This window comes from Mesocricetus auratus, unplaced genomic scaffold (genome assembly GCF_017639785.1).
Source record: "Mesocricetus auratus isolate SY011 unplaced genomic scaffold, BCM_Maur_2.0 Super-Scaffold_4256, whole genome shotgun sequence".
NCBI classification, from domain to species: domain Eukaryota; kingdom Metazoa; phylum Chordata; class Mammalia; order Rodentia; family Cricetidae; genus Mesocricetus; species Mesocricetus auratus.
This window is the reverse complement of record NW_024429182.1, coordinates 110,964,469-111,108,647: the sequence shown is the minus strand read 5'-3', so window position 1 is coordinate 111,108,647 and position 144,179 is coordinate 110,964,469. Positions and strand designations below refer to the sequence as shown.

General features: G+C 36.5%; 6 protein-coding genes and 1 pseudogene across 9 annotated transcripts; 2 read left to right on the top strand and 5 right to left on the bottom strand.

Moving 5' to 3' along the window:
* Positions 1 to 2,701: 2,701 nt before the first annotated feature.
* On the bottom strand, positions 2,702 to 4,374 carry LOC101822524 (olfactory receptor 14A2-like). Its single transcript, XM_013124698.3, has 2 exons — positions 4,368 to 4,374; positions 2,702 to 3,639 (listed from the first exon to the last, which is right to left on the bottom strand). The coding sequence occupies exons 1-2, from the start codon at positions 4,372 to 4,374 to the stop codon at positions 2,702 to 2,704; spliced, it is 945 nt and encodes a 314-aa protein (XP_012980152.3).
* A 5,432-nt stretch (positions 4,375 to 9,806) lies between these two features.
* Positions 9,807 to 12,151, top strand: LOC121134131 (annotated as a pseudogene).
* Positions 12,152 to 13,058: 907 nt separating this feature from the next.
* On the bottom strand, positions 13,059 to 14,009 carry LOC106022449 (olfactory receptor 14A2-like). Its single transcript, XM_040733934.1, has one exon. It carries the CDS (start codon positions 14,007 to 14,009, stop codon positions 13,059 to 13,061), a length of 951 nt encoding a protein of 316 aa, XP_040589868.1.
* Positions 14,010 to 25,121: 11,112 nt separating this feature from the next.
* LOC101844867 (olfactory receptor 14A2-like) lies at positions 25,122 to 26,084 on the bottom strand. Its single transcript, XM_005085381.1, has one exon. It carries the CDS (start codon positions 26,082 to 26,084, stop codon positions 25,122 to 25,124), a length of 963 nt encoding a protein of 320 aa, XP_005085438.1.
* Positions 26,085 to 32,693: 6,609 nt separating this feature from the next.
* Positions 32,694 to 33,701, bottom strand: LOC101844605 (olfactory receptor 14A2-like). Its single transcript, XM_005085380.1, has one exon. The coding sequence runs from the start codon at positions 33,699 to 33,701 to the stop codon at positions 32,694 to 32,696; it is 1,008 nt and encodes a 335-aa protein (XP_005085437.1).
* Positions 33,702 to 66,102: 32,401 nt separating this feature from the next.
* Positions 66,103 to 67,065, top strand: LOC101844337 (olfactory receptor 14C36-like). The gene has a single exon (XM_013124697.1). It carries the CDS (start codon positions 66,103 to 66,105, stop codon positions 67,063 to 67,065), a length of 963 nt encoding a protein of 320 aa, XP_012980151.1.
* Positions 67,066 to 72,050: 4,985 nt separating this feature from the next.
* On the bottom strand, positions 72,051 to 127,805 carry Folh1b (folate hydrolase 1B). Of its 4 annotated transcripts, none has more exons than XM_040728915.1 (19): positions 127,612 to 127,805; positions 124,995 to 125,103; positions 123,473 to 123,659; positions 112,520 to 112,621; positions 105,910 to 106,035; positions 104,495 to 104,681; positions 100,105 to 100,198; positions 95,405 to 95,503; positions 95,049 to 95,134; positions 93,381 to 93,500; positions 90,721 to 90,803; positions 88,830 to 88,893; positions 85,788 to 85,855; positions 83,530 to 83,621; positions 80,687 to 80,777; positions 78,969 to 79,233; positions 78,511 to 78,592; positions 76,833 to 76,925; positions 72,051 to 72,979 (listed from the first exon to the last, which is right to left on the bottom strand). In XM_040728915.1, the coding sequence occupies exons 1-19, from the start codon at positions 127,730 to 127,732 to the stop codon at positions 72,790 to 72,792; spliced, it is 2,259 nt and encodes a 752-aa protein (XP_040584849.1). In that variant the 5' UTR covers positions 127,733 to 127,805; the 3' UTR covers positions 72,051 to 72,789. The 4 variants fall into 4 exon arrangements, with proteins under 4 accessions (XP_040584849.1, XP_040584842.1, XP_040584847.1 ...); XM_040728908.1 differs by having other exon boundaries at positions 72,051 to 72,892; positions 127,612 to 127,803; XM_040728913.1 differs by lacking the exon at positions 95,405 to 95,503 and having other exon boundaries at positions 127,612 to 127,801.
* Between the last annotated feature and the right edge of the window lie 16,374 nt (positions 127,806 to 144,179).

The window sequence follows — 144,179 nt, the reverse complement described above, 5'->3', positions numbered from 1 at the left end:
GTCAATTCTGTGGCCCTGTAATAGCCAAGGTATGATGGGGTGTCCCATGGCTCCTTTTAACACAGAGGACTCTGCATATGCCCAGGGTCTTGTCAGCCACTAGAGACTATGGTAGTGCCCTAGGGACATACTGTCACTGGGTTTATGCTGATCTTGGTGACCTGTGTTAGACTCAGGGGCCATGGTGACATCTGGGTCAGGCTGTGGCCAAGGGCCATGTCTGCATTCATCTTCCTGCAGCTATAGTCTGTAATGATGTTCATTGGCCAATTTTAGCACAAATGCTAACCAGAACCATGTTATGCTGAGCTAACATAACTTCACTGGCCCTGAAATACCTGGACCTGCTCTGCACTGGAAGCTCCAACCAGAGAGCTGACACTCCTGCTCAAGAGAGAGCTTGCTGCCTGCACTCAGAAAAGACGAACCTATCCCTAATCACAGTCATTCATCTCACTTGGATAGTTGATCCTCTGATCAGGGATACAGGGACAGATAGCTGGAGTGCTGACGCTACTCTCTCCCCTATATTAATTGAGAGAGAGAGTACACTGAACCTTGACTGGGCAAAACAATAAAGCTGCCCTTGGTAATGACTCAATGGGCCACATTACATCCTCCATGACAAGACTCTTTTTTTTATATTGTTTTGTTTTGTTTGTCTCTTTTGTTTGGCTTTTGGTTTTTCTTTTAAGTATGGTTTTGATTTTGAAAGGATGTTGCAAGGAGGCAGAGGACAGATTTGAGAGAACAGAGAAATGCATGGGATCAGAACGTGTGATGTGAACTCCACAGAGAATCAATAAAAATTAAGAAAAGAAACATCTAAATTGTTCCTCTATTGCCTCAATCAATGTAGCAGCACTTTTATAGTGTTACTGCTTATCTGGTTCATGTCTGAATTTGGAAATTCACATGTAGTTTCATCTTATGTAGTTTATTACTCTCTCTTGTGTTTAGTTGTTTGTTCTTTAACTTAGTATATGCAATAAATCACTAGATATCAATAAGTAAACTCCCTTCAGTTTTCCTTTGTACCGCATCTGAAAAATAGTTAAGTCATAGGAGTTTATTATTGTTGTTGTCCATGAGTGTGTGTGTGTGTATAAACAATAATAATTTTTAAACAGAACAAATGAATTTGTCATATATACAGGGAGGACATGGAATGAGTTGGAGGGAGAAGTAAGTGGAGTGGAAATGATATAAACACATTACACATCCATCGAATTTTAGGCAATTAAAATAAATTTGAAGAAAATAAATTTGAATGAAGATTTTTTTGAAGATTCTTTGTCATAATGTGTTATCTCTGATGGCTTTGGAATTTTGGGTTTTAACATTGAGGACTTTGAGGTTTAGTAATTTATGTAAATACATAGAGACGAGCAAGCATAAGTTTATTTAAGAGTGAAAATATGTCAGGAATGCAGAAATAACAGTAAGTGACATTGCAAATGAGAACCTTGCTTTCAAAGGTGAGTTTGCTTCTTTTGTGTGTTAGCACGTGTGATTAAACTTCAATGTAATCAGGCTGACTTGTCTTTCATTTGGCTCTAAACCAGGTTCTTAGTTTGCACTGAAATTCAGGTAGCTAAAGTAATATACAAATACTAATATCGAAATAATCAGTTGGCAAAGTGGGCCCAATTTTTCCATATTTTGTACTTACTACTCAAGTTCCATCAGTACAAGGTAATATCCTTGTCATTTTCAGAGGCTTCAGTGAATTATATATTGCTCACAAATGTGTGAATGGGCATGGTATGAAATCATCAGAACTGTTTGCGCAGTTAGATCTCTTTATTTTCTGAATCATTGAGAAGAATACATTTTTGTCTTATTATGTATTAGATAAATACGAGATAGGATAATGAGATAGCTAAACACTGACCTGATCTGTGCAGGATTTCCAGCTAGTAATGTTTTGTCAAACTGACTATAGAATAGCCTTAAAATAATAGAAAGTAAGAAAAGCATTATGGAAAATTCACAGAAAACTGGATTTTTTAGATGCAAAGCTAATTTTGATAAAACATCATCTACAGAAGTTAATATACATTAAAAGCAGTCTTTCACATCAGAGACACTAGTGAAAAAGTAAGTCATAACCAAGTTATTTCTGCTATAATTATAGGCTGCACTGCCTCTTTCCAGCATCTGATAGAAAGCATTTAACTTCACAGAGAAAGAAGTGAATAGTTCCTCAATTGTAGACATTAGGCAAAAGGGCACATACAGATCATAGTGGTACAGAATACCCAAGTATCTTTCTATAAATACTCTAACACTCCTTCTCATACTGAATTATACACTGAGGTAAATATCAAGTAAGCCACTGGATTTAATTTCTTGCTTTCTCTGCTATTATACTGCCTCATAACTAGGTAAATTCTCATAGAAACCAAGTGGGTATCTTTCTTGACAGTTAATTTGCTTTCTATATTATGATCACATATAAGCATCTACATTGTTTTCTTCATATTCTGTATATGAAACATTGTAAAAACCTATCAAAATATTTTAGAGCTTTACTAATATATTTCATAAGATAAAATTCTTAAAGCTTGTGCAGGAGACATGACTCAATAATTAAATGCTATGCTCACAATCAAAAAGTATATTAAAACTTCCCTATAAATTGTGATGAATTTTGTCACTCTCAAACACTTTGAAGCATTATGTGAAAGGGATCTCTTAATTACAAATTTTGAAGTAACCTTTTCAGAGCACTATGAACATCAGCATTTCTCAGGCTGTAAATCACAGGATTAAGTGCTGGAGGTAACACAGTGGGTTGAACAGAAAAAAACCTGTCTATAATTGATGTTGTGTTTGAGGGTGACTTCAGGTAGGCAAAGCAAGCTGTAGCAATGAAGACAGTGAAAACAATGAGGTGGGGGAGACAGGTGGCAAATGCTTTGGACTGACCTTTAGTAGTAGGAATCTTCAGCACAGTGGAGAAAATGTAAAAGTAAGAGATCACAATAGAGATAAAACAAAAAATACATAGAAACAGACCAATTCCAAAACTTGTGTAAATCACTACAAATGATTCAGAGCACGAAATCCTTAGCAATGAAGGAACATCACAGAAAATCTGTGGGATTACATTAGAACTACAAAAAGGCATGGAAAATATGGCAGTTGTGTACATGGCTCCAAGGAATAATGCAATGCTCCAAGATATACCCATCATCAGCATACAGGTGACACTATTCATGATGGCATCATAGTACAGGGGACTGCAAACAGCAACATAACGGTCATAGGACATGACAGTCAGGAAAAATACTTCTCCTGCTCCAAAAGTGGTCATGAACAATACCTGACATGCACATCCAAGAATAGAAATAGAATTGTTGTGAGTTAGACTGTTGACAAAGAAATTTGGGATTGTGACAGACACTAGGAAGATATCCAAGAGGGACAAATTCTTCAGGAAGAAGTACATAGGTGATTGGAGTTTCAGATCCAGGGTGATAAGAGTGATGGTGAGGAAGTTACTCATTAGTATCAGCATGTAAGTTAACAGAAATGTCACTCCACATAGAGTCTCTAGTTCACGGATATCAGAGAACCCCATAAGGATGAATCTAGTTACTGCCGTGACATTGGACAGAATATATTCTTTCACGACTTGTGAGATGAGGAAAAATGAACAGAAATTGTCAAAGCCCTAAATACTTACATTGATGTATAGATGCACTAAGTGGAAAATAGTCAGAAAATTGCCAAAATTGCTACTGCATTTCTATAAAATTCTCATTTCTTCATTCCTCACTCCCATACACTTGCACTCTCCCTATTGTTTCTCACTCCTCCTCTTTTTCCCCCTCCCATTCCATCATTTTCACTCCCCTTTTTATCTCTCTCCCATTCTGTGATCATTTTTGGGAGTTTGTATGTCATACAGCTAAGCAAACTTTCTACAATTGATCTCTATAACATTAACTCATAGATTTTTAAAAGGAATACTAATTAGCCTCAGCACTGTGAGATATAAATTAGTCTTCTTTTATCGTTAGACAGTTTTGAAGACTAGAAAATATTTTCATAGTTTTCCAAGGTTTGGGCTTTATTTAAAGATTAAGGAATATTTTAAAATACAGAAAATAAAGTTGAGGAAAAGATAAAAATGAAATGAAAAAGTTTCATTTAATTTTGTAGTCTCAACTTTGCCTTTGTTTTACATGCCTATGAAATTGGGCATCAAAGAAGTTGAACCAATTTTTGAACATTTGTGTCAACTATTTACTTAACAGGTTTCATTAGGAAAACTATAATAGTGACTAACTGCTACATTTCCTAAAACCATAGCAAATATCCTATTGATAGCAAAGCATAGGAAAAAAATCTTGCCTTACCTTTCATCATTTCCTTTATTTAGACTGCTTTAAACATTGAGAAAAAAACACAATCATGGTGTCTACCTCAGATTATTAACAATCACCCTAAAAGATTGAAGAAAAGATAAATTAACTAAAGTATTTGCAATTTTATTAACTTCTATCTTTTACACACTCTATTCCGGACTGAAGAGAAATCAAAGAAGTCTTTATTCGTTGCCAAAAACAGTGCACAGTGGAGAGTAGTAGACAGATGACTACTGGTTACACTGAATCCATAAGAAGATGTGATCATCAAAAGGAAACAATTTTTCCCTCTTCCAAATGATATATCTGACAGGAAAATAACCTTTAAATAAACTAAAAATTGCCCATCAAACTGACCAAATTTCCCTTTAGATTAGGCAAGGATTATCTCTCTAAGCAGATTCATCTCTAATAACCTTGCAACTCTTAAGACTCTCTGATTAGAACAGAAACAAAAACAAAGCAGAAAACAGACTAACCCAGACTCTGGCAGTTGTAGTTTCTATGCTCTTTCCCTGATTATTTTGGAGTTCTTGTCAATATTTCTGAAGAGAGGGCTAACCTATCCAATTATATGCACTAAATTCCATTCCTGACTTTCATCTTTATGTATACTGTTTAATTTTTGTGCAGGTAGGATATTCCTAATTTGCTGTGGTTTTCTAAAGCCAGGATCAGATTACAATGTCACAGAATTTTCTTAAAGTCCCTTCATTTTTATTAATATTATTTTTGTCCCTAAATATTTGACAGTCTTACATTCTGAAAAATTGCATTGCCCATGTTTTTAAGAAGGAGAAAGATTTGAATTCTCTCATGTCACTTACACACACCTTTTGATTCATTATGGGAACCTTGATCACATCATGGAGTACCTCACAAAAATGCTTGAATCTTTCCACCTTTGTCAAACCTCTATGAAAATGTACTCAGAGGTTTGTTTGTTTGTTTGGTGATTCTCAATCTTGTAAAGTCTCTCACCAACAGTACAGTCATAACTGCTCTTAGTGACTGTTCATCTTTATGATTTGATTCAGAAGCTTTAGGTAAAGACCATGATATTATTGTATATAAGTATTTGATAGTATATAATAACAGAATATCATGAGAAAATCTGTTCAATCATGAAAACTTTGGCATGAAAAGCAAATTAATCATAAATGTCATTCATTGTTCAGTCATTTGGTACCTAATAGATTTCAAAAGGTTATGTATATAAAAATTTGAGCTATGTTTTTCAATTTTAGTTTAAGCAAATACTAATATTTTCTAGTAAGGGAGTTGATACATCCTATAGGAGAGCCCTTGATTACAATGCTCCTAAATTAACTTAGTATTAAAATGACCAATATTGACTTATGATTATGCCCATAGATTGAAGCATCTCTTAGAAATAAAGCTAGCTGCTTCTATTTACAATATAGCGTGATTAAAATAAAGAACAAAAAGATGTTAAGGTGAAATGACTAAGAGCCTACAGAATACATAGTCCTAGAGGGAGCATATGCACTGGACACCCAACATTCAATGATAATGATTATTGCTAAAGAGGTGTGGAAAGAGGGTAAAACTGTAATTTATTTCTCCATCTCTCTCAGGTTCATGCCCTGTCTGGTTTCCTCCTACAACTTCTCTATGTCTCTCCACCTCCTACTCCTGCTCCCTCACTCTGCTTCTGACTTTCTTTCCCCCACTCTCTATCTCGTTCATAATGTTTCTGTATATGCATGTGTGTTATTACTAAATGATAGAGTAATAAAGAGATTATGAGAGCATTCTTATTCTCCACTGGAGGAGGCAAAAATAAACACATACAAATATTTTTACTAAACAACAAAAAACTTCAGATAGGTAACATGGTCCTGGGCGTTCAAACCTTGGTTTAGAGATTTTTTTCAGTTGATTGCTTGAGTTTAAGCACTTTCCAAAAAATTCACAGACAAGTATCAGGACAAATATTTCTGGAGATGGTATTTTGGAAATCACAACTCTAGTTCAACATAAGAATTGATCATATATGGAATATTTTAAAAAAGAGCTGCCTGTGAATACAGAAACAGTATTTTATGAGAAATAAATTTCAAGATATTTGTCTAGCTATTATAATTCTCAGGATGGCTAAAAAAAAGAAGAAAAAAGAAAGAAGAGTGAATATATCACTGTTAAATTATATTGCCTTTAATAACTTCCAATTTCTTCCACATCTATAATATTTAAAATTTTCTAACAGTGTATTTTAACATTTTGCTGATGGAAATTTAAAATGTGTACCTTAGAACAATTCATATTCTTCATATGCCTAGAAAACTGTTGCTTTTCAGATATATGTAGGAAGATTTTCCAGCAGGTCAACTTGATGGAGGAGATTTTTATTCAGAACCTTTAGAGGTCAATTTATCAGCAGATCAACTGAAAGTGAAATAGAATATTTAGCTGTATTTGGAAACTTGATATCATAACATCATTTTTGCATCTTCAATATTACAAGAAAATTCAACAATTCTAAGCTAAACTGTAGCCATTTCTTAGTATAATAATGCAAATATATGCAGTAGGAATTTGAAACCTTATTTAATCCAATCATCCCTAACAGATCTATTTAAGTAACTTGACTGCTCCCTTGTAGTTCCCAAAGGGGTATCTTTTTGGATAGCCTTACTGGGAATACATGACTACAACAATTAGTGTTGTAATAATTATGCTGACTATAGAAGAAATTAATTGGTCCACATGAACAACACTGAGATGAACCATAAAACATATGCTCATATTTACCTGGAATTAAATAAGTATTTCCCTAGTTGCATGGTTCATAGAGTTGGAGAAAACACTATAGACAAAGTCAAATATTATAAAATACAAAAATAAGGAACTTTGATTAAAAATTTCCATCATGTCACCTGTATTAATTGCTTTTTTGAAGATTGTGGAAAACATGTGAGAAAAAAAGAATGAGAAAGGAAATACTGACTTTAATTCATGTTTTAAAAGTACAGTACATCATTGTAGAAAAAGCATATTTGTAGGATCATAAAAGAGCTGACTATGGAGCACCTACAGTTGCAAAGAAGAAAAAGACAAACTAGAAATCTAATTATACCCTGTCCTTTTCCTTTTCCATCATGGTTGTAAATCCAGAAAATAGATCCATCTATACCAATGGTATATTTTCCTATCAAGGACAATCCTTTCTGGAAATAACCTTAAACTCCAAATATTTTCTTTGGTGATTTTAAATCTTATCATATTAACAATAAGCATTAGCCACCTCAACCTTATCCCTTGTTATCTTGATGCCCCAATCAAGCTGACACAACACTCTTAAAAAAAATAGCACTACTTAGGGGAGTGACTGGACCCTACCCAGAGTAAAATGACAGACTCTGATATCCCCTATGTGGAAGGATTTGGCAATAGGGTGGGAGGGTAGGGGGGGGGAAGGGGAGTGCAGGAGGAGGGGAGGGAGAGGGAACTGGGATTGACATGTAAAACAAGCTATTTAAAATTTAAAAAAGATAAAATAAAAAAAGAAATTATAAAATTATATACAAAATGGAAAAAATAGCACTACAATGATAGTTTCATGTTCATTTCATAATACAAATATATTTTGTACACCTATATATAACCCTAAAATCAGAAAAGTTTAGAAGTTTTTCAAATGTCTATATTACAAGGTATTGGGGAAATGACTCAGTGATTAAGAGCTGGGATGGGTCTTACTACTGTTTGGTTCCCAGAAGCCCCATTATATTGCCCACAACTACACATAACATCAACTCCAATGGCTTCTTCTTGTTTCTCACTCACATCTACACATTTACAAAGAATACAAAATGTATAAGTTCATAGTCCATTTACTCTGAAACTCAGAGCAAATTTTTGCCTGGTTTTGAAATTTCAAAAAGAGAATTATATGCTTCATTGAATACAATGTCACAGAAAAAATGGTCCAATTATAAAAAGAAAATTGGGTTAACATCAAGGAATGATCAAGTCAATGGAAGACTAAACTCCATCAGGGCATACAACAAAAATTTTTATTTTGTATGGGGATCCTGAGGTTTATGTTCAAACCCCTGAACTCCCATAGCCTTGAGCAATCTCACTCCTCCTGTTTTCTAAACTTGGTTTCTCATTGAGCTGACTTTACAACATATCTGCAGCTTCCCTTACTAGAAATCCATGATCTCACAATTGCCAGCTTCCTGGAGTTCTATTACATGTTTTCTCAGTTCTCTCTCAAAACTTCATAGCAGGGTACTTTTATGAACCTGTCTCACATTGGGTGGACCCTGCCACTTCCTGAGACATTGGTTTAAGACTTACCATAACCTTCATTCTTGTATACTTTATTCCCACAAAGCCAGTGTAATGTTTATGGAACTAGCGGATTCTACTGTCAAATCAGAATGCAGAGTGAATCCAAACCAGTTTCAGCAGCCTTTGAATGCCCCCAATTCTGACTCTGGGGAATATTGACTTAAGTGAAGATTTTGTAATGGAGAACCACTAAGACATTCTTAGTTTAGGATATCTTCTTTTATTATATTTGCATTTTCACATGTTGGGGTTTTACTTGCAAAAGACTTCTTATTCTTGGAAGTATCAAATGGTGTTTTTGATTAATAGCACTAACAAAAGATATTTTGTTGTCAGATGGTGGTAGTGCATGCCTTTAATCTAAGCACTCTGAAGGCAGAAGCAAGTATCTTCTGTGAATTCAAGGCCAATATGGTTTACAGCATAAGTTCCAGGACAGCCAAAACTATTATGTAAAGTAACCTTGCCTCAGAAAACAAAACAAAAAGGATGTTTTGTCAACTTTGTCATGATCTATTACTTCAAATTTCCGTATACTCATCCTTCTCGATTGTTGAAGTTTTTCTTGTCTTTCAGAAAGTTCTAACCTAAGTTTGACTAAAATCTATGACTACTAACCATATCACTGCCTGAATGCCATGCTTTCTTAAATATCCTATGCTAGAAACTTTAGCCAAATATTTTTGAACCCTAACACAGCATTTAAGAATATGGCCATACTGCATGCAGGTTCATTGCCAGAAAACAACAAAAATGTGTCCAGTTCAGTTTGTAGTACCATTAGAGCCCTTGTTTCCTTCATGAAGACTTATAATCCAAATCTATTGTTTCCATTTCTATGAGAATTCTGATCTTTGAAACTTCTGTGAGATTGTCCCACTAATCTCTGAATTCTTAATATTTCACAGCTCTATATTCTCCAACTTTCATCCTTAAGTAAATTTTCAGATATTAAGGAAGAACAATGTTTATCATAACAAGGCTCCAACTACTTGATATCAATGGTCTGTATTAGTTACCTTTAATACTGATGTAGCAAAATACTTGAAAGAAAATTTTAATGAAGGAATTTCTACTTTTCTTCATGGTTTACTGATATAGTCAGTCATGTTTGGGAAGAGACTGTGGCAGATCCATGAGGAAGATGATCACATTTCATTTGTGTTTAAGAAACAGTGAGAGATGAATTGATTCTATCACTCTAATTTCCCTTTAGTTTGATTAAGTATGTATCTTGAATAGTGTTCAAACTGATGCAGCAGCCTCAAGAGGGAGAGGCCCCTAGTCTACATCAGGAGTTTTAAAGGCAAAAACACAGAATTATATCAGTTGGTAGGAAGAGGCATGGGTCAGATCCTGCTTGGTTGACATTTGGGGAACAATTAGGGGAATTTCTCAGAGTCAAGACAACTGATTTGTTAGCGGTTTCGATTTGTTGGTTACAGATAGGAACATTTGGTGGTTTCTATGACTTTGTCTGTTACTTGCAAGTAACCTGTTCTCACTGGTTGGTGCTGGGAGGGAGCATTCTGTGGTTTCCATGGCTTTATCTGTCTCTTGGAGGTGGTTTATACAGATAGGGAAAGGAAATTGATTTGTATAGGCATTAGTTATGTTATTATAGGAGTTAGTTATGGTAATCTGTTGTGATGAGTTTTATTTGTATCCTATTTTATTCTGAACTAGGCCCTGAAATTTTATTGATGTGCAATTAACCAAAATTGTATAGAGATAGTAGTTGGAGCAGAGTGAAGCATAGTAGGGAAATTTCCTTATACATTTTTCCTTGACATAAAGTGTCACACTGACATTTTATACAACTGTACATTGCTGAAGGGTTTTGTTATTGATAGTGGTTTTGAAAATCCTCGAAGGATGAGTCCGTTTTGATTTTGTTTGGATGAGAGGGATAAGTGATTTGTCTTAGTATGTGTGAGACTAAGGTGAAATAGGATAATAAAGGAAGTGGACATTGCTTGAATTCATGATTCAGACTGGTGACCTTGTCAGAATGATCACAAAACACTGTTAAAATCATTGTAAGAAGCAATTAATTAAAATATTGTATTTTTTCTGGAAAGGAAAATTAAATTAAATATAAAAAACAATCATTTCAATAAAACATAAAATGGTCTAAAACATTTCATACATGTTAGAGAAAATATTTTGTATTTGAAGACACTGGTAAATTCATCAAAGGAAATCTTTCATGGAAAAGTGATTTCTTCCACAATTGTAGTCAGTTCCACAACTTATTACAGACAGTGATTGGAACTTTCACAAGTACATAGTTATAGTTAATATTTTCTGGAATGCACCTGAGTGACAGATATACATGGACTATTGTGTTACCTGTTCCTCTTAAGAAAAAAAGTAAAGACTTAAACAAGTTAGATAACCAAAGAAAGACCAAAGTAATTCCACCATAGTCCAACATGATGAACAAAAGAGCTTATTGGCATTATTTACTTACAGGAGCATGAAAGAGTCAGCCAGATATAGCACAAAAAGCTCACATTCAGCATAGGTGCAGTCATATAGCTGTAGTTTCACATGTAGTTTACATTTCATTTCACAGATCAGAGAACTTTGGTCAGACACTCAGGATAGTCAGAGAGACTTCTTATCCCAGAAACTATTTAACACCTCTATGATTTGGGTAGAGGTACTTGTCTTTTATTTTTTTAACTCTCTAGAAATGTGGTTCTAAACTTTCCTAATGATATGGCACTTTTATACAGTTCCCACTGTGTAGTAACCAACAGCCATACAATATTTTGTAGCTATTTCATAAGCATAATTTTGTTAATTTATGACTCATAATGTGAATATCTGAAGAGCAGGATATCTGACATGAAATCCCCGTGTAAGCGTCATTAACCGACTCCTGGCCCCAGTGGAAAAAGCCTTTTAGAAGTCTATTCCTCGGACATCGGACGGAAGGACGGAGGGACGGAGGGAAGGCCGGCCTCGCTCGAGGCGCTGAGGAAGCAGAGGCTCGCGGAGCTGCAGGCCAAGCACGGGGACCCTGGCGATGCAGCCCAGCAGGAGACAATGCAAAGGGAAACATAAGTGAGAAACAGTATCTTAGCCCAAGTTCTGGATCAGTCAGCCCGGGCCAGGTTAAGTAACTTAGCGCTTGTAAAGCCTGAAAAAAACGAAAGCGGTAGAGAACTACCTCATACAGATGGCACGGTATGGACAACTGAGCGGGAAGGTGTCAGAACAAGGTTTAATGGAAATACTTGAGAAAGTCAGCCAACAGACAGAAAAGAAGACAACAGTTAAATTCAACAGAAGAAAAGTAATGGACTCAGATGAAGATGACGATTACTAAGAGGACATGCTTAGACAGCCTTACGGATCAGTGTCTAGGGCAGTTACAACCTTTAAATGTTTACTTTGTTTATTATCTCTATATGCCTTTTGAAAAAATAAACTTGTTACTCAAACTAAAGCAGTTTGGGTGTTGCAGAATCATCAGGCAACTCACAAGAAGATCTGTGTTTTGAGTAATCGATCCCTTTCTTCCAAAAGCTTTTAAATGGCGGCAGTGCAAGTTTATCCATTGCAGCCAGGACATTAACGTGAGGCAGAGAATTGGAAGCTGTGCCAGCGTGCCTCAGCAGCAAGACATACATACATCAAGGGAAAGAAAACCCTGGGCAACCGAATCAGCTTTAAGATCTGAGCACATCCAGCGTTCTTCAGGCAAAACTTGCAAAAACAAGGAAGGACATGTCCTTTTCCTGCAGATAGCATTTCGATTTCCTAGCTTTTGATTTAATTTACTTTTCAGAGGTGTTGAGTCTCCATTATCCAACAAATACCACTCTGCTCCAAAACACCCAGAGTGTTACTTTTGCAGAGTAAGCAGGACACCCTGTGGTAACTACTGAACAGTGACATGTTTACAAGGAGTAGGCTGGAGTGATTGATGGTTGAGTGCCGACGAGCACAGGACACAAGTCTCTTCTCAGCACCGTGTTGGGCAGCTCACGACAGCCTGTACCTGCAGCTCCAGGAGATCAGACACCCGCCGGCCCCAGAAACCTACGCATGAAGCCCCTTACAAGCACACGCACATACCTGATAAAAATAAATTCTAAAAAAATTGCAAAAAAAAAGAAGTCTATTCCTCAAATGAGAACAATTTTATCACAAAAGAAAAGAAACTGGTACTGTGATTTATATGTTATTCCCATATAATCTAATTTTTTGAACTTAGAAAATATCATCCTTAATCTGAGTGTCTATTTACTAAGGGCAAAATATGAATGTCTCCCCTTCTATGTCTAAAGTCAAAAATTGAAAAACTTGCTTGTAACTCATAAGGCACTATATCAATGACAGATACATTTAAGGTCTTACATGGAGTGAAGCCCTTGGGTAGAGATTTTGCTGCAACCTTCTCAGAGCACACTTGACATCAGTGTTCCTCAGGCTGTAGATGACAGGATTAAGTGTTGGAGGTAACACAGTATATAGTACAGAAAAAACTCTGTCTGTAATTGATGGCACATATGAGGGTGGTTTCACATAGACAAAGCAAGCAGTAGCAATGAAAACAGTGAAAACAGTGAGGTGGGGGATGCATGTGGCAAATGCTTTGGACTGACCTTTAGTGGTAGGAATCTTAAGTACAGTGGAGAAAATGTAAGAGTAAGAGATCACAACGCAGATGAAACAAAACATGCCTACACAAACACCAATTCCAAGACTTGAATAAATAACCACAAGTGTTTTGGAGCATAACATACTTAGCAATGAGGGAATATCACAAAAAATCTGTGAGATCACATTGGAGCCACAAAAAGGCATGGAAAATGTGCCAGCTGTATATATGGCTCCAATCAATATTCCAATAGCCCAGGAAACAGTCACCATAAGCAAACATGTGTCACTACTCATTAAGGTTTGATAGTGCAGGGGACTACAAATGGCCACATAGCGGTCATAGGACATAATTGTCAGGATAAATACTTCCCCTGCTGCAAATGGAGTCATTAAAAACACTTGGAAGACGCATCCAAGAATGGAAATGGAATTGTTGTGTGTTAAACTGTTGATAAAGAAATTTGGGATTGGAACAGACACAAAAAAGACATCCAACATGGACAAATTCTTCAGGAAGAAGTACATAGGTGTTTGAAGATGCAGGTCAAGGGTGATGAGAGTGATGATGATCAGGTTACTTATTAGGGCTGCCATGTACATCACTAGGAAGAACACTCCACATAAAGTCTGTAGGGCTTTGATATCAGAGAACCCCATAAGGATGAATCCAGTTATAACAGTTACATTGGACATAGTAGACTGTTTTCAGGCCTTTTAACTGGAAAGAAAAAAATGAATAAAAATTTGTTTGACCCCCAAATGATAAATGTGATATGCAGAAATTCTCTGTGGAAAGGGGTTAAAATTACATGAAAGGTACATTCATTTCCAAAGATTTTTTTCTTTCGCCCTTACTCTCATACCCTCACTTTCTCCCTCTCTCTCTCTATACCTACTGGATAACTGTATATTCTCTTTGAGTGCCTCTTTCTCCATAATTCTCCCTTCCCTTGACCACTTCTCTCTAACTTTCTTCTTTCATCTCTCTCTCTCTCTCTCTCTCTCTCTCTCTCTCTCTCTCTCTCTCTCTCTCTCTCTCTCTCCTTGGAGTGTCCTTAAGGCTCTGAACATGCTAACTACATTCTATAACTAAACTATAGAACCTTAACTCCTCACCATTTTAAAATAAAGTCAAAGTAGGATGAGCAATGTGTGATATAAATTATCCTTATATTGTTAAAAAATATAGTCATTATTAGTCTAGGAAGAATTTTTTGTGATTTGAAGAGATCTTGTTTCCATTTAAGTGCTAATCAATTATTTTTGTGAATTGAAAGTTTATGTCAGCTAGATCTAAGGGTTTTGAATGCTTGAACAGCAGAGGAATGACAGATTAATGTAAAGATCTGTCTAAAATTTACCTTGATAGGGTAAATACAAATGTATCAAAAGATCACATAGCCACATATAATATTAGTTTACTGTGCACTAAAATACAGTAATAACCAAAGGAAAATGCACAAAAATAAAGTACCTAAAAGCTGAAAACAAATGTAGGAGGCTTTATTTAGTTCTCTAGCCAAAACCTTGCATTTGTATATTATTGTTATGTGTTTGTTTAACAGAAGTTGAATCAGTTTGGTGAAAGTTTATGTCAGCTTTCTTCTTAACAGTTTTCATCAAGAGTTCATAAGAAAATAGAAATAGGGTTTTAGAGAATGCTTTACCTAAAATCACAGTAAGTGCTCAATGGGAAGCTAGTGGAAAAGGAGAAGCTTGACATCTCTCCAAGAATTTTCATCACATTTTATTCTCTTAAATTTTAAGAGAAATTGTTGTTCAACTTTGAGGATTAGGTATGGTGTTTTCCTCTAGTCAGTTATAGTCTCTTTTTGAGGCAGAAGATGAGATAAAGTAACCAGATTATTTCCAATATATTAACTGCCACATTATATATCATGTATTTCATACTACAAAGGACCACCAAGAAACCATCATTCATTTCTCTAAACATTCTTTGAACAGTGGAGGATTGATTGTAGGCAGATGACTCACTGATGAAGCCAACCCAATAAGAAGCAATAAAACTTAACTGGGAACAAATATCCAGTCCTCTAAATTATACATCTGACATATAATCACCTTGCAAAGCAAAGAAAGCACATGATAACATTCCTCCTTCTATTAAACAGTGGTTGCCTTTCTAAGTAGAGGCAACTGTAATTACTGAGACACATCTGAGATACTGTGTGAACAAACTGAGATAACAATAAACCAGAGCACAATCTAACCCAGTGGTTCTTATGTTCTTTCCCTGTTTAATTGTGGAATTCTTATAAGCACATCTGAAAACAAGGCTATTCAATACAATTATATTTACTAAGTGTCTTTCCCAGATTTCACTATTATATTCAGTATTTGGTTTCTATTCCCAATGTGCTGTGATTTTTCTAAAGCCAGGATCCAAGTTGCATAGGATTTTTTATTTCATGAATATTTTTTCATGCCATATTGTTTATAATTTGATTTTAAATATTATCTGATATGTCTTGATGAAAGTCAGATTCTCTATGTTCAAACTTTATTATTTACTTTATTACACAATTCTGTAGAGGGAGGATCTGTGTATGTGGGTGTTTGTCAGTGTGTGTGGGTGTTTGCATATGTGTAGGGGTGGCATGACTAAATGATATACTAATATAGAGAGTTTGGGTGTTTCTTATTCTCCACTGAAGGAGGCAAAGATAAGACTATATAAGCATGTACAGATATTCTACTATATAATGTAAATTTTCAGATGTCATATTTTAGGTAATTAAATAATAACTATTTATAGATTGGTCAGGTGGCTGCTTAAGCTTAAGGGAACTCCACCAAAGTTTAGAGGACAAGTACACAGGACAAAAATTTCTAAACATGATATTCAGGAAAGTACAGATCTAATGCAATATGAGGATGGATCCAATTGGGACAATTTAGAGAGAAGCTCGCTGTGAGCTTAGGAAGAAGGTGTGACAGAGAGCTGAGACTCATCTGTACCAACTAGCAAGCTGGTAAATACAGAAAAAAAGGCAAATAGGACAATAAGGATGAACAAATCACTGATGAATTACATGGCTTCTCATATCTGCTCCAATTTCCTCAACATCTATAACATTTTAAAACTTGGTTTAGAGAGCATATTTTAACATTTTATTCACAAAAATTTGAAAACCGTACCTAAAAACAATTCAGATTCTTCACCTTAGTAGAAAATAATTACTCTTCATATACCTGTAGGAAGATTGTCCAGCAACATCAATGTGAGGAGGGGAAATTCTTCCATAAACTTTAGAGTTCACTTTAGCAGTGAATCACCTGGAAGAAATTAGAACATGGATCTCTCATTTGAACAATCTAAAATCATATCCTATTACTGCATATATAGTGTTCTGAAATTGTTCAAGTTATCTTTGCTAAACTGATCAAATTTTAACACAAGTATTAAATATAACCTTTATTATCTGTAATCTTTGATATGGATTCATTTGAGACCTTATGTAATCAAAATATTTCTAATAGGCCTTTTAAAGTCACTTGGCTACTCCCAAGGAGGCCCCAAAGGCAAATCGTTCTGGATAGCCTTATTAGGAAAGCATGTCTTAATACAATTAGTGTTGTAATAATTGGTGCTTCACACAGAACATATTGCCTAGTCCCCAGAATATGCAGTGGGTTAGATGATAAAGAACATGCTCATGTTTTCTAGAGAACTAATTATGTATCTCTTTAATTACTCAAAGCACGGAGTTGGAGACAACATTGTAGTTTTAAACAAGTGTTACAAAATACAAAAATTATAAATTATGATGGAAAACTGCTGCATACTACATTATGAATTAATTTTCTCAATGCTTTTGACAAAATACGTGAGGACAGAAGACAACGTGATAAAGGAATGGCTGACTTTAGTTCAGTTTTTCATCATGGAAGAGAAAGCATAGTTGTGGGATCATAAAAGAGCTGGTCACAGTGGACCTAAAAGAAAAAAAAAAGAGACGAAGTATAACACTCCAATTATACTCTGAGTTATAAGAAAATATAGATGATCCAGAGGCTGATACTGGATCAAATTTCAAGCTGAATATCAGAAAAGCAAAGCAGCTAGCCACTAGTCCTTAGTACTAACTCAGGCAAAAGGGCAATCCACTCATGAGCTTACCACACAGTCTCAAACTGTGTCTGGCTTCTATGACTTGAGACTGACTTTGCTTTATGAATCTCAAGCTTTAATAAATCATAAACAATACATCACTACAACTCTGCCCAGCCTCTTTTCTGCCCAAGTCTTGAAAATAGAAAATAGAGCCACTTACACCTAGAGAGTAAATCCTTTCCCCAAGCTTAAGCCTTTCCTGAACTCTTTGCTCTTAGAGACACTGGGACTCTAAATCTAAATTCTAAATCCCATCAAACGGACAGTAAATATTAGCCACCTCAACACTATCTCCTAGCAACTTGATGCTCAAAGGCATGCATTTAAAGCATAACACTACACAATATTCCTTTTTTAATTTTAATTTATTTATTTTTCAGTTTACATTTAGATTAGAAACAAGTCAGTTCCAGGTCCCTCTCCCTTTCCCTCCCCTCCCCCGTGCCCTCTCCCAACCCCCCATTATCCCCTCATTTCCCCAGGGAGGGTGTCCATAGTCTGTCATTTCATCCAGGGCAGGGCCTAGACCCTCCCCCAAGAGTTCAGGGTGAGAGTTCATCTCACATTGTTGGATGGGAGTCCAAAGTCCGTGTGTATACTCGGGATGAGTACTGATCTACTGCCCAAGGCTCAATAGATTACCTAGGCCTCCTCACTGACACCCACATTCAGGGGGTCTTGATCAGTCCCATGTACACAATATTCCTTAACTATCATGTACATGCATATGAAGTGCATGATGTTTATTTATTTATTTTACATTCCAGCCACAGTTTCTCCTCCTTTCTCTCTTCCTATCTCTTTTCCATATCCCTTCCACACTGCCATTCAGTGCTCCTCTGACACTATGAGAGTCAGCAAAGCATTGCAATATCAAATGAAGGCAGGACCAAGCTTTTCTCCCTTGCATTAAAGCTGGAAAAGGCATCTCACCATACAGAATTGGGCCAGCTCATGCACCAAAGAACTCCTGGTCCCACTGCTAGGGGCCCCACAAAAGATCATGCTACACAACTTCCACCCAGAGATAGAGGGCCTAGGTCAGTCTCATGCTGGCTCCATAGCTGTCAATTCAAAGTCCATGAACTCCCACAATCACAGGTTACCTATCTCTCTGGGTTTCCCCATCATAATCTTAACTTCCATTTCTCATATAACTGTTCCTCCCTCTCTTCAGATGGAATCTCAGAGATCAGCCCAGTGCTTGGCTATGGATCTCTGCATGGATGGAGTCTCTATGATGAAAATTAGGGCAGTCAGAAGTCTGATTAGAGGAGAATGCCAGTACAGGCACCCTCTCTTCTATTGTTACAAGTCTTATCTGGGGTAATCTTTGTGGCTTCTTTGGAGTTTCCTTGACAGCAGGATTCTCCCTAACTATATAATGACTCCTGCTATCAAGATATCTCTTTCATTACTTTCCCTCTTCATCTCACCTCCAACTAGACCATCCTGATCCCATATGTCCATACCCCATCCTTTCTTGCCCTCCCTTCCCCAGTTTACCCAGGACATCTTATATATTTCCTCTTCCCTAATAGGGTCCTCCTTGTTATATAGCATCTCAATGGCTGATAACTATAGCCTGGTTATCCTTTTCTTTACATCTCATATCTACTTATTTCCATTTGCAAATGTTATAATATGCCATCTGAAACAATTTTTAAGATATTGTAGATTGGAGGAAATTGAAACAGGTATTAAAGTAATGCAATTAAACAATGATTTACTCATATTTATTTTCCTATCAATTTTCTTTCGGTATTTCCCTATACTGGTTATGGCAACAATAACCTGGCAAAGACTGACTCTTAGCTCTCTTCGACACAGTTTTTCTACACAAACAGATAGTTCCATTATAAGTTATCCAAATAGGATCTATCCTTGTATTTTATAAGAGATGTGTTTTTAAAATGCCATCTCCAGAAATCTCTGTCCTGTATGTTTTTCCTGTGAATTTTATTTGAAAGCCCCTCAGCTCAAGCAATCAACTGACTACTCTCTAAACCAAGAACTTTTATTGTCCTAAACCATTCCCTATAAAGAATTTTCTCTTGTTTAGCAACTCATGCTTGAGTTCTCTAGTGCAGAATAAATTGCACCAATAATCTCTACAGTATTCTTTATTATATAGTCAATGTAAAACACACACACATGCACAGAAAGAGGAGAGATACATAATGGTTTGTCTTTTAAAAAGTTAAGTAAATAACTTTGACCTAGTAATCAACAATGTAATTTGAATCCAAAACAGTTGCAGCATAACAAACCAGATAATAGGAAAGGTGAATTTTATACAGTAAAGTACAATTCTCAATAAAAAGCTGAAAAATTTCATCTGATACTTAAAGATAATCCTATGCCACAGGGACCCTGATTTAGAAAGACACAGCACATTAGGGATAGCTGATCTCTGTAGATATCAAACAGTAAATATAAGAGTGAAAGATAGAAAAGGAATTTAATCAATATAATTACCATTGATAGTCTTGTTTTATAACTATCGGCAAGAATTCTAATATTAAATTGAGAAAGAACAAAGGAACTACCATTATGAACAGTCTGTCTCAGACTATGGCCTGGTTGATTATCTCAAGTCTGACATCATAGAGTACTCGCTGTATCAACATAATTGCAGTTGACTATGATTAGAGAGGCAATTCCTATTTATTCTAAAGGAAAACATTGTCAGGATGAATAGTTAATAAAACTGGAAACATCTTAGTTAATTCATCTTTTCTTCAGCCTTGAAGGGAGATCTACCTTGTGGTAGACATCATATTTGTCCTAAGAGTGAGGCAGTAATTTGTCTCAAAGTTAAACAGAATCAAGCACAAACAAAATAACGGTAGACAAGTCAAGCTTTTATCCTACCCTTAGTTATTCATTGGACTTTTACAATGATTTTAGGGAAAGCAGCATTGAAGTGCCTTATACTTTTCTTATAATTACTGTTGAAATCTTTCTTAGCATATTTGTCATTTGTGTATAAAAGTACTACTTTTTTATCACTTAAACTTTTATCCAGTCACTTTTCTGAAGATGTTTCTTACCTATGTGAATTCCATGGTAGAATTATTGTGGTCATTTATGTATACTATATCATCAGCAACTAATGATACTTTGACTTCTTCCTTTTCAAATTGTAACCCCTTGGTCTCCTACAGTTTTCTTATTGCTCTAACTAGAAATTCAAGTACTACATTGAATTGATATGAGAAAATGGACAACCTTGCCTTTTTATGATTTATTTGGAGTTGCTTTGAGTTTCTCTCCTTTTAAGTTGATGGTGGGTATAGACTTGTTTAAAAATGCCTTTTTGTATTTATGCATATCCCTTGTATCTATGATCTCTATAAGACTTTACTCAGGGAGGAGTTTTGGATTATAGCAATGAGATGATCATGTCGGGTTTTTTTTTTCAGTTTGTTTATATGGTGGATTACATTGACAGATTTTCATATATTGAATCTTTCCTGAATCTCTGGGATGAAACCTACTAGAATTTGGTAAATGACGTTTTTGTAAATCCTTTTTAAATTAATTTTTATTTACATTAAAAATAATCTTATTTTGCATACAAATCCAGTTTCCTTTCTCTCCCTTTCTCCCATTGCTCCAAACATCCCCTCATCCCACCCTATATCCACTCCTCAGGAAGGGTGAGGTCTCCCATTCAGACGCAGCCCTGAGTTGGACAATACCAGTGCAGTAAACTCACATGGCAACATCATGACCCTCAAAGACACACCTGGCCTCAGGTGATGGCCCAGACCCCGGGTATTCACACTAACTTTGGTGGTAACCAGAGCGAAAAGCATCAACACACACACCCTGTGTGCTGTAGGTCCCTGGATCCAGATATGTCCCCACACCACAGACTGAGTCCCACCATACTATGGACCCAAATATCAGCAAAGTCACTCAGATAAGCAAGGCCTTTGTAGTAGGATATATCATAGACATCATCATGGACTCAGGTGGCTGACTAGAACACAGGGCATCTGCAGGGTCTTGAGTGGTTACTAAAGCTATGAATATCAACTCAGACCCTGGCTGAAGTAGGTCCATGGGCCAAGACATGGCTCTTGGGAGCAACCCAGTCTTGGATATCATCATGACCCAGGGGGCAGCACAAGCCACTTACATCAGCATGGCCCAGGTAGTGGTACAGCCCTGGGACACCAACATGGCCACAGATGGTGAGCCAAACCCCAGTCATTCTTGAGGCCTCTGATGGCACAATGGATCATGACTATCAACAAAGAACCTGGCTGCAGTAGGACCACAGATGCAGACATGACCCTTAGCAGAAGCCTGAGCCTAGATGTCACCCTGACCCCTAGTGGCAAGCAGTCTACCAATATCAGCCTGTTCCCCAATACCTTCACCTCATCAGCTCTGCTTATCTCCACAGCACAGGAATTATTCCACCTCTCTTTCTCTCCCATTTCTCTCCACTATCTATCTGCTCATCCTACTGGCACTGACATGGCCATCAACATGAGGTTCAAGATACTCTTTTGGATGCCTTCATCCAGCACTGACTGTAGTGAGCCAGGCATGCCCAAGTGTGCCTTTTGCCTGCCCAAACCAAAGGTCAAGAAAACTTCTAAATGAACATTTTCATTTGAGCCTTGACAGCTGATACTCACCCTTCAATATTTTGAGTTTTAATGAGTTGTTTTATGCATTCACACAGATTTTGTGATTCAAATTTTCTCTCAGGGTTTGCATGTAAAATTTTTTTTCATGGGATCAAATGTTTGCATACTATGTTCACAGTGGTCAGGTTGCTTTATTAGGCTTTGGAAACACTTTGAATGAAGGTTTATTTTGTCTTTGGAGAAAAGGAGAGCAAATACTTGAGGCTTAGAGCTTGTCCCTTCTTCAAGTGTTATCTGCCACCAAGTCAACAAGAATGTGAAGAGGGGCACTTCACACTCCATTCCAAATGGCCAAGCCTTCAGATTTAAAGCCTTTTCCTGTCATGTTGCGCTAAACCCTCCTGAAACAAGGAGCCAAGCTTTGCATTTCTCCAAACTTTATGTCCTTGCTGTCAGTTATTCTTCCACAGCAATAAGAATGATACTAATATGGATTCCCACAGGCTTGTTTGTACAGTTTGCTTTTTATCCATCTTTCCTGAAATCCTTAGATCCCAGAAATATCAAATATTTCCTCACTAACAAATTCTAAAGTACACACATAACAAAGTTTACAGCTTTCTGTGACCATACAACCCCTATAAGAAGCCGTCACATAGCAACTGACAATTTCTTTATATTCCCTCTCCCATTATAGACATAAAAGTTAAAGTATCATGCTTAATACTTATCCATCCAGATTTCCTTTTCTCCTTCACATGGTTAGGTGTTTAAACAGAAGCAGTTATTTAACTCATGATAATTTGTATCAATTTTAAATTACTCTTTGTTCAATATCTAATACAACATATTTCTGATAATTTTGAAAGCAAATGTTTTTTAATGTAAAAAGTATTCAAAATATTATGGACAATGAAATGGTTATTTAACTCTGTTGCTTAGACTGTATAGCAGCAATTTTATAGTTTTACTGCTTAATTGCTAAATAGAAAAGTTGATATGTGAGTATGTATCTTATAACATGCTACTATCTCATGTGTTTAACTCTTTACTAGTAGCATAGTGCATATAAGGTACAATTACATAGCTACATGGAAGAGATATACCTTTTATCCACAGCACTAAAGAGTTCATGGTGATTCAGTTGGTGGTGGTAGTAGTAGTAGAATGTGATATTTACTCTCTCTCTCTCTCTCTCTTTCTCTCTCTCTATCTCTCTCTCTCATGTCTGTGTGTTAGGGCAGGCAGAATCATTTTCTTTATGGGTTAGTCAATATTAATGAGTGTGTCCAGTGTGATACGTCTTATCTGTCTACTTTCTTGTTTTAAATTGGGTCTTGAGACTACATTGAGTTGCAACCAAACAAAATCATATACAGCTAATGTTTAGAGTTCAGTCAAGCATATTAGTGTCATTTCCTTACAAGCTATATTTATTATCATTACACTTCACTAGTGGAACTGGACCTACTGGTCACTATATAGAGGCTTTAAAGAACTGAATATTGCCTGGGGAATTGTTTTTGACAGTGGTTTTGAAAATTGCACATGTATCTCATAAGGGGAAATGCCTTTATTTTCTTATTGGATGACATGGATATGTGATTTGTTCCAATATATAATTATTCTTGGTGGGATAAGATAAAAGGGAAATGGACATTGCTTCCATGACTTTGATTCTAGCCATTCTTTATAACAGAGCCCATGACACCTTATTAATATAATTGACAGTAGTTGTACATTATGAAAACCTCATGGTAAAGATTGTATTTTCTCTACAGATGAAAATTGATTAAATATTAAACACAAATCATTCTACAGATAAATCATAGAATCTTCAGAAAGATTCCATAAACAGTGAAGAAATCATATGTGCTTGAATACACTGAGTGGTAAATTCACCAAGAGAAATCTTTCATTGGCAAGTGTTTTTACTATAATTTTATTTGGCTCCATATCTTCTTTATAGATGATGATGGGAACAATGTTCAAGAAGCAGTTATAGGTGATGTTTTACTGGACCACAAGGATGCTGACATACACACTATGACCATTGGTGTATGGAATTTTCCTGTGGAGAAACAACACCTACTCACACCAGATGAACAACCAAAGAAAGAGCAAAGTAATTCTACCAAAGTACAACTGTTTGCACCAATGGGTTTATTGGGATTACTTACTTATAGCAGCTGGAGGACTAAAAGACAGTTGCATCAACAAAATGCTTCCATACCCAATTATAGTGAAAACTCACAGAAGCTACAACCCTGCTGCTCAATGCATAAAGTTCAAATAGCTTTGCAGATCACAGAGCTACATTCAGATTCTTGGGATAGTCAGAGAGTCTTTAAGGAAAGAGACTTGTGTTTTATTAAACTTTTTAGAACCTGTAAGGTGATTTAGACTTATTCCTTAGACCCATGAGCCAGAATCCTCTAGCCTGTAAGTAATGCTTCTATTCAGGAGAAACTGTTAAAAAAAACAGCCATACAAAATTCTGCCTTTCCGTGGTTGCTCTGATAGTACTCTCAACCTGATTGGATTTCTTTTTTAGAACTTGTCTCATATGATCTTTCTCCATGCTTGTCTTTATCTAAGCATTTGGTAGTACATTGAGGATTGGGTAAAATCTCCAGAATGCTCTGGACTTATAAGTTAGATTCCTAAACCTTCTAATTAGTAGAAAGACAAGCGCAGAAACTTTGAGTTAGCTCTTCCTGATTGATTACATGGTACTCCCATGTAATTTTTTGTGGATGTTATTATTTTTGTTTGTAAATAAACCAGGTCAGGAGTATTAAATAACCGGATATTGAAACTTACAAAAAATAATCAATCCTTTTGGAAATGATATTCTCCAAATGATAACAGTTTTAGCATAAGAAAGAAGAAACTGGTACAATGATTTTATATGTTAGTCACATATAATTTAAATTTCTAATCATAGATAATATCAGCCTTATTCTGAGTGTTCATTTTCTAAGGACAAAAATGTTTATCTACACTTATCTTTCCAAGGTCAAAAACTGCAAAATTATTTTTAACTTGTGAGGCACTATAACACTAACAGATAGTTTGAAGTATTAAATGAAGTGAATCTTTTGAGCAGAGATTTTGCTGTAACCTTTTCAGAGCGCACTTGATGTCACTGTTCCTCAGGCTGTAGATCACAGGATTAAGTGCTGGAGGCAACACAGTATAGAGCACAGAAAACAATTTGTCTGTAACTAATGGTGTTTTTGAGGGAGGCTTCAGATAAACAAAACAAGCAGTAGCAAAGAAAATAGTGAAAACAGTGAGGTGTGGGATGCAGGTGGAAAACACTTTAGACTGACCTTTAGTAGTGGAAATCTTCATCACAGTGCAGAAAATGTAAAAGTAAGAGATCATCAAACAAATAAAGCAAGACATGCCTAGACACATACCAAGCCCAAGACTTGTATAAATGACCACAAGTGTTTTAGAGCAGGAGATCCTTAACAATGAGGGAACATCACAAAAAAACTGTAGGATCACATTGGAGTTACAGAAATTCATGGAAAAGGTGACAGCTGTGTATAGAATTCCAAATAGTAGCCCAGTAGCCCAGGAAACACACATCATCAACATACAGGTACAACTACTCATGATGGCCTCATAGTGCAGAGGACAACAGATGGCAACGTAGCGGTCATAGGACATGGCAGTCAGGAAAAATACCTCACTTGCTAAGAAGGAAGTCATGAAAAGTGTCTGGAAGGCACAACCCAGAAAAGAGATGGAACTGTTATGAATTATACTATTGACAAAGAAACTTGGGATAGAGACAGACATAAGAAAGATGTCTAACAGGGACAAATTCTTTATAAAGAAGTACATGGGTGTTTGGAGCTTCAGATCCAGGGTTATGAGAGTGATTATGAGGAAATTACTCATCAGGACTTCTAGGTACATTACCAAAAGGAACACTCCACAGACAGTCTGTAGCTCTTGGGTGTCTGAAAATCCCATAAGGATGAATTCTGTTATTCTAGTGAAGTTTGGCATTCTCAGTCCTTCAAATGGCCTGTCAGGTAGGAGAAATAAACAAAACTTGACACAGTACCAAATATTCAGTTGAATGTTCAGTTGAAATGGATCCAGAGTACAATACAAGCATTTCTCCATTTCTATAGTTTCCAATCTTATCTTTCCATAAGAGGGTACTTTCACTTTACATATAAATTTGTACTTTGTAAATGGAATTCTTAATTGGTATAAGCAATAAAAAGCCCAGGGTGAGATATAGAGGAAAATGCTGAGATATCATATTGAAGGAGTAAGTCATAGCCACATCTTATTTCCTTAATGTCTCAGCAGACAAGAGTGTGGGTTCCTGTTTCTCCCTGTTATATCCTGGTTCCATCCAACTCTCTCATTTGCTTTCTGTCTGTACAGACATCCTGACCACTACATTTAACTAGTGGCAAGCTCCATTCTCTGACCTTCAGACAGGCTTTATTTGTAAAAGCAAGAAATCATCACAGTACTTATTTTTCATTCATATCATTTTAATCTACCGTGTATTATAACAATTTTTTAGAAAAATGATAACAGATATAAATGGTGCTTTTCCTAATAGAAATGACACTTTACCTGAAACTGTCATTACCCAGTAAGCAACAAACTAAAGGATAATATCATATATTTTCTCCCTTCTGTCTTCTTTCTTTTGTCTTAATTTTGGGTGAGATCACTATTTAATTTTGCATAGCCACACTTATCATTCAAAGAGTGTTCAAATAATGCTTATAGTATTTTTAAAAGTTTGTCAAATTCCACCTTTAATTATGTGTTCTGGACCTTTTGAATGGCACATGCATCCCTATATTCATTGGTTTTAATCTTTGTGAAAAAGAAGTTTTCTTCATGCAAATCCTGCAATGGTGAGCCCACAAGCAAGAGCAATCAACTCCGAAGGACCAACTTGTTTCATTTCAAGACCGTATATATGATACAAGAACATCTTTCAGTAAACACAAGTGTTCTGCTTCCCAACAGAAGCCTTTTCTCTGGATCAAATATGGATTGACCCCAATTCAGCCTCAGAAATTTTCTTATTACTGATAAGATTCTTCATGCTCAGAACTGAGATAACTATCTACCTGGCCATTATTTGAACAGAAGAGCTTGAGAATCCACAGCTCTTATTCTTTTGGGGTAATACTCTTGAAGTTCTGCTCACTACTTTTAAATACATAGTTGCCTTATATATTTATATTATCAAACTCCTTGCCGAATTTTACAATTGTTTTATTTGTTTCTGTATTGATTACCCACTCCTATTCCAATGACATAAGATTTCCAAAACAAAATAATATAAGTTTCTTTCTTAAGAAAGTAATATTATCCATCACATTACATTTATGTGTGAAATAGTCATAGTTATAGTTATAGCTCTACTATACTTATATTAAATAGTCCAACATTTGCAAATGAGAATCACTGTCCCCGTGAGTTTAAATAATGTCATATAAACACAGATTTGCTGTTAAATATTTATATCACCTTAAATTCATACAAATATTTAACATATCACTGAGTTTGTTAACAAATGAGAGTTAAGGCCTCCTGAAGAATGGGAGAAGTGGTTTCCACATTGAAGAGCACGTGTGTTCATTATTGTACACACACACACACACACATATATATACATATATATATATATGATTGTAATATCTATTAGTGAAACAAAGCAACAACAACAAAATAAACCATGAGTTTGAAAGAGAGAAATGAAGTATATGGGAGGGCTTGTGATAAAGGAAGGGAAGGGAGAAATATTGTATGCAATTATATTCTCAAAAATTAAAAACAAATGAGAAGACAAAATTAAAGAGAAAGGTGAGTGGCAGGAGACTTGGCTCAGCCTAACAATAATGACAAAAACAAAAAACAACAACAAAACAAAAACACTTGCTGCTCTAGTAGAGGATATAATTTCAGTCTCCAAAGTCTACTTAGTAGCTCAAAACTGACTATACCTCCAGTTCCAAGGAACTTGAAACCTATTTGTGTTGTTTGCTGGCACCAGGCAGGCACAGTAAACACAAACATAAATGAAAAAAAACTGCAAATACTCAGAAAATAAAAATAATAGGTATGTATTGAAGAAAGGAGACAATTTAGAACACATTTTGAGTTGTTTGGCTACACACATTTGTATTAGAGACATGTGAGGATTCCTTGATATTTTGTTTGCAAAGGAATCTTCAGAAGTGAACAAATTAAAATATTTCTTCCATTTGTTCCTCCATATTTTTCTTTATAACTTCATGTTTTATGGAATCAAGTTTTCTCACAATCCAACATACTATGATATTCTATGTATATTTAAGATATATTTGTATAATACTGTTAACTAGGTTTAGGTATTGATTAATCTTTATTGAAATAATATTCAGTGTTACATATATATTAGACGTGATGCTAAATGGTAGTGAAAAAAATTGTGGAGCAGTCGAATGCTTGTTCTTCCAAGGAGGAGGTCAAATATCAGTAAGTTAAAATAATTTACAAAACAAAGAAACAAATTCCTAGTACAGTGACATAGCAAAGTTTATCGACTAGCTATATGGCTGCTTGATTTAAATAAAAGCCTTTGATTCACACAAAATGCAGAGGACAACGGAACAGGACAGATATCTCTGGAGAAGATATTTTAACAAGAATAGTTCTAGTACGAAATAAAGATAGGTCTTGTTTAGGATATTTCAGAAGCAGTGGTGAGTGGAGAGAAACTGTGGTAGGAAGAAACCATGAAGAAGAAGAAACATGAAAAAAATACAAAAACAGTGAAGAAATTGTTTACAAATTATATTGTTTTAGGTATCTATACTAATTCTCTAATGTTCGTAATATTTATGATGCTTAAAATCTTTCATGTAAAAATGCATTTTAATATTTTATAATCAGAAATTTATGATCAGTACTTTAAAAACAATTTTGATTCCTCAAATTACTGGAAAAGAGATTGTTCAACAGACTTATAGAGGAATATTTTTCAAGATTTCCAATTTGACAGTCAAAATTTCTCATAGACATTAACATTCAGATTATTGGTGGATCACCAAAAGTTTGCAAATTCTCTAATCATAACATATGATGATGATTTAGCCTTCCAATAAGACTCAAAAGTCTATGCAAAGCTGTAATCATTTCTTAATACAGAATAAAACAGGTACAAACAATAAAATCATTTACCGTCGTATAAATTTCAGTTGGATTTTCTTTGAAGCACTGTGTAATCCAAAGGTCTGAAAAGATCTTTTTAAGGCATTTGTCTGCAATCGTGAGATTCCCAAAGGAAAATCTTTCTGAATGGACTTCCTTATTATTCACCTTTCTCTTAAGACAATTAGTGTTATAATAATTGGTGCTTTTGTAGGAGAGACTGATCATTGCCCTGAAAATATGCCAGGACAGATCATGAAGAACATGGGTTACACTTTTCCCCAGATTGTACTAAACTATCTATATACACTCTAAATTATACTGGAAAAAAGTTATAGTTGTTAGTAAACATTAGAATGTATCTAGAAATTTTGCCAGAGGACATTTGCCATATATTTATGTTATTCGTTGTTTTATCATTATTATAACAAATACCTAAAACAGAAAACACATCTTAAGGAAAACAAGGTTTACTTGTGCACATATTTGAGTGCACAAATACATCATGATAGAAAAGGTATAATGTCAGAAGTTTGGGGTGGCAGGTCATATTATTCCTAAATTATGAAGTAGGAAGGCACATGCTATGGCTCTGGTGATGCTTGGCTCACTCTTTCCTCTTTATTCACTTAAGAACCACAGTGAAGAGTATAGTATCTCTAACACAAATAGTCTACTTTCTAGTTCATTCAGTACTATTTGGAAAGTCCATCATGAGCATGACAAAAATTTCGAAGAGTTCTACTATTGTCAACATTTTGAGATTTCCATTGAAACTTGTCTTCACTTTTTAGGTGTGTGCAGTGGCCTTTCAAGGACTCGTTGTGGGAGATTTGACATTACCACACATTCCCTAGCCTCAGCAGCTTTCTGGAACTTTTTTTTTGCAAGTTTCACATCCTCCTTACTCTTGAATATTTCCTGACTGTTAAACCAGTACCACATGGATGGCTCTCTCGTGTTAGCCTATTGCATGCTGAAGCTGTAGTCTGGACACTTAAATAACAATTACAGTGTCTTCCATATGCTTTTGATGGTAACCTCTGGGAACACATTCCTAAATGGCCATCTTAGATCAAAGAAATCCTATGGCATATTTATTTCTAGTTATTTCATTTGAAGGGAATTTAAATTTGAATAATTTGTAGTTTTTGATAAGTAAGTTTTGCCATTAGATCAATCTTCCTGTTGTCTGCATGGGTTGTCTGCATGGAAATGGGTTGGAGCATGTCCCATTTCCTTAGTTGGACTGCACCATTTAGGAATTATAAATTATATTTACCATCTTCACTTACAAATTCCAACTTGCTTATCCTGATTTCATAAATAAACTGCACATTTTCTATGTCTTCTGGCTCTTTAACACAATAGACTTGAATAAAAATAAATAGCAAAAATTAGGGAAAGCTATAGGGAAAAACTTCACAGACACAAAATACAAATAGGTATAGGAAATCTATATAAAAAGGTTGGTCCTATCCCAAGTGAAGTGACAGACTTTGATGAGTACCGATAGGAGGCCTCATCATCTCTGAGAAGTGGATTGGGTGTTAGAAGGTGGGTTGATGGGTAAAATGGGAGGATAGGATGGAGAGGGAACTGGGATTGATATGTAAAATAAGGTTGTTTTAAAAATAAAATAAAAAATTTTAAAAATTGAGGAATGAGCATGAAACAGCAGAAAGAATGATCTTCTGGGTACCATGTTAGGGCAGGTAGAATCATTTTCTTAAGGTGTTAGTTAATGTTAATGTGTGTGTTCAGTGTGTTGTATCTTATTTGTCTCCCTTTTTCTATAAAGTAGACCTTGAAATTACATTGAGCTACAATTAACCAAAATCATGCATAGCTAAAGTTTGAAGTTGAGTCAAGTCTATTAGTGTCATCCTCTTACATGTTGTTTTTATTATCATTATTTTTCACTATTAGAAATTGATATACTGGTCACTGTATGGAGATTTTGGAGAATTACACATTTTGGGGGGAAATTTTTTGGTTTCAAAAATTGCAGCAGGAATCCCACAAGGGTAAGTACCTTTGTTTGCTTTTTGGATGAGAAGGACAAGCTGATTTGCCTCAATATGCATATGTCTAAAGTGGATAGGATAAAAGAAAAGTGAAAATTTCTTCCATTACTCTGATTGTAGTAATCATTTGTCACAGTGACCATAAACTACTTTTAATATAACTGAAAATAGCTGTACATTAAGAAAATCTATTTTTTCTAGAAATGAAAATTAAATGTAAAACACAAATAACATTGCTGATAAAGTATAGAATCTCCAGAGATTTCATAAATGGTAAAGAAAATCTTATGTGTTTGAATGCAGTGACTGACAAATTCACCTAGTGAAATTTTTCATTGACAAGTGATTTCTACTACAACTTTATTTGGTTACATATCTTCTTTGTAGATGATGATGAGAACCTGCAAGCAATTATAGGTGATGTGTTACTGAACCACAAGCAGGCTGACAGACACACAAGGACCATTGTTGTGTTAACTTTTCCTGTGGAGAAACAGCACTTATACCCAAAGAAATAGCAAAGTGATTCTAACAAAGTACAACTTTTTGTACCAATGTGTTTATTGGGAGTACTTACAGCAGCTGGAAAACTCAAAGGCAGTTGCATCAACAAAATGCTTCCGTACCCAATTTTGGTGAAAAGTCACAGAAACTGCAAACCTACTGCTTGATGAATGAAGTTCAAATACCTCTACAGGACAAGAATTATATCCAGGCTCTAAGACTTTTTCTTGCCAACATTTGTTTAATACTTCTAAAAAAGGGAAAGGTTTGAGTGATTTTTAAACTCTCTGGAACTTGTAAGGTTATTTAGAACTATTCCTTAGGCTCATAAACCATCCTTCTCTCACCTGTAAGTAATGCTTCTATTTAGGAGAAACTAGAAAAACAGCCACACATGTTTCTGCCTCTCCTGTGTCCTTTTGATAATACTCGCAACCTGGTTGGATACTATTTCTCTTTTAGAACTTGTGTCATATAATCTTTCATCAAATTGGTCTTTATTTTAAGATTTTGATACTATTTTGAGGATTGGGATAAATCTCCACAATGCTCTGGGCTTATGGGGTATAGTCCTGCCTGTTTTTCTAATCAGTAGAAAGATGAGTACAGAAACCATGGCCTTGGTTGATCACATCCTTCCAAAACGTAAATTGGTTTTTGTGGTAGTTATTTTTGCTTATAAATAAACCAAATAAGGAGTATCAAGTGACCAGATACTGAAACTTACCAAAAAATACTTTTAGAATGTTATATTCCCAAATGATGAGAGTTTTACTATCTAAGAGCAGAAACTAGTACCACAACTTTATATGTTAGATACAATTTAATTTTTTGATCATAGATAATGTTAGCCTTATTCTGTGTGCTTATATTCCAAGAACAAAAATGAGTATCGCCGTTTGTCTTTCCAGTGTCAAAAATTGCAAAACTTGCCTGCAACTTTTGAGGTACTATACCAGTGACAGATACTTTGAAGTGTTAAATGACATGAACCCATTGGGCAGAGATTTTGCCGCATCCTCCTAAGAGCACACTTGACATCATTGTTCCTCAAACTGTAGATCACAGGATTGAGTGCTGGAGGTAACACAGTGTAAAGCACAGAAAGCAGTCTGTCTGTGATTGACGGTACATTTGACGGTGTCTTCAGATAGACAAAGCAGGCAGTAGCAATGAAAATAGTGAAAACAGTGAGGTGGGGGATGCATGTAGCAAATGCTTTGGACTGTCCTTTACTGGTAGGAATCTTAAGCACAGTGGATAATATGTAAAAGTAAGAGATCAGCACACAGATAAAACAAGACATGCCTAGACACAGACCAAGTCCATGACTTGTATAAATGACCACAAGTGTTTCAGAGCAGGAAATCCTTAACAATGATGGGACATCACAGAAAAACTGTGGAATCACATTGGAGCCACAGAAAGGCATGGAAAATGTGCCAGTTGTATAAACAGTTCCAAAGAATACTCCAGTGGCCCAGGAAACACACACTATCAGCACACAGGTTCTACTACTCATAATTAACTCATAATACAGGGGACAGCAAATGGCAACATAGCGATCATAGGACATGGCAGTCAGGACAAGTGTCTCGCTTGCTGAAAAGGAAGTCATGAAAAGTATCTGGAAGGCACAACCCAGAATGGAAATGGAACTGTTGTGAGTTAGGCTGTTGAAAAAGAAATTTGGAATTGGGACAGAAACAAGAAAGATGTCAAGCAGGGACAAATTCTTCAGAAAGAAGTACATAGGTGTTTGAAGCTTCAGATCCAGGGTGATGAGAGTGATGATGAGGAAGTTACTCATCAGGACTGCTAGGTACATTACCAAGAAGAACACTCCACAGACAGTCTGTAGCTCCTGGATATCTGAAAACCCCATAAGGATGAATCCTGATATTCTAGTAAAGTTAGGCATTGTAGAATCTTTAAGTGGCCTGTCAGGTAGGAGATACGAACAAAAATTGACATAGTCCCAAATAGTTACACAGATGTACAGAAATGGATCCAGGACTCTACTTAGGTAGACCTCCACTTTTATAGTCCCCACCTTATCTTTCCATAAGGTGCTAATTTCACTTGATCCATAAATTGTACTAATTTATTATTTATATCAACTTACTGTACCATGTATTGTTACAAAATTTAGAAAACTCATAACAGACATGCCTGATGTTTTCCTAATAGAAATGACTCTTCAACTGAAACTGAAGTAGCCCAGAGTGCAATAAAATACAGGATAAAACCTTAGGTTTTCTCCCTTCTGTGTTTTATTTACTTTGCCTTAATCTTGGGTGAGATCGCTCTTCATCTTTCCTGTCTTCACTTATCATCCAAAGATAGTTCCACTAAAGTTAGTGTCTTTCTTGTACCTATAATATTTTTAAACAATTGTCAAAGTCCACCTTTTATCATGTGTTCTGGAACCTTTGAATGGCACCTGCATGCCAACATTCATTGTCTTTGGTCTTTTTTGAAGAGAAGTTTTCTTCATGCAAATCCCTCAAAGGTGAGCCTGTGCCCCTAAGCAGGAACAATCATCTCCTTGGGACCAATTTGTCTGCTTTCCACATCACATATCTGATACACAAACATCTTTCAGTACACATGAACATTCTGCTTCACAGCAGAAGTCTTTTCTCTGGATCAAATGGGTATTGCTCCAATTCAGCCTCAGCAATTTTCTTTTTACTAATAAGATTCTGAATATTCATAACTGAGATAACTAACACCAGGTCATTATTTGAACAGGTGTGCTTAAGAATCCATAGTTCTTATCCTTCTTTGGTAACAATCTTTGAGTTCTTCTCACTACTTTCAAATACATGGTTATCTTATATGTTTATATTATCAAACTCTTTCCCTATTTTACAAATGTTTTTTATTTGGTTTCTTTGGTGAATAACCACTTCTAACTTGCTGAAACTCTCTAAAGTAAGGCTTACCATAGCATAAGATTTTTTAAAAAAGCAAGAAAGAGTGAAGGTATATGGAAAGCTTTGGAATAAGGGAACAGAAGAGAAAAACTAAGCAATTCAATTTATTCTCAAAAATTAAAAACAAATGAGAGGAGAAAAAGAGAAAGGTAAAGGGCAGGAGATTTGGCTCAGTCATGAGGAGTACTTGCATCTCTTGGAGGAAATGTTGTGTCAGTTTCAAAACCATACTCGGTGGCTCAAAATTGAGTATATTTCCATTTCCATGGAAACTAAGAACTATTTGAGGTGTCTGTTGCACCGGGCAGGCACAATCTACACAAACATAAATGCAAAGGGAAATCCCACAAATACATTAAAAAATAAAATATGTGTCTTAAAGAAAGGAGATAATTTTTTTGGTTTTACGAGACAGGGTTTCTCTGTATTGTTTTGGAGGCTGTCGGTCCAGCCTGGCCTCGAAATCACAGAGATCTGCCTGCCTCTGCCTCCCGAGTGCTGGGATTAAAGGTGTGCGCCACCACTGTCCGACAAAGAAAGTAGATAATTTTTAAAAGAATTGAGTTGGTCAGCTGCATACATTTGTAGTAGAGACATGTCAGGATTAACTGGTGTTTTGTTTGTAAAATAATCTTGAGGAATGTATACATCAAAATGCTTCCTCCTTTTGTTCCTCCATATTTCTCTGTATCACGTCATGTTTTCTGGAATCAGTTTTTAGTAATATCCAACATAATACAATATTCTATGTATATTTAAACTATATTGGTACATTACTGGTTACTACGTTTGGGTATTGACCAGTCTTCATTGAAAAAAGGCACATTGTTGCATATATTTTAGTCATGGTAATAAATGATAGTAACACAATTAAAGAATTTTGTGGGGCACTGAAAAACTTGTTCTGACAAGGAGAAGGTAAAATATAAGTACTTTAAAGTAAAAATCCTAGGGCACCAAAATACAAAATTCATAGATTAGCTGTGTAGCTGATTCATTTTAAAAAATGGGGTTCTCAGTTCACACCAAATGCAGAGGACAATTGAACAACAGATATCTCAGAGAAGGTATTTTAGAAGGAATAGTTCTTATGTAAAATAAAAGTGGGTCTTGTTTAGATAATTTCAGGAGAAGCAGGGGTGAACAATGAGAAAGTGTGGTAGGGTGATAAGAATTGTGATGACATTTGTCAGCCCATTGCAACCAACAGGAAAAAGAAACATGAAACAGTGCAAAATTAGTAAAGAAATAATTTATGAATAACATGTTTTGGTATCAACTCCCATTTTATAATTCTTATAATATCTACTAAAATTAGAAACTTTTATTTGGAGCGAAGAATTTTAGTATGTTATCATCAGAAATTTGAAATATATACTGTGAAGCAATTAAGATTCCTGAAAAGGGATTAGACACCCAACTTATGTATGAAGACTTTCCAGGAAGTCCAAATGAAAGTCAAAATTTTTCATAGATATTAACATCCGATTAATGAGAGAGCACCTAAAAGTTTGTAAGTAGTGTAATCATAACATGGAGTTATAATTTAGACTTTTGTCAATGTCTATGAAAACCTATAATCAATTACTAGTTCAGAATAAAGCAAATACAAACAAGAAAATCATTTACAGGCTTACAAATTCTGGTTAGATTTCCTTTGAAGCACCTTGCAATCCAAGTGTCTCTTGCAGATCTTTTTAAAGCACTTAACTGCAACCTTAGGATTCCCAAAGGAAAATATCCTTCTTTCCTTATAATTTACTTTTATCTTAATTAGTGTTACAATAATTAATGTTTTTGTTGGAGAAATTTATCCCTCCCCTGAAAATATACTAGAAGAGATCATAAAGACCATGGCTCACACTATTCTGAGAATTGTATCAAACTAAATATACTGAAAAAAGTTATTATAGTTGTTAGCAAATTACTAGAATATATGCAGAAACTTTGCGTGATGATTCTTGCCATATATTCAAGTTATTGGCTATTTTTATCATTGATATAACAAAACACCTGAAAAACAAAACACAACTTAAGAATACCAACACTTATTTGGGTTCATTTTTAGAGTGAACGAGTACATCATGTCAGGGAAGGCATGATGTCCGAAGTATGGAGTGCCAGGTCATGTTGTACATTATGAAGCAGATATGACACATGATTAGACTCTGTTGATACTATCCTCATTCTTTTCCCTTTATTGAGTTGAGGACTACAATCAATATAATGGTACCTCTACACCAAAAATTCACTTTGCACTTCATTCAGTAATATTTGGAATGACCATCATAAATATGTCATATTTCTTCATTCTGTCATTCTAATTCACACACAGTTGAAAATATTATTAACCAAAAAAGTTTCACCCTTTGACAACTTGACATCCAAACATATGTTTACAGTATAACATTCCACTCGTTATGTCTAAAGTGTCACAATTGTTTAATCATGCTAAATTCATTTAGTCTGTCTTTTGATGTTCACAGTTTTAACTTCACCAACATTCTTCAGGAATCTACTGCTCAAATTTCTTTGGAAAATTTGTTGCCAAAACATTAAGGCTGAACAAGGTAGCCCAATATGATTAATAGGTTTCCAAAAGCCAGCAAAAACCTTATGGACAGCCCCTGTTCCCACTGTAAGAAATCCCACAGTAGACTAATCTACACAACTGACACATATAAATAGAGTGCCCAGATAAAATCAATGTGTGCCCTAGCTAGTTGATTCTCTGTGTTTTCTTTTTGTGTCCTTGACCCATCTGGCTCTTTAAAATTCTTCTACTCTCTACTTCAGCATGATTTCCAAAACTCTGCCCAAATGATTGGTTGTGGGTCTCTGCATCCATCATCCATTACTGGATAAAGCGTCTCTAATGACAACTGTGGTAGGTATTTGTCTTTTTTTAAAACCAGCAAGTTACATAAATACTTACAGATGACAAATATAATTGCATTCAACTTGCTATTGCTTTTACAAACGAGTCAGGACACAATGCACCTGTCACATCAAAGGAAATAAGAGATAGATTGTACTTTAGTCAAGGTTGAGTCCATGGCCTGGGAACACAGACGCAGGCTTCCTTAAATGTATAAGAAGTTTCATGAATCTTTTTAGTTGCAACACAAAATAAACTTTAAAATAAATGCAGAATTCCAAATATATTAATGAAATACTAGTTATTTGAGTTACAGAAAAACAGGAAATTTCAAAGACCATGATCCATGATATATGAATTTGCTTGTAGAAAATAAATTATTATAATCAATGAAACAAAAACAATTTTCAAATGGGATGGCATGCAGAAACAACTTTTTATCAGTTTTAATATATCATCAAGATCAATTATATATCTGGTATTTTGTTGAAAATTGTTAGAAAAGTGAATTATAACTGTGCCCTAATTTCACTCTTACTTGTAAAGGAAACAGTGCAATGAGAAAAAAGGCGTCTAGCATACTTTATTTGATATAAAAATCACTTACAAGGGAAGCTGTGAAGCACTCGGCTCTCTGAGGCATGGCCAGCATCCAAGAGAGATTTACTTTCTGTTTCTCCTATATATCTCTTGCCTTTCCCACATCCCTCTGTCCACATCCCAAATGGGAATGGCCAGTATCTCGGGTACAAGAGGTCTTCCCTACAATTCCACTTTTAGTCTAAATAAAAGATTTAGACTTGATACAAAACTCAAACATATACAGCATATATACATAGAAGATGATAAGCAAATTATACCCTGTCCTAAGTATATCTATCCCATCTAAACCCTAAACTTATCTGAAAGAGATGCGCAAGTCTGAAGACCTCCTTCCAATTCTGAACCTAAATAACTGTAAACTAACCCCATAAAATGTAAACTATACTGCAGTATCAACAGTAGGGAAAGGGGGCATAGTATTCTCAAAATTACTTCCTGCTGAAATGGAACGATGACAAACTCATGGGATCCTGTAGGAAAAAAATATTAATGTAAATTTTTTTGTAGGCGAGGGGCCATATTTTCATTTCTTTTCCATTACATATATAAACCTGAGACAGAATGTATACAAAGATGAATAAAAGGGATTTCTCAATTATAAAGTATCAAAACAGGTGCAATACATCATAGCATTTGTGCATGAATAACAAGCAGGGTCAGAGACCATTCATTTTGTTCTCAAATTGAGGTAGTCTACAAGATGTATTCTATCATATAGAATGTACATGAAGCAGTCATGAGGAGAAGTTAACCAAAAATATCTAAGGGCAGATGATTTTAGTGAAGAATTCTATCACATCTTCAAAGAAGAGTTGGTGCCAATATTCCTCAAATTATTTCACAAAATACAAATAGAAGGAACATTTCCTAATATAGTTGAGGAGGCTAGAGCTACCCTTATAGTCAAAATACAGAAAGATGCAAAAAGAAGGAAAATTACAGACAAATTTCCTTTATGAAAAATGATACAAAAATTCTCAATGAAATACCTGCAAAATAAATCCAAGAACAAATCAAAAGATCTTTTACCATGTCCTAGTAGACAAGCTGTATTCTAGGGATGAATACATGGGTTAATAACTAAAATCAAAAAATATAATACAATATATAAACAAACTGAATATCAAAAATCACAGAAACATCTCTGGTTCCTATACATTTGCCTTCAAAGTTCATGATGCTATTCTTTTTAACTACTGAGTAATGCTCCATAGTGAAAATATACCATATTTCTTTATCCATTCTTCAGTTGAGGGTTATAATAGCTTTTTTGAGGTTCTGGATATTACAAATAAAGCTGAAATTATCAACTCATTAGGTGCAGAAAAGGACTTTACAACATCCAACACTCCTTCATGATAAAAATCCTAGAAAATTAATGATACATGGTACATATCTTTACATAACAAAGGGAGTATACAGCAAGCCAATAATCAACATCAAACTAAATGTAGAGAAATTCTACTACAATCAGGAACAAGACAAGGCTTTCACTGCCTCCATGCCTACTCAGTGAAGTCTTACCTGGAATAATAAGACAATTGAAGGAAATCAAGAAGATATAATTCAGAAAGTAAGAAGTCAAAATATCTTAATTTGTAGATGATATGGTAGAGTATAAAAGCGAACCTAAGAAACAAACTGAGAAAATCCTATAACTAATAATCAGTCTCAGAAAAATAGCAGAATACAAAGCTAATATACAAGCATCAGTAGCATTCCTATATGCAAATAACAGATCAAGAAAAGAATCAGGTAAACCACACCCTTCACAATAGCCTAAAATAATATAAAATATCTTGAGGTAAATCTAACCAAAACAAATAAAAGCCTTACATAATAAAAACTACACAACTTTGAAAATAGAAGTTGAAGATAATATCAGAAGACAGAAAAATCTCCAACAATCATTGATTGGTAGTGTTATAGTAAAAATGGTTATCTTCAAAAAGTGATCGGCAGATGCAATGAAATCTCCATTAAAAAAACTGAACACAATTCACAGACCTTGAAAGGACAATTTTTCAATTTCATATGGAAAAGAAAAAAAACACAAAACAGCTAAAATATTTATAGACAATGAAAGAATTGTAGGAGAACACACCATTCCTGACCTAAAAATATATTACAAAATTATAACAATAAAAACATCACTGTATTGACATTGAAAAATGTTAGTGGATGGATCTGAATTGAAAATCCATATTCATACCCATTTGGAAACTTGATATTTTATAACAAAGACAGAAATATACACCAATCAAAGACCTAAACACAAATCCAGTCATACTGAACCTCTTAGAAGAGAAAGTGGGTGGTACCCTTGAGCGAATTGGTACAGGGGACCACTACCTGAACATAACACCAGTACCACAGACACTGGGGTCAACAATTAATGCATGGGACCTGCTGAAACTGAGAAGCTTCTGTAAGGCAAAGGACACAGTCAGCAAGACAAAAAGACAACCCACGGATTGGGAAAAGATATTCACTAACCCCACATCTGACAGAGGGCTGATCTTCAAAATTTAAAAAGAACTCAAGAAGCAAGTCTCCAAAGCACCAAAGGATCCAATTAAAAAGGAGGCTACAGTACTAAATAGAGAATTGTCAATAGAAAAGTCTAAAATTGCTGAGAGACACTTCAGAAAGCGTCCAACATCCTTAGCCATTAGGGAAATATAAATTAAAACAACCCTGAGATATCATCTTTCCCCCTGTCAGAATGGTTAAAGTCAAAACACCAATAACAGCTTATGCTGGAGAGGATGTGGAGAAAGGGGAACACTCATCCATTGCTGGTGGGAGTGCAAACTTGTCAGCCACTTTGGAAATCAGTATGGAGATTCCTCAGGAAAATTGGACTCAGTGTACTACAAGAGCCAGCAATTCCACTCTTAGGCATATACCCAAAAGATGCCTATTCATACAAGAAGGAAGTCTTCCCTGATTCATGTGTACAATCAATAAATGAGTGAGTATATACCATGTTTCTCTTTTTGTGACTGGGTTGCCTCACTCTGTATGTTTTCCTCTACTGCCATCCATTTGCCTTTAAATTTCAAGATTCCATTTTTTTCTGCTGAATAGTACTCCATTGTGTAAATGTACCATATTTTCTCTAACCACTCTTTAGTTGAGGGGCATCTAGGTTACTTCCAGGTTCTAGCTATTACAAATAATGCTACTATGAACATAGTGGAGCAGATCCTTGTTGTATGAATGTGCATCATTTGGGTATATGCCTGAGTGGAATTGTTGGGTCTTCTGGTAGACTGATTCTCATTTTCCTGAGGAATCTCCATATTGAATTCCAAAGTGGCTGTACAAGTCTGCACTTCCACCATCAGTGTAGGAGTATTGACTTTTCTCCACATCCATTCCAGCATAAACTGTCATTGCAGTTTTTGATTTTAGCCATTCTGAGAGGAGTGAGATGGTATCTCAGAATTGTTTTGATTTGCATTTCCCTGAGGGCTAGGGATGTTGAGTACTTTCACAAGTATCTCTCAGCCATTTTAGACTCCTCTACTGAGAATTCCATATTTAGTACTGTAGCCTCCTTTTTAATTGGATCCTTTGGTGCTTTGGAGACTTGCTTCTTGAGTTCTTTTTAAATTTTGAAGATCAGCCCTCTGTCAGATGTGGGGTTAGTGAATATGTTTTCCCCATCTGAGGGTTGCTTTTTGTCTTGCTGACTGTGTCCTTTACTTTACAGAAGCTCCTCAGTTTCAGAAGGTCCCATTTATTAATTGTTGATTTTAGTGTCTATATTACTGGAGTTATGTTCAGGAAGCGGTTTCCTGCACCAATTTGTTCAAGGGTGCCTCCCAATTTCTCTTCTAAGAGGTTCAGTGTGGCTGGATTTATGTTGAGGTCTTTGATCCATTTGGATTTAAGTTTTGGCATGGTGATTGACATGGTTATATCTGCAGTCTTCTTTATGCCAATATCCACTTATGATAGCACCATTTATTGAAGATACTTTCTTTTTTTCATTGTATAATTTTAGCATCATTGCCAAAGATAGGGTGCTCATATATGTATCGATTAATGTCGGGGTATTCAGTTTGATTCGATTGGCTTATCTGTCTATTTTTGTGCTGATAACAAGCTATTTTCAGGACTATAGCTCTGTATTAGAGCTTGAAGTCAGAGATGGTGATGCCTCCAGATGTAGCCTTTGTTGAACAAACAAAAGGGTTGTTTTGGCTTTTCTGGGTCTTTTATTTTTCCACATAAAGTTGATTATTGTTCTTTCAAGGTCTGTGCAGAATTGTGCTGGGATTTTAATGGCAATTGCGATAAATCTGTATATTGCTTTCGGTAAGATTGACATTTTTACTATGTTGATCATACCTATCCAAGAGCATGGGAGATCTTTCTACATTCTGGTATCTTCTTTAATTTCTTTCTTTAAAGACTGAAAGTTCTTGCTATACCGGTCTTTCACTTGTTTGGATAGCAATACCCCAAGGTATTTTATGTTGTTTGTGGTTTTTTAAAGGGCAATGGTTCTCTAATTTCTTTTTCAGCCCTTTTATAATCTGTATATAGTAGGTCTACTGATTTTCTTGAGTTAATCTTGGATCCTGCCACTTTGCTAAAAGTATTTATCAGCTTCAGGAGTTCCATGGGTCACTTATGTAAACTATCATATCATCTGCAAATAGTGAAAGTTTGACCTTTTACTTTCCAATTTGTATCCCCTTGATCCCCTTTTGTTGTCTTATTGCTCTAGCCAGAACTTCAAGTACAATATTGAAGAGATATGGAGAGAGTGGACAGCGTTGTCTTGTTCCTATTCTTAGAGGAATTGCATTGACTTTCTGCCCATTTAGGTTGATGTTGGCTGTTGGATTGCTGTATATAGCTTTTATTATGTTGAGGTAAGTTCTTGTTATCCCAGATCACTCCAAGAACTTTATCATGAAGGGGTGTTGGATTTTGTCCCAGGCTTTTTCAGCATCCAGTGAGATGATCATGTGTTTTTTGTGTCTCAGCTTGTTTATATGGTGGATTTCACTGATGGATTTCCATATGTTGAACCAGCCCTGGGATGCCTGGGATGAAGCCTACTTGATCATGGTGGATGAGTTTTCTGATGTGTTCTTGGATCCGATTTGCCAGTATTTTACTGATTATTTTTGCATCAATGTCCATGAGAGATATTGGTGTCAAGTTCTCTTTCTTAGCTTTGCCTATGTGTTGTTCTGGTATCAAGGTAACTGAAGCCTTGTAGAAAGAGTTTGGGAAAGACCCTTCTGCTACTATTGCATGGAATACTTTGAGAAGAGTTGGTATAAGCTGGTCACTTGAGGCCATCTGTCCCTGGGCATTTTTGGTTGGGAGACTTTTGATGACTGCTTCTATTTCCTTAGGGGTTATATGTCTATTTAAATTGCTTATCTCTTCTTCATTAAATTTTGGCAAGTGTTATCTATCCAGAAAAATAGTCCATTTCTTTTAGATTTTCAAATTTTGTGGAGAACTGGTTTTCAAAGTATGATCTGATGATTCTCTGAATCTCCTCAGTGTCCATTGTTATGTCCCCCTTTTCATTTCTGATTTTGTTAATTTGCATGTTCACACTCTGTCATTTGGTAAGTTTGGATAAAGGTTTGACTATTCAACTTCCATGAGTTTGTAGGGTTTCTGCAATTTGTGTTGTTGTTGAATTCTAATTTTAACGCATGGTAGTCTGATAAAATGCATGGAGTCATTCCAATTTTTTTGTACCTGTTGAGGTTTTATATGTTGCCAAGTATGTGGTCAATTTTTGAGAAGGTTCCATGTGGCGCTGAGAAGAAGGTATATTCTTTTTTATTTTGGTGGAATGTTCTATATACGACTGTTAATTCCAATTGGGTCATAACTTGTATTAGTTCCTTTGCTTCTTTGTTAAGTTTCTCTCTGGTAGTCCTGTCTAGAGGTGAGAGTGGGGTGTTGAAGTCTCCCACTCCTCCCACTCTAATGTGGGGGGCTTTATATGTGATTTGAATTTTAGTAATGTTTCTTTTATGAACATGGGTACCTTTGTATTTGAGGCATAGATGATCAAAATTGAAACTTCATCTTAGTGGATTTCTCCTGTGATGAGTATGAAGTGCCCTCCTTGATCTCGTGATTTTTTTTTAAATCTAATTTGTTAGATATAAGGATTGCTAGCCCCACTTGTTTCTTGGGTCCATTTGAATGCAAAATCTTTTTCCAACTCTTAACTCTGAGGTAATATCTGTCTTTGAGGCAGAAGTGTGTTTCTTGTATACAGCAGAAGGATGGGTTCTGTCTTTGAATCCATTCTATTAGCCTGCATCTCTTTATGGGCAACTTAAGACCATTAATGTTGAGGGATATTAATGACCTTTGATTGATCATTCTTGTTTGTTTTGGAATAGTTTGTGATGGTGTAATTATATGTGGATTTCCACCTCTTTTCTTTTGGCTGTTGGTAAGGTGGGATTATCTGTTGCCTATGTTTTTCTGGTTGTAGTTAACTCTCTTTGTTAGGGTTTTCCTTCCAGAACTTTCCGTAGGACTGGGTTAGTGGATACTTATTGTTTAAATTTGGTTTTGTAATGGAATATCTTGTTTTCTCTATCTATAGTGATTGAAAGCTTTGCTGGATATAGCAGTCTGGGCTGGTATCCATGGTCTCTTAGTGTTTGTAGAATCTATCCAGGACCTTCTGGCTTTCAGAGATTCCATGGAGAAGTCAGGTGTGATTCTGATAGGTTTGCCTTTATATGTAACTTGACCTTTTTCCTTTGCTGTTCTTAATATTCTTTCTTTATTCTGTATGTTTGGGGTTTTTACTATTATGTGACAAAGCAACTTCCTTTTGTGGTCCACTCTATTTGGCACTCTGTAGGCTTCTTGTACTTTTATTGGCATGTCTTTCCTTAAGTTGGGGAAGTTTTCTTCTATGATTTTGTTGAATATGTTTTCTGCCACTTTGAGGTGGATTTCTTCACCTTTTTCTATACCTATTATTCTTAGGTTTGGTCTTTTCATGGTGTCCCATATTTCCTGGATGTTTTGTGTTAGGGATTTGTTGGAGTTAAGGTTTTCTTTGGTCGATGAATCTATTTCCCCTAGTGTATTTTCAACACCTGAGATTCTGTCTTCCATCTCTTGTATTCTGTTGGCTATGCTTGTATCTATAGTACCTAATCATTTGCCTAGCTTTTCTATTTCCAGCATTCCTTCAGACTGTGTCTTTATATTTTTTGTTGTGACCCTAGCCTTTAACAGCTGAGCCATCTCTCCAGCCCAAGATTGTGTCTTTTTTACTGTCTCTATTTCAGCTTTCAACCCTTGCACTGTTTAAATTGTTTCTTGTATTTTTTGTTTTGTCTTTTCCTCTCTTTCTTGCTTTTGTTGAAGTTTTTGGTTTGTCTTTTCTTCCTTTGCTTGCATTTTTTTGCTTTTTTTGGATTGTTTTTCCCCCATTTCTTGTATTTTTGGTTTGTTTTTTTCTTCCATGTCTTGAAGGGATTTTCCCATATCTCTTTTCAGGGCCTCTGTCATTTTCATGAAGTTGTTTTTAAGTTCTTTCTCATCTAATTCTTCCAAAACGGAATGTTCAGGTCTTGCAGGTGTAGATTCTCTAGTTTCATTCTACAGTTTTGGTGTTGCTTTCTCATGCTTCCTGTTTACTCAAGTAATATTCATCCTTCATGGTTCTCTCATGATGATTGAAGACCACATAGTTATAGTTTTTACAGTTTTCCTCATTACCAATTTTTTTTAAAAAACTTACATAAAAGATATAAAATTGCAAGGTTGAAAAACATAAAAGCTTATGTTGCTTATCTAAAAGATGTTTAAAAGTCTAAAAGACTTTTAGGATGGCAATACAAATTATGACCAAAAATGGTTTGGTATATAACTTTAGATTAAGACAATAAAGATAATGGAATATTGTCTCTTACTTGACAAATGCAAATGAATTTTAAATGTAATTCTTACATGGTAATTGTTCTTATTGTACATTATTTTACTGTGCAAGAGTTAAACCTTTCTTTTTATTCAGAACAAAAGGGGATATTTTGTGGAATGTTCCTTTACACTGTGTGAAGATGTGTCACTGTGATTGTTGTAATACAAAGCTAAATGACCAATAACTAGGAAGTAGATATAGGTGGGACTTCCACACAGAGCGTTCTCTGGGAAGAAGAAAGGAGAGTCACCGGTAAAACATAGCATAACCAGGATGGGCATAATGGAGATGAGGTAACAAGCATGTGGTTGAATGTTAATTAAAATATACGAGTTAATCTAAGCTATAACAGCTAATTAGAAACAATTCTAGGCTAAGTCAGTTTTCTTTAATAATAATTCTCCAAGTCATTATTTGTGAACTGGCACCCTCCAAAAAATACTGTCTAAGAGGTGATTACATTTTAAGGAAAATGTAAATTAAATAATTTAAAAAAAAACAAAATGTCTTCAAAATGCCTACCTTTGTGAAAAGCAGAACTGGAAGCATATTATATATTCATACTTCCTAGTTGTAGGCAGAGTCAAACAGTGGAAATAGATCTAAATTCTTATCTTCATACTTAAATGTGGTGTCAGATAGGATGAAGTTTTACTTTTCAGTATTCAACATTGAAATAATCACCTGGGAAATTTTAATTTTCCCTCCTATTAAAATTTTATGGGCAGTGAGCTACAGCGTTGTGAAGTACTTTGTATTTTAAAAAATATTTGAGTGTAATTCATAATTTACATTTTATATAACTCATACAAATCTGCAAAAACTATGAAAAGGAATTAAAAGAAAAATAATTTTTAGAAACTCGTGGGACTGAAAAGAGTCATTTGGGTTTTAATGTAAGTGGTGAGCACAGATCATGTTGCTATTGTTCTCCATGTCATGACGGCTAATGGATATTCAAAAGCTTACATCCTCATTTCAATTCTTGGGAATCATATTTTACATAATATTTTTGGTTTTCAAAGGGATAATTGTCATTCTGTTCTTTTGCTATTTCCCACAGATTAGCATATCTAGCACATCAGCATGAAGAAGAGTGAGATGGAGAGAGAGAAAAAGAAAAGGGGTTGAAAGGTGGGAGAGAGAGAGAGAGAGAGAGAGAGAGAGAGAAGAGAGAGAGAGAGAGAGAGAGAATTTATTTGTTTTAGATGTTAAAATCACACAGAATATTGTCCTGAGGTCCATGCAGGCACCTGCCATGTACTTCAGATGTTGGAGACTATCCATATTTTTCTCACACTATTTCCTTATCTCAATCATCATAGACACACTTTCAAGTGACTCAACTGACACCTTGTCTGGTTCTTATGCTCATGTGTATTCCTGGATCTTAATTGGTTCCAGTTTTACCAAATCTCTGAAAATAATCCCCTGCCTAAATTACCTCTGGGCATTTTGTCCCAATTAAACCTATGTTCTCAGAGCCTTTGCACTCCGGAGGATGCCTACATTTCAGATAAAAAGAACAAAACTAGTTAAACTTTGAAAACCAAGAATGGTATTTTACTCATCTGGAGACTTCTTGTAACCAGCTATAGACAGGATTAACTATCTTTAAAACCTTGATTTGGAAAAGTTAACAACAGAGAATTTCAGCCTCATTTTTGAATGATGAGCAATGCCTAGTGAGTGTCCTGTGACCATAATGGTTACCCTAACCTTCCTTCCTATTTACCGAGGGATTTCACAGCAATTCCCTACTTCAGTTTAAAAGGTTTAAAGATGGAAAAGGCAGTTCAATTACATGACCTGAATCTTTGAAAAGAGCAAATCTTATATTTTTACCTGGGAAAAAATTAGTAATTTTATTAAGAGAATGGGTGAAGACCGCATCCATTGCTTTCTAAAAAAGCAATAACAGGAAGACCTTGCTGTTTTATAGAAGTTCCATTTCAAATATGACAGCAATATCAAGGAGTGTGATAGACTAAAGTGTGAAACATAAGACAAAACAACTGACCAATTTGTTTCTACAGCACCTAACACTTTGTATTTACAACATCATTTATTCAATATTTACAAAATGATGCACAATTGTATATAAGCCAATCTGATGCCAGAAAAGACATAAGTATTAACACATTATATACAATATATTGTATACTTTCAATTTGTGCTCTATTTACACAACAGTATTAATACAATTATGTATGTATTGCCTATATAACAGAAGCATATGTGCCTAGTTAAAAACTTGTAAATGCTTTTTAAAAGCATTTTGAAAGCTTTGCTTTAATTTTTGCAATTATAACTTAATTATATTCTTTCTCCCTTCCTTTTCCTCCCTCCTAACAAGCCCAAATACCCCAATTTCTCTCTTTCAATTTCACATTCTCTTTTTTCAATGATGTTACATATGCATATATGTGTGTATATACATAAATGTATTCCTAAATGCATGTGTATGAATGTTTTGATTGCAAGTATGTGTACATACCACCTGCAGGCACTATCATTAGAGAAGGGCAGAAGAGAGTATTGGATCCGCTAAAGCTGGAATTATTGATAGTTATGAGCCACAATGTGAGGCTGGATCTGAATCCAGAGCTGCTGTATGACTAGTCAATGCCCTTAATTACTTCTGAGCTGGCTACCAAGTCCCTATCTCAATGTTTGTAGAGATCTTTCCTTGAATGAATCTTGAAGACTTTCCTTAGTGTTTGTGATGATTTTACTTCACATGAAATATTTTAATATATTGAAATCATGAATGGTTTTATAAATGAGATAGGTGATACTTAATATGTGAAGCAACCTTGTTTCTAATTTAAATTTAAATTTAAAAATAAATAATAAAAAAGAAAAAAATACTTATGTGGTAAAAAGAATGTTCATTCTTACTAAACTTGAATCTTTAAATTCCACTTCAACTGTACATCACTTCCTTCAGGAAATCAAGAACAAAATATTTTAAAATTAGAGATATGGAACTTAAAGCAAATTCATGAATCATTTGTAAACATTATTCTTATTACTTATAAACATAAAATTGTCATCTTTAAAATGACTTTTAACTTGTTGCCATATATCATTTGAAGTTTAAAATTATATTTGTACATAGAAAATATCTAGTTATAAATGTTTCATTATGGAAAATGGCAGTATATCATATTCCTCCAAGAGGATTCATTCTTTGCTATAGACTTATAAAGAACTTAACATACTTTATGAAAAGAGTGTATATGTCCTTTGCAATCAGTATTTCTTCAATATTTATTGCTACATATAATGTTGACACAGTACTCTTCAATATCTTCTCAAATTTTTAATAGTTTGAGTGAAGAAATATTCTGGATTGCATGTATAAAGCAGGATGAGAGATACATAATATATTGAGTCATTATAGGCTCGAAGAGAGAGCTGACACTAGTGAGATCTCCAGAGATCTACAAGGATAACACCAACTGGCAAACCAAACAATAGTGGAGAAACTACACTAATAGCCCCTCCTTGATGATAGGGTTGATGACTACCGTATATGCCATCCTAGAACCTTCATCCAGGGACTGATGAAAGCAGAGACAGATACCCACAGCTAAACACTGAACTGAACTCCTGGAACTTAGTGACAGAGATAGAAGAGTGATGAGCAAAGGGGTCAAGACCATGATGATGAAACCCACAAAGACAGCTGACAGGATAAGGGGGAGCTCTTGAACCACAGACTGATGGCTGAGAGGCCAAAAGGGGACTGATCCAGACTCCATGAATTAGTGCCAGGGAGGAGGCTGCAGTAATTACTGGAACCCTGGGTAGGAGATCAGTGTGTACCATGGTTTATGATCGATCTTTGGGAGCCCATTCCAAATAGAGGGATGCTCTCTCAGCCTGGACACATGGGGAAGGGCCTAGGTCCTGCCCTGGATGAAATGACAGACTTTACAGATCCCCCCAAGGAGGGCTTCATGATCCCTGGGGAATGATGTGGAGATTGGGTATGGGGCTGGTGGAGGGACAAGGGAGGAAGGGTGGGAGAGGGAGCTGGAACTGACATGTGAAACATTCATGTTTCTAATTTAAATAAAAACATATATTGAGGAAAAAAGTGAACAATTATAAATATTCAGCTTTGAAATGTAAATTTAGTATCTCAGGATGTAATGCTGACTGGTTTTTACAATGACCTTAAATTTTTAGATTGGTTGTCTAGTGACTAACAGTCACTACTGAAAACTTACATATATTTACATACCAAATGAACAGGTTTATTTAGGTTTATTTATATATAAATACATTTATTTGTGCAATAACAACTAGAAAAAAAGAGGCCATGTATCTGAAGAACAGGGAGAGATTTAGGGATGGATTTAAATAGAGAAAAGGCAAAGGAGAAATATAATTATATCACGATCTAAAAACAAAAACAAAAATAATCATACAAGAACAAAAAATCACACAGAAGCCCAATAAGGTGTCCAGATCCCTTAATTTCTCTTCTTATTTTTCTGCGTGCATGCTCTGGGAAAAATGCTACTAGTATGCTCAGTGGAAGAGCTAAGGGTGCCAATGTTGCCTCATATCAAATCTTAGGGGAAGGTTTTTTTCACAGTACAAATACTCCCTTTTATGTACTATTGAAAATTTTACACATGAATGGTGATGGATATAATAAAATGTTTTCCTGCATTTACTGAGATTGGCATGTGACTTTTAACCTTGCATCTTTTAATCAGTGAAGTTCACTGACTGCTTAAATTGAAATTGTCACCAGTGCAAGGATAAAATATAACTGACCAAGAAGTTTGATAGATTTAGTGCATTAATGTATAGTATCTACAAATATTTGTTCAGTAGTCCAAAATTCTTAAAGGTTATTCACCTATATTATTGAAGTGACTTTGTCTTGTTTTGATATTTAATCATTTACTTCAAATCTTGTTTGGGTGCTTAATTTGTGGTTTTGCTTTTTGTTACATTCATGTTTCATTCAAAATATTAATTATTTTATTTGGATATTACTAAGCTGGGGATGTTTATTGTTATCAACTGTCCTTTAGTAATGAACTTGCAGACTACAATAATTATCATATTATATCTCTTTGACTTAATATATTTCTGAATGTGTATCTGATTTCTTATTTGATCTATTTTTAAAATGCAATTTTTAACTGTTTTTATTTTTCCCATTTTACCATTGATTTCTAATTCATTTTGAAGTCATGAAAGGAATTTGGGTAATTTGATTTGTCTTTTAAGTTTCCCAGATATATTTTGGCTCAGCATATGGTGTGCTGGACTTGTTTCACTTGGTAAAATATTGCAGGACCCTCCATGCTGCCTCGAATGTATGAAAGGCAGACTATGAGGGACTTCAAAGCCAGTGGTTACCAGACTAAAGAGCTGATGAATCTTATTGCTGGAGAATATTCAGGTCACAATAGTACTGATACTTTTGAGGCAAATTTTCCATGTATTTCTGTGAGATCCTTTAAGTATACAGTATTCATAACTATGATTTATAAAATCTATTTCCAATATGAGCTACTGGTCATTTTGAAGACTGAATATTAAAATCTTACATTTCTATTGTGACATTTACTTAAAATCTGTCAGTTTTATTTCATATTGAAATATTCTGATGTTCAGCACAGATCTCTGACTTTTTATTTGGTAATGATGTTTGACTCCAGTGATGACATTTTGGAGCTATTGTAAGAGATCCTCCAAGTAAGACAGTCACATGAATGTACATATGCTCCTGCTCCTACTGAACACTTACCTCAGTTTCATTTGGAGCTTTGCTTTGTAGATGTGATGCCATGCAGTGTTGCCAAAGATATCATACAATACCACTTTGTGCATTCTCTATGCTTACTATACTGCCATTAAAATTCCAACATTACTTTTATATTTGTAAAATCTCTATGTAGATAGTGATAATTCACAATATACATGTAGGCTGTATATGGTAAAAAGTAGATATGTCTAGGTACTCAATTACACCTGGAGTTTCAGCACAATGCCACCCTGTACTTTTTTCAAAATATGATGCTGTATAATCCTGATGTAAACATTGTGAACCTTTGTGAAAGAATGCATTTTGTAGGTAACCAACTTTCCTTTACTATAGTACACTGCAACCATAATCAAATTATGATGGATGTTCCTTTCTGCACTGATGCTCAGTTACACTTTTCAAATTGGCAACTTACACTGCTGCTGAAGGTGAATTTGAGCACATAAGTTTTTCTCATCCATTCCAAGGTGGGTCACCTACTGATAAAACATGCATTCAGTATCTTTTGTATTCTAGTCATTTGTTTGTTATGTGATGTGTTACATTCTTTGAATTGGGTTTTACATTTTTATTTCTTTGCTCACATTACTGTAGCTCTAAAATAATTTGAGGGCATTTTAGACGGTTATCTTGACAGATATCTGTCAAGTATAGTAGAGATATGCTAATATATTCGATATATGCCATAATATCTCTATTTAGAAGAATATTTTTTCTCTCTTTGTATCTTGACAAAAAAATTTACTACCATTTTTGGAAATGAAATAAATTATGCAAATGATAATTAAAAGTAGTTAAAGCTTGTAAAAAGAATTTTAAAAACACAGAGACAGATTTTGCTGCTAAAGCTGAAGATAAGATAAGCAAATTGGCCAGCCACTAGACATTTCTCACCTCTACCAATACTCAGACAGAAAGGGACAATCCTGTCCTCCAGACTACACTACTTACCATCAAACCACACACTCATGAAATTGATCTAGTCTAAAGAAAAAGAAACAGATCTCTCTTTTCCAGCCTTATATTACACTCTAGTGCTGGGATTAAAGACTTGGGTTCCTAAGTGCTAAGATAAACTTAGTGTAAGCTCTGTTTCTTTTTTGGTTAGATCAAATTTATGTATTACAGTGTGGCCTATTACTAAAAGAGATCCATCTGTCTCTGTCTCTCCAGTGCTGGGATTAAAGGTGTATACCAACACTCCCTAGCCAATGGCTGTGCCTATCTTTACAGTCTGTTCCTCTGGCAAGCTCTATTTGTTAGATCATAAACAAAATATCACCACATATACCCATTTTGTCTAAAATCAAAAAGAAGGCTGTAACTAATATAAGAAAACCTATATACAATAAGTACAACTATGATATATACAGGCAGTAATTTCATCAACAAAGCCTAGTGCATTTGCATTTGATGAATTTAAAGAAAGTACTCCATATCTATACTATTTTGATGAGTTCAAAAGGTTACACATAATTCACTTCTATTCTAATTTGCATTATCAGATTATATTTTAATGTTTCTCATCATTTTACATCTCTTTAGTGAGTTTCTTTTATGAATATGGTAAACCAAGAAACCTCTAGCTATAACTAGACCCAACAAGGAAATAGTATTAACTGAGTAAGCAGGAAGTGCAAACAAGTGACTTCCAAAATATGAGAAATGACAAAAACAGCTGCATTCCTGGACAGTCAGTCACCCAAGGATCTTCTGCAACATTGGGTCATGCCTCTTTGGCCTATAGGCCTCGCATATCTTACAGACTTTTCTGTGAAACAGGATTTTTGAAGGACTGTTCCATCTTGTCTTGGCAAGGGTTGGCAGTCACTCAGTTTTGTGTACTGCTCATCTAGTATATTGTCAGCAGTCAAGACAAGGGAACTTTCGTGCCAAGTGGCTTACTTTTCCACAAAGAAAGTAAACTCCATGTGGAGTTTTGTCAGTGTCCATCATCTTCTATGATATAGATTGGTGCTTCCAGGAACAGACTTGTCTCATTGTCATAAAAAAGATTCTACATTATTAAATATCTTAAATGACATATTCTACAAACCTCTGAAGCATTGGAAGATGATCTATATAAAATATATCTCTTTGGCCGCCCACACAGGAAAGAGATCAGCCCCTCCAAGACCCCAACCCAGCGAGCCCAGCTTCAGGTGAGATTGGGTCCCCGGCTGGGACCACCCGCCCATCACCCATCCCCCTCCATCTTCGGGGCCGCTCCCGGCCTGCAGAAGAGCCGCCCACACAGGAAAGAGATCAGCCCCTCCAAGACCCCAACCCAGCGAGCCCAGCTTCAGGCCCCTCCAAGACCCCAACCCAGCAAGCCCAGCTTCAGGTGAGATTGGATCCCCGGCTGGGACCACCTGCCCATCACCCATCCCCCTCCATCTTCGGGGCCGCTCCCGGCTTCCAGAAGAGCCGCCCACACAGGAAAGAGTCAGCCCCTCCAAGACCCCAACCCAGCGAGCCCAGCTTCAGGTGAGATCGGGTCTCTGGCCGGGACCACCCGCCCATCACCCATCCCCCTCCATCTTCGGGGCCGCTCCCGGCTTCCAGAAGAACCACCCACACAGGCCCCTTCAAGACCCCAACCCAGCGAGCCCAGCTTCAGGTGAGATTGGGTCCCCGGCTGGGACCACCCGCCCATCACCCATCCCCCCCATCTTCGGGGCCGCTCCCGGCTTCTAGAAGAGCCGCCCACACAGGAAAGAGATCAGTGCCTCCAAGACCCCAACCCAGCGAGCCCAGCTTCAGGTGAGATTGGGTCCCTGGCTGGGACCACCTGCCCATCACCCATCCCCCTCCATCTTCGGGGCCGCTCCCGGCTTCCAGAAGAGCCGCCCACACAGGAAAGAGATCAGCCCCTCCAAGACCCCAACCCAGCGAGCCCAGCTTCAGGTGAGATTGGGTCCCCGGCTGGGACCACCCGCCCATCACCCATCCCCTCCATCTTCGGGGCCGCTCCCAGCCTCCAGAAGAGCCGCCCACACAGGAAAGAGATCAGCCCCTCCAAGACCCCAACCCAGCGAGCCCAGCTTCAGGTGAGATTGGGTCTCTGGCTGGGACCACCCGCCCATCACCCATCCCCCTCCATCTTCGGGGCCGCTCCCAGCTTTCAGAAGAACCGCCCACACAGGCCCCTCCAAGACCCCAACCCAGCAAGCCCAGCTTCAGGTGAGATTGGATCCCCGGCTGGGACCACCTGCCCATCACCCATCCCCCTCCATCTTCGGGGCTGCTCCCGGCTTCCAGAAGAGCCGCCCACACAGGAAAGAGATCAGCCCCTCCAAGACCCCAACCCAGCGAGCCCAGCTTCAGAAGAGCCGCCCACACAGGAAAGAGATCAGCCCCTCCAAGACACCAACCCAGTGAGCCCAGCTTCAGGAAAGAGATCAGCCCCTCCAAGACCCCAACCCCAGCGAGGCCAGCTTCAGCTTCAGCTGCAGTAAGGAAGGAGACCAGTGGAAACAGAAAGCCCCCACCAGCACCCACTGGAAGAAGAGATGGGAAGAAGACAGAATAAGAGATCACTCAGCAATAGAAACACCAACACGACCCCACCAGAATCCAGGGATCCAACACCAGCAAGACCTGAAAAGCACTACATAGATGAAGAAGAGGAGACAGACCTTAAAAGTTATTTCATGAAGATGATGGAGAGCCTCAAAGAAGAAACGAGGAAATCCCTTAAAGAAATAGAAGATAAAACAAACAAAAAAATCCATGAAATGGGGGAAAAAATTCAAGAAATAAACAAATCTCTCAAAGAATCTAAAGAGCACCAAGAAAAAACAACCAAGAAAATTAAGGAAACAGCTCAAACAGTTGAAGGATTGAAAGCTGAAATAGAAACGATAAAGAAAACACAGAATGAAGGGATGCTGGAAATAGAAAAGCTCGGTAAACGGTCTGGAATTACAGATGCAAGCATCACCAATAGAATACAAGAGATAGAAGAGAGAATCTCAGGTGTTGAAGACTCATTAGAGGACATAGCATCGTCAACCAAAGAAAATCTCAAAACCAACAAATCCTTAACACAAAATATTCAGGAAATATGGGACACCGTGAAGAAGCCAAACCTGAGAATAATAGGTATAGAAGAAGGTGAAGAACTTCAACTTGAAGGTACAGAAAACATATTCAACAAAATCATAGAAGAAAACTTCCCTAACCTAAAGAAAGATATGCCTATGAAAGTACAAGAATCTTACAGAACACCAAATAGGCTTGACCAGAAAAAGAAGTCACCTCGCCATATAATAATCAAAACATCAAACCTACAGAGCAAAGAGAAAATATTAAGAGCAGCTAAAGAAAAAGGCCAAGTAACATATAAAGGCAGACCTATCCGAATTACACCTGACTTCTCAATGGAAACGATGAAAGCCAGAAGATCCTGGTCAGATGTCCTACAAACGCTAAGGGAACAAGGATGCCAGCCCAGACTACTATATCCAGCAAAGCTCTCAATTACCATAGATGGAGAAAACAAAATATTCCATGACAAAGCCAGATTTAAACAATACGTATCCATGAATCCAGCTCTACAGAAAATGCTAGAAGGAAAACCTAGAGCCAAGGAAGATAACTACATTCACAAAGACACAGGCAATATAGAATCATACTTTACAAAACACTAAAAGAAAAAGGGAGGAGAAACTACACAAAATAACTTCACTAACAATAAATCAAGCGCAAACAAGGATCACCAATCAATGGTCATTAATATCCCTCAATGTCAATGGCCTCAACTTACCTATAAAAAGACACAGACTAGCAGAATGGATACGAAGACAGAACCCTTCCTTCTGCTGCATACAAGAAACACATCTCAACACCAAAGACAGACGTTATCTCAGAGTAAAGGGCTGGGAAAAGATCTTCCAATCAAACGGCCCCAAGAAACAAGCGGGCGTAGCAATCCTAATATCTAACAAATTAGGCTTCAAATTAAAATCAATCAAAAGAGATGAAGAAGGGCACTTCATATTCATCAAAGGAAAAATACATCAAGACGAAGTCTCGATTTTAAATATCTACGCCCCAAATACAAAGGCACCTACATTCGTGAAAGAAACATTACTAAAGCTCAAAATGCACATAAAATCTCACACACTAATAGTAGGAGACTTCAACACTCCGCTCTCACCGCTAGATAGGACCTCCAGACAGAAACTTAACAAAGAAACAAAAGAATTAATAGAAGTTATGACCCAACTGGGTTTAACAGACATCTATAGAACATTCCACCCAAATACAAAGGGATATACCTTCTTCTCGGCACCACATGGAACCTTCTCTAAAATTGACCACATAATAGGAAACATAGCAAATCTCCACAGATACAAAAAAATTGGAATAACCCCCTGCATCTTATCAGACCACCATGCATTAACATTAGAATTCAACAATAACACAAATCGCAGAAACCCTACAAACTCATGGAGATTGAACAATGCACAATTGCACCATCCCTGGGTAAAGGAACAAATAAAAAAAGAAATTAAAGACTTCCTCGATTTCAATGAGAATGAAGACACAACATACACAAACTTATGGGACACTTTGAAAGCAGTGCTGAGAGGAAAGTTTATAGCACTAAGTGCCCACATGAAAAAACTGGAGAACAGTCATACTAGAGAATTAATAGCACAGCTGAATGTTCTAGAACAAAAAGAAGCAAACTCCCCCAGGAGGAGCAGACGCCAGGAAATAATCAAATTGAGGGCTGAAATCAATCAAGTAGAAACCAGGAAAACATTGAGAAGAATCAATGAAACAAAGAGTTGGTTCTTTGAGAAAATCAACAAAATAGACAAACCTCTGTCCAAACTAACCAAAAGACAGAGAGAGAACATGCTAATTAACAAAATCAGGGATGAGAAAGGGGACATAACAACGGACTCTGAGGAAATCAAGAGAATCATCAGGGCATACTTTGAAAATCTGTACTCCACAAAATTTGAAAATTTAAAGGAAATGGACAATTTCTTGGATAGATATCACTTGCCAAAACTAAATCAAGAACAGATAAATAATCTAAACAGACCTATAACCCCTAATGAAATAGAAGCAGTCATCAAAAGTCTCCCAAACAAAAAAAGCCCAGGCCCAGATGGCTTCAGTGCAGAATTCTACCAGAAATTCAAAGAAGAGCTCATTCCAATACTCGTCAAAGTATTCCACACTATAGAAGCAGGAGGCTCACTGCCAAACTCTTTCTACGAGGCTACAATTACCTTGATACCCAAGCCACACAAAGACACAACTAAGAAAGAGAACTATAGACCAATTTCCCTCATGAACATTGATGCAAAAATACTCAATAAAATACTTGCAAACCGGATTCAAGAACACATCAGAAAAATCATCCACCATGATCAAGTAGGCTTCATTCCAGGAATGCAGGGATGGTTCAACATTAGAAAATCTATCAATGTAATCCACCATATTAACAATCTGCGAAAGAAAAACCACATGATCATCTCGCTAGATGCTGAAAAAGCCTTTGACAAAATCCAGCACCCCTTCATGATAAAGGTCCTAGAGAGATCAGGGATAACAGGAACGTACCTGAATATAATAAAAGCAATATACAGTAAACCAACAGCTAACATCAAACTAAATGGAGAGAAACTCAAAGCAATTCCTCTAAAATCAGGAACAAGACAAGGCTGTCCACTCTCTCCATATCTCTTCAATATTGTACTTGAAGTTCTAGCTACAGCAATAAGACAACAAAAGGAGATAAAGGGGATACAAATAGGAAAAGAAGAAGTCAAACTTTCATTATTTGCAGATGATATGATAGTTTACATAAGTGACCCAAAAACTCTGCAAGGTCACTCCTAGAGCTGATAAACACCTTCAGCAATGTGGCAGGATACAAGGTAAACTCAAAAAATCAGTGGCCCTATTATATACAGATGATGAAGTGACTGAGAAAGAAATCAGAGAAACATCACCTTTTACAATAGCCAAAAACAGCATCAAATATCTGGGGATAATGTTAACCAAGGAAGTGAAAGACCTGTATATCAAGAACTTTGTGTCTTTGAAGAAAGAAATCAAAGAAGATACCAGAAAATGGAAAGATCTCCCATGCTCTTGGATTGGTAGGATCAACATAATAAAAATGGCAATCTTGCCAAAAGCAGTCTATAGATTCAATGCAATCCCTATCAAAATTCCATCACAATTCTTCAAGGACCTGGAAAGAACATTAATCAACTTTATATGGAAAAACAAAAGGCCCAGGATAGCCAAAACATCCCTATACAATAAAGGAACTTCAGGAGGCATCACCATACCTGACTTCAAGCTCTATTATAGAGCTATAGTCCTGAAAACAGCTTGGTATTGGCACAAAAATAGGCAGGTAGACCAATGGAACCGAATCGAAAGCCCTAATTTTAACCCACACACCTATGAACACCTGATTTTTGACAAAGAAGCTAAAACTGTACAGTGGAAAAAAGAAAGCATCTTCAACAAATGGTGCTGGCATAACTGGGTAGTGGTATGCAGAAGACTGCAGATAGATCCATGTTTATCGCCTTGTACAAAACTTAAGTCCAAATGGATCAAAGATCTCAACATACATCCAGCCACACTGAAACTTTTAGAAGAGAAAGTGGGAGATACTCTTCAACGAGTTGGTACAGGAGACCACTTCCTAAACATAACACCAGTGGCACAGGCACTGAGATCAACAATTAACAAATGGGACCTTCTGAAACTAAAAAGCTTCTGTAAGGCAAAGGACACAATCAAAAAGACAAAAAGGCAGGCCACAGAATGGGAAAAGATATTCACTAACCCTACATCTGACAGAGGGCTAATCTCCAAAATTTACAAAGAACTCAAGAAACAAGTCTCCAAAACACCAAAGGATCCACTTGAAAGGTGGGGTACAGAGCTAAATAGAGAATTCTCAGTAGAGGAGGCTAAAATGGCCAAGAGACACTTAAGAAAGTGCTCAACATCCTTAGCCATCAGGGAAATGCAAATCAAAACAACTCTGAGATACCATCTTACTCCTGTCAGAATGGCTAGAATCAAAAACACCGAAGACAATTTATGCTGGAGGGGATGTGGAGAGAGAGGAACACTCCTCCACTGCTGGTGGGAATGCCAACTCATACAGCCTCTTTGGAAATCAGTATGGAGATTCCTCAGGAAAATGGGAATTAATCTACCACTAGACCCAGCAATTCCACTCTTAGGCATTTATCCAAATGAGGCAGGTTCATACAACAAGGGCATCTGCTCCACTATGTTCATAGCAGCATTGTTTGTAATAGCCAGAACCTGGAAGCAACCTAGATGCCCCTCAACTGAAAAGTGGATAGAGAAAATGTGGTACGTTTACACAATGGAGTATTACTCAGCAGAAAAAAACAATGGAATCTTGAAATTCGCAGGGAAATGGATAGCACTGGAAGAAACCATCCTGAGTGAGGTAACCCAGTCGCAAAAAGACAAACATGGTATGTACTCACTCATATATGGATTTTAGATATGGATCAGGATAGTGCCAGTCTGTACTTCCACAGATAGAGAGTCTGGGAAACAGGAAAGAACTTAAAAGATATGCATATATACATAGTACCCAAGAGAAGAGGATGGAGACAAGATCCTCTGAATGGATGGGGAACAGGGTGAGGGGGGGATAGAGGGACCTGGGAAGAATAGAGGGGGTGAAGAGGAAGGGAGTTGGTCATGGGGGAACAGGAAGTTGAGGGGGTGGGGGTAGAATAGGGGGAAGAGGGAATCATAGGATCGAAGACAGATCAGGCACCAGAGTGACCTCGAGTGATCTAAAGGTATAACATCAATTGGCAAGCTAAGCAATAGTGGAAGGACCACCTCGAATGCCCATTCCTGATAATGAACTTGATGTCTATAACTATCCGGGAGCCTTCATCCTGGGACTGATGGAAGCAGAGGCAAACACACATCTAAGCACTGAACTGAACCCAAGGAACCCAGTGACAGAGAGAGAGGAATGATGAGCAAATTGGCAAAGAATGGGCTGGCAAAACCTGCAGAGACAGCTGATCTGAACAGGGGAGTGCTCTTGGACCCCAGACCGACAGTGGGGAGGCCAGAATGGGACTGATCTGGACCCCCCAAATGTGAGTGTCAGTGAGAAGGCCTGGACAACCTATGGGGCTCTGAGCTGTGGATCAGTGTCTATTCCTGGTATACAATCTGTCTTCATGTGCCTATAGCACAAAGAGAGATGCTCTCTCAGCCTGGACTCTTAGGGGAGTGCCTTGACCCTACCAAGAGTAAAATGATAGACTCTAGACATCCCCTATGTGGAAGTATGTGGCAATAGGGTGGGAGGGAGGGTGGAAGGGGAGTGCGGGAGGAGGGGAGGGAGAGGGAACTGGGATTGACATGTAAAACAAGCTATTTAAAATTAAAAAAAAACTAACGAAAAAAAAATAAACATGATCAAAGTCAAAAAAATATATCTCTTTGACCTATACACTCAATTGTAATAGGTGACTAATTACTAACATTCCTAATTATATTTCCTTATTATATTATATTTCCTTATGATCCTATATAGTTGATAATAATGACTTCAAGGACTACAAATTTGTATTACATTGTTAAATGAGATGTATAGGCCATATCTTGATCAAGATTAGAAAAATGTACAGTATGTTTTAATATAATTAATCTCAAATTTGTATCAATATACTATATGAAATTTTAATACAATATGCAAAAGTCTAATCCAGTGTAAGATATTTAAAACTAGTAGTTGCTTTTTAGAAGTTGTTTCAATTATCTTCCTTTATATCTTTTCTATATCTTCCCTTATATTCTTTTCAGAGTAGATTTAATAACCTATCCTCTTTATTCTATTCCTTTTTTCATTTCAAAATGAGAACCCTGAGTCTAATCATTGATTAGCTTTTTTCCTGATGATTACTAATAATAACAACTTCTAACCAATCACCTAAACAATTACAAATATTCATAATAGAATGAAAAACCAAAAACCACACATGCCACCTCTTGGGAATGTGGGTGTTGTATTCTCATTCTTCCTGCTGTCTAGGGGTAATGACATCTTAAGGGGATCCAGAAAAGAAATTTGGGCTCATTGTCAAGTCCTGGGATTGGTAGTTGTTCCATTTATTCCAGTCTCTGTATAATGAGAAAGTGTAGGACTTGTCTCAAGTCTTGGCTAGAGTAGTATGTGAGGTTTGGTCATCTCAACTAGTCACCTTGAAATTATTCTGAGCAGTTTTTGGTCCAAAGCTGATGTTTAGTTGGTGTTTTTCCAGCTTAGTAGTGGTATTGTAGTCATGGTAGAATTGTCATGGTGGAGTTCTATCCTTTTTTAGAGACTTCAGAAATCACATTAGGTCAGATTATTCCATTTCTAGGTAATATTTTCTGGAAAGTTCTCCCTTCTTCTTTGGATTTTTATTTGTCAAAAGGTATTTAAATTCCTCAAAATGGTTGCTTTTTAATTTTCTGGAAAGAGAAAAGTAAAAACCCTACTCTAACCGTATCTTTAGAGTGGTTCCAAATCTAATCTTTATCTATCAAGATTTATGGTTTCTCCTGAAATTTTTGTCTTATCTTCTAAATCTCTTCCATTACCTAGAGCAGTATGGGTATGTTTTTACAATAGGCGCTAGGTTCTTATTTGTCACTGGAAAGGAGTTTCCACAATGACAGGAAACAACTGAATTGAAATTGTCATAAGGGCATGCAAGAGGCACCTCAAAGAGTTCCTCAATGGCAAAGAGTTATCTTGAATATGCCTTTTTGATCTACATTAATTAGTTCAATGCATGCATTTGCCACACCTTCTGCATAATCCAGAAGGGAGAGGAGTTCCACTTAGATTATGGTTAGAAAAAACATTGTTTTCATGAATGCCCTGTATACAGTCCATTTTAAGGTGACCTTGATTGTTACAATTTAAATATCTGACACTTCAATTTTTTGTCAAATATATGGAAATTACCTCTCCTATCCATATATCATCATGGTCATGAGATTCAATATTGATTGAATCTCATACCCATTCTTCCAAGCGAGTTGACCTTGACCTTTTCATTGAAATTTACCATTTTCAAATGACAGATATTGAATTATTATTTGTCTAGCTTCCAAACTTGGTATCATTCTATCTACTACTGATATCAACCTTTCTAGGAATCTGTGAAGACTTCCTTTGGGCCCTGTGTAACTTTAGTAAATAATTCAATCTTATTTCCTACTTCTCCAAAGCTGCCATGTGGCATAAAGAGAGGTTGCCTTTCTATATTAGCATAATCTCCTTCTTCAACAACTTGATCTTGGGAGATTTCTATATCCCTCCTGCTTTACTCATCTTAACCTCTTCTTGAACAAGGTACTTCATTGTGATTGTGAGCCAGGCTCTAAAACACCTTTAAGAAAGTCTATCCAGTCTTTAGGGATAATTCTATAACAAACTGACTATGAGTTAAATGTGTGCTTCACAGATGGTGAATACATGCCATAGGAGATTATCATTTCCTTGAATTTCCTTAAATCTAACATTGGCACAGGGTTTCAACTAGTTTTTAGAGGGTCCCTATCATTTGGCAGTTCCTGTAAGGTTACTAGATATATTAACATTGCTGTTTGAAAATCACAGGTTGTTCTTCTCTAAACTTATCATTAAATATGAAATTGGTTCTCCTTTAAATTCCTCTGTCTGAGTTTGAATATCTAAATGACCTGCTTTAAAAAGTTTTTCTAAGGCCTGTACCTTAGCATTTGTATCAATCAAATTTTTAGAAATAAACCAGGAATCATCAAACTGACAAGAAAGACTACAAAAATGATAATTAACAGTATGTTGATCCTGGTTGAATTTATTATCCCTTCATTTAATTCTCCCTCCCTTGTATTAGTATCTCCAATTTTTAATGTGTGGAAAACTTCCTGTTTAAATTAATTCCTTCCTTTATGAGTTCCCAATTGTTTTACTAAATCTGCAGACATTGTCAGTGAACTGTGAAGTGTAGCACAGCACATCTGATCAGAGAACTACCATGTGAATATGAGCTGAGATTGGCAGCCCAAGGAGATGGCTTATAGGGGAAACCCACAATCTGGGGGGTTTTGGTGGGGATAGCAGGATGTCTGAAAAACTGAACATGAGATTGTGTTTAAAAAACACTTGTGATTGGAGTGGTCTGAAGGTAAATCCAGCTGGTCTAGGGTGCATAAGTCCTATGCCATTTGGAGCACAGGCGCTTCTAGAGTTTGGGTGGTATCTGGAGACTGTTTTAGAGAGAGTGCAATAGGAAAACCCCAAACTTTCTCAGAGGCTGGGGGAAACAGAAAAGGAAAGCTAGCCTGCTGGGTAGTGACTCCAGTGGAAGTCCTGTGTGCATGTGCCAGTGGCTGCAAAGTCACAGACAAGTGACCTTTTTGTGAATTTGTAAATCAAAAGTTGTGTGCAAGATATAACACCAATAATGAAAACCCAGAGACAGAAATTGGGATTCATGCTGAAGATCAGAAAAAGAAAAGCAGTCAACCACTAGAGAGTTCTTACTTCTACCAAGGCTCAGAACAAAAAGGCATGATCCTGTACTCAGCGTGACCAGACTGAATACATTGCACTCCTTTTTCCATTCACCCTATATTCCTCCCCAGTGTTGAGATTAAAGTTGTGTATCACCACCACACATTTTCTATGGATAACTAGTATGAACTAGTATGGCTGCTGGGATTAAAGGTGTGTGCCACCACTGCCTGGCCTCTATGGCTGACTAATGTGGCTAACTTTGCACTATGATCTTCAGGCAAGCTTTATTTGTTAGATCATAAACAGAACAGCACCACAAATGTTCACTAGCTAAAAACACTACATAATGTTTCCTTCAAATTTTGTATATTTTGTGCTGTTAGAATTTTGAGGTTTCTAATGTATCAAATGCTTTAAACAAAAAGTTATCTGAGATTATTTTACCACTTGCCTTTCATTTGTTACCTCTTTTATGTCAGTTTCCTAGCTGTTTTTTCAACTCTTCTTAGGCTGCTTTGTTTTTATGTTTTGGCAGTATCTGGTGGTTGCCGTGAGGATTTGATAAAATTTATTACAACATTTTATTAAGCTGAGAGAAGCTTATCTTTAATTACATGTGCCTAAATCTCCGTACTTTAATACCCGAATGCTCAAGTATAAATTTCAGAATCTAACTTTTTATACTGTGCATTATTCAGGGAATATGACAGTATGTTGATCACTATTGGGAAAAAAAGGTATGGCATTCAATACTGTAAAATGTTGCCAGTCCAACTCCTATGAACATAAAAGCTGCCAGGTATGTATAATATTTAGTTTTATGTATAACGTTGTTTGCTCCAGGACACAGATATCCAAAGAATATTTCGAATGTTGCTGTGGATATGTATATAAATACTGTTAGCAATCTAAATAGTTTAAGAAATTGAGATTGTCATCTTTAGCATAAGTGATTTTCAGGAAAACTTGAGGTTTCACCAAGAAGAGAAAATTATTTCTCGATCATGTAAGTTTAACTATGCCTCGGTTTCTAGGAAAATGTTACACTCTGAAGATCTCAGACATTATAAAAATGTAGTGAGATAATTTCTTAAACTCCCCCTTCTTCCATGTTTACTCATCTCTCTCTCTCCCAACCTGTCTTCATATGTACATGTCTCTTACCTTCACCCTCACTTCCCCCATTCTTCTTCATATACACTTGTGTGTGTGTATATGAAAATAATCATGGAACATAAATATATTTCATATGTAAATGTATATATGATAATAAATATGAAAACACAGTTTTCAATATACACCCCACTTACCATTCGTAATTGATACAGGTTGTTTACCTGGATGAGGAACTTATCATATATTAATTATTATGGAAAATAATTCAAAGTGCTTAGCATGATACCATACCATCAGACACCCTGCCACATCTTTCTATATTAACAACTATCACGATAAAAGGTACACAAACCAAAGAAACAAATATTTGGTTTTCACACATGAAGTTAGAAAATAAAAGTAAAGAGTATAATGAGAAATGCTAGCACTCTATCAATTATTTTAGGTTATTCTTTGTCACTGCTTTTTCTTTGCAGATAAAACTGTACTTTGTGACTATGGCCAATTTCACCCTGGTGACTGAGTTTCTCCTGGAGGTTTTTGCTGAGACATGGGAGCTCAGAATCCTCCTCAGTGTGATGTTCCTGCTGGTGTACCTGGGAAGCCTGTTAGGGAACCTTACCATCATCATTGCTACCACAGTTGACCAGACGCTGAACACTCCCATGTACTTCTTCCTCAGAAATCTATCCATCTTAGACATGTGCTACATTTCTGTCACTGTCCCCAATGCCTGTGTCAACTCTCTCACTGACCAAAGGAATATTTCTATGACTGGGTGTGCAGCCCAGATCTTTTTGGTCTTCTTTTGTGCATGTGTAGAAATTCTCTTTCTTGCTGTCATGGCTCACGACCGCTATGTGGCCATCTGTAAGCCTCTTCTCTACCCTATAATCATGAACCACCAAATCTGTGTTCAGATGACATTGGCTTCCCTACTTAGCTCTCTTGTCATTGCAGGCATGCACACTATCAAAACATTCCAGCTGTCCTTCTGTCATTCTAACAAGGTACCCCAGTTCTTCTGTGATGTCCCATCTTTGCTGAGACTTTCTTGCTCGGACACCTTTACTAACAAACTGTTAATTCTTCTGTCTGCCATTGTGGTCAGTGGTAGCTGCTTTATCTTAATTGCTGAATCATATGTTCACATATTGTCAACTGTGTTGAGAGTTCCTGTCAAAGGAGAGCGAGGGAAGGCTTTTTCCACCTGTGTCCCTCACATTATTGTGGTGTCTTTGTTTCTTATTTCTGGTGCTTATGTGTATCTAAGAACTCCAGTAACATCAGAAGTAGTTCAGGAGATGACTCTTTCTGTATTATATAGCATTGTTCCACCATTCTTAAATCCTATCATCTATAGTCTTAGAAACAAACAAATAAAGGAGGCTGTGAGAAAAGTAACATTAAGAATTTTTTTCAGAGTTGAATATAAAAATATTGTATTGGTCATGGTTTAATAGAGGAAAAGACACAAGCACACACACATACCACCAAGTGGTTTTTTGTCATTTTATTGAAGAGATTTTTTTACATAGCATATTCTTATTTTAATTACCCCTCCCTCTACTCTTTCTAATTCCTCCTCATCTGTCCTCCCATCTGAATCCATCTCCTTTCATATCATTAGGAAAAAAACAGACTTCTAATGGTAAATAATAAAATAAAATGAAATAAAGTATAATACGATAAAGCAAAAACTAGTACATCAGAATATCCCAAAACAAAGAAACAGATGGGAAAGATATGAAGACAAGGTCCAAAAAATAGATGCATAATTGCACTCATTTAAACACTAAAGAAGCCCATAAAAACCTTAAATTTTAGCAAGTGATATATATATATATGTATATATATATATGCAGAGGATTTGTATGATAAAAAGAGACAGAAATAAATTTATATAACATATATCGAAACAAAATATAAGATTAAAAATAGCCCAGGAAAGAAAGTATGAGGGAAGGCTCCTTTAATTAAATCCTTGAGTTTGTTTTCTCTTCACCATCCACTTCTGGGCATGCAATCTACTCTTAAGTGTAGTTTGTTTAGCCAGTGAAACTCCCTTGGAGGAAAATAAATTTACATCTGGAAGTGGTTATCAAGTAGAGATTGTTTCTGGGTTAGAGATACAGGCATGTGTCCACTTCTTATTTCAGCTCTAAGAGTTCATCAAATGAGACACATGTAGGCCCTGTGATGTTGCCTCAGTCTCTATGAGTTCATGTGTGCGAAGATCATGTTGATTTAGATGGCCTTTTTTTCCTGTTGTCCTCCATCACCTCTGACTCATACACTCTTTCAGCTTCCTTTGCACAAGGATGCTTGAGCTCATAGAGGAAGGATATGGTGCAGACATACCATTTAAAACTGACTGCTCTAAGGTCTCTGGTCTTTCACTGTCTGCATTATGTCTGGCTCTAACTCTCTTCATTTAGTCCCATTTACTGCAGGAAGAAAATTTTCTGTATGGAACTGTAACTTATTTTTTAACTGTGTTATTAGTTTTATTGATACCTAGTTTCTTGAGTTCTTTATATATTTTGAATATTAACCCCCTAATGAGAAGTTAAAAATCTCTTCTCATTCTGTAGGACACTAGTTTGTCTTCGTGATGGTGTTTTGCTATCCAGAAAGTTCTCAGCATCGGGAAATCCAGTTTATTAATGTTGACCTTAAATTGAATGATGTTCCATTAAGAAAGTTATTTTTGTGACATTAAGTTCAAGGCTCTATTCCCCACCTTACCTTCTATCAGGTTGTATATCCAGTTTTATTTTAAGACTTTGTAGTTCAATCTTGTTTAGGGATATATGGATCTATTTAGATTATTCTTTTATGTGAGGTCATCCAATTTTACTAGTCTCATTTGCTGAAGTTGCTGTCTTTTTTCAAATACATATTTTTGGTGTATTTATCAAAAACCTGATGTCAATAGGTGTGTGTGGATTTATCTCTGGTTTGCAATTTGATTCCATTGACTAACATGTCTGTTTCATGCCTTTACCATACTTTTAGTTTTTTAACTGTAATTCTAGAGTATATTTTGAGGTCATCAATGGTGATACCTATAGCGGTTTTTTTTTATTCCAGGTTGTTTTAGCTATCCTGGTGTGTGTGTATGTGTGTGTGTGTGTGTGTGTGTGTGTGTGTGTGTGTGTGTGTGTGTGTGTTTCCAATGTTAAGCTGAAAATAGCTCTTTCAAGATGTGTGAAAAATTGTGTTAGAATTTTGATGAGAATTGCATAGAATCTGTAGATTGCTTTTGGTAGGACAGCCATTTTTATTATATTAATCCTGCTATAAATCCAGGAGCATAGGAAATCTTTCCATCTTCTGGCATTGTCTTTACTTTTTTCATAAATATTTTAAAGTATTATCGAATAAGTAGCTTTATTCATTGTTCTCTTGATGTAAGAGATACAATGAGCACGGAAACTCCTATAAAAGGAAGCTTTTTATTGGAAATTTCTTATGGTTCCAGAGATTTAGTGTATTATCATTTTTGGTAGTATGGCAGCACATAGACAGACATAGTGATGGAGAAATAACTGAGAGTTCTAAATCCAGATCCATAAGCAGCAGGAAGAAACTGATATTGAGCTTGACTTGGGCTTTTGAAACTTCATTTCCTATACCTGGTGAAATCCTTCCTCCAACAAGTCTACATGTACTAAAACAAGCCCAAACTTTCTAAATTTCTCAGGTAGTATCACTCCTTGATGACTAAGCATTGAAATGTATCAGCATATACAGGCAATTCTTATTTTAATCATGTAGTAATACTTTCATTTGGATGGTTAGATAGAGTTACTCCAAAATATTTTGTATTATTTGAGGAAGACTATGGATTTTTGTGAGTGATTTTGTATCGAGCTACTTTGCTGAAGTGCTTACCAGCAATAGGAGCTTCCTAATGTAAATCTTCAGGTCACATATTTATTCTTTCATATCATCGGTAAATAATTATACTTTGACTTCTTCCTTTCCAATTTGTATAAACATGTTCCACTTTCCCTGTGTTATTCATCTAGCTCAGATTTCAAGTACTATAGGAAATAGGTATTGAGTGAATGGACAACATTTTCTTGTTCCTGATTTTAATGGAATTGCTTTGAGTTTCCTTCCTTTAATCTGATGTTGGAAATGGACTTCTTGAAAACTGCCTTTAGTACATTGAGGTATGTCCCATGTATCTCTAATCTCTCTCAGACTTTCATCTTCTTTTTGCTCCAGAACTTTCAGGTATGATACTGAATTACTAATATGTGATGTCTCCCTTTTTTGAATATAGGCAGTTAATGGTATGACCTTGCCTTTTAGAAATTTCTTTTTTTTAGATATTTTTATTTAAACTAGAGAAAAATGGCTTCACATGTCAATCCCACCTCCCTCTCCCTCCCCTCTTCCACACACACCCAAAAACACCCCCAACCCCCCACCCAAATCCAAATCTGTTCCCAAGGGAGGGCAAGGCCCTCCATGGGGGATATCCAGAGTCTGTCATTTCATTCAGGGCAGGGCCTAGGTCCTCCCCCAATAGTCCAGGAAGAGAGCATCCTTCATTGTTGGATGCGCACCCAAAGTCCATTTGTATTCCAGGGATAAATACTGATCTACTACCCAAGGCCCCATAGATTGCCTAGGCCCCCTCACTGATACCCACATTCAGGGGGTCTGGATAATTCCCATGCTGGCCTCCAAGACATCAGTCTGTGATCCAAGAGCTCCCTCTTGTTCAGGACAGCAGTTTCTGTGGGTTAAACAAGCCCAGGGTTGACCACTTTGCTTATCAATCCTACCTCTATGTCACCAGTTTCCAGGAGTTCAGTTCAGTGTTTAGCTGTAGGTGTCTGCCTCTTTTTTCATCAGTCATTGGTTGAAGGTTCTAGGTTGTCTTATAAGGAAGTAGTCGAACTCATTATTAGGGAAGGGCACTTAAGGTAATCTCTCCACTATTATTTACTTTGCCAGTTGGTGTCATTCTTGTAGATCTCTGGAAGTCTCACTAGTGCCAGATCTTTCCTCAAATCCATAATGACTCTCTCTATTATAACATCTCATATCCCTTTCTCCTTTATTCTTCTCCCAACTCAAACTTCCTGGTCCTCCATGTCCTACACTCACCTCCTCTTCTCCCCTTCTCTTTTTCCCGGCTCCCTTTCCCCTCCCCCGATGCTCCCAGTCTGCTCAGGAGATCTTTCCTCATTCTCCTACTCTGGAGTACCATCCACATCTCTCTTAGGATTCTACCTATTTCCCACACTCTCTGGCAGTGGAATTGCAGGCTGGCACTTTCATGATCCATATCTAAAATCCATATATGAGTCTGTACATACCATGTTTGTTTTTTTGTGACTGGGTTATCTGACTCAGGATGATGTCTTCTAGTGCCATCCATTTGCCTGCATATTTCTGGAATCCATTGGTTTTTTCCGCTGAATAGTACTCCATTGTGTAAATGTACCACATTTTTTCCATCCACTCTACAGTTGAGGGGCATCTAGGTTGCTTCCAGGTTCTGGCTATTACAAATAATGCTGCTATGACTATAGTGGAACAGATGTCCTTGTTTTGTGAATGTGCATCTTTTGGAGATAAGCCCAACAGTGGAATTGCTGGGTCTTGTGGTAGGCTGATTCCCATTTTCCTGAGGAATCTCCATACTGATTTCCAAAGAGGATGTACTAGTTGCCACTCCCTCCATCAGTGAAGGAGTGTTCCCCTTTCTCCACATCCTCTCCAGCATAAGCTCTCATTGGTGTTTTTGATTTTAGCTATTTTGACAGGAGTGAGATGGTGTCTCAGAATTGTTTTGAGTTGCATTTCCCTGATTGCTAGGGATAATGAACACTTAAGAAAGTGCCTCTCAGCTATTTTAGACTCCTCTATTGAGAATTCTCTATTTAGTTCTGTACCCCACTTTTTAATTGGATCCTTTGGTGTTTTGGAGACTTACTTCTTGAGTTCTTTGTAAATTTTGGAGATCAGCCTTCTGTCGGATATGGGGTTAGTGAATACCTTTTCCCATTCTACAGGCTTCCTTTGTGTCCCGTTGACTGTGTCCTTTGCCTTATAGAAGCTTCTCAGTTTCAGGAGATCCAATGTATTAATTGTTGACCTCAGTGTCTGTGCTGCAGTTGGATGGGTATAAAGTTTATGAGGATCTGGGAAGATGGAGATTGTCAGTATAGTGACAATTCCTTATAGCTTGTAAACGCATCTAAAATTGTCTTTACCTTCCAGATGGCAGTGATTCAAAGTTCCAATGCTGACATATCTTGTCATTCTTACTGATGTCTCTGATTGTTCAAATAACTATGTGATTTCTTTTCTTTTTTTCAACCCTTACTGATAAATATGACACTAACTCCTGCAATGTGGTGTAAGGAAATATGATGAACTACGGAAATAACTCAAAGCCAAAAAGAAAAGATGAGCACTGTAAAATACAAATGTATGATTTTAATATATATATATGCAGTGAATACAACTATGTTCAGTGAATTTTGTGTAAGAAAGTAAACAATAAATATAAAATTCAAGACCATGATTATTTTGACAGCTATTCAGGAGTGCATGAAGTCCTTTCTTGATACAGTAACTGAGATTATAAATGTTAGTTAATTATTAATTGTACATGTATGTTGCATATAGTTTAAATAAAAATGAATTCTCAGTCTAATACTTGTGCTTTAAATTGAACAGAAAGATGAGACTTACTTGAAGTGTGAATAGATCAGAAATCATCAGCTAGTATGTCTGAAGTGATCCTTTGAGCTTTGGTGTCCAGGCGGCACTTAAGTCTCTGGGCAAAGGAGGCTTGTATGCTGTCCCAGGTGTGTTCTCTAATGAAGTGATTTTTGTTTCATTGAGATGACCCAGTTAGATGCTATATTAGATTTCTGATCTAATATACAGGTAAATGAGTTGATGTATTTAACTGTTTACCATAGTTTTACTTACTTAATAGAACCTCAAATTTCAGAGATATATCCTACAATTATAAAATAAAATTTATCCATCTTTCCTTTTTGATTCACAAGGAAAAATAAACAGAATATAAATATACATACATATACATACATATATTATACATAATCATAAAATCCCAATATGTATTTTTCTATAAAGGTCATCCCATTAATATCATACATATTAAATACAGATTCTCTGAAGTACCCTTAGGCGACATCTCTCAAAGTTTCCGCTGCAGCTTGCACTGTGAAGGCTGCAACAGAAATCTGTCTCTTCACTTCTCTCCAGGCTTTAGAAGGGTCCACTTTGCTATCAATATCAAAAAGAGCATCATAAATCCCTGGGAATGACTCTCCAGCATACTTGTTGTGGCTGCTTGGAGCATAGATAATATGTCTGTTGATAAAACAGATTTCCATACATTGGTTACACAAAAAATATACAAGTAATGAAGGTACCATGTTTGAACTGCATATGACTTCTTTTCTTGCTTGATTTTTTCACTTGTTACCTGAACTTAAAATACTATAATCTCCTGGAATATTAGTGTACATCATTTTACTTTTAATGAATAGCTCAAAGCCCTTCAGTGCAAAACACATAATAGTAAGAATAACTAGCATGAACTGTGCTTAGTATTTAAAATAGTGACTTACATTTTTTGTAATTACTAAAATAACTATGTAATATTGATAATAGTGTTCCAAGGAGGAAAGTGATCTGATATGAAAAGTGATGAATTATTGTCAGTGCACATTGCCAGTAAGTGATGATGTTTACATCATACTCCCTGCTAAGACACATCATGACATCATGCTTACAATCTACTGTGTACTAGTGTCAACTTTTTAATGCTTTGGTAAGATGGATTCATACTCCATAAGAGTCAACTTATAGTATAACAAGTCATTATGAAACAGTATTTAGTCTTATGCATGACCTAGGTAGATATATATTATTGAAGTAGCCAAAGGACTTCATATACTGACTCCAGAAGAGCATTTCACAACAAAATCTTACACCAAACAACATACTCCATTATCTTCTTAATTCGACCTCATTAAAGTTCTTAAAAACTCAAACAGTAGTTCTCAAACTTCTTAAACAATATGTGATCATTTAATATAATTTGTCTTGTTATGGTGATACCCAACAATTAAGTTATTAACTTGCTGATTCATAATTAATTTTGCTTCTGTTATGAATCATAATGTAAAATCTCATATGCAAGGTATCTGATAATTCATTGGGAGCACCTGGTGAAAGGATCCTTTGACCTTCAAAGTGGTCAACATGCACAGGTTGAGAACCACTGGCCTATCAGAGTGAAGTCAGATTTTATACATTCTTTATTAGAATTAAACACAAAGAGCCTTTGCCCAGGTTCAAGTGGAGTCTTCATACTCTCCTGAAACTGGTGAGCAGAACACCAAGTTTCCATGCTCCTGTCAGCATTCTAGTCTTCCTAACTCTCACCACATGGATTTTCAATGAGGTGTGCTTGTCATATTTAAGGACTTAATCCCCAAACTCTCCCACATTCAACCGTAAAATTAATTCCAAAGAACAATGAACCTCAGTGAGATTATCACAGCAACAAGCCACACTTAACACACGTTTCTTATATTACTTACTTTCTCCTGACTGTGACAAAATACCTGCTAAACTCAAGATAAGGGGAGAGTTGAATATTTGGTCTCAGAATTACAGTCTACTATGTTGGGGGAAGCATAAGAGCAGGAAGGTGGGGTAGCTGAGCATATTGTATTAACACTCAGACAGCAGAGAGATGAATTCTGGTGATCCAATTAAGTCCCCTTATATTTCACCCAGACCCTGTGTCATGTCATGATGCCACCTAGGCTTAGTATATGCAATCCCAAATTGGTTAAACATTTCTGTAAACAACCTCACACCCAAAGCTTTGTATCCTACGTGATTCTAAATCCAATTGTGTTGACTATAAGATTTATAATCACAGACTCCAACAATTAAAAATAGTTACGAGTGAAAAGAATAATGTTGGTGGTATGACAGTACTTAGTTTCAAGCCACACTATAGAGCTCCGTTACCAAAAAAGCATATGACAGAAAATTACATAGATAAATGAACAGAAGAGATGACCGAGAAACAAAACCTCACATTTACAAAGATGTCAAAATATATTCATTGAGGAAAAGATATCCTCCTCAGTAAATGGTGCTGATTAAACTACATGAAATAATGAAATTATATCCTTGTCTCTCATGCTACACAAGCATTTCATAATGGACCAAAGACCATAAAGAAAGACCTGAAACCCTGATAGTGATAAAATATAGGGAAAACATTTCAAAGTGCAGGTGTAGACAAGGGTATTTGAAAAGGATTCCAGCTGCTAATAAATAAGGTCTTGAAACCTTTGCTCATATTATTGCTTCTCCCTTTCTATGACTGGATTACAGGATTTCAGCCCAGTGCTTAGGTGTGATATCTAAATCTGCTTCCATTAGTTACTGGATGAAGGTTCTATGATGGCATTAATGTAGTCATCAATATGATTACAGAGGAAGAGCAGATAAGGTACTCTCTACATTACTTCTTTGATTCTTAGTTGGGGAAGACCCTGATGGGGAAACTTATAGAAACAGCTGACCCAAGCAGGTGGGAACTCAAGGACTCCAGACTGATGGCTGGGGAATCTGCATAGCATATAACTAGACCAGCAGAATGAGGGTGACAGTTGGATGGCTTGGGCAGTTCGTGGGGCCACTATCAGGGAAACCAGTATTCATCCCTAGTTCATGAATTGGCTTTTTGGAGACCATTCCCTATGGAGAGAGACCTTACTCAGGCTAGATACAGAGGGGAGGACCTTGGTCCTGCCTCAAGTGATGTGACAGATTTTTGTTGATAGAATATGGGAGGTCTCACCTTCTCTGAGGAGTGGATTGGGGTTAGAAGAAGGTGAGGGAAGCGGGATGTTGGAAGGGAGTGGGAACTGGTATTGGTATGTAAAATAAGATTATTTTAAAAATAAAACTTTAGCCGGGCGGTGGTGGCGCACGCCTTTAATCCCAGCACGCTGGAGGCAGAGGCAGGCGGATCTCTGTGAGTTCGAGGCCAGGCTTGACCGACAACCTCCAAAACAATACAGAGAAACCCTGTCTCATAAAACCAATAATAATAATAATAATAATAATAATAATATAAAAAAGGGAAAAATAATTCCAAGGATTGGCTAATATAACTTAAGGTCTTATGTGCAGGGGACAGTCAAATGAATGGACTATTGATAAAATTGGAGAAAATAAACATCGGACAAAGGGTTGATATCTAGACTATATAAGGAATACACTCATTAAATACCCAAACCCAAAACTACTCAGTCAATAAATGGGTTAATGAGATAAACACACTCTTCTCAAAAGATGAAGAATAAAATCCAATAAACATATAAAAAATGTTCAACATATTAATTATCAGGGAAATTTAAATTAAAACCACCTTGTGTTTCCATCTCTCCGCAGTAACTAACAAAGAAGAACAAATGCTGATGAAGATGTAGGGAGAAGGGAACGTTTACACATCAATGGTTGGGGTGTACCTAGCTCAATTACTATAGGGTTAAACATGAAAGTACATCAAGAAAAGGGCAAATAGAGCTACCATATGACTCAGCTACCTCACTTCTGGGTGTATGCCTGATGGACTTTCTACCTATGGCAGAGGTGAATGTACCTGTGGTTACTGTAGTACTATTTATTACAACTCACTCATATGACCATCCTAGATAGCTATCAATGAATTAGTAGGGAAAAAAGTGAATACACACACACACACACACACACACACATATCAATGGAGCTTTTTTATTCAGTTACAAGGAGGAATGGAATTACACTGTTTCCTCGAACATGGATGTAACTGCAGATCATTATATTAAGCAAAATAAACCATACACAGAAGGATAAATCACTATTGCTTTAATTGTGGAGCCTAGAATTCCTTAAACTCGTGTAAAATACAGAAAGGACACTGGAGAAATGAAGGAAGTCTGTGAGAGGAGACATGGGGTCTGAGTACTTAGAGTGGTGAATGAGGCTAGGATGAAGGACAAAGTATTTATATTTGAAACAAACATATTTTATAGAACCTAATTCTGTGTACAGTAAAATTATCTCACTAACAATATTTTGAATAATAATAAATAAACTATGATATTTTTACACAAAGTGATATTGGACTATAGAATTATTTTTTCCTCACCTGTAGAAAGGCCTGCCTGGTAACCCTAAAGGATCAATGAATGCACGTTCCAGATACATCAGCTGGTCATTCATAATTCTCAGTGATATGGGGCTAAAAAAGAAATTAATGAAGTTGTACCTTCATAAACTTATGAACACAACCTGGTAAACTATAACTTTGTAATAAAATCACTGATGCATTTTAATCATTATAACATACAAATTAAGATTATCAAGAATGTTATACAGATTAACAAGGCTGTACTTAATTATTTAGGACTATTGTAACAACAATTAGTGAAAAAAAGGTCAGGAATTACAAAAGAGAATAATAGGTGTGTGAAGGGATTAGAGAGAGGAATGAGAGGGTAGAAATGATATAATTTTATTATAAACTCAGAAACAAAATAAATTTAAAAAGGATATCAGCATGCATAGTCCTCATATTCAGAATTCCCATAAAATACTATTCAAATAAAGCATGAGCTATGAAACAGGAACATGCTGGTGGTAAAACATGATACTAATTTTAATGCACAGGAAAATAAGAATTAATAATCCTGTGTTTATAATTACTGTCAAGTTTTTCTCTGCATTACAGAAACTAACAATCTACTCACAGAATTACATTAACATTGAAAATCTACTAATACCTATTAAGTTTACAAATTTAAAAATATTAAGTTAGTGATAATATATAATATTCTTATTATTAAAAATAAATCTGTCAAATACATAATCCTTGCTTTATATTTTCTCAGCATTCAATATCATGTAGAAACCACTCTTACAGAGATCACATTCTCAAGGGAGATTATGAGGTTGATGCAGAAGGTTATCATTGTTTATAAAGTGAATCACTCAATTAAAAGTCTATGATCAACTCCCAAATTGCTCAATCATTAATTATCAAATACAGTAGCCTAATTATCCCCTTATTTGATTAGTGAATATTATAGTTTTAGTAGATAGTTGTTTTATCCATTAATTTACCAAGATCTCCATTTTATCTGTATTTTAATAGTAATAGTATGTAATAATCCCTCACTGTCGTAAAAACTTTTGAAAAGTTTAAATTCAGAGCAATCCTGAACATTACTAAAGGTTATAATTCCATTTCATATACTAAGGATTAGTTTGGCAGTTTTTATCATTTTACATCTAAACAGTAAATCTTAACATTTATCAAATTCCACTTCTGGCTTTGGTTTTACACAGAATTATTCCTACTTGTTCATCACATCTAAAAATGATGACTGAACAGTATTTATTACTCCTGAAAAACTGATTTTTAATGGAGATGAAAAGTATAATATGTGTATGGACATAATGACTTCAAGCACAAGCTGAGAGAAGTTTGCTCCAAGATTCAAAGAATCTGTTTGGGGTATGATGTACACAGGTGAAAAAAAGAACAAGTGAAACCAAAGCATGTTGGACTCAATACTAAAGTATTGAGATTGTATGTAATAGATTGGCAGGAAGGGGGCACTGTGATCCAGTTATAATTCATGTAAGAAATAAAATCATTGACTGATACAGAACCCTGTACAGGATGAATTAGAGTAAAGACAGAAAACATGAAAGAATTTCCCAAACTATTTGTGTAACAAAAATGTAAATTTTTGTTATTTTTATTATATCTATTATATTATACACAATTATATACTACAGATATAGCATAACATATGACATACTTGCTTTTGTCTAAGGCTTGAAGTTTTTTGTTGAACTCATATGTAATCTCTGTAAAATTCTTTACTGCAGAAAACAGGGCATCTGAAATGGAAATTCAAATTATTAAAAGCTTTAAGAACATGATTTCTAAAGCAGGTAAGTTGCCAATGCCTGCAGTCTCAGCACTTAGGAAGCTGAAGCAGGAGAATCACTCCAACTCAGGAGTTTAATACCAGCCAGGGCAAGATGTGCAAGTCCCATTTCAATACAAGAAAACCACAACATGGTTTCTGTATATTTCAAGAAATACAAACTACATAGGAAGTAATTTTTTTATTTTATGAGGTATTTATATATTTTATAGCATCTATGTAATTGAACACATATTTTAATAGAAAAAGGTCTATCTGGTGTAATAGAAACAATGATAAGAAATGGTTAAAACATGATTGATTTTGGAAGATAAATTGTAACATACCAAAAGATACCATGTATTCCTTCATCTGTTGTGGGTGGTTCATTGAAATGTTGTAGATATTTTCAGCATGCTTTTTCAGAGCAACAGCATAATCTTGACAGTCAAAGGGAAGCACTATAGAATTGGCCAGTTCAAACACCATCCCTCCTCGAACTTGGGCCACAGTAAGGTGATATTTAAAAGTTGGATCATAAAATTTTTCGACCAACTCATATGTTTCATAGACACTGTGATAGAGTGGATAACTTCTGACTTTGGTGGTTTTCTACAAGAAAAAAACATTTCTCTGTAAGATAGCTCATAACAAGACCATTATATGATACTTACTGTAGATATTGTTAGGTTTGCTCACTAATGAACAGGAACCATATAAACTTAGGAACTTAGAATTTAGTAAAGTGCTAATTTAGCCATGTGCAAATGAAAACACATGTACACATAACAGAGGAAAAAGACTGTGAAAATATTCTTTGGTAGACTCTCAAGAGATTGGTCAATCAGCCAGAATACAAGAAATATGCAAATTTATTGAGAGTCCAAAGAATAAACTGTACAGTGTTGCATTAGAAAAGAAATGATTTAAGAAGAGTGTTTCAGAATTATTAGACGACTGAAGTAATATTACACACTAGAATATAGGTGACTCCGTCAAATCATTTATCACTGAAACGACCACAGAAAAATGTCTGAGATGCAGTATGCTGCAGAGGGCAGGAACCAAGAAGTGAGGACCACAGTGATGGATTGAGATATGTGTTAATGTTCAATAAGTTATAAGAAAACTGTGTATGTGAAAATCAAGGACTTTCCACATAGTGAATTGCTGACTAATGTCTTCTGATGTTTTCTCAATATGCTCCTTTGCTACTGATATAAAACACATTTTGTTTAATATGCTGAAGGGACAGACTCAGGCATTATTAATGATGGATAAGTTTCATTTTGACTGCAAAATTCATTATCAAGTGCATTCAGTAATCACCTGAACTTTTGTTGTAGTTTCTTATATGTTAAAGGTGTCTATTCTCATCAAACCCCCATACAAACCCATATAACTCCTTACCCAAAAATTCCTGGCTGGGGGCAAATAAGTTGGTAAAGAGTAAAGAACTACAAATGTTCACTGTTGTCTAAATAATACCATGTGGTTTTAAGATTTGGAGCACAGTGGGCAGTCAGAATTGGGTCTAACTGATTTCTCCTCTGACTAGATCCTTGTGGGCAAACAATTTAAACAAAGTCTCTCTTATATTTTAATGATTGTCCTGGCTGGCTTTATGTCAATTTGACACAAGCTAGAGCCATATAAGAGGAAGGAACTTCAAATAAGGAAATGATGCTGTAAGATCAGGCTGTAGACAAGTCTGTAAGGCATTTTATTAATTAGGTACATGGTTGGTGCCATCCCTATACTGAGCAAGCCAGAAAAAGTGAGTCATTAAGCAGAATTCTTCTTCAGCCTCTGCATCAGTTCCTGCCTATAAGTTCCAGGTCAGTACTTAACAGTCCTTCCCAAGTTGTTTGATCATGGTGTGTCATCACAGCAATCAGCCTTAAATAAGGAAATTAATATGCTATTTTTTCTTACTAACATAAATCTGAAAATAAAAGTAGACATCTAAGTTATTACTTACAAACACTGAAGTAAGGAAAGTTTAGAAAAAAATTAAAAGGACTTAAGGATTAAGTGAATTAAAAATTCATTAATTTGGACTTACCCAATTTTTAGTATATCTTGCTCTGCCTGAAGCAATTCCAAGTCTTTGGAAAAACACTTCAAAATCATTGCCGGACCCCAGCTTGCTAATCCTTTCAGGGATAAATTAGTAGAATTAGTTCAGAGTACATGCTCATTCTATAAAGATCAAAGGTCAAATACTAAATTCTAGTTATGCTATTACAAGTATAATAGCGTTAGACATACAGCTTAAATAAGATATTTATTCTAATTCTGAAAATGTACTCCTCTGTAATGCAATTCTATGGAGTGACACTTTGATAAATCACAGTTTTATTTAAGCATTCTGATGGGTGTTTCATGTGTATCAGACATTTTCAGATAATTAGAATATAAATTATTCCTGATCATTTAAGTTATTCATATTGTAGATATCTACATTTACAAACTGTTGAAATATTTATTTTCCTTCTCTTTCATGTAAAGATACAACCAGGAATTCATAGTTATAACTTATCAGAATAAACAAAATACTTGTTAACTTCATTATGTTCAGGAAAATGAATAATTATAGACTGACATGTGATAGATATTCTACAGGAATTTTGTTCCATTTTCTCCATTTTTTACATGAGACCTTTTACATGTACCATGTAGAAGCATCATGTATCTTAATGGGTACTATTGTTCTCTCAATCCTTTTAAAGGAATATGAAAATTATATTTCACAGTATACTTTGAAGGGCCCATGTCATTAGAAGTTTGGCTGATCACACTGAACCACTTAGAAGGAAAGTTGGAGGTACCCTTGAATTAATTGGTAAGGAGACCATTTCCTGAACATAACACAAGTAGCACAGACACTGAGGTCAACAATTATTAAATGGGACCTCCTGAAACTGAGAAGCTTCTGTGAGGCAAAGGACACAGTCAACAAGACAAAATGGCAGCACACAGAATAAGAAAAGATCTTTATCAACCCCACATCTGACAGAGGGCTGATTTCCAAAATATAAGAATAACTCAAGAAGCTAGTCACCGAAACACAAAATATTCCAGCTAAAATGTGGGGTACAGAACTAAGTAGAGAATTCTCAGTGAAAAATTCCAAAATGGCCAAAAGACACTTAAGAAAATGCTCAATATCCTTAGCTATCAGGGAAATGCAAATGAAAACAACTCTGAGATCCCATGTTGCACCTGTCAGGATGGCTAAAATAAAAAACACATATGACACTTTATGCTGGAGAGGATGTGGAGAAAGGGGAACACTCCTCCACTGCTGGTAGAAGTCCAAACTTGTACAGCCCCTTTGGAAATCAGTAAGGTGGTTCTTCAGAAAAATGGGAATCAGTCTACCACAAGATCCAGCTTATACATATACCCAAAGGATGCACATTCATAGAAAAAGGACATCTGTTCAACTATGTTCATGGCAGCATTATTTTAATACCCAGAACCTGGAAGCTACCTAGATGCCCCTCAACTGAAGAATGGATAAAGAAAAAAGGTGGTACATTTATACAATGGTGTACTATTCAGCAGAAAAAACAATGGAATCTTGAAATTTGAAGCAAATGGATGGCACTAGAAGAAAGTGTCCTGAGTGAGGTAACCCAGTCACATAAAGGAAAAACATGATATGTCATATATGGATATTAGATGTGGAGCAAAGGATTACCTGCCTATAATGCACACTATCAGAGAAGCTAGGATAACAAGGAGGACCATAAGAAAGACATACATGGTCCCATAGAAGGGGAAAAGGACAAGATCTCCTGAACAAATTTGGAACATGAGCAGAGGGGAGAGGGAGGTAGGAGAAAGAGAAGGGGAGAAGAGAAAAGGGGAGGAGGACATGAGGGACCAGTAAAATTGAGTTGAGGGAAGAATAGAGGAGAGCAAGAAAAATGATACCTTAATAGAGAGAGCCATTATAGGTTAAAGAGAAATCTGGCACCAGGGATATGTCCAGATAGCTACAAGGATGATCCCAACGAAAAATCTACGCAATAGTTGAGAGGTTTCCTTAAATGTCTTTCCCCTAAAGTGGGATTGATTACTACCTTATATGCCATCCTAGAGCCTTCATCCAGTAGATGATGGAAGCAGCAGAGACCCACAGATAAGCACTGAGCCAAACTCCTGGAATCCAGTTGTAGAGATGGAGGAGTGATGAGCAAAGGGGTGGAGACCAGGCTGGGGAAACCCACAGCAACAGCTGTCCTATATGGGGGAACTCATGGATCCCAGACTTACAGCTGGGAAACCAGTATAGAACCAAATCAGGCTCCCTCAAGGAGGGTGTCAGTTAAGAGGCCTGAGCAGTCTATGAGGACTCTGGCAGTGGAACAGTATTTATCCCTAATGTACAATATACATTAGGAGCCCATTCCCTATAGAAGGATACTCTCTCATCCTAGACACACAGGGGAGGGCCTAGGCTATACCCCAAATGATGTTACAGACTTTACTTTGATGATCCCAAAGTGATGGCCTCACCCTCCCTGGGGAGCAGGAGAGGGATGGGATGGGGTATTTGTGGGGGGCATTGGAGGATGGGAGGGAATGGAAAGATGGGAGGGAGAGGGGACTAGGATTAATACGTAAAATAACATTTTTTTCTAATTTAAAGAAAAAGAAAAAAACAAAAAGAATGAAGTTTGACTGCTGCCTCTTGTATACATCTTACTCAAAGTAGCAGCTCTTGAAATACTCAAATTTAACTTCAAAACAGAAAGTAATATTCTATTTCAAACCTAAGCAATGCATTGGTTTATCACATGTAGGAGAACTTTGAAAGTTACTTTTTAGTACCCTTATCTTTTCAAAAGAATCCACAGAGTAACCAAACTAGGTAGAATGTCAGGGTTGCTTGTGTACCTGGGCATTCCACTGAATTCAGGTGAAGGACTCTTTTCTCTCCAACTGTCATAAAGAGATTTGTCTTCAAAGCCTTCATCTGGGCTTTGGAGCTAACGAAATGTAAAAGGAAAGAACACTCACATATCCGATGCATAAACTTCAATGTCCCCCAATGAGAAAGTGAAGAGTTAAACTGATTACAGAAAACAAAATAAATAGCTCTCTACATTAGAAATTGCTGTGAATTATGGGGCTGCTGTGTGGCACAATGTAAGACTACTTTCCTGGTATGCTGGAGGCATTGGATTTGATGCCCAGCATAGGGATTTGACAGTTACAAATGAGAAATTTCTGAAGGGAAAATGTTTGTGCATGTGTAGGTAGGAAGATATGGGGTGCATAGGAAATAATTCAACAAATTATTTGCAAGTCATTGTCTGCGGGAGAACAACTGTAGAACTGTTTTCCAAGACTAAAGGAAATTACTCTCATAATCATATACTTCTCCTACTCTTATAAATAAATACATGGAACAATCTTACTAATGCAAATATTCCTGTTAATATTGCTTCTTGTCAACAGGATTACTGAAGTCTTACATGATATATACTGGAGTCATTAAGTAACATAACAAAATGCAATGTAATTAATGGTATTCTTTTTAATTGATTCTTCGGTATAATTACACCAAACATTTGGCTTGAAACTCACTATCTATTTTTTTAGAAATAAAAATTGACGGAGTAAAAAATGACCTATTATTAAATTTTATAATTGGAATACATAAAGTTGTATCAGGAATATTTAATAAGCTAAGCATAACTAAGGTTCCATAATTAATTAGGTTCAGTGGAAGAATTTATACAATATTTTGTTTCATTCTTAATAACTCAGGTATATTATTTGAAAATATGGTCAGTTCCAAAAAGTATTTAGCACCTACACATTTAAAGTTTTTAAATAAAATGTAGAGGACAGTGTACTGTATACTGCAGCAAATATATTGATAAATAATAATAAAGACATGGATTAGATATTTTTCTTGCATGTGAAGAGGATAAGAACATATGTCAGCATCTTCACCTCTAAATGTCAATAAAGAAACAAATTATTTTGCTCACACTTATAAATTCACTCTCAATTTTCTTAAGAAACTTACATTTAAAAGTATAATACTGTATTAAATTATCAGTTTATCAAGTAAATGTTTTTAAGTAACTGTAAATACTTTCTCCAACCAAGGAAACAAAACAAAAAACTGCCATGCTTCATTGTCATTTGTCTTAAATTACTAAACAGTGATGTTTCCCTGAAATACTAGTTTTGAGATATTTAAATTTCAAATGATGCATAGTAACCAATAAAATTGCATTGAAATGATGAAGATCTTAAACATCTACATGAAAAGTTTCTAATTAATGAAGTTACTATATCTCTAGAAGAAACCATTTTTCATGATTGAATTCCATGCATTGAATACAAAGATTAGTGTTTTATTTATAGTTCCTTTATGAAATAATTTTGACTTTCTTAGAAATACATTAGAATTGGTAAGCATATCCAAGGATCGAGTTTTGGGGTTATGTTTGGTTTTTGCAGTACATTCCAGGTCAATTTCAAAAACTTGTCATAAAGCTGGAATGATGGTACACACCTGTAATTCCAGATCTCCGGAGGCTAAAACAGGAAAATCTAGAGATCAAGTCCAAAGAGATCCGAACTTAATATGAAGACCCTTGCTTAAAAGAGCCTTTCACATAGCAGTGTTAGTTGTACCTCTCAACCAGCTTAAGTATCTGTGGCTGCTAAGAGACCTAGGAAGCATGTCAGGCCCTCTTGATGGGCCCACAGATTGGAGACCAAGACAAACGATGAAAGGGGATCTACAAGGCATCACCTAGTGTTTGTCCCAAAAAGACTCTGCATTTTCACTTAAGAAATCATTTCTCCTACATTTTGAGTTAATTGATTTTTTATCATAAAGGGGGTATAAAGCAATTACAGAGCACAGGAATTAAACTAATGGCTGCTTTGTAAGGTCTGTTTCCTCATGTTCATACCTGCGATGGTAGGAGAATGCAGCGTAAAGGCTTGCTCACAGCGGATAGGGAGATGGGAGGTAATATACCAAAAAAGTGTTGGTAAACTGTGACAGGGGAATATTTTTCTTATGAAAAATAAAGTTGGCTATAAAAATATCAATGTCTAACATTATAATTGCACCCCAAGCAAGTATCATTTTTAGAGCTGCTGAGATGGCATGTCTTTCTCTTTACCTCTTTCGTTAGGTTGTACACTAAGCTGTGCATCAGTGGTGTGCAATCAACTCTTAGAGTATAATTTCCTGAAACAGAAGGGATAGGAAGGTTTAGTTGTTTTCGTTTCCATTATTTTATTCACAGATGAGTGCTAAACTTTATACAGAATGATCTGTTCAAACATGTTCTTAATGAAAATTCCTTAATGCTCTCCATCTTAAACTATAAAATACAACATCTTTGGCACTGAAACAATTGAAACTAGACATGAGGTTGGGGAGAAAGCTAAACTAATGACCAACTCTCTCAATCTCCTCTTCACACTCTACCCAAGACCTCTGACTTAAGGACTTTGAAAATACTGTTATCTCAGTCTCTATCAGCATTCTACATATCTGAATGAATCATTCATCCTTGGATTCATGGTACATTTTCTGAGTGATCTTCCTCACTCCTGTATGTGAAACTGCACATTGCATCCACCCCATATTATCTACTGTCTTTATCTCTTGCCTTTGGTCTGCTGTAACATAGCTCACCTCCCTCAAACTTGACTAACTGTCTTATTATCTCTTTCTTCCCAATGCACTGTTGAAAAAGAGCCTGCACATGTGTCCACATCATTAGATTCTTTCTAGGGATGTTATGTATTTTTCATTCCCAAAGTAAAGGATCTATGTCACTGAAGACTGAGTGGTGCAGACCTACAATCCCAACATTCAAGAGGCTGAAGAAGGATGTTCATGAGCTCTGTGCCAGGCAGAACTACAATATAAGACTCTATCTCAAAAAATAGAAGAAAGATATATAAATAGAAAATGTAATTTCAGATACACATGTGCATTTATAGGAGTGTGACTTGAAGGGAGGTGGTTTGAAAGAATTTGTTATAATTTGAATGCACTATTCCTCATACCAAAGAATTATATTTGTGGCTCTGTATTCAATTCAAACTTCATATAGAAAAGTGAATATACATTAAAGGACACTTGCTGCAATATCAGCTAAAGAACTGAAATGTGATTCATTGTTCTATTGAATATGCTGCAAAAGTACTTTTATTGTTTTATTTTTGTCACTGCTGTTTTGGGATTTGTTATGGTTTGGAGTGTAATAAGTCAATGTGTTTTCTGTATATGGAAGTTTTATATCATGTTTTCTGCATGAAAAGTTGTATCTACAACCATGTGTCATATTATCTGAAAATTGTATAGGATCTAACAGGAGGTAAAAGGCATAATATGTGGGATGGTTCTGAACTCAATCTTTCCCTTGCAGGTGACCAGTGGGAAGTTAATTGACTTCTCTGAGTCCTCTTTGTACAGTGGAAGCAATACAAGTACTTATATTTGCATGATGGTTACATTTCATACAGAACAGATGGACAGTACTTACACAGCACCTAAATGACTTCTGGAACATGTGTCATTTAAATAGTTTAAGAATCCACATGACAGAAACACTCTAAACTGAAGTGTGCCGTTCTTTTGGAGAGGATAATAACAGTGGTCTGTGTATTGCTCTTAATTTTTTGAAATTATAAACTTTATTATTTGCAAAAAACACTGAAAACAAAAACATCACTTTGCTGTTATATATATATATATATATATGAGTGCATTTTAACATAAATTCACATACCTGTGGTTTATTTTATCTCTTTAGAAATAAACATCTAAGCAAAAAAACAATAAAGTGAGATATATGGTATCTCAATTACACTGTACCTATGTGTACTAGTTGTTGATCCTAAAAATTATGATACAGTTCCAGTGATATACTGAAATACTGGACAAGTAAAACATTTGAGATGCCCAGAAATGCAGATGAATAAAATGTAATGTCAATGTGACTCCATCAAGGCATTATGCTACCACTGTTAGCATGGAGAATTTACACTGTGTGTGCCTGTGTATGATGTGGTGTGTGTGTGTGTGTGTGTGTGTGTGTGTGTGTGTGTGTGTGTGTGTGTGATGGTGTACATGTAGAAGTAAGAATACAACTTTATGGATTCAGTTCTCAATGTTTCATCTTTAAATGGGTTGCTAGGATACAACTTAAATTTATCAGGCTTGCCTGAAAGTGCCTTTGCTTGCTTAACAAACTCTCTAGTTTCTATATTTAAATATCTTGCATGCCATTCAAAAGGAAAAGACTCTTCAAGTCCCATGACTGTGACTTAGGCATTCAGCAGATAATTGTCATATTAAAGAAATCTGATAGAGGAGGCAAAGTAAGGAATGCTGTCTTCCTGGACCTGCGCTGCAGCACAGAGTGGGGTAAATGTCTCTTAGTTGCTTATGCAAGCAGGGAAGAGCTCAGCATATAAAACCTGATATCTTCTGGGGCAATTGGAGCTGACAGCAACTGTAAACTTCTAATAATTGATTCTGGCCTTACAGTCTGGCAGCTACTGGGTATGGAGGTAGACTTTTAACAATTGCTTCCTGCCTTATAGCCAGGCAGTTATGGTGAACAAAGGCTAGTTTCTAGCAATTGCTCCTGTGTCACTCCCTGCATTGTATTAGCTTCACCTATAACTGTCCTCCTATGTGACATTCTTTCAGGGAAGGAGAAAAGCAACTAAGTAAAGATAGCCACAGGCTTTCACAAATATCTTAAATTTGCACGCTGTAATCAAAAGTCGTAAATTTTAAAATGTAATGTCACTTTAAGTTTACCACCCAGATTATAAAAGCTCTTAGACCCGCACCTGGTGCTTGATTTTTCCTACAAGAAGAGGCTCAAAATCGTCACAGTGTCAGCAGCCTGAACTCTGACCAGAGGCCCCAAGGATCTGAAAGTCTCTTTTTACCTCACAGTGACTGGAATAAAATTTGCTTCTGGTTCATAGACATTGAAGATATATATGTTCTCCATTATTCACATGCCTCTGGGACCCAACAGTCAGGGCTGAATCAAGAGAACGGGTATGAAAACAGTCATAGGTCTCCTAGCCTCACATTAATGGGCTGCATACTGGGCTGAGATGTAATTTTTCTTCTAAACTGTTACCTCCAGAGTAACTACACATTCTCTATCAAAGCTGACAAAACTTACCTTCTATGGAAGAATCAGCATTAATATAAGCCACACCACGTTCTTGGAGGAGTCTGGAATGTTCCTATAACAAGATTTTTTTTAAAAAATCATTTAAGCTTAATATAACTCTCTCCCACCCAAGCCGCATCTGCCTTTCTTGTATGAAGATGTTTGAATAGAATTAGCTCATGTGTCCCACGAATTTGACATATAGTCGAAAAAGTTGGATTGAGAAAGGATTGCAGTGGTTGCCAGCGAGAAACAAGAAAAACGTTTTCTAAACTACTTTTGAGAGGATGAACTGCTTACGCACAATAGTTGAAAACGGAGTGGGGATTTTGAACATGCAAACCAACATCATTTTTCTCAGTAAACATCAATTTAGGAGTCTTTTCAGTAGAAATATACTTTAAAAGACACTGCCATTATTTATGCAGAGGTGATTTCCAAGATTCACATTAACAAAACAAAAAAAGAGCTGTTTCCAATTTACTAGTTAAGAAATTTAGTGTGGCCAAAGCCAATATCTCTTGTGTTATATTGCCACCTACTGGTTATTTTCACTGATTGCACATTTTTAGAACTAAGAACTAACAACAACTTGACCTACAAGTTGGGTCTCTAAAACATGTGTTTCCTGAGAATTTTGGTTCTAAACAAAAAAAAAATTCATAAAGGTATATGCAACTCAGAGTGATAAAAAACAATATAATCATAGTGAAGTGGTAAGGGGCAGCATCCTAGGCTAAATACAGATGCTGAAAACCAACAAAACAATAACGACAACAACAATAATTCTATAGAGACAAGTTGCTCCCTGAAATATTCATAGGTTTGCTTGGTTCCAGGATGAAACTTCCTTTTAGATAAACACTTCACCTTGATCAACATGAATAGAGCATGTTTTCAGAGACCCTGTCACATGAGCATTCAGAGTAGCAAGGGGACCTGACAGAACAGATGGCAATGCTGCCTGCATTTATATCCTTGTCTCATCAAGCCAATTATAAATTCCAATGGAGTTATTATTCAGGGGCCCTGCAATACTCTGTCTGTCTCACTGTCTGCAGGAGACCACGGGTATAAAAAATAAATGTAAACCAGGCCTTAATGTAGAATCTGAGGGTTCAGTAAGTAGTATTGCAGTTGTTTGGGGTGGTGTGAAAGAATCACATTAGAAACTCTCATGTACTTTTTTGTATTTGGTGTCCAGTACACTGATTTATTCACTGTATTGCATTGTCAGAGAAAAATTATTTTCATTAGTTGACATTAGGCGTTTCTCAAAAATCAAATAAAACTGAATACTTAAAGTAAGATAATTTGGTTGATTTTTTTAATTATTGTATTTTATTGATTGATTTACTGCTTTTTTGCATGCTATGTAACTCATATGCCATAACTCATATGTGGTAGACTGAGGACAGATTGCAGCTGTCAATTCTCTCCTCCCACCCTATGGGTCCCAAGAATTGGACTAAAAGTCACCAGCTTGGCAGTAAGTGCCTTTACCAGCTGAGTTATCTTGCTGCCCTCTTGTAGGTTTTTGAAGAACGATGCAATCCTTTGAGATAATTAGGCATGTGCAACCTTTGCTTATGAACCACATGCAGCCAAGTATAGGAATAAATGGGGTTCAATAGAAAATCATAAATGTTCTTAAAACATTATGAGATTATTTTAATTCAGTGATTATTTTTTAAGAATATCTTGATTGTGTGATCCTTCAGAATGAATTTTGTCTACAAGGTATTATGTTGCTCTATCAGAATACACATCAGCAACATTTTAGAAAAACTCTAAGCATTGCCTAACTGGAATCACTTTTTATCTTTCCAAGCTTTACAAAAGAATTCCCATCTGCTTTGGCACTTGGACAAATTAATATGGAAGCAAATTGTCGACCTACCTCTGCCCACTCGGTAGAACCAAGAAGGCCATATTCTTCTGCATCCCAGCTTGCAAACAGAATTGTTCTTCTAGGCCTCCATCCTAAAATGCACATGAATAACACAAAATTTGCCAGTATTTATATAAAACTATAGCATCCACCCAAGACAAGGAGAAGTCTATAAGATGGGAAAACCCAAAATGCTGTTGGTTTCCACTTAGAAAGTAGTAGTATGGCTCACATCCTTACTTATACAATTTCCTTTTGTATGTTTTAGAAATGGGGTGCTCAAATTCTCTGCATCACCATGGATCAACCCTTAGGCAGGACAGGCTATAGATCCAAGGTTTTGTGGCTGGGTTGATGTCTCAATTCCTCCACTGGAAGTCTTGAATTGTCGTAGGAGATGGTAAGTTCAGGCTGTCTATCCACTGTTGCTACAGTTATTAGCTATTGCTATCCTTGTTGATGTCTGTGAGTTTTTCTTATCCCAGGATTTTGTCTGGCTATGAAATGTTGTCCCCTTTCTAGTCATGCCTTTTGAAACTCTCCCCCTCCATTCCCTATCCAACCTAATCACTGATGTTCACTTGTCCATCTGCCCTTATCTCCCCATGAAATATAATCTATCTCCCATTGCCAGGGAGATCTAAGTGCCTGCCACACCATTTAGACTGCCTTGTTACCCAGATTTCCTAGGTCTGTGAAATGTAGATAGCATGGTTATCCTTTACATTAAAGCCAAAATCCATTTTAAGTGAATACATGCCATGTTTGTCTTTCTGGGTCTGAGTTACCTTACTCAGGATGATTTTTTTCTAGTTCCATCCATTTGCCATCAAATTCCACAATATTTTGCTTTTAACAGCTGAGTAATAATCCATTGTGTAAATGTTTCACAATTTTTTTTTATCAATTCTTCACATTAGGGACATAAAGGCTGTTTCCAGGTTCTGGCTATTTAGAATAAAGTTGCTATAAATAGAGTTGAGTATGTGTCCTTGTGGTATGACTGAGCATCCTTTGTGTATACGTCCAAGAGTACTTTAGCTCGGTCTTGAGGTGTATTGATTCCCAGTTATTTGAGAAAGCATCACATTTATTTCCAAAGTGTCAGTACAAATTTGCAGTCTCACCAGCTGTGGAAAAATGTTCTCCTCACTCCACGTCCCTGCAAGCATGAACTTTCCCTTGTGGTTTTGATCTTAGCCATTCTTACAGATGTAAGGTGCAATCTCGGAGTCATTTTGACTTGCTTTTCCCTGATGTCTATGAATCTTTAAGTGTTTCTCAGCCATTTGAGATTCTGCTGTTGGGAATTCTCTGTTTAGGTTTCATTGGGGTCTTTATATGTGTTGGGCCTAAGAAAAGCTTGGATGCAAGGCCCAGTGTAAGCTCCTGAGCCTGACTTGAGTTTTGGGCTCGGATGTGAGGCCCAGTGTAACCTCTTGAGCCTGGCTAGAGTTTAGCGACCTGTCTCTAACCTGTAACCTCCACGTGGGGGTGACTCAGCCAGATCTGATGCAAGATTGCCCCCTGCCTAGCTACCTGCCTGTTTGGTGGAATACTATTGGCCCTTAACTCCTCATGTCGCCTCACCCTATCCCAAGTTTCCCATCCCCTACCTCAGTCTTATATAAGTTCCTGTGTGTTGGAATAAATCGAGATCCTGCTTCGACAGACTCTGGACTCAGTGTGGTTTTTTTCTCCCTGGTAACTAATGGGGGAAGGGTCTGAGTTGTCGACACTCACCATCCTGCTCAGCCCCCGGGAAGAAGCCACTGGCTGGACCGGCCCTTCCCCCCCCCCACTCTACCTGCAGGGAGGACCCTGCATATATATTTTTATATATTTTGGAAATCAGCCCCCTGTCAGATATAATGTTGAAGATTTTCCTATTCTGTATATTTCTGTTTAGTCCTATTGACAGTGTCCTTTGCCTTAGAGAAGATTTTCAGTTAAGTGAGGTCCCAATTATTATCTGGAAATCTTAGTGACTGGACTAGTGGTGTTCTGTTCAGGAAATTTTCCCCTATGCCATTGCCTTTAAGTGTATTCCCCCTATTTTCTCTGATATCACTTTAAGTGTATATGGGTTTATGTTGTGGTCTTTGATACAATTGGAATTGAGTTTTGTACATGGTGTTAGATGGGTCTAATTGTATTCTTCTACATGATGACATCCAGGTATACCAGCACCATTTGTTGAAGACCCTTTCTGTTTCTCGTGGTATAATTTTGGCTTATTTGTCAAAGATTAGGTATCCATAGGTGTATAGATTTACCTCTGGATCTTTGGTTTGGTTCAAGTCCATTGATCCACTTATCTGTTTTCATACCAGTACCTTGAGTTTTCTATTACTATAATATTATATATGTGGCATATTACATATAATATAACGTAGTATATTATGTAATATAAACTATTTTAAAATAATAAAAATATAATTAACCAACATTAATGTTTGCACTGCCCTTGTTATTAATTTATTGTCATTGTTGAACCCATATTCATTAATTTGGCTTCCTATTGTGTATCGCAGATTGAAAAGAAATCTTCTTGCACACAAGGTACATGGTCTAACATGGCACTACTTCCCAGCCCCCCAAATAATATAACAATCATTGTTCAAACTGAAATTTACAGAATTTGTCTTTTTACTCACTGCTTCTCTTACCTTCCTTCTTCAGTGTTCCAAAGCTCCTCACAATTTCATGAACAACAGCTGCTCCACTCTGAGGGTCAATGCCACCAAAGACCCAGGCATCTCTGTGACCTCCAAGAATGACATATCTGTCTAGACATCAGCAGAGCAAGGGTTACAACCAGAGCAGATTGCAAATAACTGAAAAACATTCACAACTCAAAGCAAAAATACCAAATTTCCTAAGTCTTAGGTTATTTGCTCAGATTTCAGTATTAGTTTCATCTATGTGATGAAATTATGAATGTGATTTAGAAACCAATTCAATGTATTATTTAAGTAATAAGCATACAGACAACAGGAAAATATGAAACTATCTCTTTATACCTCGTTAAAATTATCTGATATCTGTTGCCACTTTGAATCTATCATTTTCAGAGAGTACACAATTCTCTTCCTAGTCCTATTTTATGTCCCAATAAATAAGTGTTCTTCTTCTATGACACTTTCTGTCTGCTATAGGAAGAGGAAACTGCTTGGGCTGGATGTTTAGGGCGGCAATCTTTCCGTATTTGTTTAGATTTGTATCATTCTTAAATGTTGGACTCTTCTTTTTTATGTGTCTATTTTTTCATTTATATTTAAATTAGAAACAAGCTTGTTTTACATGCCAATCTTAGTTCCCTCTCCCTCCCCTCCTCTCCTACCCTCCCACCAAGCCCCTATCCCATCACCTTTCTGCTCCCCAGGGAGGGTGAGGCCTTCCATGGGGGATCTGCAAAGTCTGTCATATAATTTGGAACAGGGCCTAGTTCTGCCCCCATGTATCTAGGATGAGAGAGTATCCCTCTATGTGTAGTGGGCTCCCAAAGTCCATTTGGATACTAGGGATAAATACTGATCCACTACCAGAGGCCCCATAAATTGCCCAAGCCTCCTAAGTGACACTCAGCTGGGGGCAGGGGGAGGAGAGACATGAGGGACCAGGAAGATTAGGATACCATAATAGAGGGCGCCATTATAGGTTTAAAGAGAATTCTGCCACTAGAGAAATGTCCAGAGATCTACAAGGATGACCACAATTAACAATCTAAGCAGTACTAAAGAGTCTACTTTAAATGTCCTTCCCTGGACTCTGCTTTTAAATTATGATCTTCTTGTCCCTAGTTTATGTGTGTTTCAACCCCCCATTCAAAAAATTATCACAGTCCCTTCCTCTGTGTGTGTGTGTGTGTGTGTGTGTGTGTGTGTGTGTGTGTGTGTGTGTGTGTGTACTGGTCAGGTTCTTTGTTTTCTTTTTACTCTGTTTAGTTTATTTTATTTACTTTTCATTTTAATTTGTTTGTATGCTTGTTTTCTAAAGGAAGATAAAAACAACACATGAAATTTTATAGGTAGGAATGTGGGGAGGATATAGTAGGAAATGAGGAAGGATAAATGTGTTTAGAATATACTCTATAAATTATGTTTTCAACAAATAAAGAAATAGTGCTGCTTACCACTCTCATCCATCCTCTCACATTCATTTTTCTTTTCTTGCAACATATATGACAATATACTCTACCCAGAATATCTTACTCTGTGTTTCAGTGAGCTTCATTAAGACAGAAACTTGAATGCTTTGGTTTATTTTGCACCCAGAGTAGGAGTGGTACATAATATTTGATTCACCAACATATGCCAAACATATGCCCCATTTACCTGGTTCAATGGCTCCTTTGAGTGTGCCAATGACATTATAGATTCTTGTCACTTTACTGTAGGAGTGTATGTGCAGCTTGACTTTTCTGATTCAAAGGCAAAGAACACAATCTTTGAAAATAGTTGTTACAGATTTAACACCCACACTTGTTCACTGTATCATTATTATTTTTGAAATTTTCTGGTTGTAAATTGGAGGAAAACAATATGTGCTAATTTTAGTAGTATAAAATCATTGTCCTATTCAACTTGTAGTTTCATTTCTTAGTGGTACTGACTAGGATTTACATGTTTTTCATCTTCTATGAATGTTACCTTTCAAAGCCCTCTGTTTAAAATGATTATAATAACTTAACTGTTTTGAAAAGTCTCCAGCAAAACCAGGTCCCACATTGTAAGGCACATTGAGACCTCCTTTCCAGCTGCTGTCAGGGGGTGCTGGACCACCCATGTGTCTGTTAGGCATTGAAAAAATTATTAGTTGGATAAACTTTAATATAGCAAGTTAAAATACAAAGTAATCCACTGTCTAGGGCATCTTAGTTTCCATGAGTGAACAACAGAGCAAAGTGCTTTGCATGTAATAATACACACTGAACTTTCCGCCACTCCTGTAAGGCAGTAACCACTATCAATTCCACTTTGCAGATGAGGAACTTGAGGACAAGGTGAACTCATAGCAATGGCCAAAATTATGGTGAAAAGAGATATGGTTGGTATTCTAATTATTTACAAGAACCCCCAAAGTGTGTTACTAATTGTGTAAAGATAAACCATGTATTTCTTGAGTTTTTCTTTTGTTATTGTTATTGTTTTCTTCATGTTTTTTAATTGGCCTGTCTGTTTTCTAAAAAGAGAGAAAGAAGGTATGTAATTGAATGTATAGGAAGTTGAAAAGGAAATGAGAGGAGAATAGGAATGGAAAGCCATGATCAGAACATAGTGTATGAGAAAACAATGTACAATAGGAAAGTAATATAATTTTGGAAGATAGCGAGATAGGCTCATTGATTATGAGAACTTGTTCTTCTTGCAGTGGACCTTAATTTTGTTCCCATCACCTACGTGTTGGCTCACAAACATCTGTAACTCTAATTCCAAGGGATATGATGCCCTCTTCTGATCTCTGTGAACACGAGGCAGGCAAGCAGACAGTACACATACATACACATAGGTAAAACACTGGTACACAAAAAATTAAACATCTTACAAATAAAATAAAAAATAAATATCTCTGAACACAACTGACAGCAGTTCTGACTGCAGGCAGGAAACCTACATATAAGATTAGGAAACCTACATATAAGAGGAGACCAAGTATAAAGTTGTGAGAAGGTCAGAGTGCCCTATTATCAGTAACTGTTGTAATTGATTGCTGGTAAAGGTAGAGTTATATTTCTTTAGGAATATGTCTCCAGGTAGACCATGTGCTCTCATAAAAATCTATGAACATACTGAAAGTCCTAATTGAACTCTTGGGATTTAAAGACAAAAAAGTAAGAAAAGAGCACATGAAGTTTGGAGGGGACAGTGGTGGTGGGACAGGGGTGAACCTGGAGGGGAGTAAATAGAGTAGGTGATGGATTTCACCAAAACATAGTAATATAGATGCATGAAAGTCTTAATCAACAAAAATCATTAAGATTATCTTTTATTAGAATATATTTAAAAGTGTAATCTGTTTTCAAAACTCTATGAAAGAGTATATCTGCCCTCTCCTTTTTCCCTATCTCACTAGTTTGGCTAATAGAATTTCAGAAAATGAACTACAAAATGTATTTAGTGTATTTTTCACTAAAAAGCATGAAATGTGTACGGAGATGACTTGGTTGGTATATACTGCTGAATAAGCATAAGAATGTGCATTTGAACCTGTAGAGATGCTACGAAAGCTGAGTGAGATGACACGTCAGTATCCCAAGTAATGTGAGAGAGGGAAACAAGTGAATCCTGAGGTGTGGTGGCCAGTCAGTCTTGTCAAGTATTTGAGTTTCAGGTTCAGTGGGAGATTTTGACTCAAAACAGAAAGAGTGGGCATCCATAGAGGTAGACACATGACACTGACCTCTGGGCTCCATAAGTTCATGTGCAGGAAAGCATACACACACATACACAAACACACACACACACACACACACACACACACACAAATAATTGAAAAGCATACATAAGGTTTAAAAAGATTTATCCACATTGCTAGAGAGTACAATTCACACTCAAAACAACAGAGTATTCAAGATAACAAAATATTACTGGACATAATTATACTCATTATATTGTGAATATATTTTGACAAGTATGTATTAATTAATAGAGCTTTTGAAATAGAAATCGGTAAAGAGAAACTTCATTATAAATAGCACACACACATAAGTCTATACATATAAATATAGCCTATACCCTCAAGAACACACAAACATAACAATTAAACAAAACAGAATAGTTATATAAAATCTAAAGATGATCAAAGAAACACAAGCATGGAGACTAGAAGTTTTAGTTAATGAATATTACTAATGAATATATTTACTACTCACTCATCCAGGCAGCAAAACCCTCAAGGAAAATAAAAACCTTAAATGTTAAAAGGCACCATTAATTAATTTTTAAAATATCTTAGGATTTAACAAATGTTAGATAATTGAGGAATACATAAAATAGCCCTTTTTTAAAATGGTGTAATACAGCTCATTCATTTTGATATCATCATTTCCCAAGCATTTATTGTCTGCTGTGATAAATGTACTATGTTCTTCTTATTAATACAAATACATGTAAAATATGATCTTTCCACCTAGGAGTTTAAGTCACTCATAAGAAACACACACAACCAATGACAATAGAAAACTGAACACTATCAAATTTTATTACAGAAACCTTTACTGCTATAGACCATATAAAAATGAGTGGTTAATTTAGCCAGTAGGATGAGGAACACATTTCAAAATAAGGTTTCACACATATGGATTTTAAGTAAATAACATGAAAAGATGAAGGTGTTTGGAAAAGTGTGAAAGGAAGCCAGGTAAGGAGTATAGAGCAAGAACAAGTGATAGATGATATTGCTGCAGTCCCTAGCCCCTAACCTCCTCTGTTCCCCATAACTACCCCTCCATTTTCCTTCAGAAAAGAACAGATATCAAGAAAGCATTGTATATAAAGTTACAGTAAGACTAGGACCATACCATCATATCAAGGCGGAAGAAGGCAACACAGTAGGAGGGAAAGATTCTCAAAAGCAGGCCAAGGAGCCATAGATAGCCCCTACTTCCACTATCAGGAGATTTTTATCAAAGTAAATCTGTTATATTTATGTAACTCAAAAACTGTACACCAGAGAAAATGAATATTACATTGGCAAGAAATTCATACACAGATTTCCACAGTTTCTTCTTTTATAACAACAAAAACAAAGAACAACCTTAGTTGCCCTTCAACTAGTCAATGTTTAAACACACTGCAGTATCATCATGTGATGAAATATTTTAGTAATACAAAAACGGAACTTCATGCACAAAACAGCCCACTTAGAAGCTTAGAGTTTTTTAATCAAATAATTATTTTACCTCAGTTAGGACAAAATTAATAGTTATCTTTTTATCCAGTCCAAAGAATTTGTAGTCATGACTAAATAAATCTTATATCTAATTCAATGGAATTTTATGCACTGTCTTTATTATACAAAGAAAATATTGGGTCTATAACTGAAATCATATGATATATTATTTTGAAAAAATCTACTTTTCAACTTAATCTATCACAAAAATATTCCATGTTATTAAACATTATTACCCAATATTATTCTGTATTCCATTGCTTTATACAGTATCATAACCGATGACATGTTTGAAGGGGCAGAAGGTTTACATTATTTGCATCATTCCACTACCAAATAATCTTATAATATTTATCTTTAATATGAATGTTTAGGTTTAATTTTTCAATACATTTATCTAAATGCATATCCCATGGTGCTTGTAAAAGTTGTACCACATACTTAATCATAACCCAAGTGGTACAGATAAGAGCCCAAATTTTTAAAATGACATGCCCTTAGATTGTACACATAGCTCTGACTTCCGGATATAGGGATCCTCACTTGTGAGACTTGTGCCCTTAAACTATCTCATAAAATGCTTTCTCATTGATGCGATAATCAAATGATTAAAAATGCTTTGAGATAAGGCATGATGAGCACCCTTGTAGTTCCAGGACCTGGAAGGCTGAACCAGGATTACTGAAACTAAGCTTTGATTCTAACAACTTCACATTCATATAAATTTCTTCTCCTTTCTTCTAAAGGGAAGTGAACCATGAAGGGCAACACAGAAGTGAGAGACTAGAACAGGAAAGGGGGATAAGAATAAGAATGAATTTTTTAAAAAATGAATGAATGCAGAAAGAGAACAGAAATACAGATTAAAAACTGAACATTTGTGACTCTTACATTATTATTCTGTTCCTCAAAGAAATAGAAGCCCAAAAATAAGATTGAAAAGATTGATTAATAAGAGATATATTGAGAAAAGTTTGGGAAAGTGACCACAGGCTTTTGCCTTGTATCATTCTGATACAAGGCAAAAGTTAAAGGGAGGGAAAAATGAAAGATGCAATGACAGTACGACATTGATCAAGGCCATCAAAAAGTCATCAATTAACAGCCTTGCCTCTAATAAGTATTATGTGTCTTGAAAAAGCCTATCTGATCCATGACACAAGTAGCCACTGATTGCCTGAGAACATGAGGGAATTATGAATGTGTCACAAACAGGGAGATTGTTCTCTCAACAACATGGTTCCAGGAATTATCAAAAATTTGCCCTACAGCTGGATATTCAGAATGATCATTTTGATGCCTGTCACACATTGGATATCCAAACACAAAACAAATTCCAGAATCAGAATTAGAATTCTTTGAAATTATGTAAACATTGTAAAATACATCCATAATGAGGACAGAGTACCAAAACTTGAAGATTAAAGTAAAACTTTTGAAAATTCTCAAGAATGAAAAATACCAAAGCAGGGATCTTTCATTTTTCTTTGTCAAACTTACTCAAGGAGTTTCTGTGCATCATCATATCCAATTGGATGGACAGGAATACTTGGAAGTCCTACAGCTTCTGTCAACTCATGCCTATATGCATATTCTGAGAAAAAAAAGTGTATTTGTCACTAAAAAGTCTTTTTCAAAAAAATTTCTGCATATAAGATTAAACACATTCTTTCATATATTTTAGAAATGGTAAAATTCCAAATGCCAAAAAATATGGAGAAATTGAAGCTCATATAAGCTTGTGAGAGTATGAAGTCACCTAATGGTGTAGAATAACGCTGTTAAAAGTACTAAACAAATGGTTTATTGAGCATTTCCATTGATAATTATTGACCCAAGAAGAGAATTGAGAGAAAGAATATAAGTAGTGACAGATAAAACTAAGGACCATTTGAGGAGCCGTGTAGAAACTTAACACTTAGAAGATTCTTAAAATATATACACAGTGAAAGAAATCTCAATGGAATCACCTAATAATGGCAGGGAGAAAGGCCCAGCTAAACATCTCTCATCACCAGTGCTAGGAATGGGTTACCTTTAATTGAGTTTTTAACCAAATGGGGCCCGTGGGAATCTGCAAATTACACAGACTATAATCATGACTATTAGTTGTTCTCCACAAACTGATGGTAAGGCCCTGCTGCTGAAAACAATATCTACACAACTCACTGAAGATGGACAAGTTGAGTTGGGGACTATAGAGCCTTAACTCTTGCAGACTAGTGTTCACAGGACTCAAAGGTACTCTACATGGAGGAAGGTAAACACTGACCCAACTGTAAAAATGCTTCAATCTAAAATAATGAATGACCCACTGCAAGATGAACTATTGAAATCGAGGCACAAAACTTGTATGAGAAACAAAACAATATCTGACTGGATTTAAAGGCCACTTGATAAGTTAAACCCTGATCTGTCTTCTAACCTATGATTCCCTCTTCCCCCTATCCTACCCCCCCTAGTCAACTTTCCTGTTCCTCCACGACCTACTCTCTCTTCCACTTCTCCCCCCTCTCTATTTCCCAGGTACCATTGTGATCTCTAGTGATCTAAAGGGATGACACCAATTGGCAAGCTAAGCAATAGTGTAGAGACCACCTCGAATGCCTATTCCTGATAGTGAACTTGATGTCTATAACCATCCTGGAGCCTTCATCCAGTGACTGATGGAAGCAAGGCAAGCACCCACAGTTAAATACTGAACAGAACCCAAGGAACCCAGCGACAGAGAGAGAGTAGAGATGAGCAAACTGGCAAAGAATGGGCTGGCAAAACCAGCAGAGACAGCTGATCCGAACAGGAGAGAGCTCTTGGACCCCAGACCGACAGCTGGGAGGCCAGCATGGGACCGATCCAGACCCCCTGAATGTGAGAGTCAGTGAGGAGCCCTGGGCTACCTATGGGGTCCTGAGCAGTGGATCAGTGTTTATTCCTCGAACACTAACAGACATCGTGTGTCCATAACACAAAGAGGGTTGCTCTCTCTGACTCTTAGGGAAGTGCCTGGACCCTACCCTGAGTGAAATGATAGACTCTAGATATCCCCTATGCGAAAGGAACTGGCAATAGGGTAGGAGGATGGGGGGGATGGTGGGGGGGTGCAGGAGGAGGGGAGGGAGAGGGAACTGGGATTGACGTGTAAAGCAAGCTATTTAAAATTAAAATAAAAAAAAGAGAGAGAAAAAAATAAGTTAAACCCATCTGTGACACTGCCCCCATGTGGCCAAGAACCTGAAGTTGGATAGGCCAGGGACCTAAAGGAAAACCAAACACTACTTTTCTGATAAAGAAACGTACCAATAAAATGACACTCTTCTATACTCATAGATTGGTTTCTTGCTCAAACATCATCAGGGAAGCTCTTTCTACAGCAGAAGGGACCAAAAGCAAAAACCACAATAGGAAAATGTGCAGAGAATGAGAGACCTTGGGACATTCAATCCTAACATGGATGTCTCCATCGCATCCCTTCCTTCAGGGGTCAGAAAATCCTCTGGAAGAGGAGTCAGAAAAAATTTAAGAGCCAGAGGTGATGAAGAACTCCAAGAAAATAAGGATTTCTAAACCCAGCATGATCCATTCATGTATGAACTCACAGAGACTATGGCAGCATACAGATGACCTTCCCAGGTCTGTGCCAGAAGAGGACTTAGAGCTGAAATGAGAAGTAGGAAAAAGCTCCCAGCCTTAACCCAGAAGTTATCTCCAATTGATAACCAAACACACTGAAAAAAATCAGTTTTCTCCAAGGGAATTTCTCTGGGGATACAAACCATTCTTAAGGGCAGACTTAATGCCCAATAGCAAATGGCAAACAGAAAATGTAGTAAGTTTCATCTTTATAGATATTTTTGTCTTAATCTTTTTTTCAGGAGACTCTTTTTTAACCCTATAGGCCTAGTACATATATATGTATTGCTTCCAGTTTTGCATTTTGGGGTTATCCCCGTGTGGAAAATGTGTGTGTCTTGTGTGGCAAATGTATGTGCCTCTGCATCTATTGTGTTTCTTGTTCTTTTTCTTTGGCTCTTTTTCTTCTATTTGCTTGTCCTATTCCAATTTATTTACTCTTATTTCATCTTATTTTGTTTTGTTATTATTTGGATAGCTGTACAGTTTCTAATGAGAGATACAATGTTTGTTCAGTAAGGAGGGAAGGTGGTGAAGATCTCAGAGGAATTGGGAGAGAGGAAATATATTGTATTCCATGAAGTGGTTTTGCATGCCTTTAATACCAGCACTAGGGAGGCAAAGGCAGCAGAATCTCTATGAGGTCAAGGCCAACATGGTCTACAAAACTACAAAGAGAAATCCTGGCTCAAAACAAACAAACAAAATCTATTTACAATGAAAGAAAAATTAAAACACAAAATTTAAGCAAACATAATAGGGTATAACACACAAATAATATCTGTAAGGATTACATTCCTTCCCCCTAAAATTCCATCACTTTAAATGCTCAAATCATAAACAGAAATTCCAGTTAATTTAAATTTTATTTTCCCAATATTAGCTTAATAGAAGGAACTTAAATTGGAATAGGTTCGTATTTTTTAGTGCAAAAAAGGAAAAGTTAGAATAAATAAAGTCATGCTGGGCAATGTTCTGTTTAATACTTGGGGTTTTTCTTTTTCATATTCTGTGAAAGTTTCTTACATTTATACAATTTATCTTGATCGTATTCATCCCTACTCCCTCCAACTCCCCATGAGTCTCCACATGCTTTGCTTTATCTATTTTATGTGTTTTATTAAAAACTCACTGAGCCAAATTAATTCTGCTCATATGTAAATGGGCATGAGAAGCCTAGCAATAGTCACACACCACCAATGTGACTCTACTTTATGGTAAACTATATAAAGAATGAAAACAGCTATGACAGTGCTATGTGTTTTATGAAAAGTTTGCAAACCCTCTAAGCACAAAACTTTGGAGAAATATACAATTTAATGAAGCAGAGATGAAAAATAAATATGTAAGTGTCATGGGTATTTTGACAAACTCCTTTTTCCAAGTTATGAGAACTTGCTCTGTCCCAAGCTATGCAAACTAAATGAACACAGATTTTATAGATATCATCTGACAGTTAAATGCATCCAAAGCAATTTATCTGTTTAATTAATGTTTGGCCAGGCAGCATTTCAGCAAAAGACAAAAATGTGGACTCCAAGGCCACACTGGGACTTTGAACTCCAGTACCCTGCTTAGTGGTGTGATGATCGTGGGCAGACTGCTTACATCTAGTCTCAATTTCCTCCGAGCCAGAGAACAGAATACCCCCTTGTCTGTAAGGTTGCTGAGGCATGCAAATTTAGAAAACACTACTTGGTAATCATCACTTACCTTTGAAAAGAAGCAAGAGCTGCTGTAACCTTAGTGTGCTATCTCACCACTTTATAAGACATTTTGCTATTCTGTTCCTTACTAGAAAAGCAAAATCTGTACTCATGAGAATTATAAGTTTTGAGTTAATTTCTTTAAGAAGAAAAATCAACCTGATCAAAACTCATAGGCACAAAAGAAAGATCAGACAGGAACAGACATGTCTACTTACATTCCTTTTAACCCATGTTCATTGTTGATAATCACAACTGTTACAGAATTGTTTTAAATATATTCTTGTTATATTCTACTTCTACCCTATGTATCAGGCATTGCATTATACATGAACCATATTATATGTCAATATCTGAAAAATTCTGAATTCCAAACCTATCAGGTCCAAGTCTTAAAATATGGGGTAAGGAACATGAACCAATGATTTTTGGAATTTGAAACATTCTATTTCTATGATTCAGAAGGAATGAGAAAAATATATCCTTAGAAATTCTTTACAAAAATCATTTGAAACAGTGAATTTCTTAATGATTGTTTGGGTCTGACCACTCACCATTGGCTGGATAACCTGGTGTGAGGGGATCACCTGCACCATTAAGATTTAAAACATTCCCACGCTGGACACCACCTCCAGGGAGGTTCCAGCCATCTGGATAGGACTTCACCCCAGGAACAAAGTAGTCAGCAGGGTCTGAGTACAAAATGACTCCTTTCGCACCTGCCAGTTGAGCATTTTTAACCTAGAAAACATGGCATTTCTTTTCTCAGTTTAGGTTATGCTACTCCAGACTTAGAAATAGCAGAAGGAAAAATTACATTGAGTGAATAGCTATGCTTTAGATTTTGTTTCAAAGATCTAGTCTCACTGAGTTTCCAAGGCTGAACGTAAATCCACTCTGTAACCCAGGAAGACCTTGAACTTGTAATCCTCCTGCTTTAGCCTCTCAACAGGTTATAGTTATGTGACCCTAGGCCTAGATGCTACTACACAATCTCAAAGGTGATGGGATTGCATAGTATCAGACCTGGAAAATTCCCATCACAGTGTGAGCAAGGATTTACTGTTCCCTCTGATTTTCTAGAAGCATAATAAACAAGTAGAATCCCCAAACAAATTTCAATTAAATATATGTCAGTAAGGGAATATTTTGATTTTTCATTTCCTATAACAATGATCCACATGAAATTTACTTTAGTAATTCTTTGAAGATAATTAAAATAGCTACTGTAAATTAGTCAAAAACCAGTGTGATATTTTTTCATGCTTTTAAAAAAAGATTTATTTACTATGAAAACAGCATTCTATCTGCATGTTTTCCTGCACACCAGAAGAGAAGCTGTGAGCCACCATGAAGTTGATGGAAATTGAAGTCAGGACCTCTGGAAGAGCAGTAAATGCTCTTAACCTCTGAGCCATCTCTCCAGCCACTAAATCAGAAAAACATGCAGTTACAGGAAAACCTGTTGCATACACTCTTGTCAATAATGTAAGAATTTCAAGGACACAAATCAAAAACACTTTCTATATGTTAGTTGCCTTCCTTGTAAGGTTAGAGTGTATAGAATCAAGAGAAAAATAATCTCAAATAATTTCAAGGATATATATAGTTCAACACATGAAAAAATATATGCAATGTTTTAGATGAGTGAAAGAGGTAAACTTTAAAAACATCATCATCATGTATGCATCATACAAAACATTTAATTTATTATAGAAAATTCGCACATGAACATTACATGTTCTGTTTATATTACTCCTCATATTAGCCTCTTCTTTCTCTCATCATCCTTCCTGTTTCTTTCTTACTGATAAAATAGGCCACCTCTCTTCTATTTTCATGTGTATTTTTGATCTTGCTTTTTGAATATAGATTCTGATTATGTGGCAAAATGCAATATTTGTCTTATTTAGTTTAACATGATAATCTCCAGTTCATTTGCTTTCCTGCAAGAATGTCATTTCCTTACCTTATTTCCTCTGAACACTTTTCCATATCTGGCAATCACGATCTTTCCAGAACAATTAATATTCATGTCCCGTTCTAGTTTAAAGAAGTCTTCAGTTCGCGCATAGTTAACATACACTAGATCCCCCTGTTGAGAACAAGAACAATTTAATAGAAAATGTAGTATATGGAGTTATGTATGAATAAGTGATGCTTGACACTGAAAAATATAAAGATAAAGCAAGAACCTCCAGGCGATCTAGGACAGATGAGCCTCAAATGAGGCAAAGGAGAAGTTAAGTTGAAACATAATTAGACAAGTTAAGAGACATATGAGTTAAAAGATAAATGTCCTTTTACCTATCTTTTATTGAGTAACTAAAAAAGGAATAAATAGCCCAAAGAATTACAACAGTGTTCAAATTGCTACATGTAATCTGAAAATGTTCAGCCACCACAGATTCACAAGCCCTTTATGAAAGAGCATTCTTCTCTTTGGACTGTACAATCAAATAGGAATATAGTGGGTCTTCAAAACATCAGACATCAAAAAATGCCATGTTTTACAGACATAATTCCAGCCATTTATGTGATAATATGCAAGCATATTGTCATCTCTAAGTTTCAGCATTGAATTTATAAAGACATTTTCTAATCCAGTACTTAAACAATTTATGAAAAGTAATGTGGACATCTATTTATTTTTCACAGGCATCTAAAACAAGTTCATCATAACTTTATGACACCAAGCACCTGAAAGGAATATAAAATACAGCATACTATAAATATAAACATTTCAGAAGCAATGACACAGCTGATTATTTATATCTGAAATGTTCAAATACTCATATTTGTTTACTACTTATCTTTTTCCATTTAAAGAAATATATGAACCCCACTCTAAAAAATGTAGCATCATGATATAATGTTTAATCAGAATGTACCAGGCTCTAGAATCAATGAACTATCCGCAAAAATATAAATTATGAACAAAACCCGAAATCTACATGTGACTATATTTGTCTGTAGTTTCACAATTTTGTCAGTTCTTTCATCATTAACTTAGAAACCTTTGTGATGGTCTGGTTCTAAGAAATGCTTCCTGGATGACTCTTCAGTGAATGATGTGCTTCAAGTGCTGGGAAGATTTTTCAAAAGAATGCATGAGCTGAGGATGGAGATAAGTTCTGTGAGAACACAGCGTATGTTGCAGTCAGGAACCAGGGCCCCACTGGTTACCAGCAGAAAATCAAACTAGGCAAAGTCCCTGCATCAATGGGTGAGGCCCTATCCATTACGTCGACACCACTGGCAACTTTTACTTGCATGGAGAGAAAGAATCATCCTTTAGTGAAAGGGTGGCCACTGGTCCGCTTCCCTACGCTCCAGTAGATGGCTTCAACCATGATGGCAGGATTAACTAGAGTTATCATCCAAGAGCAAAAAGAAGAGAAAGAGAGAAGGGAGAGCAAACAGAGACCGACCAGGATGAGACAGAGAAGATTAAATTGGTCTGTTCACATAACTGTTCTGCCAGTTAGTTCCCACTTGAGAGAAACTCACAATTTTGGGGAGATCCTCCCCCAAGAAAATTGCAATGACAGCTTTCTTTTGATAAGCTGGCAATTGTCATAAGACAAACTATTCTGGAGAATGGACTGGAGAAGGCATTGGTTTAAAACTTTGCAAACAAAAGTAACCAAAATATACACTTTGTGGGCAATCTGTACTCTGAGTTGAAAGACCACTTTGTTTTAGACAATGGCCTTCTTGTATGATCGACACTGAGCTGTTGTTCTTTGATTGTGAGTATCATCTGGCCCTTGACTTGGAATTTTCCCAGATTCCTTCAAGTTTCCATTTTTCTTCCTTATCAATACAGAAATTTGAGTGAGAAAAGCAGCGTTTCTCGAAGAGTGGTCCGGGAGTGCTCCCTCACAGAGGACCTTGTAAGAAGCACCTATGAGTTCTAGGTGATGTTCTCAAACCTGCTTAAACTCATAGACTGGAAACAAGAATCTGCTTTGCAAACCCTCCATTGATGATAAATTTTGAAACCTGAGAAATACTATAGCGTGTTCATAGATGTTCTGAAATTGCAAATTTCAAATAGCCTAATGCATGAGCCAGTGTTATATGTTCCTCAGGGTTCCGACTACATAGATTCAAGAATTAATGATGGAGAAATGCACTGCATACACATAAGATACCTATATAATTAGGAGAAAATTAATACTGTAATGGTTGGATTAGAGATCACCCAGAAAAATCACAATAGCCAGCACATGAGACTTCTATTTGAATAGAAGTATAGCATAGAGAATGAAACCTATATTACTGTTCTATACTGTAGAAGAATTTAAGCATGTTTGAAAGAAAGAAAAGCAATGAGGTTTATGGTTTCCTTTTTGAGACGAGAAAGACTATGTGGGTCAGACTGGTCTCACACTCATTGCAATCCTCCTGCCTCATTCTTCTGAGCTGTCAGGATACAAGCCTTGTCCACCAGGCCTGGGTTGTGGTACTTTCTTCTGAGTAGAAAAATTACATATTTAAAACTTCAGTGATTTCAATAACTCAAAAGAACTACAAGGTATCTGGGTATGGCAATAATTTTCTTTTCATAATATACTATATCCCTATTTGGAAGTATAATCTGTTTTGACATACAGTCTTTTAACTGCACAATACATTTCACAGTTCTCTTCAACTAGTACACACTAAACTAATGCTCTAAGGTGTTTTTAAGTACATTTTATGTTTTGCATAATTTTAAACCACATTTCATTGCTATACATGCTATTATCTCATTGTATTTGTCCAGATATTTGACTCTGATATATATAATTAATCATATCTTTGAAATGAAATTTCATTATTCTGTGTCTTATATGTTATAAATCTTGCATGTCATATGCATCTCTTTGCAGAGAAATATTATAAATAATGTAGACAACATTTTAAATGACTAAAGTAAAAATATAGAGAATTGAAAAAATCATAATTTGGAATTTTTTGGAACAGAGGAAAATACAGGCAAAAAGGGCCAATGATTATATACTTAGAAGATGCTTGTGATATCTAAAAGTGTTAGGGTTGCATGTAATACTTAAAATACTGAAAAACTGATAAAAATTAACAGAAAAAACATCAGAAATTTACCAGAAAAGGAAAATGGCTATAGTTAGGCATTTGCAAATTGAAAACACAGACTGGGTGATGAATAAATATGTCTAGGAATGAATGACCTCATTGTTAATTAAGAGATACTTTAATTAAATTAAAATAAAATTATAGTGATATATTTTAAATGATCATGTGAGTCTGAGGAAAGCTGGACATGCACATTAGTATAAATGTGTGTATAAACTGCTACAAGCTGGATGTTGGGAAATTCCTTATTTGCTACAACATAACAATCTCTTTCTTGTTACTGCACACAGAGAAACATGTCAAAGACAGTGTGATATGCTACAAGAGAGGTGGAGCTAGGAAGAAAATATGAGTTTGACACAAAAAATAATGGGTAGTTACTTGCAGGGAGCACATGTGGCTGACCACCACAGCTGAACCTTGTAATAGACACTGCAAGTGACCAACATAGTTACCACGACAATGGATCATCACATTGAACATTGTGGCTGATTGCCAGTGACCACTACATCTCACCGAAATAGTAATTATAATTTAATCACTGCAGCTGACCACAGGAAGCTCCATAAATGACTGTCACACAGCTGATTTTCACAGTAACCATTACAGCTGATTGTTATAACTGTTCAGCTCAGTGTCCACTGTGACCACTGGTGACCACTGCAACCGACCAACCCAGCTGACTACCTAAGTAACCACCAGAGTTATCACAGATGACCAGAATATTCACCACAATGGCTTTCCATCACACTGTACAGTACAACTGACCACCACTGAAACACACCAGTAATCAGTATGGCTGACCATGACAGTGAACACTACAGTGGACCACACCAATGACTATCAAAGTAACCACTATGAATTGTCATAACAATGACGATTATGAGCTGCTATCTCAGTGAACACTACAACTGGCCTCGATAGTGACCACTATGCTTGACTAGACAGTATACAACTGACTACCAGAGTGATCTTCATAGTGATCACTTTGGTATCTATAGTGACTACCTCAGTGACAAATGTCTTAGTAAATGTTCTATTGCTGTGAAGAGATACTATGATGAAGGCAACTTTTAAGAGAAAGTATTTAATATTTGCTTACTTACAGTCTCAGAGATTTAGTACTTTATCATTGCAGGGAGAGTGGCAGCACACAGGCAGACATGATACTGGAAAAGTAGCTAACAATTCTATATCCTGGCAGGAAAAGGACACTGGACCTGGCTTGGGCTTTGTAAAACCACAAAGCTCATTTCCACTGACACATTACCTGCAAGTAGGCCAAAACTAATCCTTGTCAAGTAGTTCCATTCCATGATGACTAATCATTCACAAGCATGAGCCTATGCAGGTATTTCTTATTCAAACCACCATAACTACTATGACCAACCATCGTAGTGACCACTAACACTAATCCTCATAGTGATCATTACAGCTGACCAATGCAATTGTACACAATAGTAACCTTCTCAATAATAGCCAATAATTTGCTCATCACTCCTCTCTCTTCCACTTAAAGTTTTAATTTTATTATATTGTATTTTTATTGTATATGGATTATTTGCCTGAAGGTATATGTGAAAGAAAGAAGAGGCCTTTGAATAAATTGGGACTGGAGTTGCAGACAATCACGAGTATGTATGGGTGCTAGTAACTGAACCCAGGTCCTGTGTATGAGTAACCAGTAATGTCAACCATGGAGTCATCTCTCCAGTTCCTCTTACACTTATAAACAAGGGTCCTCTTCATCAGCAGTGTTCTCGTGAGGGCTCAAGAGTGGGGTACCACTCAAGAGAGCAAACAAGACACAGAAACACCATCAAATCAAACCATATGTAGGAAAACAGTAAAACATAATTAACATTTTAAGCCTGCCACTGCTCTGATGGCCACAGGAAGAAGAAAAGGTACAGAGATTAAAGGTAAAAGATTAAAATTTCGTAAAGGAAAAACAATGATAAAGTACTAAATTATGATAAAGGGAAGCCTGAGGAAAGAAGTAGCCAGATTTTAAAAGGGAAAGCTTATGAGAAAAAGCCACAGAAAAGAAAGAGATTTAAAAATAAAGACTAAAAATGAAAAATGAAATCTGGGAACAGTATGGAGTAAACAGAGAGACCGAAACAGAAGTCAGGCACTTTTCCTTTTAGCTGATATACTTGGCTTGGATCAGACAATGCTCTTTTGTGCTCATTTTCTTCTCACCAAACTGGTTGGTGTTGTGTTTATACTGAGGGCTGTCTGGCTGGTCCAGGGTTCAGCTGGGCATGGTGGAGGTACAGCTCTACACTGTCGAGTAGTCCAAGTTTGCATTTTGATGGGGGGATGTCCTTCTGTGTATATGTTTCTCTCATTGGTTGACAATAAAACACTGTGGCCAAGAGAGGCAAGGAGATAGGTGGGACTAGGAGATGAGGAGAATTCTGGGAAAATTAGGCAGAGGCAGTTACCATGTAGGATGCCAAAGGAGTAACAGCAACAGACTTTCTCTGGTAAGATAAGGAAATACTTATATTAGTAGAAATTGGTGAATAATTAAGACATCGTTAGCCAATAAGAAGTCCAAGCCACCGGTCAACAGTTTTATAATTAATATAAGTCATTGTGTGTTTATTTGGGGCTAAGAAAGGAGGTTGTGGAACCAGATAGGAAATCCCATAACAGAGTGCCTTAAATCATTTAAAGAACATGGCTCAGCCAAACCCAGGGCTTTGTTTTGTTATTTTGTTTTTGTTTTTTGCTTCAAAAGCCACAGATGATTGGAGGAAATGCATACCTGGGACCCTTAGAAGTGTATGTCATATCTCTAGTGCTCTTCTTTTTCCTTTCTTCTGTTTCCCAATCACCATGATGGTTCTACTAAAACATGCCTTTTTACCATAATGCCCTACCTTACCATGAACCTTGATTAATGGGACAAGCAAACATGGACCCAGACATCTGAGATTACAAATCAAAATAAATCCTCCATCTTCAATTTTAGGAATTTTCATTTGGACATAGTAATGATGATACACACACACACACACACACACACACATGAGCAAGGATTGCCTCCATTATGTGTGAAATTGAGAAGAGGCTTAAGGGAATTTCTGAACTAATAGCAACATTATATACATTAAGGATTTCAATTACACAAAAATGTGTGTTTTCCAAAGTAAAAACTATATAAGTTTACACATCTAATTACAGAAAATTTTATTTTTAAAAGCACCTTAAACATCAATAAAAAGCCTATTAATACTGCTTTTTCTTATTAAGGTAGCCTAGTTTTTTAACTATGGAAAAGGAATAAATCCGAATTACATGGAAACCTCTCTTATTACAGTTTAATGATTGGCTAAGTCTATTAAGTGTGGAAAAGGAATACATTTGAATTATATAGAAACACCTATTGTTACAGTTTAACTTTTGGCTAAATGTATGAGGAAATAGGACTTCTGTTCATCAATTGTATTGTTGTGCTACATTGTTACCTCTGGTGTCCCATGTGGAGAGAAGGCATTGAAAGGTGGTACCACATCTGAGATGTTCTCATATCCTGGAGGCGGCAGTTCAGATAATGACGTGTTGAAAATCTAGAGAAACAAACAATATAATCAAGAGAAATAAGTCTGAGTTTATCCACAAGCAAGGAAGAAAAATTGATCCCTTTCTCCTGCCAGGTATCACACTGGTTATAAACAGGTGCTCCACAATAGGATAAAAGAGACTGAACTTCATGAGAATCCCAGATATCAATATCCCAGTTAGATAGATGTTCCACCGTAGGCTACAAGAGATCTAACCTGATGAGAGTCCCAGATAACAACATTCCAGATACACAGGCACTCCATACTAGGCTGGAAGAGATTCAAACTCTTGAGAGTCCTAGAAAAGCTCATAAGCACCTGGTTCTACTTAAGGACAAAATACAGGCAAACATCGTTATAAAGTCCTCAAATAGAATTATAGCATGGCATAGTAAGGGTGGTCATTATTATAATAATACTGGAACAATTTAAGAATCAAATTTGCATTAACAAAAAAATTACACAGTTAAGAAATCCACCTTCAATAGTTTTCTAATATACTGAACAACATTCATACTTAGAATAATGAAAAACACTAACAAAAATACATGTTTGTGTATCTATTTAAGAATATCATCATTAAGTTGGAAAAGCAAAGACTATTAAAACCAACATTCTAAAATAGCAAAAAATAAAAACAGATATGCAACAGGAATTCTGAGAGGTACCACTGAAATTTGCATTACATGTTTAGATACTGACTATTCCTCAATGTCTGCATGTCAAAGGATGGATTGTGAGGGTCACGGTATCAGAAGAAAGTGAAAACTCTATGAGAGTTGTGGGTAATCTCTCTGTGACATGTATGACTTTAAATGATTTTCGGCATCTCAGCAGCTTCCTCATTCTTTGATTTCTTATTGTGACATTAGCACTTTTTGCTACCTCTCCCTTCACCATTATTCACTGCTTTATTAGAGGTTCAAACCAAGTGAATCCAACAAATGAACTTGAAACATCAAAACTGTTAGTTAAAATAAACTTTATTAAGTTAATTAACACAAGTAATGAAAACTGACTAGAGCAGAACAGTCCATTTCTGTCTGATGGACCTATCAAAATATAAGGGCCCATAAAATGAACATACACAATAATACAGTCTAACTACACTTCAGGAAAGAGAGTCTTACAGGAGAGTCCTGCATAAAGTGGTCTCCAGAGAACACTATATATTCAGATTAAAATAAATTAAATATATGGTGATTCAAGGTAGAGGAAGAAAGAAGGCCTCAAAGAAATGGCAACATTTTTCCTTTCATTTCTTAGATAGTACAAAACGCCTCTTGGTAAGGAATTTATTTTAGAATAGTTCCCACTTGATAGTGCTACTTGATAACCAGCAGAAACAGTCAAGATGCATCATACTTGTTTAGACATTTAAAAGTCCTCAAAAGTTGAAAAGAAGAACTCAGAACTCAAACAAAAATCACAGAATACACATAAAGTCCTGTGAGAAGTATTAAGACACAGAGAACGGAGAATAAAATCATGTTTACAAAGACTGCATGTGTAATACTTATTATATAGATGATGTTGATTTGAGAATTAAATGAAAAATCCTTAAATAAATGTAGAAGAAAATGTTATGTAAAGTGTCCACACAGCGACATATACCTGAAATCTCAGCATGAGGGTACCCAGGCAGCAGATTTATAATTCAAGGCTAACCTGTGCCACATAGCCAGAAAGTATCAAAAAAATTTTAAAAGATGCAAAGCTAGCAAATTATAGGAAATAAGTTTAGGAGACAAACCTATAAGCATAATTTATCTCAGTATATGAATAAAAACAAAAGAAATATTTAGAGATCAGAAGGATAAAATATAGAGATTCTGGGTACACAAAAGTTTCTTAAGGAGGAATGATAGAAACACTGCAAAAGAGTTAAATTTGAAACAATATGTTAAAATTGATAAAGTATAATATGGGATTAAGGATGTCCAATAAGTTTTGTCTAAAATACAATAAATGTTTGCCCTATCAGAGTATAACTTCAATGCTCAGTGTAATACTTAACTGTAACATAAAATATAAAAACCCAGGGACACATATTGGGCTTGAAGTTGAAGCTCAGAAAAGCAAAGTAGCCAAGCCAATAGCTCTTATGTCTTCCAAGCTGAAATGGCAATCCTATATCCAAAAATCTGCAGAGACAATGCTCTCCATGAACCCTCAGAAGCAAATGCAGACTTCTGTGCCCTTCATAAGCCTCAAACTGCAATCTTGTCTGTTCCTGTCTCCTCATACTTCAATTCCTCTCTCCATCCAGCCATGTCCCTACTTTCTCCACCTCCCTAGGGCTGGGTTTAAAGGAATGTGGTCCCCAGTGTTGAGATCACCTTCGTGTTAGCTATTTCTCTTTTAGATTGGATCAATTTCATGTAGCTCAGGGTGTCCTTGAACTAACAGAAATCCATCTGCCTCTTTCTCCTGAGTCCTGGGATAGAAGGTATATACCACCACCACCTGGCCTCTATGGCTAGCTAGTATGACTTGCTGGGATTAAAGATTAATATTAATCTTCATGTGATTAGTAAAGACAGAAAGAAGTAATATTAAGGACAGATTCCAGCCAAATAATGATGACACAAACTACTAAACCAAAATGAAAGTTGAAGTCCCCAAACTAACAAATATGCATTTTTGCCAAAGAAACAGAACAATAATTAATTTCTAACAAAAAACTTAGTTGGACTTTTATTGTTATGATAATACACCATGACCAAAAGCAACTTGAGAATGAAAGAGCTTATTTCAGTTTACAGTTTATAGTCCAGCACTGAAGTGTGGGCTGTAAGACACAGCAGGAACCTGGAAGAAGGTACTGAGGAAAATACCATGGGGTAACTCTATTTAATGACTTCTTCCTCATTGTTTACTCAGCCTGATTTCTTATATAACCAGGACGACCATTCCAGTAGTTACATGCCACAGTGGGTTGAACCCTGTCACATCAACAACTAATCAAAACATTAACTCACAGTCTTATGTGCAGGCCTATTCTACCAAAGCATTTTTCTCAATTAACATTTCCTCTTCCAGATATGTGTATGTTTGTGTCAAATAGACAAAAAACAATCAGCATAATTCTTTACCTATAAACAGTATTACCTTTTCACACTGTGTATATTTTGAAATTATATTAAACCTGATAATGAAAATGAACATAAAAATTGTAAGCCAAGCATAGTAATGCAAAGGCAAGAGGATTACAAATTCTAGGCTAGCCTAGGTAGCAAGATGCTGTCTAAAAGAATGAACAAATAAATAAGAAAATAATTTAAGAAAAGAGGTAATTTAGAAAGTAATTAGACATTGGTCATTACTGAAATACCTCTTATTCAAACTTGTCAGAGTTAACTGAAGCAGTTATAAGATAACTTGAACCTCACAATTTATTTAAGACTGGATATCAGTAAATTGAGAATTCTTCAGAAGATGCTACAAGGAATAGCAAAGTCAACACAAGGACAGTAATAAAGGAAATCTAAAGTAAGCACATAATAAATAAAACATGAAGTTATAAAAGATTGTTAAGACAAAGTTTAGTATTTGAATATATCAGCAAAAGTGACATCTCTCTGACAAAATCAATAAGGTAAAAATAGCAAAAGCAATATTAGATATATTTATACATATGCTACAAATTTTAAATGTGACAATATGTGAAGAATAATGGAGGACAAAACTTGAAATTGAGACAAAGTGGAAAAATTAATCTTATTTTTATTTTGCTTTTTTAAGTTTGTATTTCTGTATCTCACTGTAGTACTATGTCAACAAAACTTCTGTGCACCAGTACATAATTATATCAAGAGTAAGTTGTAACTTCTCACTACACGACCATCACTGCTGCAATATTACTATTTTGTGACACAAAAGTTTTAATATGTAATCCAAGGTGGCTTAGAATTCATGAAGTATCCCACACTGGCCTTGAATCTCAAGGTTAACGTCCTTAATCAGATTCACTAATGCTGGCATTAGAGACTGACACAATCAACACTAAATAAAAATGTGATTTAAAAGGTAAAAGTTGATACAAAGAGTACATATAATAAAAATATAATAGTACTATGACAATTAAAATTTATCCTAGTTTGAATTCCTTCCACCTACCCTCTTTGGGATCTCCTGGCCCAAGGACTGCTGACAGGTCTACTCCTCCCAGTGGTAAAAGAAATCCAAATTCTGCTGACATCATAGTGCTAGTCCTTCTTCCACCCACCAAGAGAGGGAGTATCTCAGAACTGCCTTCACCCATCATGAGGCCCATCAGAGTATTAGACCTACTTGTACCCACCTGAAGAGAACCTTGGTCTCTTACCCAATAAGAGAGGAAGAGACCCCCACCTGCACACACTGGAAGAAAGGAGGTGAACGCAACAATATAAAAACACTTTCAACAACAGAAAAACCAATATGGCATGACCAGAGTCTAGATACATTATATCAACAATACATGAACACCCCAATGTAGATGAAACAGATTGAGGGCCCCAAATAGGATATGAGAAAATCCCTTAAAGAAATGAAAGAAAAAATAAACCAAAAAATTCAAGAAATCAACAAATCTCTTAAAGAAAGCAAGGAAAGCCAAGAAAAAAAACAATCAAACAGATGAAGCAAACAATTCAAACAGTTCAAAACATGAAACTGATAGAGGCAATAAAGAAAACACAGTTTGAGGGAATGCTGGAATTAGAAAAGATGGGTAAAGAATCAGGAACTACAGATGCAAGCATAGCCAACAGAATACAAGAGATGGAAGAAAGAATCTCAGGCATTGAAAATACACTAGGAGAAATAAGAACTCTTAAGCCTAATAAATCCCTAACACAAATTTCCAGGAAATAAGGAACACTGAAAAGATCAAACCTAAGAATAATATGTATAGCCGGGCGGTGGTGGCGCACGCCTTTAATCCCAGCACTTGGGAGGCAGAGGCAGGCGGATCTCTGTGAGTTCGTTGCCAGGCTGGACCGACAGCCTCGAAAACAATACAGAGAAACCCTGTCTCGTAAAACCGTAAAAAAAAAAAAGAATAATATGTATAGAAGAACGTGAAAAAAACCCACCTCAAAGGTTCAGAAAACATATCCAATAAAATCATAGAAGAAAACTTTCCCAACCTAAAGAGAGACATGCCAATGAAAGTATAAGAAGCTTATAGACCACTAAACAGTGTGGACCACAAAAAAATCCCCTGGCCACATAATAATCAAAACCACAAACATATAGAATAAAGAAAGAATATTAAGAGCAACTAAGGAAAAAGGTCAAGTAACATATAAAGGCAAACCTTTCACAATTATTCCTGACTTCTCCATGGAAACTCTGAAAGCCGCAAGGTCCTGGATAGGTATTCTAAAAATACTAAGAGACCACAGATGCCAGCCTAGACTACTATACTCAGCAAAGTTTTCAATCTCTATAGATAGAAAAAAAACAAGATATTCCATGAAATAAACAGATTTAAACAATACATATTTGCTAATACAGCACTACATAAAGTAACAGCAGGAAAACTACAACCTAAGGAAGTTAAATAGACTCACAAAAACATAGGCAATAGAGCTGGGCAGTGGTGGCGCATGCCTTTAATCCCAGCGCTTGGCAGGCAGAGGCAGGTGGATCTCTGAGTGTTTGAGACTAGCCTGTTCTACAAGAGCTAATTCCAGGACAGCCTCCAAAGCCACAGAGAAACAGTCTCGAAAAACAAAACAACAACAACAAAAAAAACACCAAAAAACAAACAAAGGCAATAGATAAATCCACATTACCAAAAGCCAAAAGAAAACTTGTAGTATACCCACACATAATAACACCAACAAAAGCAAATCCAAAACAAACAAGAATTAGCATGCAATTGTCCTTAATTTCCCTCGATATTAATGGTCTTCACTTGCCTATAAAAAGACACAGACTAACAGAATGAATACAAAGACAAAAACCATCCTTCTGCTGTATATAAGAAACACACCTCAACTTCAAAGACACATATCGGCTCAGAGTAAAATGTTGGGAAAAGATTTGCCAATCAAATGGATCCAAGAAACAAGCTGGTGTAGTTAACCTAATATCTAGCCAACTACATTTCAAACTAAAACCAATCAAAAGAAATGACGAAGGTCATTTCATATTCATCACAGGAAAAATTCATCAGGATGTAGTCTCTATTCCAAACATCAATGTCCCAAATGCAGAGGCAACCGCTTTCATAAAAGAAACATTACTAAAATTCAAATCACACATAAAACACCCCACTTTCACCATTAGAGAGGACCAGCATATAGAAACTTAAGAAAGAACTAAAAGAAGTTATGACATTGGGCTTAACAGACATCTACAGATCATTCCATACAAACACAAAAGAATATACCTTCTTCTCATTGCCACATCGAACCTTTTCTAAAATCAACCACATAATTGGCAACATAGCAAACCTCAACCAATAAAAAAATAAGGAATAACCCTCTCTGTCTTATCAGACCACCATGCTTTGAAGTTAGAATTAAACAACAACACAAATTGCAGAAACCCTACAAAATCATGGAAATTGGACAATGCACAATTGTACCATTCCTATATCAAGAAAGAAATACAGAAATTAAATACAATGAAAATGAAGACACAACATACCCAAATTTAGGGGACATTTTGAAAGCAGTGCTGAGAGCAAACTTCATAGCACTAGTTCCCACATGAAGAAACTGGAGAATAGTCACACTAGAGAATTAAAAGCACAACTTAAAGCTCTAGAACAAAAAGAAGCAAACTCACCCTAGAAAAGGAGATGCCACAAAATTGAGGGTTAAAATCAATAAAGTAGATACAAAGAAAACAATACAAAGAATCAATGTAACAAACATTTACAAATTGAAAACCCTGATCTTAACCCACATACTTATGAAAACTCTGATTTTTGACAAACAAGCTAAAATTATACAATGGGAAAGAGAAAGCATCTTCAACAAATAGTGCTGGCATAACTGGATGCTGACATGTGAAAGACACCAGAGAGATCCATATCTATCAACATGCACAAAACTTAAATCCAAATGGATCAAAGACCTCAACATAATTCCAGCCACACTAAACCTCTTAGAAGAAAAAGCAGGTGGTACCCTCAAAGGAACCGGTACAGGAGACGGCTTCCTGAATATAACACCAATAGAAGCGGCAGTGACATTGACAATTAATAAATGGGACCTCCTGAAACTGAGAAGCTTCTATAATTCAAAGGACACATCAACAAGACAAAACAATAGCCCACAGAATGGGAAAGGATATACAACATCCCCACAACTGACAGAAGGCTGATTTCCATAATATACAAAAAATTCAGGAAGTTAGTCACCAAAACACCAAATAATGCAATTAAAATAGAGAATTCTCAATAAAGGGATCTAAAATGACTAAAAGACACTTAAGAAAGTGTTCAACACCCTTAGCCATCAGGGAAATACAAATCAAAACAACTCTGAGATCCCATCTTGCTCCGGTCAGAATGGCTAAAATCAAAAACACCAATGACATTCTGTGGTGGAGTGAATGTGGAGAAATATGAACACTCCTCCACTGCTGGTGGGAGTACAAACTCATACAGCCACTTTGGAAATCAGTATGGCATATCCACAGGAAAATGGGAATCAGTCTACCACAAGAAACAGCAATATACCCAAAAGACTCACATTCATACAACAAGGACATCAGTTCATCTGTGTTCATAGCAGCATTATTTGTAATAGCCAGAAACTGGAAGCAACCTAGATGCTCCTCAATTTAAGAATGGGTAAAGAAAATTTGGCACATTTATGCTTGGAGTATCTAAGCAATAATTGAGAGGTTACCTTAAATGCTCTTCCCCAATAATTAGATTTATAATTACATTATATACCATCCTAGAACCTTCATCCACTAGCTGATGGAAGCAGAAGCAGACATCTACAGCAAAACACTGAGCTGAACTCCTGGAATCCAGTTGCAGAGAGGGAGGAGTGATGAGCAATGGGTGTCAAGACCAGACTGGAGAAACCCACAGAAACAGCTGATCTGAACATGGGGGAGCTCATGAACTCCAAACTCAAAGCTGGGAAACCAACATAGGGCTGACCCAGACCCCCTGAAAGTGGGTGTTAGTTAGGAGGCTTGGGCAATCTGTGGGGTCTCTAGTAGTGGATGAGTATTTATCCCTAGTATACAAATGGACTTTGGGAGCCCATTCCACATAGAGGGATACTCTCTCAGCCTAGACACAAGGGGCATGTCCTAGACCCTGCTCCAAATGATATGAGAGTGTTTGAAGATCCCCCATGGAAGGCCTCACCCTCCTTGTGGAGCAGATATGGGATGGGATAGGGGGCTGGTGAGGGGCAGAGGAGGAAGGGAGGGAGAGGGAACTAGGATTGCAATGTAAAACAAGCTTGTTTCTAATTTAAATTAATTATCCTAGTTGTTTACCTCTTGCATCAAATAAATGTATCATGACCAAGTTGTTTTCATTTGAGTTTGAATATTGAAGAATATTGTTGTTTTCGACTATATAGTTTTTCAAAAATAATTTTATCACTTAAAATTTTTTATTTACTTTATGTCCCAATTTCCGTTTCCCTCCCTCCTCCCCTCCTGTTCTCCCTTCCTACCTTCCCTCTCTCTAGCCCCCCCACCATTAACCAACTCCTCCATCTCCATTCAGAAATAAGCAGGTCTCCCAAGGGGGTCACCAAAGCATGGCACATCATTCTGAGGCAGAACCAGGCTCCTCCCCCTGTGTCATGGTTATGCAAGACCAGCCAGCCTAAATGCCAGGCACAGGTCCTGGTCCCAATGCTAGAAGCCCCACAAACAGACCAAGTTATACAACTGTCACACACATGCAGATGGCCTAGTTCAATCCCATGAAGGCTCCCTAGCTGTTGCTTCAGAATTGTTGAGTTCCCAAGATTTCACATCAACTGTCACTGTGGGTTCCTAGTCATGACATTGACACCTCTGCCTTGTCTGTGTACAATCCATTCTCCCGCTCTTCATTGTAACTCCCAGAACTCAGTCCAGTGCTTGACTGTTGATCTCTGCATCTGCTTTCATCAGTTACTGGATGAAGGATCTCTAATGACAATTAGGGTAGTCACCAATCTTATTACAGGAGATGGCCAGCTCAGGCATTCTCTCAATTATTCATGAGAGTCTTAGCTTGTGGATTCTTGGGAGTTTCCCTGGCACAAGGTTTTTCCCTAAACAAGTTCCCCCACTCTATCCTGCCTCTAAGCTGCCTAACTGGACCTTCATGTTCCCAACCCTATCCCTCCCTCAACCCCTACCCACTTTATCCAGCAGATATCTTCTATTCCATGGTTTTAATTTTAAGAAATGAGTAATAGTACTTGAATATTGGGGTTAGGCCAGAGCATGGAAAGGTTAGGTTAAACATGAATGACCAGAAGACAAAAAGACACTGAATGAATATAAAATAAAAGCAATGCAAACATGCTACTTATAGACAAAACGTATCAGAAAAAAACAATCAGCTCATAGCTGAACAATAACTGCCCTGGAGAGGGGATACAAGCAAGAAGCATGGCGAGCTCTATAAATGTGAGATTAGAGTTAAGAGTGTATCATATCAGTGATTATATGTGTGTCTATATTATGCATGTTTATTACAAGACTGGTATACTATTATTAGGTAAAGTTTAATAACATTTTAAAACAAAAGTCAAATATGAAAATGTTCTAATTTGTATATAGCATGGAAAGTGCTATGTATAAGAGGAATATTAATTACAAGATGACTGTTAGAAGCTACATAGACTGTACTAGATATTTTAGGTCTGCTATGGAAAACATACTGACAGGGATTAATGTTTTAGTTACATTTTTGTTTTCATATTGAACATGGGTTTTGATCAGACCAACTTCAACTAACTATATTATAATCTGTGGTGATATTTTGTTTAAGATCTAACAAATAAAGCTTACTTGAAGATCAGAAAAGCAAAGCAGACAACCACTAGCTCTTACCTCTACCTCATACCAAAGGGGCAATCCTGTCCTAAGTGTGACTGCAGACTAACTGACTCCTGTCTCCTCCCGTCTTATATTCCTCTCTAGTACTGGTAATAAAGGCATATACAACCACCACCCAGACTCTACAGCTAACTAGTGTGGTTGCTGGGATTAATGGTGTGTGCCACTGTCTGGCCCTATGGCTGACTAGTGTAGCTAGCTTTGCACTCTAATCTTCAGGGAAGCTTTACTTGTTATTCCATAAACAAAATTCAGGCAACCTTTATTTGTTAGATCATAAACAAAATATCACCACAATAATCTGATTAGCAAATATGGACCCTGACTTACAAACAGGATTGTAAATTCTTTACTGTAGATATATTATGTCTCCAAATTGCATTACCTTCCAAAGGTCTTAGCAAAAGCCTATGTACATGGTCATTTGAGAAATAATCATTCAGTGAATCTAGAACTTTTAGCTAAGACCAGGTGGAAACAGTCCTTGCTAGTTCAAACCCATATTGATTTTCTAAATATCCTGGCTAACTATACATTTGTGTGATATCTTTATGCTTTAAACCCATGAAAGTCTGTTTAGCTGCTCAGAATCTTAACTGTTTATTGCCTTTGAAATTGACATATAATAGTTAAAAAATATAGAAAGTAACAAGAGTGAAGCATTCAGTTAAAAAAATACTTCCCTAAATCACACTAAATTCAAACACTCTACTGAATTGTCATTGATATAGATACTCTAAAGGCAATGTCAATAATATTGAATTTGATAACTATGTGTAGATGATACTACAGGATTGCAGTGGAGTTTTTCTTATATTTTTTTCTTACCTCATATCTGTCTTCATCAATTATTGAGATGTAGTTGGGATGAGTCTTATTTGGGTAGGACAACAACACATCATAATGGGGCAATTCAACTGAATCCAGACCAAATTCTTTCCACTGGGCTTGTATTTGCTTTGCAAGCTCAAAATTGTGTTCTGTTCCAGCCAAATGTGGTATCCGTGTGAAATTACTGGTGAAGAAATATTGAAAGTGTTTTAACATTAATAGTGAGTTTGTCTCTATCTCCAAAAACCAATAAGACAAAGCTGCTATTGTCATGCCTATAATGCAAAATATAGTGCAGTAAATAAAAGATGCATAGAATTTTCCATAAAGAACTTAAAGCCCAAAGTCTCTCATTAAACAGGGTCTATAAGAAACCAGGGGAAGTAATCATTTTCATGCTTTTTTAGCTCCACTGTAGTTAACATAGGCATGTATGTGTATGCCTACAGATATAAAATTCAATTCATATGTAAATACTTAATGGTCTTTTTTATATCAAATCGCTTTATATTCATCAGGAAATCCTTCAGTCATTAAAGGGATTTCAAACATTTTGACCTATATTATTTTAATATGTTGAAAATTATAAAGCATTATAAGTGACTAGATACACTAAATATATATTCATATATTTTGGTTTTAACTAAATGTAAATATAACTTTGTGAAAACTTCTAACTTTTAGTTTCTTGCCATGTAAGGTTCAAACCTCAGTGACAATATTCTTGCCTAGAATGTGCAAAGTACAATACTTTTAAAATTTATTCATTTATTTCTTTTGCTTTAAACTATTTCCATAAGAATAGAATTAGTCTTTAAAATTTCAAAATATCTGCTTTCCAATTTCATCCTTATCACAGCAATATCTTTATGATCATCTCATATATATGACAATAAAGGCTTAGGAAGGTTCATTATTCATTCAAAGTTACTGACCTATCAATAAGCCAAGATGGAGTTTGAACAACTAACTTCTGTGAGATTCTAAAGTCAACCTTTTCTTGATTAAAACATATTATCTTTCTAAAATGATGAGTCAGCAACTTAAGTTTCTCCATCCAAATCTGACTATGATCTGTTTGCTTTCAGTTCACAGGCAAAGAATAGCTTTACATTTTAAGTATTCGAGTAAACATGACAGTATTTTGTAATGCATCAACACATGACAATCAAATTTCAGGGCACATGAGTACAGTTTTGTCAGAACTGGCACGAGAAGTTTCCTCATACTTCCTATTGCTTCTTTTGTGCTGCAGGAGAAAGATTAAGTACTTGTGACAGATTTTTGCTGGTCTGCAATGGCTGGTCATTTATATGAAATGTTTGCTGATTCCCACTCTGGAAGCCTGCTATTGATATGACGTTAAAGCTGAAGTTTTAATCCTTCCCTTAAGGAATTTAATACAAGATTCTCAATAAACAAAACATTATGAAAAGCCAAGTTTTTGTACGTGAAATGTTGTAGCAAAACAATGCTTTTCCAAAATACTACCCATATCAACTTTTAAGTACATGCTTACTATAAAAATTTTTTGATGTTCTCAGCCTTCAATTCATGTAAAAATGCCTTCTTCATGCCAGGATGTGGAACAATGTTAGTAGAGTCACTGGAAGATTTTATAAACCACCCTGAAAAATACAAGCAAATTTATGAATAGGATATGAGCTTAAGACTGGGTATTATTTTTATGTCAAACGCATTTAATTATCTTTTGTATTAGGGATTTTGGTGTTTTATTTCCCTTGCTTGCTTCTTTGTGAAAAGAACATTTCAGTATATGTTTTTTTGTTTTTTAAATAGCAAAGCAAGTGCAGCATATTTTAACCAGATTTCAATTATGTGTGTTGCTGTAACTTTTCAGAAAAGTTTAATAAAGAAATTCAATTTGGTATTATTGTTTCAACTAATGGAGATAAGATGTTTTGAAAATGTATCATTTTCTACATTAGCATCTCTTGCCAGTAATTGCTTGCTTCTTTGTAGAGCTACACTAAGCATTTAACAAATGATTACAATGAATAAATTATTAATACAGTGACTACAGAGATTGCTCAGCAGTTAAGAGTATGTACTGTTCTTGCAATGAACCCAAGTGTGATTCCCAGCACCAACATTTGGCAGTGCACGATTATGGATAACTAGCACTAGAGGAAGTGCCCTCTTCTCCGTGGGCACCAGCTCTCACTCACATCTCATCCAAGAACATTCCCACAGATACAAAAGTATGCAGATAATCAAAAAGAGGATCTTAATTATGGTTGCATTTCAAGTATATAAATTATCTCAAAGCATTGAAGAAAACTCAAACTTTTAGTCTGCTTTGAATTTGAAACTAAAACAAAACATACTGATGTTTTTGTTTCCAGTTGAAGTAGGCTTGAGAAATTGAAGTTTGGAAACCTACAATGAACTATTATGTACTCCATAGCCCTGTAAGAAATCCAATGCCCAGAAAGCCACAAACAGTTTATAACCAGCTCCTTAGTCCCTGGCCTCTTGAGTTTATTTTAATCTGAATGGGATAGGGCATTACTACAGGGTTTACAGAGTATCTGACCTGGGAATAAGGTTATCAGGCCAACCTTCAAGGAACTTTTCCCATTTTTGATCACTTATGCACAAACCAGAAGCACATAAACATGTGCATTGAGACACAGATTTGGATTAAAAAAGGAATATATTATCCCTTCTGAGTATAGAATGGAGGGATCTGGAGATGGCTGTGAGGTTAGGGAAGAACACCCTGAGGATGATAGATTAGAACCGAGGTCTGAAAAAAATATGGAGGAACAAGATAGAGTCATGCTGGGGAGACAGACCATTAAGACACTGACAAACTGAGTCGCTGAGCAGTGAAACCAAAGCTCACAGTGAGGGTAGCAAAGCAGAAAGAATAAATCGTCTTTAGGGCATGTAGCCTTTTGAGTCCTTTGCTAGTCTTTCCAAACTTTGCTTCTCACTTATAAACTGAAATAATGGAAACTCAATTTAAGTTATCTTTCTGAGCAAATACCGAATTGAAGGCCCACAGCAACAATAGGTGGTTAGTGATACCTTTGTGTAGGTTAAGATTGAAGGCTATGGCCCAAGGCTAAGCAACCGGTCCCTAGCCTGTTTTTACAAATCTCAAGAGGTGACTGCGAATTAGGGCAAAGAAAGCCGACTTGAATGACGTCTTAGACTGGACTGTGTATCAAAGTCAGTTAGAAAGAAAACCTGAGTCTGTCATTTGACTCTAGATATCGAAGGAAGTGGCGATAGGGTGGGAGGCTGGTGGGGATAGTGAGGTTTGCGGGAAGAGGGAAGGAAGAGGGAACTGGAATTGGCATGTAAAACAAGCTATTTAAAATAATAATAATAATAATAATAATAATAATAATAAAGAAGACCTGAACATTGCCCTAGGAAAGCCCGCATGCTGTTTCAAGTTCTATTGTCTCTAAATTGCTCATATTAGCTTCGTCATAAAGATAAGGAATCAGTGACTTTTTCACAGTGCGAATTAGTGATACAAATTCGGAATTCATATCTGTGCTAGCCTGTGCAGCTCAAGTTTTTTTTTGCAGAGTTGGGTTAACTCCTAACTCTGAACTAAGCTCAAAGACCTCCTGCTAAGAACGTGCTGACTGTAATTAACATTTCCCAGAATGTGACTCTGTTAGGACCAAGGTGAACAGAAGGAGACTCCGTTCACAGCAATTCCTTGGTGGTACCCCAGAAACAGCCCTAGGTATGAGCCAAAGAGCCAAATGAAATTCCAAACAAGCAAGAAGCACTCAATGTTAAACTTGCTGACTGATCTGGATCATAAGGTTCAGTGACTCAAATCCTGCTCCAGTTCTGCTTTTTCTTTTTTTCTTTTCTTTTTTCTTCTTTTTTTTTTAATCTGACGTTAATCTGTGCAGCACAATCCTATAAGCAATTTATTCAAAACTCAATCCGGCACAGACCTCAACAAACCACCGCTTTACTCACAGGGATTGCTCCTTCCTTCCCCCTCCCAAATCAAGACATTCAAGGGGAAGAAAGTATGACAGGATCTCCTCTGGTACACACAGAGCTGCAGAGTGCAGAACAGGAAGGAAAGTGGGCCGCCAAGTCAGGATTCTGTGGTTTGCCCCGCAAATGCACCCTACCGAAGACGAAGCCAATGATGAAGATTCCGGAGAAAGCCAGCACCAGTGTCCCTGCGCAGAGCCAGCGCTGGCGGGGTCCCGGGTCCACCACAGAGTCGCTGTCCTGCAGCGGGTTCCACATCTTAGACCACTCTGCTCTTCCTCCTCCTTCAGGTCTCCTGTGGCCCCACAGCAGCGCCTCTGCTGGCCAAAATTTCCTCCCACTTCTGCCCTGGGGAACAGAAGCCGTTCCCAAGACTTTCTCCTCCCCCAGATATTTCTGGTTTACTCTGAGCCAATTGGACTACATAGAGAGATAAACAATACCAGTAAGCAAAGATAACGTGCCAAGTAGCACAGCCTGTATTTAAAAAGTATTATGGACTCCTTATTCTTGCTTAATGATCCGCATTAACCACAACAAACCTTGTTTGAGGGAAGTGACTTCATCCTGATGAACTCACATTTACACACATGAGTGCACATTCTCCTTTTCCTAAGAGCTTCTCTTTCTGTTAACCCTATGCTCATGTCTATGTTAAATTATTTTCCTGATAAACTCACCCACACAAGCGCGAACACATACACACAACAAAAACACACACTCCTTATTTTTGGAGAGGTAGATAAATTAAACTGTGACCCGAATATCACCATTCTTTTCTTATTGAAGGAGTCATCGATTCAGATAGAAATACTGAATGAAGAAAAGATGGTTTTATTAAACCTTGGTCATCAGTTCTTACAGAATTCTCTGAAATCTCCCATAGGATAAGACTGGTTTCTGACAAGCACTCGGCAAACAATTTGCATGCGATGAATAGGGATAAATGACCTGTACAGCGACTTTTGCTGCCTGAGCATAAAGAGGTATTTTTCTAGAGATCCTTTTAAAACAGTAAAGCAAAATCAGGCAGAGCAAAAGCAAGACAAGCACATGAAATGGCTTACTCTGGGACTCTGGTTTTGGTTCTGTACAGCACCACACCTTTTGTAATAATGCAATTAGTGTTCTAATTCCTTCACACCCAGGTAAAATACACATATACTCATCTAAAAACCTCAGAACTCCCTCAGACCCCACCTGTAGCAGACCACATGAACTCAGATCTTTGAACAGTAGTCTACGTTTCCCTGCTCCTAGTAACAAGGCAGTGGTGGCGCACGCCTTTAATCCCAGCACTCAGGAGGCAGAGGCAGGCGGATCTCTGTGAGTTCGAGGCCAGGCTGGACCGACAGCCTCCAAAACAGAGAAACCCTGTCTCTTAAAAACCAAATATATATATATATATATATATATATATATATATATATATATGTATGTATATATATATTACCAATGTACCTAAATATGAAGAGTAGAAGAGTGGAGCCAGTTTTGGAAAACTGCTCTGTAAAGCAATTATGCCATATAACAACTTTTATAGAGAAAACCCCTTTGTGCCTATGTGTTACTGGGCATGTAAATGATTAAAATAAAAATATATATTACAAAGAAAGACATATAATAGAAAATACATATCATCAATCAGTCAAAATAGACATCCACCCAAACTACATGTCTTCCCCCCTTCTTTTAGATGTTATAAAACTCAGGCTATGTATTCTAATCCTTGGGAACCCTCACTCATAGTCTGCTATCATTATTGATGATATATTCTTCTACAGTCAGTAATCTGAATAAGTTTAGCTTGATTATTTTGCAAACCTTTGTGAGATCTTAATTTCAGTATTTTGGATACTGGAAATACCTGTATCTGGAAATACCTGGCCAGGACACTGACAACCAAAAACAAAAGTATATAGGTTTAATTCAGTGATTTCCATATGTAGGAGAAACAAGAGACAGTTCCATGCAGCTACGCACAGCTTCTTAAGGAGTTCCTTAATCCTTCATGGAACTGGACCCTGGTAAACCTGTGTCTTTGGCTTTTACACAGAAAAATCTTTCAGGATAAGCCAGTGCAAGTCAAGATTAAAGTTATTAAAGGGAATGTCTAAGAGAATGGAGATCTTTGGAAGAAAGTAACTCATACCCCAGCATGGGTGTGACTTTTCTAAGAGAGTTGCAATTCCTTTCTAATGCCATATATGCGATTTTTCGTTGGTTTTGAAGCTATAATCTTCTGAGTGTTGTTAAAAAATCTAAATGATATAATAGGGTTGTTTCTGTCATCCATCTGACAGAATTATGATTGATAAAGTGAAGATATAAAGCTGCAGGGAATAACTTCATTGTAAAAAAGAAATTATCTTGTTTGGGAAACACACAGCAAGTCACAGAGTGTGAAATGACACCATTCCCAAGATCATAAGTGCTTAGTCCTTAGCCTGGGTCATTGCCACTCAATAGTAAATACCTACAGCATCTATGTGAAAGAAAATGTTAATTGGGAAATACCTCTCAGTTCTCAGCTAAGAGACATGAACATACTTCAGGATGAGGTTTCCTTTTCCTTGTCATCTTCCCATAATGTGTACTGAGTATCCTGACCCATGAGCAGATAAGTTCCCTGTCCTTTAGTAGAAAGTGTTCATCTACTTCTTTTCTTTTGTCTGAAATCTAGTCTTATCACCATGGGCCAAAAAGTGGCAAGGAACTCAAACATCTCCAAATCCTTATTGGTTTAAGGTTTTCTGAATTGGGGTTTCTGACTCTTGGGACTATAATGTTTTACACAAATCACTAATTAGTAGGTAATACAATCCCCTTCTGGGTATGCTTTGTATTGACTAGATGGAAATATTTCCTAATTCTTCAGCTGAAATGACTTAAAAGTCCTTTGGAAAAGGACTTTCACTGTCACTGTGTAGGTCTGATTGTCCTGAAACCATAGAGAACCAAGTGTCTCTGCCTCCTGAATATTGAGATTAATGGTGTGTGGTGCTTCATCCTGCGTTAAAATGAGTTTTCTTTTAATAAATCTTGGAATTAGACTTGTAGCAGGACTCAGAAGACTGGAAGACGTAACAACATACTATTGTCAGATTAATTCTCCAAGACTTTTGCGTTATGTTTTAAATCTCCCAATTCAGAAATCTTCAGTGGTTCCCAGGTAACAATAAAATTAGTCTAAATTCTGGGACAAAACCTAAAGGCTGTCTACACTTTAGGCTCTTTCCAGCAGCTCTAACATTAACTGCCATGTACTCTTGTGCTGCTTCCTTAATCTCATTCGTTATACTCACTCGTTATACTCACTCATAGAACAGGATAATAAAATATTATTTGTAATACAGGTGTCAGAAGGGTTAGCATAGAGTTCTGGCCCTGTAGAAATGGATATGTGAATGGAACATGCTGCATCCTCCTCTTTCAAAGCAAGTTTATTAAAAAGAAACTTTTTACCATCTATTTGTTCAAATATTTTCAAATTGAACTTCACATATATATCCAGTAGTCACCTTTGTTTAAAACCAAAAAATTACATTGTGTTCACCAACCCTGAATGAAATCCATTGTCTTGAGAACAATAAAGAAATACATTTCAAACAACAAAATGAGGTAGATGCACGCAAATTCAGAGAGATGAGGTCAGTTGAAATGAAAATTAGGCATATAAATCTTGCTACACATATTAGTTAAGTCAAAGTATTATTCCCTGTGGGGTTCAGCCCTTAGAGAAAGGAGTAAACTAACTTACGTTGTTTTATCTCTAGTCTTCAAGAAAGAAAAATATATCTATTTCAGAGAGGCATGAGTTCTTTGTCATTACTGAATAGAAAACTGAGTCGTGGAGCCCTGAGTATGGGGTTAGGATGTTGCCCAGTTGTTCCTGGTAGAAAGTGGTACCAGCAGGACCTTCAGCTGCTATGGTCACAGGCTTCTCTAGATGGCTGCAAGCCCAGGCACTGAGCCTGGAGTCACTGGATGTCAGTGGTGCCAGTTGGTGCTTTTGGCATAGAGTATCCCTGAGTTAGGAAGGATGAGGTAGTGGTCACCAGGAAAACCTGTGGGTGAGTAATGAAAATAAGGACTCTGGTTCATTGGTAAAGAGAAGTGTCATGTCCGTTTCCTTCTAGAATATCCTAATACAGAGGCCAGTGCTGGCCACTCATCTAGCCCTGCCATTAACCTTCTAAATGTCCTTGGGTTGCAGTGATCCTTCATTGGGCATTGATCTTTGGGTTGTCTAGTTCTGGTCTTCAAGGGCTTGCATCCAGTCCCCACATGCCAGGACTGGCCTCCTACATGGAAGTTACAGGTAGATGGAAGTTTGTTCCAAACTAGCCTCCAACAGAGACCAACTTGGGTTCCAATTGTTTCATGGAATGCTACTCATATTTAGGAAAGCTCCTCAAGGACACAAAAGTTCCTGGGATCTGGGTGGCTTGGCTGTGGAGCAGGAATCGGACTCTGAGTGACTGGCTGCCAGGACACAGGACACAATGTACATCACAGACTTTTGAACCTCAAGGGTGGTCATAAGGATGCTGACATCAAGGTGAGGAACGTGGAAGTCGCCAATTATTTTAAGTCCAGATTGGCATCTAGGTTGTTAAGGTCAAACTTTAGGAGGAAAATGAGGAGCATACCCACACAGATCTGCAGCACCAGGGAAACAAAAATGAGTACAAAGGAGAAGACAGGGACCTGCTGAACCTCAACCTTGAGTCAGCATGCCATTCAGCCATTCTTTTCTTGTATAATGGCTCACATTTTTCTTTTGTGTGTATCTCTGGATTCAGTTTGTCAAGCACAGGTACAGGTAAGTTTTGAGCTCCTACTGAAAGGTGCCAGACTCCTAGGTACAAGAGCCCCCATCTCCATCCAGGTCCTAAGAACATCATGGAATATGCTGATGCTCCTATAACGCTTTTTCTCCAGAATTTTGTTTGGGAGCTACAATACAATGTGCTAAACACTATTTCTTCAAGGAAGAATGAACCCTAATTTATAGCACTTGCTGAACGAATTCCATGATGTATGTATTCCCACCATGGCCAGTTTAAAGAAAATTAATTATATATTATGTAGTGTGGGGTTGAAAAGAGATGTGAGTTGATAGGAGCAGGTTTCTGCACCCCACAAACTAGTTTCTGAACAATAATTGTCCATGGGCCAACAGTTCTTAACTTTAAGTTTTACACACTAGCTAAGACCAACAAATAGTCTCTCTCTGTTTCTCTCTATCTGTCTCTCTCTCTTTCTCTCTCTCTCTTTCTCTTTCTCCTCTCCTCTCCTCTCCTCTTCTTAACTCTTCTCTTCCCTCTTCTCTTTTCTCTTCCCTGTTCTCCCTATTCTCTTCTAATATGTATTGTCTAACATCTCTAGTCCTTGATCATTAATAATTGTGCTTTCTCAAAGTTTTTTATCAACATCATGTTGAGTTTACATACATTTACGTTTCAAGATTTATATGTAGAAGACGAAAGTGCTATTATGCAGCATTCACAAGCCAGGTTAGTGTGCCTTGCTTCACCAAACTCTTGTCAATGCAATTTCATTTCACTTACAATTAAGGAGCTTTTCTAAAATAGACTTAGCTCATTTGAAATCCTCTTTTTTTCTTTACTGACTTTCTTTTTACATTTTAATTGAGTATTTTTCCTTTCCTTTTTGAGTTGTAGGAAATTTTGCATTTCTTTTTACCTGTAATTTATATTTTATTTTATTCAGTACTAGTCTTTTACACACATATGCATGACTCTACCTCACTTTTTTGACACCTTTAAATATTTAAAACTTGATGTGAATGAAACGTGGTCCCTTTTACTCATTGATAACTATGAAAAAGCAGGTTAGGTGGGCTGGGCATGGGAGGCAGGTTGTAGTTTGGAATGAGGAGGGGAGTAACTAAAGACACATCTTGATTGGGGTGGGCATTTCAGTGTTAGGGAGAAATTCATTGCCAGGGAAACTCCAAGGAATCCACAAGGATGACTCCAGATAAGACTCCTAGCAATAGTGGAGAGGGTGCCTGAACTGGCCTTCCCCTGTAATCAAATTGGTGACTACCCTAATTGTCATCAGAGAGCCTTTACCCAGTAACTGATGGAAGCAGATGCGGAGATTCACAGCCAAGCACTGAGCTGAGCTCTGGGAGTCTTGCTAAAGGAAGAGATGAGGGATTTTTACCAGCAAAGGGGTCAGGGTCATGATGGAGGAACCCACAGAAATAGCTGACCTGAGCTCATGGAAGCTCATCGATTCTGGACCAACAGTTAGGGAACTCACATGGGCCAACCTAGGCCCTCTGCATTTGTATGACAATTGTGTGGCTTGACTTGTTTGTAAGGTTCCTAGCAGTGAGATCAGGACCTGTCCCTAGTGCTTAGCTTGCTTTTGGGAACGTGTTCCCCATGATGAATTATTTCACCCAGCCTTTATACAGGGGGAGGAGCTAGGTCCTACACCAATTTGATATGCTATGCTTTGTTCAAGCCCATGGAAGGCCTTCTCCCTTTCTAAATGTAGATGGTGGAGGAGTGGATGGGCCGTGGGTAAATGGGCGTCATGGTGTGTGTGTGGGGAGGCACAACCAGAAGGAGAAGAGGGAAGTGAAACTGTGGTCAGTATGTAAAATAAATGAAAAAATCTAATAAAATAAAATTTAAAACTAGCAATGTATGTATGATTCACAGAAGCATCTGCTATACTGAGATGTTGTGGAAATTTATCTTGAAAAATAGCAAAAGAAACTGTGTCATTTGAAAGAAAGACATGTTCTTCTAAAGGTTGTTGAAAAAGGAAAACAAGATAGAAAGACTCTATTGAGTCTACAAACAGTGGAATAGTCACAGCATGTTAAGGATTCTAGGGCCCTAGAAGATAACCAGAAATCAGCACAGAGAACTTTGAAAATGTTACGATTTATTTTGAATATAAAAGTACTATCAGTCAGAAGCAGATAGGAAAAATATTAGGAAAAACATCACCATTCAAAATCTTTAGACACTAGAGAAATGAAATCAAAGCCACACTGAGGCTCCATCTCAGCCCAGGAAGAATGGCCACCCTCAAGAAAACAAATGACAAATGCTGGAGAGAGCATGGGGAAAAGGAACTCTTAGTCACTGTTGGAATATAAATTAGTCCTCCACTGTGGAAATCTACTAAAATAGAACTACCATTTGACCCAGAATACCATGTCCATTACTTTAATGTAGAGAAAATGTTCCCATAGGAGACAGTATTAGGTAATGGGGAATTAATATAAGCAAACATGTTATCTGTATACATATATGAAAATATGAAAAGGAAATAAGTTATATTAAAGAGAATTTTCTGCTGGACTGTTATGGCACATGACTCTAATTCCAGCACTCAGGAAGCAGAGGCAGTTGGATCACTGTGAGTTTGATGCCTGCCAAGTCTACAGAGCTAGTTCTAGGAAAGCCAGGGTTTAACAAAGAAACTCTATCTCGAAAACAAACAGAAAAAAAAATCTGTCATAAAATGTCATCTACTTATATGGCTTTGCTTAAAATGCCATGTGACTTGAAAGTAATAAGCCTGAATTTCATTGGCTATATGTCTGTGATTTTTAACACTAGGCTTATCACTTCTTTATTTAGAAATTTTACTCTGTGCTCATCTTGAAATTTTCTGTAAGTAGATAATTCTAATTCCCATAAACCTCAATATTTCCTTGATGGCTGTAGAGATATGAGTGTCATTTCTGATTAATAGCTCAGAAAATTTCCACAGGAATGCTGACACCAGAAAAATGCAACTAATACATGTGGTTAAAAATCACGAAAGCCTAAAAAAAAATCACCTGGATTTATTCAGGACAAAGTCCCTAGTCTGAATTCATCTGACATTACATTTGACCTGTTCATGAGTATAAAGTTTGAAATAAATAGTAAAAAAAAATCAAGTCACTTTTTAAAAACATAACTGTTGTGGGACTGCACCTGGGGGAACCCATCCTGGAGGACCAGCCAATGCAGAGTCTGCCAGCTTCGAGGTGCTAGTAGTCCCTCCTCCACCTACAGAAGGAGGTAAGCAGGGGTCTGTTTCCATCCCACCTTCTAGTGCCCTACTAAGAGCTTCCTGAGGCCTGGGGACTGTACACTGAGGAAACTGTTCCTGAAAACCAGCCCATCCAAAATCCTGCAGCATCTCGGTATTAGTCCTGTCTCCACCCACGGGAAGAGGAGAGCCATTGGAGTATTGGACCTGCTTGCACACACCAGGAGAGAACCTTGGTCCCACACCCACCTGGAGATAGAGAGAACCAATGTTACCCACTGGAAGAAGGGATGGAAAGACAACAGTATGAGAACCCAAACAACAACAACAGAAAGATCAATATGACGCCACCACAAAACCTGAACATCCCAACACAGATGAAGCAGAAGAGAAAAACCCTAAAAAGAACTTTATGAAGATGATAGAAACCCCCAAAGAGGTAATTAGAAAATCCTTTAAAGAAATGAAAAAAAGCAAACAAACAAAAATTAAGGAAATGGAGGAAAAATAAACCAATAATTGCAAAAACCACTTCAAACAGTGCAAGGTTTGAAAGCTGAAATAGAGACAATCGAAAAACATAGTCTGAGGGAATTCTGGAAATAGAAAAGTTGAGTAAGTGATCAGAAACTACACATGCAAGCATAACCATCAGAATAGAAGAGATGGAAGAATCTCATACGTTGAAGATACACTAGGAGAAATAGATTCACCGACCAAAGACAATCTTAACTCCAACAAATCCCTAACACAAAACTTACAGGAAATAAGGGACACTGTGAAAAAACCAAACCTAAGAATAACAGCTATTAAGCCGGGCAGTGGTGGCGCACGCCTTTAATCCCAGGACTCGGGAGGCAGAAGCAGGCGGATCTCTGTGAGCTCAAGGCCGTGCTGGACCGACAGCCTCCAAAACAATACATAGAAACCCTGTCTCGTAAAACCAAAAAAAAAAAAAAAGAATAACAGCTATTAAAAAAGGTGAAGAAACACACCTCAAAATTGCAGAACCATATTCAAAAAAATCAAGAAGAAACTTTCCCAACCTAAAGAAAACATGCCAATGAAAGTACAAGAAGCCTACAGAACACCAAATAGAGTAGACCACAAAGAGTTCCCTTGCCAAATAATAAACAAAACACCAAACATGCAGAATAAAGAAAGAATATTAAGAGCAACTAAGGAAAAAGGCCAAGTAAAATATAAAGGCAAACCTATCAGAATTGCACCTGAATTCTCCATGGAAACACTGAGAGCCAGAACATTCTATACAGATATTCTACAAACACTAAGAGATCATTGATGCCAGTCCAGACTATTATACCCAGTGAAGCTTTCAATAACTATAGATGGAGAATGCAAGATATTCCATGACAAAACCAGTTTGAATCAATTCACATCCACCAATCAAACCCTAAAGAAAGTACTGGAAGGAAAGCACCAACGTAAGGAAGTTAGCTACCATCACAAAAACATAGCAATAGATAATCTCACTTTGCCAAAAGACAAAAGAGTGAAAATCTACACACAATACCAATAACAACGACAACATATCCAAAACAAACAAGAATTAACACACAATTGTCTTTAATCTCCCTCAATATTAATGGCCTTAACTTACCCATAAAAAGACATAGGCTAACAGAATAAATACAAAGACAGTATCCATCCTTCTGCTGCATACAAGAAACACACCTTAAATTCAAAGACAGAAGGTACCTCAGAGTTAAGGGTTGGGAAAAGATTTTCCAATCAAATGGACACAAGCAATCCTAATATCTAAAAAATTAGACTTTAAACTAATATCAATCAAAAGAGATGAAGAAGGTCATTTCATATTCATCACAAGAAGTCTCAAATCTGAACAAAGGCATCAACATTCAAGAAAGAATCATTACTAAAACTCAAATCACACATAAAACCTCACACACCTGTATTAGGAGACTACACTATCCCACTCTCACCACTAGAGAGGACCACCAATAGAAACTTAACAAAGAAACAAGGGAACTAACAGAGGTTATGACCAAATTGGGTTTAACAGACATCTAAAAATATTATATCCAAACACAAAAGAATATACCTTCTTCTCATTGCCACATGGAACCTTCTCTAAAATCGGCCATATACTCTGCAATATGGCAAACCTCAACAGGTACAAAAATTGGAATAACCTGCTCTATCTTATCAGACCCCCACGCTTTAAAGTTAGAATTCAACAACAACACATATTGCAGAAATCCTATAAACTCATGGAAACTGCATAATGTGCAATTACACCATTCCTGGGTCAAGGAAAAAACAAAAAAGGAAATTAAAGACTTTGAATTCAGTGAGAATGAAGACACAACATATCCAAACTTATGGGAAAATTTGAAAGCAGTACTGAGAGCAACGTTCTTAGAACTAAGTGCCCACATGAAGAAACTGGAAAGTAGTCACACTAGAGAATTAACAGTACGACTGAAAGTTTTAGAACCAAAAAAGCAAACTCACCCCAGAGGAGTAGATGCCATGAAATAATCAAATTGAGGCCTAAAATCAATAAAGTAGAAACTACAGAAACAAGACAAAGAATCAATGTAAGAAAGAGTTGGTTCTTTGAGAAAATCAACAAGATGGAGAAATCTTCATCCTAGCTAACCAAAAGGTAGAGAGAGTTCATGCAAACTAACAAAATCAGAAATGAAAAGAGTGACATAGCAATGAACACTGAAGAAATCTATAGAATCATCAGGTTATACTTTGAAAACCTGTATTCCACAAAATTTGAAAATTTAAAGGAAATGAACAATTTTCTATATAGCTATTACTTACCAAACTAAATAAAAACAGATAAAAATTTAAATACATGTATAATACATAATGAAATAGAAGCAGTCATCAAAGTCTCCCAACCAAAAACAGCCCAAGGCCAGATGGTTTCAGTGAAGAATTCTACCAGAAATTCAAAGAAGAGCTAATACCATTTCTCCTCAAAGTGTTCCACATAATACAAGCAGAAAGGTCATTCCAAACTCCTTTTACCAGGCAACAAATACCTTGGTGCTCAAACCACACAAACACACACTAAGAGCGAAAAATACTGACCAATATCTCTCATGAACATTGCAAAAACGCTCAACAAAATACTGGAAAATTGAATACAAGAACACATCAAAAAAATCATCCACCTTGATCAAGTAGGCTTCATTCCAGGGATTCAGGGATGATTCACCATAGGAAAATCCATCAATGAAATCTACCATATAAACAATCTGAAAAAGAAACACTGCACGATCACCTCACTAGATTCTGAAAAGGCCTTTGACAAAATCCAACACCCTTTCATGAAAAAGGTCTTGGAGAGAACAGGGATGATAGGAACATACCTAAACATAATAAAAGCAATATACAGCAAACCAACAGGCAACATCAAACTAAATGGAGAGAAACTCAATATGATCCCTCTAAAATCAGAAACAAGACAAGGCTGTCCACTCTTTCTATGAGACTTCCGTATTCTACTTGTAGTTCTTGATGGAGCAATAACACAACAAATGGAGATCAAGGGGATACAAATTGGAAAAGAAGAGGTCGAACTTTCGTTATTTGCAGATGATATGATAGTTTACATAAGTGATCATAAAAACTACCAGGGAACTCTTTCAACTGATAAACACCTTCAGTAAAGTGGCAGGATAAAAGATTAACTAAAAATGATCAGTAACCCACTGTATACAGATGATAAATATACTAAGAAAGAAATCAGAGAAACATCATCCTTTACAATAGCCACAAACAACATGAAATACCTTGGGGTAACTCTAACTAAACAAGTGAAAGAACTGTATAACAAGATCTTTGAGTCTTAAAAGAAATAAATTAAAGAAGATACCAGAAAATGGAATCATGTTCTTGGATATGTAAGATCAACATAGTAAAGATAGCAATCTTACCAAAAGCAATCTACAGATTCAACACAATACCCATCAAAATACAAGCACAAATATTCAGAGACCTTAAAAGAACAATACTCAACTTTATAAAGACCCAGGATACCTAAAACAACCTTGTATAATAAAAGAACTTACAGAAGCATCACCATCCCTGATGTCAAGCTCTATTTTAGAGCTATAGTCCTGAAAAATGTTTATTAACCCACATACCTATGAACGCCTGATTTTGACACTGATAAAATTATACAACGGAAAAAAGAAACTGTCTTCCACAAATGTTGCTGTCATAAGTGGATGCTGACATATAGAAGACTGCAGATAGATCCATACCTATCACCATGCACAAAACTTAAGTCCAAATAGATCAAAGACCTCAACATAAATTCAGTCACACTGAACCTCGTAGAAAAGAAAGAAGGTGGTACCCTAGGAGAAATCAGTACAGGAGACTGCTTCCTGAACATAACACCAACAGAACAGACACTGAGATTGACAATTAATAAATGGGACCTTCTGAAACTGAGAAGCTTCTGTAAGGCAAAGGACACGGTCAACAAAACAAATGGCAGCCCAGATAAAGGGGAACAGATATTCACCAACCCCACAACTGACAGAGGGCTGATTTCCAAAATATACAAAGAACTCAACAAGTTAGTCACCGAAACACCAAATAATGCAATTAAAATGGGGCTCAGAACTAAATAGAGATTTTTTTATCTTTATTTAAATTAGAAACAAGCTTGCTTGACATGTCAATCCCAGCTCCTTCACCCTTCCCTTTCTCCCCCCCTCCCGCCAACCCCCCATTCCTCACCCCATTCCCTCTCTACTGCCCAGGGAGGGTGAGGCCCTCCATGGGGAATCTTCAAAGTTTGTACTATCATCCTGGGCAGGCCCTAGGCCCTTCCTCACGTGGCAGTCTAAGAGAGAACCCTTCTATGTGAAATGGGCTCCCAAACTCCATTTGTAGGCCAGGGCTAAATACTGATCTACTATCCAAGGTTCCACAGATTGCTGAGACCTCCTCACTAAAACCCAAATTTAGGGAGTCTGGATTAGTCCCATGATGGCCTCTAAGTCACCAGTCAGGTGTCAATGAGCTCCCCATTGGGAGCTGCCTCTGTGGGTTTTACCAGACAGGTCTTGACTCCTTTGCTCATCATTCCTCCGTCTCTGCAACTGGGTTCCAGGAGTTCTTTTCAGTGTTTAGCCGTGGGTATCTGCTTCTGCTTCCACCAACTACTGGATGAAGGCTCTAGGATGTCATATAAGGTAGTCATCAATCTCATTAACGGGGAAAGAGAATTCTTAATAGTGGAATCTAAAATGACTGAAAGCCATTTAAGAAAGTGCTCAACATTCTTAGTCATCAAGGAAATGCACATCAAACAACTTGAGATACCATCTTGTTCTTATCAGAATGCCTAAAATCAAAAGCACCAAGACAGTTTATGTTGGAGAAGATGTGGATAAACAGGACCATTGTTCCATTGCTGGTGGAAGTGTCAACTCATACAGCCACTTTGGAAATCAATATGGTATTTCCTCAGGAAAATGGGAATCAATTTACAACAAGATCCAGCACTTCCACTCTTAGGCAAAACCCAAAAAATTCACATTCAGACAACAAGGATATCTGTTCAGCTATGTTTATAGCAGCATTATTTGTAATCGCCAGAATCTGGAAACAACCAAGATGCCCCTCAACTGAAGAATGGATAAAGAAAATGTGGTACATTTGCACAATGGAGTACTACTCAGAGGAAAAACCAAACCAAAACAACAACAACAAAAAGACAATAGAATCTTGAAATTTGCAGGCAAATGGGTGGAACTATGAGAGACCATCCTGAGTGAGGTAACCCATTCACAAAAAGACAAACATGATATGTACTCACTTATATATGGATTTTAGACATACAGGAAAGGATTACTAGCCTTCAATCCACACCACCATAGAAGCTAGGAAACAAGAAGAACCCTAAGAGAAACATGCATGGTACCTCGGAGAAGAGGAAAGGGACAAGATCTCTGGAGCAATTTGGGAACATAGTAGGAGAGAAGAGGGAGTTTGGATAAAGAGAAGGGGAGAAGAGGAAGGGAGAAGACAACATGAGGGAGCAGGAAGATTGAGTCAAGGGAAGAATAGAGGGACACAAGAAAAGAGATACTATAATAGAGGGAGTCATTATAGGTTTAAAGAGAAATCTGGCACTAGGGAACTGTCCAGAGATCCACAAGGATGACCCCAACTAAGAATATAAGAAATAGTGGAGGGGCTACCTTAAATGCCCTTCCCTGATAATGGGATTGATGACTACTTTATAAACCTTATATGCTATTCTAGAGTCTTCATCCAGCAGCTGAAGGAAGCAGAAGCAGACACCCACAACTAAACACTGAGCCGAACTCTTGAAATCAAGCTGCATAGAGGGAGGAGTGATAATAAACGGGTCAAGACCAGAGTGGAGAAACCCACATGAACAGTTGACCTGAACAAGAGGGAATTCATGAACCCCAGGCCGATAGCTGGGAAACTAGCATAGGACTGATCCAGACCCCCTGAACATGGGTGTCAGATAGGAGGCCTGGGAAATCTATCGAGCCTCTGGTAATGGATCAGTATTTAGGAGCCCTTTCCACATATAGGGATGCTGTCTCAGTCTAGAAACAAGGGGTGAAGTCCTAGGCCCTGCTCCAAATGATATGACAGTTTCTGAAGATCCCGCATGGAAGGCTTCACCCTCCCTGGGGAGCAGAAAGAGGATGAAGTAAGGGGTCGGTGAGGGGTAGGAGGAGGGGAAGGAGAGAGAACTGAAATATAAAACAAGGTTGTTTCTAATTTAAATCTAAAAAAGAAAAATAACCATTTTATTGAATTTGTGGAAGCATTCCTCAGGAAATCACTAAGTATTATATATGTATATTCATGCAAGTACATTTCAGAAGACAACAAATAAAATTACCCCCAGAAAGTTACAAAGTCAAAATGTGTTATTTAAGAATATGGTCATTGCTAAATTCCCCAAGAAAATTCCTATTTTCCATAATGCCACTATGTGGGATCTTTTATCTTATAAAACATGGTAATTGAAATAGAGGATAACACATTTCTTACAGAAACAAGGATAATGTATGATTTCTTAAGACTTTTATTAAAAAATTAACTCTTGAACTATTTAATTGGTTTCAGAAATTAAATTGTTGGACCTAATCATCCATGATGTTTAGCACACCTTTCAAGAAACTAAGGCCCATCATTTTAGGATTCATTTTATCTGACAAAATAGAATGATGGTGTGGTGCTTTGTGTAAGTACAGTGTTCTGCAGAATGATCAAATCCTTGAATTCTCTGCTACCATCCAGGAACAGACATGTCATCTCATCACAATGTGAACCTATATGCTGCTTTCACTATAAGCAACAACTACTATCAAAACAAATCCTGCCATTGACCTAAAAGTACAGCAATATTTTAAACTTTTGTTTTTATGTGTATATGGTGGATATGAGCATAACTGCATGCATGTTGGTAGAGACCAGAGCAATCTGATCTTCTTCGAGTCGTCTAACATAGTTACTGAGAACTGACCTTGAGTCCTCTGGTGATCTTGAAGCATTGTTAACCTCATAGCTATCACTCAAGTGCCCATAGCACATGATTATATACCATGGACTAAACCAAAATACTTAATCCATTTTAAAAAAACTTTAAATCTCTGGTACGTCTAAGGATCATTACTTTTGAATACTTCTTCTTACTCAATATTATTTCCTTCTTTAATTTGCTCATTTATAGCTTACTTTACTTACAGTAACATTACTTACAGTAATATTACTTTTATTATGTCTGCTGAATTTGAAGTAGCACACCACGACAGTTACCAATGCACAGTCCAGATAAAAACATCTAGATTTAAAACCTGAGTGGCTTGGGTTGCAAAATAGTTGTGAAGGCATGTTCTGAGAAACTGCAAAGCCCTGAGTGCAATCCTACCATAATATATTTAAAATGTTAGTAAGTGTTGCAAGTGGGAAAAAAACGTACCAATAATCTTAGCACTATGGGAGGAAGACCCAGGACAATCCCTAGGGATTGTTAACCAGCCCGTCTGGTGAATCCATTGTCTCTAGCTTCAGTAAGATACCACTTCAAAAAATAAATTGGAAATTAATAGAGGAAAATATTTGCAGTTGACTCAGGCCTCCATTTACATGTGCATATTCATGAACATATGCACCACATATACACACACATCCAAAAATTGAGAAAGGCCATTAATTCACAGAATATTTAAACTAATAAAATGTCTACTCTAAGAATTTGAGACTATATCAAATTTTTGTTTTGTTTCAAAGAATTTAATTAATATTGATCCTAATGTAAGGTTTGTAATTGAGTTCATCATTTTGGTTTTGAAATGAAATTATTTATTATATTTGCATTCTCTACTACTGAAATACATAAAAGAAACTAAGAATCTCCACAATAATAAATTAAATTTATTAGACACACTAGAATTTAAAGCAATAAAGTAGATCCATTAGACATCTGAATTAGCTAGCATTTACTACAATGTATTTAATTTTGTACCAGTTATCTTAAATTTTTTAGAACACTTAACTAACTGTAGTATAAAATAAACACTGTGAAAGGTCCTATAGATTATTGTCAAAATTCAGTAGATTTGTAAATAGAATAAGAGTTATCTGCTGAACTCAAATAACTCAG

Coding starts and splice junctions, on each gene's coding strand:
- LOC101844867 (XM_005085381.1), bottom strand. CDS start 26,084: ATGCCAAACTTCACTAGAATAACAGAATTCATCCTTATGGGATTTTCA.
- LOC101844605 (XM_005085380.1), bottom strand. CDS start 33,701: ATGCCTAACTTTACTAGAATATCAGGATTCATCCTTATGGGGTTTTCA.
- Folh1b (XM_040728915.1), bottom strand. CDS start 127,732: ATGTGGAACCCGCTGCAGGACAGCGACTCTGTGGTGGACCCGGGACCC. Junction 112,622..123,472: donor TTGATGAAGACAGATATGAG/GTAAGAAAAAAA, acceptor TTGTTTCTCTAG/ATTTTCAACACGTCATTATC. Junction 106,036..112,519: donor CTCCACATGGGACACCAGAG/GTAACAATGTAG, acceptor TGTTCTCAACAG/GGGGATCTAGTGTATGTTAA.
- LOC106022449 (XM_040733934.1), bottom strand. CDS start 14,009: ATGTCCAATGTAACTGTTATAACTGGATTCATCCTTATGGGGTTCTCT.
- LOC101844337 (XM_013124697.1), top strand. CDS start 66,103: ATGGCCAATTTCACCCTGGTGACTGAGTTTCTCCTGGAGGTTTTTGCT.